The 144,179-nt window shown below is 37.6% G+C and overlaps 1 pseudogene; it reads right to left on the bottom strand.

Annotated features, from left to right (window-relative positions):
• Positions 1–134,124: 134,124 nt before the first annotated feature.
• Positions 134,125–134,363, bottom strand: LOC127690219 (transmembrane protein 258-like; annotated as a pseudogene).
• Positions 134,364–144,179: the final 9,816 nt, after the last annotated feature.

A 144,179-nucleotide genomic window follows, 5' to 3' on the forward strand; every position in this document is an offset into this window, starting at 1 on the left:
CATTTGTTTTAGATTGTTTTAATTTTCATAATGGGCATGATCTTTGTAGTTATATTTTTCCATTTTGCCTAAAGCACTATACAGATTCAATGCAATACCCATCAAAATCCCAACTCAATTCTTCACAGAGTTAGAAAGAGCAATTATCAAATTCATCTGGAACAACAAAAAACCCAGGATAGCTAAAACTATTCTCAGCAACAAAAGAAAATCTGGGGGAATCAGTATCCCTGACCTCAAGCAATACTACAGAGCAATAGTGTTAAAAACTGCATGGTATTGGTACAGTGACAGGCAGGAGGATCAATGGAACAGGATTGAAGATCCAGAAATGAACCCACACACCTATGGCCACCTGATCCTCGACAAAGAGGCTGAAAACATCCAATGGAAAAAAGATAGCCTTTTCAACAAATGGTGCTGGTTCAACTGGAGGTCAGCATGCAGAAGAATGCGAATTGATCCATCCTTGTCTCCTTGTACTAAGCTCAAATCCAAATGGATCAAGGACCTCCACATAAAGCCAGACACTCTGAAGCTAATAGAAAAGAAACTGGGGAAGACCCTTGAGGACATCGGTACAGGGAGAAAGTTTCTGAACAGAACACCAATAGCGTATGCTCTAAGAGCAAGAATTGACAAATGGGACCTCATAAGGTTACAGAGTTTCTGTAAGGCAAAGGACACCATCAAGAGGACAGATCGGCAACCAACAAATTGGGAAAAGATCTTCACCAATCCTACATCAGATAGAGGGCTAATATCCAATATATATAAAGAACTCAAGAAGTTAGACTCCAGAAAACCGAACAACCCTATTAAAAAATGGGGTACAGAGTTAAACAAAGAATTCTCACCTGAAGAACTTCGGATGGCGGAGAAGCATCTTAAAAAATGCTCCACTTCATTAGTCATTAGGGAAATGCAAATCAAAACAACCCTAAGATTTCATCTTACACCAGTCAGAATGGCTAAGATTAAAAATTCAGGAGACAGCAGGTGTTGGAGAGGGTGCGGAGAAAGAGGAACACTCCTCCACTGCTGGTGGGGTTGCAAATTGGTACAACCACTCTGGAAAGCAGTCTGGCGGTTCCTCCGAAAACTGGGCACCTCACTTCCAGAAGATCCTGCTATACCACTCCTGGGCATATACCCAGAGGATTCCCCACCATGTAATAAGGATACATGCTCTACTATGTTCATAGCAGCCCTATTTATAATTGCCAGATGCTGGAAAGAACCCAGGTATCCCTCAACAGAAGAGTGGATACAAAAAATGTGGTATATCTACACAATGGAGTACTATTCAGCCATTAGAAACAATGAATTCATGAAATTCTTAGGCAAATGGATGGAGCTAGAGAACATCATACTAAGTGAGGTAACCCAGACTCAAAAGGTGAATCATGGTATGCACTCACTAATAAGTGGTTATTAACCTAGAAAACTGGAATACCCAAAACATAATCCACACATCAAATGAGATACAAGAAGAAAGCAGGAGTGGTCCCTGGTTCTGGAAAGACTCAGTGAAACAGTATTTGGCAAAACCAGAACGGGGAACTGGGAAGGGGTGGGAGGGAGGACAGGGGAAGAGAAGGGGGCTTACGGGACTTTCGGGGAGTGGGGGGGGGGCTAGAAAAGGGGAAATCATTTGAAATGTAAATAAATTATATCAAATAAAAAAAAAAAAGAAAAGAAAAAAAAATGTATTCATGGACTACCGGAAGAACAGTGGACCTAGGGATAGGATGGGTAGTCCATTCATTTAGGGTCGCCCCAGACCCCAATGTCCCTACCCTCTGTTGGAGCCAGGCATACTTTCCAAAATAGGGCTCCAGATACACTTCCTGCCTGATGGCCCACAACTAACTGGCCCAAAAGGAAAGACTGACCCGTGCTGAAAGTGAAAGCTACAGACAGAAGCCGTTTTCTCCATGAAGGCCAGAGATGAACATGTGCTGCTGTGGTGGATGGCCCAAATATCATCCGGGAAGAACCTTCACCCCCTGGCGATCAGCACAGAAAGTGGAGCTAATTGCTCTTACCACGTGGAACTTGGCACCTGGAAAAAAATTAACATCCACACAGATAGCAGGTATGCCTCTACCACAACTCATATGCACAGGGATATATGCCAAGAAGACTGCTCACATCAGAGGAAACAAACAGGAAATCTTAGACCTCTTAGGTGACCTAATGAAGCTGGCATCTGTGAGTATTATTCATTGCCCAGGACATAAGAAGGTAAAAGACTCAGTGTGAAATATCTAGGCAGATCAAATGGCTCCAGAAGTGGCTATGCAGGAACCAATCCCGGTTATGGGCCTGCAAGAGACACCCACTGGGAAATAGGCCTAGACTAAGAGATGGCCTCACTTAGAATATACTGAAGAAAAAAAAGACTCAGATTTCTAGTTATCCTACCAACTATTAACAAGAAAGGACAATGGTGAACACAAGAAGGAGAACTATACTTCCTAGAAATTAAGCAAGAGACTTACTAGGCCAAATACACAGATGGACTCATTTAGGGGATAAAAAGCTCGTTTAAGCAGTTAGGCGTTCTAAAGTATATATCTATAAGACTCAGGTTTGGGGCCAGAGGGATAGCAGGGCAGTGTATGGTATGCCATCAAGTGAATACTTATGCAGCAAAGAGCAAACAAGGCAAAAGACCTAGGGGAGAACAGACTAGAGTATATTGAGAGATTTTATAAACATTAAGGCAGGAAAATGTAGTTACACATACCTTCTAGTGTTTGTGGATACTTACTCTCAATGGGTTGAGGCTTTCCCCAACAAGCAGGAAACAACCGCCATGATAGCAAAGGAAGATAGTAGAAGAAATGTTCCCGAGTGCTCAAGGTAACTGGATCAGACAATAGTCCTGTTTTTGTCTCTAAGGTAAGTCAGGGATTGACAGAGATGTTGGGGAGTAATTGGTAGCATTATTGGGTATACTGTCCCCAGAGCTCGGGGCAGGTAGAAAAAATAAACAAAACCCTATGAGAGACCTTAATTAAATTGACTTGGAGACTGGCTCAGGCTGTGTGGTGCCCCTCCCCTTGTTCCTGTTCTGAGCCCAGAACTGCCCCTGTCATTTTAACCTGACCCCTATTGAGATGTTCTTTGGTACCCCAACTCCTTTGGTGTCCACTGGGCCCTTCCAGGAGGTATCCCACAACATGAGATTTGGCACAAACTGCCTCAAATGCTCTAGGAATTCCAGAGACTCCACACTACTTCCAGACTGGTGACTGGATCTATTTAAGGGGGCTTTGGGGACAGCTGCTAGAACCCTGATAGGCGGGACCCTTCCTGGTGCTGTTAGCCACTCCTACAGGCCTCAAGGTGAATGGGATTTTGGTCTGGGTGCATGCTTCCCATGTAAAACCCACAGACACCCCAGTCTCCAGAGTCCCCTGCTGGATGGTGCAGAAAATAGATAATCTACTCAAGCCCAAGTTCATGCTACTTTGATGATAACTGCCTGGTGGTACCCTTGGATTCTGGTTCTTCCCCATCCTATGTGCACATTCACAAAATCTATGTCTCCCTTCTGTTAGAGATGGCCAGGGCAGCCACCAGGACTTCCACTCTAGTCATACAAGGGGAAAATTATGACACTCTGAGGGCAGACATTGATTTAGATATAGAGAAAATAGATACTTCCATCAATCATCTTCAAGAATCACTGACCTCATTATCAGAAGTAGAACTGCAAGATAGGAGGGCTATGTGCTCCCTTAGCTGAGGAGTATTGCTCTTATATAGACCATTAGGGGTTGTAACCTTGTTAGGACCCTTAATTGTTCTCCTGCTACAGTCAACTATTGGCCCCTACATTTTTAACTGCTTAGTTACTATTGTTAAGAAACACTTAGGTACACTAAGCTAATGATCTTAGAGCAGGGATACAAAGAACTAGATATAGAGTTCAGGAGTATGAAATATAAGAATACCAACATTTGCTTTAGGATTGAAGCATGCACAAAGAAAAGAGGGAAATGAAAGAGTTAACTCAGGAACTTTGGAAAGGTCATGGGACACTTTTTTTTTAAAGTTAATATAAAAGTAAATTTCATTAAATATATTCTTTATTCACATTTCAAATGATTTACCTTTTCCTGGTTCCTCCCTTCCTGAAAGTTCCATATGCCCTCTCCTTCCCCCCTATTCCTGTTCCCCAATCAACTCCTCCTGCTTCCCTGTCCTGGAATTCCCCTACACTGCTGCATCGAGCCTTTCCAGGGGCCTCTTTTTCCTTCTTCTAGAACATCATTTGATATGTGAATTGTGCCTTGGCTATTCTGAGCTTCTGGGCTAATATCCGCTTATCAGTGAGTGCATACCATGTGTGTTCTTTTGTGATTGGGTTACCTCACTTAGGATGATATTTTCCACTTCCATCCATTTGCCTAAGAATTTCATGAATTCATTGTTTTTGATAGCTGAGTAGTATTCCATAGTGTAAATATACCAAATTTTTTGTATCCGTTCCTCCATTGAAGGATATCTGGGTTCTTACAGCTTCTGGCTATTATAAATAGCGCTGCTATGAACATAGTGGAGCATGTGTCCTTATTAAATGCTGAGGAATCCTCTGGGTATATTCCCAGGAATGGTATAATGGGGTCCTCCTGTAGAATCATGCCCAGTTTTCTGAGGAACTGCCAGACTGATTTCCAGAGTGGCTGTACCAGTTTGAAATCCCACCAGCAGTGGAGGAGTGTTCCTCTTTCTCCACATCCTCACCAGGACCTGCTGTCTCCTGAGTTTTGATCTTAGTTTTGATCTGACTGGTGTGAGGTGAAATCTCAGGATTGTTTTGATAGGCATTTCTCTGATGACTAAAGATGTTGAACACTTCTTTATGTGCTTCTCAGCCATTCAATATACCTCAGGTGAAAATTCTTTGTTTAGTTCTATACCCCATTTTTTTTAACATGGTTATTTGGCTCTCTGGAGTCTAAATTCTTGAGTTCTTTGTATATATTGAATATTAGCCCTCTGTTGGATATAGTGTTGGTGAAGATCTTTTCCCAATTTGTTGGTTGCCATTTTGTCCTATTGACAGAGTCCTTTGCCCTACAGAAACTTTGTAATTTTATGAGGTCCCATTTGTCAATTCTTGATCTTAAAGCATAAGCTATTGGTGTCCTGTTTAGGAAAATTTACTCTGTTCCCATGTGCTCAAGGCTCTTCCCCAGTTTCATTTCTATTAGTTTCAGTGTGTCTGGCTTTATGCGGAGGTCCTTGATCCACTTGGAGTTGAACTTAGTACAAGGAGATAAGAATGGATCGATTTGCATTCTTCTGCATGCTGTTCTCCAGTTGAACCAGCACCATTTGTTGAAAAGGCTGTACTTTTTCCATTGGATGGTTTTAGCTCCTTTGTCAAAGATCAAGTGTCCATAGGTGTGTTGGTTCATTTCTGGGTCTTCTATTCTATTCTATTGATCTACCTGCCTCTCATTGTACCAGTACTATGTGGTTTTTAACATTATTGCGCTGTGGTACTACTTGAGGTCTCGGATACTGATTCTCCTAGAAGTTCTTTTACTGTTGAGAATAGTTTTAACTATCTTAGGTTTTTTGTTGTTCCAGATGAATTTGAGAATTGCTCTATCTAACTCTATGAAGCTGGAATTTTGATGGGGATTGCATTGAATCTGTATATTGCCTTTTGCAAGATGGCCATTTTTACTATATGCCAATCCACGAGCATGCAAGATTTTTACATCTTCTGAGGTCTTCTTTGATTTCTTTTTTCAGAGACTTGAAGTTCTTGTCATACAGATCTTTCACTTGTTTGGTTAGAGTCACACCAACATACGGTCATGGAACACTTGCCCCTCCCAGAATTTTAAAGGTAACACTGTTTTGCCAATCACATTGTGCCTAATGGCTGCCCTGAGAACTATATAAAAGACCTGTACAGCTCCGCACACATGGTCATTCTCTCCCCATGTGCAGGGTGACCTCAGTATGCTGGATATTAAATAAAAATCCTCTTTCTTTTTTGCCTTGATTTCTGTCTTCATATAGTCCACTCAGTGGTCTCTCTGGTCAGTTAAGACTCCCCCAAATCTTACACTCCAAATCTTGGGTTTTCAAGGCAATCCAGGCTTCATGTTCACAGTTTCACACAATGATCTCTCTAGAACACCATATCAGGGCATTCCTGACATATATCTAGCCTCATCAGCTTTTGGTAGTCATGGAGTGAGACTCCCTAACCCATTTTTTATATCCTTGACTCTAAAGCCAAACCATGTGGCCAAAGCTCCCAAATTTTGCTATTTTCTATGGCTGGAACTGTAATACTTTGGAGAGTCTTGGCTTTCCAGGGACCCCTTGAATAAACAAGACTGAGCTGGGAATTGATATATAAAGCAAGAGGAATTTATTATTCCTACTTACATTGGGGTCATCCAGCACCTGAAGGAGAAATGGTGGAACCACCTGCCCTTTCCTGTTTTGTCAGTTCTTAGACAGTTTGTCCAACAGAATGTGTTTACCTGCTCCAGACCTCCCCCACACCCAGGAAGCTGTGTTTAGTGGATGGAGAACTTCACTTCCCCCAGGAGGTTGATGGTCTGTCTGTCCTGAGGAATGTTAACTAGCCTTTTCTTTCCAGAAAGGGTGGGGTATCTCTTCAGAACATTCTTGCTCATTCAAATACTTTTTCACCAGCGTTCTGTTTTCATTGGTTTCCTTCATTGCCTAAACTTTACTAGCCTGGAACTCCCACTGTAGAACAGGCTGACATTGAACTCAGAGATTTCTGCATTTACCTCTCTTAAAGGTGTGTGCCACCATGGTTGACCTAAGCTAATTTCTTCTCCCAACAAGGAAGCTTAGTTGGGTGGAGTCTTGCCTGAGGCCAATATTTCACTTATTCCATTTAGCATCAGGCTTAGCTTTAATCTATTTATCTCTTTGAATGCATTATACTTTCTGGTGTCCCTTTCTACTCAAACTGAAAATTTTAGTTTTCCTTGCTCAGCTTTTTCCTTTAGACTGGCCACTAAAAACTATATGACACAATCAATAATTGCTTGCTTTGAAATCTCTTCTGCCAATGCTCTGAATCCAAACGTCTTCATTTAGCTTCAGGTAGATTTTGGGGGGGGGGATAGGGGGAAGGGAGATAATGGTAAAAAGCAGTCCCATTCTTTGCTAAAAATATCACAAGAATGGTCTCTAGGCCACATAATAATATTATGCTCCTCTGAAATCTCTTGAACCACCCCTCACTACCACTGTTTTTTTTTTTTTTGGTTATTTCAAGATAGGGTTTCTCTGTTTAGCCCTGGCTGTTTTGGAACTCACTCTGTAGACCAGGCTGGCCTTGAACTCTGAAATCTGCCTGCCTCTGCCTCCCAAATGCTAGGATTAAAGGCGTGCCCAGTATACTACTGTCTTCTATGCTTGACAAGTATGACCTATTAAACTTCACTTAAAGCATTTAGTTGCTTTCTTAATCCAAAGTACCAAAGTTCATAGTTCTTCAAATAAAAGCATGGTCAGGCCTATTACAGTACTACTTTACTTCTAATATCCTTGGATCTCTATTGCTGTGAAGAGACACCATGGCCACAGTAACTCTCATTAAAGAAAACCTTTAATTGTTGAGGGTGGCTTATTATCTATCTTCATGGCAGGAAGCATAGCCACATTAAGGCAGATATGTTGCTGGAAAGAAGCTGAGGAGTTCTACTGGAAATGTCGGCAGGGAATGTGATACTAAGCCTGACTTGAACTTTTGAAATCTCAAAGCTCATCCCCAATGATACACTTTCTTTAACAAGTCCACACCAACTCCAAGGCTATACCTCCTAATAGTGACACTCTTTGTGTGGCTATGGAGTCCATGTTCATTATCACCATCACATCTAGTAAATAGTTTGTTATTGGCGACAGGAAACACAGCCTTTTAATTGTCTCATATCATCTTAAAACCTTAAAGATGAGTTTGGCACAGTGAGCTTCCTCAAGTAAACAGTGCGTGGAACAGCGAGCTTGGTGAACTAGTTAAATTAAATAGTTGCTATGATTCCAGTTCTTGATTGATTTATTAAACCTGTTGCCAGAGTAATAGCTTTCTTAAAGTAGTTACATTGTAACTGAATACATCACCACATACCTTAAGCAATGCATTAACAGCAAGGAGTCTGCTTTATTACATAAGTAAGTTGTAGCAAAGGAAGATATTTTGGTTTTAATTTCTACAAAGAATTTCTACATTTCTACAAAGAAGTAAAATTACATTTATTTTTCTTAGAGTGGCTTTAGATATTCTGATATGTCTGACAGATAAGGGATTCTTATATTAGAAATTCTGTCTGTGGATGTGCCATAGCAGGCACTAACATGTGCAATGATATTAGGAAGTTTGGATAGACCTGATTCTGAACCAGTTTTCTGATCTTAGATCAATCAAAAAATAACAAAAGGTCCTAAAGAAATTAATAGAAAATGTATTAAAGTAAATATTAAAATAGATGAATACTTCTAGAACAATTATTAGATATGACTTACTTTAGTTTGCTTGCATAAAATACCATGACCAAAGCAACTTAGAGAAGAATGACTGTTCAGACTTTGAGTTCCAGAAGGAGATTCCATAATAGTGGTGGAGGCATGACAGCAGGTGGATGAAGAAGGAAGCTGAAAGGTTACTTCTCCAACCACAAAAATGAATCAGAGAGAGTGAAGTTCAAGTAGGACCAGGATATAAATGTTCAAAGGCCACTCCAGATGACATACTTTCTCAGAAAAGGCTACAGCTCCCCATAACCTCCACACAAACAGTGCCTCCAACAGAGGACCAACTATTCAAATATATAAGCCTGCGGGGATCATCTCGTTGTAACCACCTCATCAGAATAAAAAAATATTTATAAAATTCTAAGATAATAAATTAGCATTTTGTTCATTGTTTTAACAAAACCATCTGCACTTTTTATTTTTTCTTTTTAGTGATTATTTATTTATTTATTTATTTATTCATTCATTCATTCATTCATATATATCACATCCCAATATCTGGCTCCCCTCTCCTCCAAGTTCCCTCTCCCCTCTCATAGTTCCTCTCCCCATTTCCCCCTCTTTCTCTCCTCTCAGAGGGGGGAGGGCCCACTGGCTATCACCTCACCCTGGCACATCACTTCTCATCACTTCTCTGAAGGGCTAGGTTCATTCTCTCCCACTGTAGCCAGATAAGGCAGCCCAGTTAGGGAAACTGGATCCATAGACAAGAAACAGATTCAGGAATAGACCCTGCTTCAGTTGTTGGAAGATATGCATGATGACCAAGCTGCACATTTGCTACATGTGTGCTGGGGACATAGGTCTAACCTGTCATTTAGTTGTTCAGTCTCTGGAAGCCCAGTTTCTGGGAGCCCCCATGGGTCCAGGTTAGTTGAGCAAGTTGTTCTTCCTCTGGAGTCTCTATTCTCTTCAGGTCCCTCAATCTTTCTGCCAACTCTTCCTCAAGACTCCTCAAGCTCTATCTAATGTTTGGCTGTGGGTTCTCTGCATTGATTTCCATCAGCTACTGGGTGGAGCCTCTCTGAGGACACTCATGCTAGGATACTGTCTGCAAGCACATCAGAGTATTGTTAATTGTCAGTGATTTTTTCTTTTATATTAACTCTTAACAAATGTTCGTGAGCAACTTATCAATTATTCTAAATAAGTATCAATTGAAGAATATTGATGACTGACACAACTTTCATTCCCTCTTGTAGTAACAAAATGATCTTCTATATAATGGAAAAGAAAGTTATAGAGTGATGTGTAAAGTGTCAGATTAGGGTTTAACTGCTAAAATTACCAGATACCATGGGTGTTGGTAAGAGCCAGCAGCATAGCGACTGCACAGTACAATGGAGGCTTTAAAAAATCACATTAATAAATTATACATTAAATATAAATTATAAAGGATAAATGCAGATTATACACATTTATTATAAATTATGTACTCTGAATATCATATATCTTCTTTAGTGTATACATTATATACAGTGAATAAAATTATATATTAAATATTAATCATATACTTTAAATGAAAATTATATATGTTAAATATAAATTATACATGTTAAAATATGAATTAAATATGAGCTAAAACTACCAGATATGAGTTATGATTTATATAAAATACATAATTTTCCATATCTACAAGGACAGGGAATTATGGAATGAGCCCATTGAACTCCTAAAAATTTGTTGTATAAAATAAAAATGGGGGAGTTTTATAATCCTTCATTTTCTTTGAAAAATTTGACCTTGGATGTCAGAGGAGTCTCTGCTGCTAAGTGCTTATGATGCCCTATAACTGGGAGTCCTTGTGCCTAGGTGAAAGAGAAAGACATGCCTACTGGCATATGCATTGTCTTGATCTGGTATTAATATAGGGAAGAGGACAAGTTTGTGTTTTCCACATCACAATAGTGATGTGACTGTGTTTCCCACAGTCAACAAAGGCACGTAAGCCTATTCCTAGTGTCTAATAGGCATCTGTTAATTATATTTCTAAAATATGAATTTCAGTACAATGGTAAATACAATGGTAAATACTATTGTCTATACTTTGTAAAATAAGATCACATAAGTGTCAAGGAATCAAGAGCCCTAAGACTAGAATCCCTAAAAAATGGGATTTTCCCTTGATCTTGGAATTTCTTCCCTTCCACAATTGCTAGAGGATTTTAAATTCTGTTCCTAGTCTATATTTCAGCAGATTTTCACTTAGTTGATAGACTTTATCCAGAGATCACCTGTGGAATAGCTGAACTCTGGAATTTCTGCAAGCTGATGGTAACCAGTTCAGTCAATTCGATTGCTCCTTGTCTTTCATCTGGATTAGCTAATCAGGTGAGTTTTGATAAATGTCCCATTGCCCAGCCTTTGACTTGCATTTCAGACATCCTGGTACCTTTTGCTGTGTTATAATGCCAGCAAGAAGCACATATAGAAGAGAGATACAGCATACATTGTCCCACTCTTCAGGCTGAAGTGCTGGGCAAAAAGGGACCTACCTGGGATCACTCTGAAAACAACTCCATGTCTCTTGTTATATTTTGTAACAACTTGTGTAATCCTCATGTCTTGATGATTGGGCAATTGAATATTTCTGTGTGGATATTTGTTTAATGTAACATGTGACAATTGCACTATTAGTAATTGTATGGTCCAGATTCAATGAAACTTTCTGTGATTATAATTTGATGAATTGTGTATTGACACTGTATAAGGAATTTCTGTAATGATATTTCATCAACGTTCATTTGTTATGATTCTAGCTAATGTTTCAAAACAATGGTATGCAGATAGAGGCCTGCAACTGTTGGATGAAATTCAAAAAGCTTTGAGAAGACCTAATGATTTGTCTAAAAGATGCTAAACTCTTGCAATTTGTTTCTGCAAAAGCTTCCTCTGAATGGTTACAGCAATTAAACGAGAGTATGCCTTTCTGGGCATATGTTCTCATTTGGCCTTTTCAGTATATGCTTTGGGTACCCTAATGGTTCATAGTATTATGGCTATTACCACTTGTGACTAAATGTTCTCACCTTTCACTTTTGAACATTCATGTAGATCTCGATTATATACAGTTCCTAACAATAACCTAAGACATTACTTCTCCCATTGCAGAGGTTGTTAGTCAAAGGCAGGTGAGACTCTTTCAGTGGTAGATCAACTTAAGACAAAGCATGAATGCTAGGACTTATGTTCCAATGACAGGTAAGGTCTGCAGATCTGGAGGGGATACTTAAGGCAAACAAAATCTTTCTGTGCCAATAGCTGAGGCAGCTTTATCTTGAATAAATAAAAAAAATGGGGAAATATCAGGAGCCATTTACTGCTTCTCTGCAGCAGAGGGAAAAAGAGAGAAGAAAACCTGCCTTCCAGGCACAGTCAAGGCAGGTCCAGGCCTGTTAGCAGCCTCTGAGTCATGGAACAATAGGAAGAGGTGCACTTGATGCTCAAGACTATGGTCTGAAGATTCTATTGACCTTGATGGAAGGAACAGGGAATTTGTAGGGTGAGAACAAATGTTTTGTCTATATTTCAGCAAAATTGTTTCTGATAGCTCGTGGCTTTGTTTCCCATGGTACTCTAGTATAAGAAGACTATGAGAAATACTCTCAGGGTTGATATGGTAATAACATACCATATCTTGCATCTTTTTTCTATCTTCCTTACAATCATCCTTCCTTATAGGACTATTTGACTTCGTACCAGCCAAATGGGTACAACTGGCACTGAACAAACAATAGGGATGCCTGGGGGAAGACTGCCTCTTCTGCTCCCAGGTCTTCAGTTGCCTTTTCAGTTGGCTGGGGACTTATGGGTTTCTCTCTCCATTTTGTCATGATAAGTGGCATCATTCTTATTCTGCTCCTATTTTCGGGGTCACATTGGGTGAGACCTTTGGTATAGCTTCTGAAATTACCAGAAATAAAGGGACCAATCACAAGCTCACAGAAAAATAATTTGATCTTCTGGCTCTTACAATCTTTCTATGTTTGCAGGAGTGATAGTGTTTTGTAGATGTTATCTATTAGGACAGAGCTCCACAAATCTGCATTTTACTGGTTGCAATTTTCTGTAGAGCTTTCCATATGATGCCCAAAGTATCTTCCTGAAAAAAATTAACTGCAATCATTGGTTTTTCTTTCCTCTTCTTCCATTTCTTGAAAAGCTGCTACTGGTGGGTCCATTGAAACCAGGCAAGTACCACTTCTCTACCTGAGCCTGAGTGCCAATAGCTTACAGGCTGGACTTACAAACCCATAGGCTTATAACTCTATTCCCTTAGAGCTAGAGGCTATGGTGTGAAGTTTTCAAAGCCACAGAATTATGGCTCTAGGAGTTCTATGAGAAAGTTGCTTTGAACTTTGTATTATAGCAGCCTTTCATCTGGCAGCTAATGTTACTGTCTTCATGCCTTGGGTATCAGGGATCTCTCTGTTCTTTGCCACTGGAAACTCTCTCTACCTTCCTAGCCCTGGGTCTCTCATCCCTGGGTCTCTCAGCCCTGGCATTTTCAGTGCTGTCTCATTTTCTCTCCATATACCCTTTGCCTCATCACAATCTCAGCTGTCCTACGTTCATCTCTTCTCTTACTATTTCTACCTTGGGTAATTTCTAGGTATCTTCAGCCACATTCTCAGTATTTTGTTATCTCTACTCCTGCATTGCTGGGGTAGGAAGCTCTGGAGTTTTGTCTTTATGTTACTATCTCCGTTGCCCTATTCATGATTAGGACCAAAGACCATGAGTTCACAAAATACTATCAGACAAAGTTATTAAGGGCTAATGTTACAATATTGGGAAAAATCCTCCAAATGTACACAAGGGGAAAACATACCACTTTTACAGCCAAAGAGCACTGTGGTGTGTTTATTCCCAGCTTCTAATTCACTCACAGCTTTGTACCTGTATGTATTGACTTGTCATCAGTCAAAAATCTGCATCATGCAACAACCAGAAACTTCAAATGTGCAGTGAAAAAGTAACTTTGATTTTCCTAATATAATTATCATCTTTGGAGGATTGTTGCTTCTGTCTGCTAATCAAGGCCTAGTCCTGGAAACTTCTAACCTCTGTACATTCTTATTGTTTGTACCAGGCCTAGAATGTTTCCAGCATATGAGACTTACTGTTGAATAAGTTCACCCTTTCTGTTCTTTCTGAACTCTGGCTGGCTGGTTCAAATCATCTGTTCTGGCTTGAAACTTCTCTCCAAGCTAACTGATTCAATCTGGCTTCTCCTGAATTCTTCTACTTAACTTCAAACTAGCTCTAGCAGTATGTTCTAATCTGGCTCCTTTTCATTCTCTGGCTTGTTTGGTCTTCACTTATGTCTTGCTTGGTCTTTCCTCAACCAGTCTCTATAAATCTCCCCTAGCAAAACTTCTTTCCTGGACCCTTCTCATGAGATTTGGTCATATTCTATTCAGTAATATCTTTCTTTGATTTGTCAGTTTGCCCACCACTCAACTACACACCATATTTAAGCATTGGTGTTTCCTTCTACACACTAACTTTACCCTCATTGTTTGAGATTAACGGCATGTGCTAAAGGCATATATGTTTTCCAGCTAGAGGAATTAAAGGTGTGTGCTAAGTGCTGAGCCAAAACACAACTAGAAACACAGTTTTTCAGAAAATAACACAATCATGGAATTCACAGTATGATCAAATATCCTACAACAGTGCAAGCCTTAATTTTGCCAAGTGTAAACTGGCTATAACAGGAAAACACTCAGCTTTAGTAAGAAAAGATGACAGACAGTGCTGTCCAGCATAACTCTAGGTAAGTTCACAGAGAATTCAGAGAAAATAGACTGATGGGAACTCTTCCAGAAAAATTTAAGCTACTGGAATGGTTGGGACTAAGCAAGCTCCTTTGAAGTTTGCTTGCAGTAGTCTTTGTAACTGGAGTCCACTGTTCACATAGCCAGAGGACCAGGAGGATGGTCCAGTTAATGTCAAAACACATATGCTTAATTGATTTCTCTTTCGTCAAGGGAGTAAGAAATAAAGTTCCAACTAGCGTCATTAAAAGTTCAAAACCATTTAAGCCCATTTTATTACTTTAGTTGAATTAATAAAAAAGGAATGTGGGTGCTTATAATGAAATTCTTGCAAATTTACCAACTGTTATTTACCATTTCTTAATTTTAGTGAAGAACATATAAAAATGTCCTGTATCATTAGATGGCCCAATAGTTCCAAATATTCATTTAGAAATTTTAAATTAGTGAACTATGCCATACTTGCCTACCTATTGTATCTAACCCTGCTCTTATTTCCTTAGCTTTAGTCTTAAGGAATCTATAGTTTCCATGTCTAAAAATATAATAAAAAATTAAAATTTAAAAGATATTTGTGAGAAAATGACCTAAATGATACATCTTATTGTTATGTTTGCAAAAAGGTGTGTGTGGGGCTTTTACTTCCTACATGATTATTTTATTTGATTTAGTTTGGACAGTTATATCAGAAGTTTTGTAACCTCTCTAAGAATAGAGTGTTATAATAAAGTTATTTTATTGTAGAGAATCCACAGTGAGTTCAATCCTAAGAGCTTTTCACTTTCCTATAGGACAATGTTACCTAGCTTCATAATTAAGCATTTTCATTTCAGAATTGACAGTGTTACTGACTTCATGCATCAGGACTGCTTCATCCATTAGCTGGCTTGTCATGAGTTTTGACATGGGCTACAGAGATGCCCTGAAGTCTTTGATGATATTTAGATATGTTGCTTTAGGCTTGGCTCCAGGGTATATCCTAGATTCACTGCTTCTGACATCTGTGTCCTTATCATTGTACTGCCAAATGAATGCCCTGTGGTTCCTCATTGTCGTATGCCACCACATGCACCTCTCTGTCTCCATTCCACACTGGGCTACTCTGTTCCATCTTTTCTCTTTGTTTCTAAAAAGACCATCACCTATTCTTTCCTTTAACTTCTCTGTCTCTCTCTGTCTCTCTCTGACTCTCTCTCTCTCTCTCTCTCTCTCTCTCTCTCTCTCTCTCTTGTTCTTTCTCTCATTTCTCTCTCTCTCCATGTTTGTTTTCCTTCTCTCTTAACTCATGTTGTCTAAAGATGGAAGGATAGTTTACACTACAGACAACTTTGGCTTCATGTTCCTATCACTCCTGTATTTAAGACTAATACTTAACAACATATGGAAGAAAATGAGAAAGAAGAGTGGGTAAATCACATTTATTTCAAAAAGTATTTTTTGGCCAAAACACCATACTCCATAATAATATAAAAGAAAGTGTTAAATTTTAAAAAAAGTGTTTGACTCAACACTTTTCTATGTCTTGTAGCTTATTTTTCAGAAAGAATTTTGACAGAAAAATCAGATTTTGTATGTTTCTTAAGGACGGATACTTAGGGTGATAGCCTAAAATGTACAGCACATTGTTATAATTTCAATTTATTTACTGATATAAACATCCAATCACCTGTCAGAGGTAGAGTTTTATTTCCAAGGACTCTGGGGTATTTATAAATATTTTAATGTGTTCTAACTTTTTGAAGGTTTTGCATGAGGCATTTGTTGGTCTTTGAGTATGAATAGGGATTTGTTTTTGTAAGAGACAGGTCTCTGCTGTCATAGTGAAAGAGCTACTGTAATTTTTTAAGTGTGGTTTTCTTCACTCCACTTCAAAACCCACCTTGTCTGTAGCCAACACAGACAATGCACAACCTTGAGGAATAGGAGAAGCAGGATGAATGAGAAACAAAGAAATTTAGATTTATATTCCCAAGGTCTACCACAAAGAAAATAGTTTCTTTTAAATCCCATACTTACTTTATTTAATACAGTATGTCTAAAATATTATATTAACCAAAATTCAATGTGAAATTATTAACGGGATACTTCCCCTCATTTTTTTATGTTAACTATTCAATTTCAAGTGTGTCTTTTGAACATCTCAATTCAAACAAGTCACATTCCAAGGGCTCAGTCCCCTTTTAACTTGTGTGTCTATTGTAAGAACTTCTAGCTGAGTTTTTAGATATTGGTCATTGTATTACCACACAAAGCAAGTCTTGCTAAATTCCAGGGATTGCTTCTAATAGAGGGTCCCTGATTTAAATCTGTCCTTACAGTTTTCTCTGAGAGAGAAATCTGAATTATTGCACAGGACAGATTTAAATCTGTCCTTACAGTTTTCTCTGAGAGAGAAATCTGAATTATTGCACAGGGCAATAATTCCAGGGATTGTTTCTAATAGAGGCTCCATGATTTAAATATGCCCTTACAGCTTCCATATGAGAGGGAAAGCTCATGACTTGACCTTTGTTTTGGAGCTCTTACTGAATGTTGCTTAGGCCCTGCTAAGGTTTTCACACCTTGAAGCTTAACTCATCTGCGTACAGCCAGGCAAGTGATGGCACATTGCTATGACTTGTGCACCTTCACCAAAAAGACAATGCAGATATCCACCAACTTCAAGGTGATCTGACTACACCAACTCCAGAAGAAAGCTTTCCTTTGTGGCCTTTCAGCATTGCACTTTGGTTAGACACATCATTCTTATGGTATCTCGAAACCAAATCTCAGTAGTAGCAAAACAAAGATGGTTTGCTAGGTTGGTTATGTACAGCTACATAAACTGTAGGTATCTCAAAGCTGTCTACCTACTATCTATCATTATTTATCTATCTATCTATCTATCTATCTATCTATCTATCTATCTATCTATCTATGTGTGTGTACACACACACACACACACACACATATATATATATATATATATATTTGTCTATCATCTACAATCTATTAGTTTTCCACCTATCTATCATCTATCTATATTGATTTATATATCATATATATCCAGTTTTTATTGAATCTCATCTGCCTATTTATTGTTAAATCTGTTCATCTATTTTTAACTATCTTTGTATCTATCTATCTATCTATCTATCTATCTATATACTATCTATCATCATTATACCAACCATCTGTTTATCAACTAGCAATCTTCCCTAATAGAATTTAATTTGAGCACTGTCAAAAAATTGTATGAAAAATTATTTATTTTCATTGATATTTCTCTTGCTTACATGAGTAGTGACTTTTTAATTTAATTTATTTTTAAGTTAATAGATATAAATGTGTGTTATAATGGACAATATAATGTTTCAAAGAATATATACATCATGGGTTGATTACATTATGCTTTTAAACATAATTCAAGTATGTTTCATCTCATATAATTCTCATTTTTGTGGTAAGAACGGTCAACACCCACTCTCTTAATATTTTTAAGAAGATATCATATTTTCCTTAGCTTTAGTGACTCAGTGGTGTGTCTTTTGCCTTCAATCCTACTAGCTAGTGGCAATTTTGCATCTGGAAGGAAATGAAATGATACTGAATGTTTAGCTTTATTTGCAAATTATCCTTTCTGCTCCTTATTCTGTTGTCTGTGAAATTTTATCCACTAAAGCTTTTATTACACAGATAACTTATTTATTATGTTAATTCTCGAGGGAAAAGAGCAAGGATAGTCATTTCTTTTGTACATTGATGAATTCCTAATGTACAAAATAAGGTCTGGAGTGGAGACTGCATGACTTATGAGCTAGCAAATTCCATAGGCATCCACCCACTTTCTAGAATCATATCTTGGGATATGGAGTCATTATTAAGAAGTCTGTCTTTGACTGAAATATATGTGCTACAGAGATCATAAGAATGAGCTAAGGAATTATAGAAGAGTTTCACATAGCCCCAGATGCACAGGTCTCAATGTTTGAATGTGATCAATACTTGGTCAAGCACTGTGATGGTGAAACAGAGACAAACCAAATTTATCCATCATCTCATTATGACATCATGAGTGAGTTCTCTAATCTGTACTATAAGCAATGGGGGGATACTAAATAAATTTCTGTTAATTTTTAACATTATTTTCCTATAGCCATGGTAACACAAAACATGTACTTGAATGAAGCAGGAAGTTGTTAAATGTATCGTTTACTCATTTATCTATAATATTTTATTGTGAGCATATATCAGCCATAGCAATGGTTACTGAGCTTAACATTAGGATATAAGTAAGACTATAAGAAAACAATGGCTATTGCGATCCTGGGAAATCACTTTGACTTGGCAGTGTGTATCTAAGAACAGTGAATGAGTGTAGTTACAGAAATGGAAACATAGAGATGTTGAATTTGCTGTTGGACTATTTTAGGTTAAATAATCCATATTTTATTAGATTTTCTTATGTTTTCAGATTTCTTTTCTATAGACAGACATTATAAAAAGAAAGAGATGAAAGTTGTGTCTTGTTCTGGTGCCATTTAAAGTATTTAATACACACTAGCCACACTTGTATAATATACATTACCCACAAAGGCACATACTAAAAAGTCAAAATTAATAGTTGTAAAGTATTGATATTCATGTGTAAATAATTATAGCTACATTTGGTTTCAAGTTACTTTATATATTACTCGTTTATATTATGAAGGTTTATTATGAATTACCTAGTACTTAAATATGAATGAGGTTTATTTTTGTGCAGAAAAAAGCAAATTTATTCTATATTTTTAAAAAACTTAAGACATCATTACTATTATACAATTGTATTTTACTGCATTTATTTGTGTGTGTGTGTGTGTGTATGTGTGTGTGTGAGTGTGTGTGTGTGTAAATGTGTGAGAAACAACACTTCTGTGGAGGTCACAGAATGACTTGCAGGAATTGTTTCTGTCCTTCCAGTGTATGACTGTAGTTTCTGCTGTCAAAGACCCATTCCATCAGTCAGCAACAGTTAGTAATTCGGAATCATCAGCAGTATTTGTGGTATGTGGTTAATTGTGCAGTGATAGAAGGATCTGAAATAGAGAGTTTCTAGACAAAAATGCTCAGAGATCATAGGGAAATTACTAATCTTTCTCCTAAAGCCAATGTTAAACATGAGCAAATGGGATCTTTAAGGATATATCACTAGATCTGTGGCAAAGGGGTACCCAATAAGACAGTGTTCCATGAGTATTTGTGGCTCCTGAGTAGGCCACCTATCACCTCTGTGAATATAAGTGGATCCCACTGGGAAGGGCTGTGCCTTCACTAGAGATTGAGAGTCAAATCCCTTTAGATCATGATAACAATTCATACTGTACTGAGTCCTATTTACCTTTCCTAATGATGGCAATCTAATCTCCAAGGCAGGAGAGATAAAAGGTGGACTCTTTAGAAGATGTTTATCCTGTGAGAGTGAAGCTGTTGTGAATGAATTTTGTGCCATTTGTATAAAAGAGACACATCAATCCTGATGGCCCATGAACATGCAGTGAGGATATTGGCATCTCTCAGGAAGTTCATCTTTATTAGACAGAAGATATGTTGAGATCTTGATGCTGAAATTCTTAGATTACAGAACCGTGAGAGAGAAACTGTTATTTAAGGCATGCATTATTAACTCTCTGCTCTGTCATTTTGAATCCTCTAAAGCATGGCCCACGTGTATTTATCATAGCTGATATAACTTCATATTTCACAACTTCAACATGGAATTATGTGAAGAAAGGAAGTGCATGATTCCCACCTGTGTATGATTGACAGGAGTGTAATCTGAATACCCACCCATATCTATTCCTTAGTTTCAACAGTTTCTTAGTTTCAACAGTTGCTTACAGTCTTCATCCTTATGGTATCTAAGTTCTTGGTAGGTTGTGTGAAGTAGTGTGGTAATTTATAGGTGCCTACTTATAGAGTTTTGCTTCTTAGAGTGTCTTTGGTCAAAATGAAGCTAGTAGTGTTGGTTCAATCACCATTATTAATGCCACACATGCAGCCCATATATCCACTTCATTCCTGTTGTCTAAACTTGGCTAGATAGCAAGGTGCTTATATTCTCTTTCTCAGTCTAGAACAAAGCAATTAAAAGTACAAGTAGATACTAGAAGGTTAACAGGAAATGAAAAAACATCCAAGGAGGTCTAACTACCCCACTAACATCACTGCATTTCCTCTACTGTCCTTCATCCTTACCATATCTCTTCTGCCATAAGCTATTTTTAAAATCTTGATGTTGTCTTTTCTATGACTTTGTCTTTTCTATGACTTTTACCTCTAGCAGAAAATCCTTCCTCTGTGGCATGCAGAGAGAAAGGGTGAGAAAACATTCATTGAAATAAGTGGAACATTGATAAGTGGAGGTGAAGGAAATACACTGAGGTTTTATATTAATAAATTCACCCACATCATTTACAGTCATCATGAAAACTTTTAAAATTAATGCTGCTTGCTTTGTTCTAGACTAAGAGAAAGAATCTCAGGTGTTGAAGGTATGGTATAAAAATTGATATATCAGTCAAAGTCTGAAAATTTTCTGACATCAAATATCTAGGAAATTTGGGATACTATGAAAACATCAAATCTAAGAATAATAGGAATAGAAGAAGGAGAAGAATCCCAGATCAAAGATCTAGGAAATATTTTTAACAAAATCACAGAAGACAAATTTCCTAATATAAAGAAGGGCATGCCTGTAAAGTTACAAGAAGCTTACAGAACACCAAATAGATTGGACCATGAAAGAATTTACCTTCATCATATAAGAATCAAAACTATAAACATACAGAACAAAAAATATTAAAAGCTACAAGGAAAAGCAACAACTTATAAAAGTAGAGCTTTTGGAATGATACCTGACTTCTTAATATAGACACTTAAGTCTAGAGGGGCCTGGACCGATGTCCTACAGACACTAAGAAATCACTGATGCCAGATATTCCATGACAAATTAAAACAAGGTCTATCTACAAATTTAGGCCTACAGAAGATTCTAAACAAAAAAATTCATCCTAAAAAAAGATAAATACTGATAAACACACAGGAAATAAAGAATCTCACAAGGTAACACCAAAAGAAGGGTAGCACATGCACACACACACACACACACACACACACCTCACCATTACCACCACCACTACCACCACCAGCACCATCACTGTCACCAAAATATCAGGAATTAAAAATTATTGGTCATTAATTTCTCTCACTATCAATGAACTCAGTTTCCCTATAAAAAGACTAACAGAATGGATGAAAAAAAAAAAACAGGATTCATAATTCTGTTGCATAAAAGTAAGACACATCAGCATCAAAGATAGACATCACCTAGAGTAAAGAGTTGGAAAAGGTTTTCCAAACAAATGGACCCAAGGAAGAAACTGGTGTAGCCATTCTCATACTTATTAAAATGGACTTCATACAAAAATTATTCAAAAGAAGCATGGAACGACATGTCATACTCATCAAAGGAAAAATTCAAGATGATCTTTCAAATCTTAATATCTATGTCCCAAATGAAATGGCATCAAAATTTGTAAAACAAATAAATAAAACAAAACAAAACATTACTTAAGCTTAAATCACACATCAATGTTCACACATTGAGAGTGGAAAATTTCAATACCCCATCATCTAGACAAAAAGTAATCTAAACTTGAGCTAAGAATAATGGACTTAATGTATCTAACATATATATATATATATATATATATATATATATATATATATATATATATATATATATATAAAACCAAAGCATAAAACTCAAAACCTGCTGGCTGAATTTACTCCAAAATTGGCCACATACTCAGTCACAAAACTAGTCTCAACAGATACAAGAAAATCCAAAGTACACCATTTCTCCAGTGTAACACCAAAGATTGAAGCTCTATTTCAACAACAAAACAACAATAGCAACAGCAACAACAACTGAAAACCTACAAACTCAGAGAATCTGATCCACTCTCTACTGAATGAAAAATAGGTTAAAGCAGAAATAAAGAATAAAAGTGAAAACTTCCTAGAATTCAATGAAGATAAATATACCACACACCCACACTATGGAACATCATGAAAATGGTGCTAAAAAATTTTCATAGCATTAATTGCATACATGAGGAAATTGAAGATATCTTATAGTAGCAACTTAAAGCACACTTGAATGTTCTGGAACAAAATTAGCAAGCACACCCTCAAGGTGTAGATGGCAGGAAATAACCAAATGAAGAGCTGAAATCAGTAGAATAAAGACAAAGAGAACATTACAAAGAATCAATGAAAAAGAGTTGGTTCTTTGACAAAAACACCAAGATAGATAAACCCCTATCCAAACTTGCTAAGAGAAGGAAATAGAAATCCACTAACCATGTCAGAAATGGAAAATGATATGGTTTGTTGTAACAACAATCAACAAATGCTGGAAAAATCCAAAGAGTCATTAGGTCACACTGTTTTCATTTCTTGTTTTTATACTGTAGTTGCAGGCATAGTTTGCCTTTTTTTGAAAAACAAAGATTCATCTAGATTTTGGATGTCTGTCTGTTGAATTCAGTATTTAATCACAGTGCAGGGTTCATCTACTTGTCCCAGTGGTCTAGGTTCCCGAATAAAAGACACGTGTACAGAGCTTTTACATTTTAATATGCTTTAAACAGCACAATAGCTGGACCATAGCCTAACCTTCGTGCTGTAATGGATAATCTTAAGGTAATACTTACTAAGTTCTGTGCTCTATTGAGGCTGCTCTAAACTCAGCTGGGTGGCCCTCCGGCACACACTCTCCCTGCTCCTTCCCAGGGTGGCCATGGCTCTCGGTACTGCACTCTTCTCTGCCTCTCCTCTACATTTTCCTGGCAAGGCAGATGCTCCTCCTCCTCTCCTCTTGGTTCCAAGGCCTGGAATCCTAAATCCCACCTCTGCAGGTCTTCCCAGCTATTGGCTTTATTTACCAGTTAGAACCAGAAGCTCCATGCAGACTCTCTGAGCACTCCAATGCAAGCAGTTTGGGGGGAACATAATTAGCATTTGTAACAAAGCAGCTATATCTGTCTCTGGTGGGATTCATCAACATGTAACAGTTTTTCTGTCTTTTTTATAGTTGAGATGGTCCACTAAAAGCTGGCGATGAATATGTAAATAATACATGTATGAACCCTTTCTAAGGAAAGTGGGGCTCTACTTATATCATTTACCTGTGTTGAGTTTGCTTTTGTTCTAGGGGTATGGATGTGACTAAGGAAAAACTGATTATTCCTGGTCATCTCCAACAAGGACTGAGAGAGACAATGGTTACATATATACAACCAACATACTCAAATCCAGAGGATACAATGCAAACTTCCAAAACATACATTCTGATGCAATTTCTTCCTATAAGGATTTTGTTCCCTCTCTCCCCTTGCTGAGGTCACCTGAAGAGCTTCAGATCACCCACTCTGTTTTGCAATGTGGACATCCCATTAGCCCAGTAACCCTCTAAGCAAATGTGCTCAAATAGAAAGTTCACTTCAATCTGAAAGTTGCAAGTGTAATTTTGGGCCTTGAGCATCCAGGTTTGCCATGAACAGGGATCTTTCATCCCTTCTCTTTATTAAATTTTTATCTTTTTCAATAACATCAATAATTAATGCAGCTACCAAAGCTTCTCTTCTATTTCAAGTGAATACTAAGGTCTTTGATATAATTAATATATTTCATCCACCATTCAAGATTCACTTCTGGCCTTTCTGAGGTCCACCCCTCCCCCCAAGTTTTTGCCCATTTGGAGACAGTACATCATGGTGGCAAAAAAGGAAAGCTCAATATTGTTTGTGAGATGGGGAGGGAGCATGAGAACACCTTCATTGCTAGTGTGGCTTGGTCTCCTATGTGTCCTCTTACTGGCCATAGACTTTGTACACTTTATTTTCAGAAGTTTTCAGTGAGACATCTCTACTACTTATAAAATAGAAGGATTTTGAATCTTACTTGGATCTTGTTAGCAACATATACCTCAGCTCTCTTCTCTGGGTTTTACTTTCTGTACATGACTGAGGTGGTAATATATGAAAAGTAGTTTGGTTGTGCACTACCTCCTACAGACCAACCATTAGAATACAGTTGAGAGAAAGCAGGCTTGTCTGCCTACAATTAAGTCTATCCAATTCATCAAGAGAAACATAAGTGACACATACCCAATACTCTGTCTCATGTCCTAGAAGGTAGAAGGATGGTGGAAAGGAATGAGGTCATGTTTCTTCTTTGAGTATACCTTTATCTCAAAATCTTTGCTTATCGTCCTTAGAAATATTAACAGAAAACTTGTCTCTCTAACGTGTTAACACACATATAGAAATAAGTCAATCTCCTTGAACACTGTCAGTGTTCAAAATGTCAAAGTGTCATTTCTTCATCTTAAAAGTAACACAAAGTAAAATTATAGAATGGGATTTAGAGAGAAAAATAAATGGGTAAAATTAATTCTATCAGTAATTTTTATTTTTGTTGCACATGATTTATAAACATTTAATTATTTTTTTAAATAGATAAAATATCGATTGTTAATAAATATATCAGTTGATGCTTTATATTTTATTTTTGTATATTATGAAGCTAAACTAACAATCAAAAGGAAAAAGAAATAACTTATTAGTTTATATTTTGTGTGTCAATATTGTTCTAACAGGAAACAACAAGTAGTCTTTTTTATTAGATATTTTCTTTATTTACATTTCAAATGTTATCCCTTTGCCTTGCTTCCCCTCTGAAAATCCTCTATCCCATGCCCCCAACCCCTGCTCACCAACCCTCCCACTCCTGCTTCCCTGTCCTGGCATTGCCCTACACTGGGGCATTGAGCCTTCACAGGACCAAGGACTCCTCCTCTCATTGATGTCCAACAAGGCCATACTATGCTACATATGAGGCTGGTGCCATAGGTCCCTCCATGTGTACTCTCTGGTTGGTGGTTTAGTCCTTGGGAACTCTGGGGGTTCTGTTGGTTTATGTTGTTGTTCCTCCCATGGGGCTGCAAACTTCTTCAGCTCCTGGGTCCTTTCGTCAACTCCTCCACTGGGGACCCTGTGATCAGCCCATTGGTTGGCTGTGATCATCCCTTCTGTATTTGTCAGGCACTGGCAAAGACTCTCAGGAGATAGCTATATCAGGCTCCTTGCCAACTTGTTTGCATGCACAATAGGTTTGGGTTCCATAACTGTATATGGGATGGATCCTCAGGTGGACAGTCTCTAAGTGGCCTTTCCTTCAGTCTCTGCTCCACATTTTGTCTCTGTTTCTCTCCCCATTGGTCTTTTTGATCCCCCTTCAAAGAAGGAAAAAAGTATCCATACTTTGGTCTTCCTTCTTCTTGAGCTTCATGTGGTCTGTGAATTGTATCTTGGGTATTCTGAGCATTTGGGCTAAGAGTGCATACCATATGTGTTCTTTGTGATTGCATTACTTCACTCAGGAGGATATTTTCTAGTTCCATCCCTTTGCCTAACAGTTTCATGAATTCATTGTTTTTATTTTTTTATTTTTATTTTTTTAATTTTTTATTTTCTATATTCTTTGTTTACATTCCAAATGATTTCCTCTTTCCTGGATCCCCCCTCCCCATATGTCCCATAAACCTTCTTCTCTCCATCCCTTCTCCAATCACCTCCCTCCTTTTTCTCTGTCCTTATATTCCCCTCCAATGCTAGATCAATCCTTTCCAGGATCAGGACCCTCTCCATACTTCTTCATGGGAGTCATTTGTTATGCAATTTGTGCATTGGATATTCAGGGCTTCTGGGCTAATTAATATCCACTTACCAGAGATTGCATTCCGTGTATATTCTTTTGTGATTGGGTTACCTCACTTAGGATGATATTTTCCAGATCAAACCATTTGCCTAAAAATTTTGTGAATTCATTGTTCTAATTGCTGAGTAGTATTCCATTGTGTAAATATACCACATTTTCTGTATCCATTCCTCCTTTGAGGGGCATCTGGGTTCTTTCCAGCTTCTGGCTATTATAAATAAGGCTGCTATGAACATAATGGAGCATGCGTCTTTATTGCATGCCAGGGAATCCTTTGGGTATATGCCCAGGAGAAGTATAGCAGGGTCCTCCGGAATTGTCATGTCCATTTTTCTAAGGAACCACCAGACTGATTTCCAAAGTGGTTGTACCATCTTACAGCCCCACCAGCAGTGGAGGAGTGTTCCTCTTTCTCCACATCTTCGCCAATACCTGCTGTCTCCTGAGTTTTTGACCTTAAGCATTCTGACTGGTATAAGGTGAAATCTCAGGGTTGTTTTGATTTGCATTTCCCTAAAGACTAATGATGTTGAGCACTTCTTAAGGTGCCTCTAGGCCATCCGAATTTCTTCAGGTGAAAATTTTTGTTTAGATCTGTACCCCACTTTTAATAGGGTTATTTGGTTCCCTGGGTCTAACTTCTTGAGTTCTTTGTATATATTGGATATTAGCCCTCTATCAGATGTGGGGTTGGTGAATATCCTTTCCCAATTTGATGGTTGCTGTTTTGTCTTTTTAACAGTGTCCTTTGCCTTAAAGAAACTTTGTAATTTTATGAGGTCCCATTTGTCAATTCTTGATCTTAGAGCATAAGCTATTAGTGATCTGTTCAGGAAATTTTCCCCTGTGCCCATGTCCTCAAGGGTCTTCCCCAGTTTCTTTTTTATTAGTTTTAGTGTGTCCCCAGTTTCTTTTTTATTAGTTTAGTTTTATTAGTTTAGTGTTTACATGGAGGTCCTTGATCCACTTGGAGTGAAGTTTAGTACATGGAGATAAGAATGGATCAATTCGCATTCTTCTGCATGCTGGCCTCCAATTGAACCAGCACCATTTGTTGAAAAGGCTATCTTTTTTCCACTGTATGTTTTTGGCTCCTTTGTCAAAGATCAAGTGAGCATAGGTATGTGGATTCATTTCTGGATCTTCAATTCTTTTTCATTGGTCTACTTGTCTGTCACTGTGCCAATACCATGCAGTTTTTAACACTATTGCTCTGTAGTATTGCTTGATGTCAGGGATACTGATTCCCCCAGAATTTCTTTTGTTGTTGAGAATAGTTTTAGCTATCCTGGGTTTCTTGTTATTCCAGATGAATTTGAGAATTGCTTTTTCTAACTCTGTGAAGAACTGAGTTGGAAACTATATTGAAGTACTATATTGAAAAGATATGGAGAGAGAGGACAGCCTTGTCTAGTCCCTGATTTTAGTGGGATTGCTTCAAGTTTCTCTCCATTTAGTTTGATGTTGCCTCCCGGTTTGCTGTATGTTGCTTTAATGATGTTTAGGTATGGGCCTTGAATTCCTTTTCTTTCCAAGACTTTTAGCATGAAAGGATGCTGAATTTTGTCAAATGCTTTTTCTGCATCTAATGAGATGATTATATGTTTTTTCTTTGAGTTTGTTTATGTAGTGGATAGCATTGATGGATTTCCTTATATTGAACCATCCCTGCATCCCTGGGAGGAAGCCTACTTGATCATGGTGGATGATCATTTTGATGTGTTCTTGGATTTGGTTGGCAAGAATTTTATTAAGTATTTTTGCATCAATATTCATAAGAGAAATTGGCCTGAAGTCCTCTTTCTTTGTTGGATCTTTGTGTGGTTTTGGTATCAGTATAATTGTGGCTTCATAGAACGAGTTGGGTAGAGTTCCTTCTGTTTCTATTTTGTGGAATAGTTCGAAGAGTATTGGTGTTAGGTCTTCTATGAAGGTCTGATAGAATTCTGCACTGAAGCCATCTGGTCTCATGCATTTTTTTGGTTGGGAGACTTTCTATGAACCTTTTTATTTCTTCAGGTGTTATGGGACTGTTTAGATGATCTATTTGATCCTGATTTAGTTTTAGTGTCATATATCTGTCTAGGAAACTGTCCATTTCCTCCAGATTCTCCAGTTGTGTTGAGTATAGGCTTTTGTAGTAGGATCTAATGATTTTTTGAATTTCCTCAGTTTTTTGTTTTATATCTCCCTTTTTATTTCTAAGTTTGTTAATCTGGATACTGTCTCTGCGCCCTTTGGTTAGTTTGGCTAAGGGTTTATCTATCTTGTTGATTTTCTCAAAGAACCATCTCCTGGTTTTGTTGATTCTTTGTATGGTTCTCTTTGTTTCTTCTTGATTAATTTCGGCTCTGAGTTTGATGATTTCCTGCCTTCTACTTCTCCTGGGTGAAAAACTTCTCTTTGTTCCAGGGCTTTCAGGTATGTCATTAAGCTGTTAGTGTATGATCTCTCCATTTTCTTTTTGGAGGCTCTCAGGGCTATGAATTTTCCTCTTAGCACTGCTTTCGTTGTGTCTTCATTTTCATTAAGTTCTAAAAAGTCTTTAATTTCTTTCTTTATTTCTTCCTTGACCAAGGTATCATTGAATAGAATATTGTTCAGTTTCCACATGTATGTGGGTTTTCTGTTGTTTTTATTGCTATTGAAGATCACTTTTACTCCATAGTGATCTGATAGAAGGCGTGGGATTAGTTCGATCTTCTTATATTTGTTGAGGTCTGTCTTGTGACCAATTATATGGTCGATTTTGTTGAAGGTACCATGAGGTGCTGAGAAAAAGGTATATTCTTTTGCTTTAGGATAGAATGTTCTATATATATCTGTTAAATCTAATTGGTCCAAAGCTTCAATTAGTTTCACTGTGTCCCTGTTCAGTTTCTGTTTTCCTGATCGGTCCATTGAGGAAAGTGCAGTGTTGAAGTCACCCACAATTATTGTGTTAGGTGCAATGTGTGCTTTGAGCTTTAGTAAAGTTTCTTTTATGAATGAGTGTGCCCTTGCATTTGGAGCATAGATGTTCAGGATTCAGAGTTCTTCTTGTATTTTTCCTTTGACCAGCAAGAAGTGTCCCTCAGAGTCTCTTTTGATGACTTTGGGTTGAAAGTCAATTTTATCTGATATTAGAATGGCTACTACAGCTTGTTTCCTGAGACCATTTGCTTGCAAAATTGTCTTCCAGCCTTTTACTCTAAGGTAGTGTTTGTCTTTGACACTGAGGTGTGTTTCCTATATGCAGCAAAATGTAGGGTCCTGTTTACATATCCAGTAGGTTAGTCTATGTCTATTTATTGTGGCATTGAGTCCATTTACATTAAGAGATATTAAGGAATAGTGATTATTACTTCTGTCATTTTTGATGTTAGTTTTAAAATTTGATTGGTTAACTTCTTTTGGGTTTGATGAAATGTTACTATCTTGCTTTTTCCAGGGTAAAGTTTCCCTCCTTGTATTGCTGTTTTCCTCCTGTTATCCTTTGTAGGGTTGGGTTTGTGCATAGATATTGGGTAAACTTGGTTTTGTCATGGAATATCTTAGTTTCTCCATCTATGGTGATTGAGAGTTTTGCTGGGTATAGTAGTTTTGGCTGGCATTTGCGTTATCTTAGAGTCTGCATGAGATCTGCCCAGGATCTTCTAGCTTTCATAGTCTCAGGTGAGAAGTCTGGTGTGATTCTGATAGGTCTTCCTTTATATGTTACTTGGCCTTTTTCTCTTACTGCCTTTAATATTCTTTCTTTGTTTAGTACATTTGGGTTTTGATTATTATGTGACGGGAGGTATTGCTGTTCTGGTCCTGTTTGTTTGGAGTTCTGTACACTTCTTGTATATTCATGGGCATCTCTCTCTTTAGGTTAGGGAAGTTTTCTTCCATAATTTTATTGAAGATATTTGCTGGCCCTTTAAGTTATAAATCTTCACTCTCATCTATGCCTGTAATCCTTAGGTTTGGTCTTCTCATTGTGTGCTGGATTTTCTGGATGTTTTGAGTTACAAGCTTTTTGCATTTTGCATTTTCTTTAACTGTGGAGTCCATGGTTTCTATGGTATTTTCAGCATCTGAGATTATTTCTTCTATTTCTTGCATTCTGCTGTTGATATTTGCATCTATGTCGCCTGATTTCTTCCCTAGGTTTTCTATCTCCAAACTTGTCTCCCTTTGAGTTTTCTTAGTTGTTTCTACTTATGATTTTAGATCCTGGATGGTTTTGCTTAGGTAGTTCACTTGCTTGTTTGTGCTTTCCTGTAATTCTTTAAGAGATTTTTGTGTTTCCTCTTTCATGACCTCAGCCTGGTGACCAAAGTTCTCCTGTATTTCTTTAAGTGATTTTTGCATTTCCTCCTTATTGGCTTTTTTATTCTCCTGAATTTCTTTCAATGATTTTTGTGTTTCCCTTGTTAGGGTTTCTAACTTTTGATCCATTTTCTCCTGAATTTCTTTAAGTATGTCCTTCATGTGTTCCTATACCAGCATCATGACCAGTGATTTTAAATCCAAATCTTGTTTTTCTGGTGTGATGGGGTATCCAGGACATGCTTTTACAGGAGAATTGGGTTCAGATGCTGCCATATTGCCTTGATTTCTGTTAGTGACGTTCCTGCATTTGCCTTTTGCCATCTAGTTCTCACTGGTGTTAGTTGGTCTTGTCAATGCTGGACTCACCAGTGCAAGCTGCCTCTTCCCAGCTGGCCTCTGGTGCACAGCTATCCTCCTGCACTGCCTGGAGACAGGGTGCTGTGGCCCAGGCTCTTCAGATCCCTTAGCAGACATCTGAAGGCTCCTGCTGGGGCCTGTTGTACCCACCAGAGCACACAGACTCCTCCCAGCCAGCCTCCAGGTGCCTCTCTGGCCCCCTGCAGGACCTGGAGATGTGGTGTTGTAGCCCAGGCTTTTCTGGATCCTGAAGCTGAGATCTGAAGGCTCCCGCCTGAGGCCTCAGGACTAGAACCCAAGCTCTGTGGTACTGACCCACTGGAGCAAACTGTGTGCTCCCAGTCTGTTTCTGGGTGTACACCAGGCCTCTTGCACTTCCTGGAGACTGAGTGCTGTGGCCCAGGCTGTTCAGATCCCGAAGAAAACCCACTGTTTTTAATAGCTGAGTAGTACTCCATTGGGTAAATGTACCACATTTTCTGTATCCATTCCTCCATTGAAGAACATCTGAGTTCTTTTCAGATTCTGCTTATTATAAATAAGGCTGCTATGAACATAGTGGAGCATGTTTTTCTGTTATATGTTGGAGATCTTTTGGGTATATGCCCAGGAGTTGTATAGCTGGATCCTCAGGTAGTACTATGTCCAATTTTCTGAGGAACTACCAGACTGATTTCCAGAGGGGTTGTAATAGCCTGCAATCCAGCTAGCAATGGAAGAGTGTTCCTCTTTCTCCATATCCTTGCCAGCATATATTGTCCCCTGAGTTTTTGATCATAGTCATTCTGACTGGTGTGAGGTGGAATCTCGGGGTTGTTTTGATTTGCATTTCCCTGGTGATTAAGGATGTGGAACATTTCTTTAGGTGCTTCTCAGCCATTCTGTATTCCTCAGTTGAGAATTCTTTGTTTAGGTCTGTACCCCAATTTTAATAGGGTTATTTGATTCCCTGTAGTCTAACTTCTTGAATTCTTTGTATATATTGGATATTAGATATAGGATTGGTAAAGTTCTTTTCCCAATCTGTTGGGAAAATTTCCCAATTTTGTCCTATTGACAGTGTCCTTTGCCTTACAAAAGCTTTGCAATTTTATGAGATTTCATTTGTCAATTCTTGGTCTTAGAGCATAAGCTAAACCTAAGCAAGTGAAAGACTGCATGACAAGAACTTCAAGTCTGTGAAGAAAGAAACTGAAGAAGATCTCAGAGGATGGAAAGATCTCTGATGTTCATGGACTGGTAGGATTAATATAGTAAACGTGGCCATCTTGTCAAAGCAATATACAGATTCAATGAAATCCCCATCAAAATTCCAACTCCATTCTTCATAGAGTTAGAGAAAACAATTTCCAAATTCATCTGGAATAACAAAAACCCCAGGTTATTAAAAAACTATTCTCAATAAATAAAAGAACTTCTCAGGGAATCACCATCCCTGATCTCAAGCTATACTACAGAGCAATAGTGATAAAAACTGCATGGTATTGGTACAGTAACAGGCATGTAGATCAATGGAATAGTATTGAAGGCCCGGAAATGAACCTACACACCTATGGTCCCTTGATCTTTGACAAAGGAGCTAAAACCATCCAGTGGAAAAAAGTCAGCATTTTCAAAAAATGGTGCTGGTTCAACTGGAGGTGAACATGTAGAAGAATGCAAGTTGATCCATTCTTATCTCCTTGTACAGAGCTCAAGTCCAGTTGGCTCAAGGACTTCTACATAAAACCAGATACACTGAATCTAATAGATAAGAAAGTGGAGAAGACCCTCAAGTACATGGGCACAGTGGGAAATCTCCTGAACAGAACAAATAGTCTTAATGAAGCATTGGATATTGGCATGTCTGTGGGAGATGATCTTAGTTAATTATTATAGAAGACTCAGCTCAAGGGCAGGGCAGATTTTGAATGCTAAGAGTAGAGAATTCAAGCTGGGTAGGAAGAAGCAAGTATGCATGCATATCTCTCTGTTAGTGGAGTGGATTAAATGTGATCAGCTCTCTCAGGACTCTGCTGCTGTGACTTCTCCACAGTGATGAACTATAACCAGGAACTGTCAACAATCCTCTTTCCCTCTTAAGTTTTTTTTTATTTTATTTTATTTATTTATTTATTTATTTATTTATTTATTTATTTATTTATTTATTTATTTTGCATTCAGGATATTTTACCATAGTGGCAGACCTCAAACTAGAATAGTTATAATGTAGTCTTAGCTTTATTATGAGCTTTCTGTCTTCATGAACTGAGATGAAGATGTGGGGTTACTTATATTAACATAAAAAATTTACAATTTTCAATTAACACTTTTGTAATTAATTAGTTTATGGGAAGCAAACTAAATTAGAATATTGTTATTTTGGATTATATTTATAATTACAAACTTATTTATGTCCTAAGTGGATCTTTTCTCATTTTTTTCCCATTTGAAATGTATCCTCCTTTTGAAGAACTTCCTTACGCTCCACAAGGTCACTTTTATTTTACTCCCTTTCTTTATCTTTCTTTTGAAAATTACATGCTTATTTACTTATCCACCAAGTACCTGCTTCTCCATGTTCCAGACCTATTTTTATAACTCACTTTTATTCTCTAAGACATAGAGGGTTTAGTGTTAGAATCTGGCAAGTTAATCTCAGTGTAATTTTTCTTTTTATTTATCCATTAACAATAATGTTGGTGGTAAAAATGATTCGTAGGAAAAGACAGCTTTTGCAAGTACTGATGTGAAGGGCTATTTGTGAAATTGGCCCAATTGTGTGAGGTTTCTCAGCTTATAACTGATGTTATAAATCACAGGTCATGTGGTTAATCTTCTGAGAGCTTCATTAAAAATGATCCAAACTGTCAGCCACCCACAGCTTTCAACTGCAGGCATAGCTCTGTGTTGCCTATAAATTCAGGGTCAATAAACAGGCAGAGGAGAATTTTATTAACAATGATATGTGATAGTGAGGAAAGGTTATCTAATTGTAGAAAAATAGGGATCTGAAGAGATTTGGCAATTTAAAAGCAGGGTATGTAATTGCTGGATCAAGACTGGCCCAATGAGGTCAACTTAAAATCCTGCATTAGATTGCAGCCAAATGATCTTTGTAACATTGTCTCCACATCTAATGAGCTCCTCAAAAGGGCATAATTTTCGTTCAGTTGCACTAGCTTTATTTTTTATTGTATATTTTCTTTATTTACATTTCAAATGTTATCCCCTTTACCAGTTCCATCCCTTCCTGAAACCCCCATTCCAACTTCCCTTCCCCTGCTTCTGTGAAGGTGCTTCCCCCAGCCACTCCAGTCTCCCTCCCCTCAAATTCCCCTACATTGGGGCATCTAGCCTTCACCAAGGGCCTCTCCTCCCATTGATGTCGAACAAGGCCATCCTCTGCTACATATGAGACTGGAGATGTGTACTCCTTGATTGGTGGTTTCTTCCTGGGAGCTCTGGGGATTCTGGTTGGTTGATATTGTTTTTCCTATGGGGTTGCAAACTCTTTCAGCTCCTTCAGTTCTTTCTCTAAGTCCTTCTAAGAACTAAGGAACCCCATTGGGAAACCCTCATTCAATCCAATGGTTGGCTGTGAACTTCTGTATTTGTCAGGCTCTAGCAGAGCCTCTCAGGAGACAACTATATCAGGCTCTTGTCAGCATGTACTTCCTGGCATCCACAGTAGTGTCTGGGTTTGGTGATTGTATCTGGGATAAATATTCAGGTGGGGCAGATTTTGGATGCCTTTCTTTCATTCTTTCCTCTATGCTTTCTCTCCATATTTACTCCCTTGAGTATTTTGCTGCCCTTTCTAAGGATCAAAGCATCCACACTTTGGTCTTCCTTCTTTTTGAGCATCGTGTGGTCTGTGAAATGTTTCTTGGGTATTATAAATAAGGCTGCTGTGAACATAGTAGAGCATATGTCCTTGTTATATGTTGGAGATCTTTTTTGGTAAAAGCCCAGGAGTAGTATAGCTGAGTCCTTAGGTAGTACTATGTCCAATTTTCTCAGGAACTACTAGATTGATTTCCAGAGGGGTTATACCAGCTCACAATCCCACCAACAATGGAGGAGTGTTCCTGTTTCTCCACATCCTTGCCAGCATCTGCTGTTCTCTGAGTTTTTGATCATAGCCATATTGACTGCTGTGAGGTGGAATCTTAAGGTTGTCTTGATTTGAATTTCCCTGATAATTAAGGATGTTGAATATTTCTTTAGGTGCTTCTCAGCCATTCATTATTCCTCAGTTGAGAATTCTTTGTTTAGCTTTGCACCCAATTTTATAATATGATTATTTGATTTTCTAGAGTCCAACTTCTTGAGGTCTTTGTACATATTAGATATTAGCCATCTATTGGATGTGGGATTGATAAAGATCTTTTCTTTTTGATTGCCATTTTGTCCTATTGACAGTGTCCTCTGTCTTACAGAAGCTTTGTAAATTTATGAGGTCCCCTTTGGCAATTGTTAATCTCAGAGCATAAGTTATTGGTTTTCTGTTCAGGAAAATTTCCCCTGTGCCCCTGTGTTCAAAGATCTTTGGCACTTTCTGCTCAGTTAGTTTCAGTATACCTGCTTTTATGTGGAAGTCCTTGATCCACTTGCACTTGAGCTTTGTACAAGGAGATAAGAATGAGTCAATTTGCATTCTTCTACATGTTGACCTTCAGTTGAACCAGTGCCATTTGTTGAAAAGGCTATCTTTTTTTCCACTGGATGGTTTTAGCTCCTTTGTCAAAGATCAAGTGACCATTGGTGTGTGGGTTCATTTCTGGGTCTTCAATTCTATTCTATTGATTTACCTGCCTGTCACTGTACTAATGCAGTTTTTATCACTATTGCTCTGTAGTATATCTTGAGATCAGGAATTCTGCTAGAAGTTCTTTTATTGTTGAGAATAGTTTTTGATATCCTGAGGTTTTTGTTATTCTAAATGAATTTTCAAATTGCTCTTTCTAACTCTATGAAGAATTGAACTGGAAATTTGAGAGAGATTGCATTGAATCTGTAGATTGCTTTGGCAAGATGGCCATTTGTACTATATTAATCCTGTCAATCCATGAGCATTGGAGATCTTTCCATCTTCTGTAGTCTTCTTTGATTTCTATCTACAGAAAATTGAAATTCTTGTCAAACAGATCTTACACTTGTTTGGTTAGAGCCACACCAATGTATTTTATATTATTTTTGACTGCAAGATCATTTCATTAGATTCTGAAAAAGCATTTGACAAAATTCAATATCCCATCATGTTAAAAGTTTTGTAAAGATCAGAAATTCAAGGCACATACCTAAATATAGTGAAAGCCATATACAGCAAACTAGTAGCCAACATCAAACTAAATGGAGAGTAACTTGAAGTAATCCCATTAAAATCAGGGACTAAACAAGGCTGGCCTCTTTCTCCCTATGTATGTATGTATAGAACTTGAAGTTCTAGCTAGTGTAATTAGATAACTAAAGGAGGTCAAAGTGATACAAATTGGAAAACAAGAAGTTAAAATATTACTACTTACAGATGATATTATAGTATATATAAGTGACCACTAAAGTTCCACCAGAGAATTCCTAGAGCTAATGAACAACTTCAGTAAGCTGTGGGATATAAAATTAACTCAAACATTTAAATCAGAAGCCTCCCTAGACTCAAAGGATAAACAGGCTGAGGAAGAAAGTAGGGAAATGACATCCTGCATTAACTTTATTAAGAAAGATCTGCTTTCATTTGATAAGTGGGAACTTTTGTAAAATTGTTATATTTCAATTTAGAACATTAGATATGGAAGTCATTGAGAGGGATTTTTTCCTAAACTTTGATATTTTAATTTAATTTTTATATGCTATATATTTTACACCTGTGTGTTTTAATGATACACTAGTACACTGAGTAGAAGTTAAGAGTTAATGCCTTTTTTATTTACTCTATTAATTAGTTCCATGAGTAGGGACAGATGACTTACCATCTTATTCAGCATTTGCATTTCTGCACAAAACAATATGACCAAGAAGCAAGCTGCAGAGGAAAGGGTTTATTCAGCTTACACTTACACATTGCTGTTCATCACTAAAGGAAGTCAGGACAGGCGGTCACACAGGGCAGGGACTTGGAAGAAGGAGCTGATGCAGAGACCATGAAGGGATGCTGCTTACTGTATTGTTTCCCCTGGCTACTTCAGCTTCCTTTCTTATAGAACTCAGGACTACCAGCCCAGGGGCGATACCATCCACAATGGGAGGGGCCCTCCCCACTTGATCACTAATTGAGAAAATGCTTTACAGCTGTCATGGAGGTATTTCCTCAAGGGAGGAACAATTCTCTGTGACAATTCCAGCTTGCGTCGAGTTGACACATAAAACCAGTCAGTACACTTCCTGTGTGAACTGAGCTTCATAGTGAGAAGAAAGACAGCCAAGGAAATATATTCGTTCTTTATCACCAAAGTCACCCAGGAAACAGAGGTTATCTGTGTCTTGCCATGACTATATCTGTGTGTCCATATATTTTATTCTCCAGTGTATCCTTTCTTTTATACTAATTGTAGAAAAAGAATGCTAGTAACATAGTGGGGTATCATTGAAAGATCTAGACACTATAAGATATTTTCAGAGACTTTGATAAGTAAGATTAGATAGTTAAGTGATGAGAATTGAGACAACACAAGCAGGAGGCATCTTTTCTTGTGAACTTTTGAAATTATCTCATCATGAAGAATTCTGCTATTTAGAAGAAAATCCTTAAAAAACAAAAACAAAACAAAGAGAAAAAAGTAGAAGAAAAGCAATGAAGCACACTCAGTAGGAAAATGCCAACAAACAGTAGAAAAAAAGACATAGTTCATTACATCAAACGAGATTGTAGGTCGTAGTTTTCTATTTTCATGATCAGATACTATAACCAAGGTAACATATAAAATTAGATGTTTATTGGACTTACAGTTTCAGAGGGTTAGGGATCATAGCAGGGAACATGGTAATAGGTGTGGAGGCTTTGCATTGGAATAATAACTGAGAGCTTACAACTTCAAGCAGGATGGAGGGAGTGAGGAAGGGAGGGAGAGAGAGACAGAGATAGAGAGAAACACAGAGAGACACAAAGACAGATAGGAAGAGAGAGAAAGAGAGAAGATAGACAGAGACAGACACAGAGACACAGAGACAAGAGAAACAGAGAGACACAGAGACAGAGACACAGAAAGAGACAGACTGGGAGAGAGAGAGAGAGAGAGAGAGAGAGAGAGAGAGAGAGAGAGAGAGAGAGAGAGCGAGCTGGGAATGATGTGAGATTTTTACAACTTCAAAGCCCCATGATACACCTCCTCCTCCAACAAGGCCATACTTCCTAATCCTTCCGAAATAGTTCCTAACAATTCCACCAAGAAGATTGTAAGTATTTAATCATATGAGCCTGAGGACAATTCTTTTTCAAACCACTGCAAGACTCAAGTATTTAATAGAACAAAAAGAGTTTCTATGTAGTTATAACATTCTAACTCCTAAGAAGTTCACAAATGTTCAGATTGTAGAACTATTAGGAATATGTAATCTAATGTTGATACAATAAGCAGGAAATTACCAAACATCAGGCGTGTTGTCATATCTAATCTACTTCAGAATTGTAATGGATTTGAAAGGAAAGGAGAAGGCCATAAACATAATAATCCTCAAAATCTCCAAGGTAGAAATTTACCAAACCGTATATTCCCTTTTTGTATTGTTATTTCTCCTGCTTTTTATAGCTACTGTTGTAATTTGTGAACCATTCAATAAAAATAAAAGTTTGCCCTCAAAACTAAACTTAGAAATTGCCAGCAAGATATTCCATTTTCTGAACTTCCTTATTTAACTGAGCTCAAACTATTAAAGGGAATATGATATGTATGTGGGTTGGAAATAGGTAGAACATCAGTGTCTGACAGGGAAAGAGATGCCCACGTAAGGCAGGAGCTTAGTTTTGGAGCAGGAATGAAGGAAACCATATCTGTGAAACTTTGAATAAGAAGGTTGGTAACGATCATCCTGTGTGAAGTAACCCAGACTCAGAAAGATAAAGATAGTAGACCCATGCCATGAAAGGGAGCTGAGGATTGACACTGTATTTTATATTCTGCTGTACTTACAGACAGCAGCCTAGCTTTTATCAAAGTAGGTTCACCCAGCAGCTGATAGAAACTGATGGAGTGCCCCATAGCCAAACATTAGACAAAACTTGGAAAGTCAATCCTGAGGAAGAAAAGGAGGAAGGATTGAAGAAACAAAAGGGTTAAGAACACAAGAAAACTTACAGAATCAATTAACCTGGGGCCACAAGGGCTCACAGAGAACAAACTGCCAACCAGACAGCATGCATAGAACAGACCTAGGCCCTCTGAATATATGCTACAGTTATGCAGTTTGGCCTTCAGTTGGATCCCTAACAATTGGAGCAGGGGCTGCCTCTGACTCTGATGCCTGCCTTTGGATTTTTTTCTCCTAACTGGGCTGCATTCTCTAGCCTGAAAAGAATATGTGCCTATTCTTACTATGACTTGATATACTACTGAGTCATCTTTCTAGCACTGTAAGATTCTTAATCAATATTCTTATTAGTTATTTTTTATCTTCATTTGGCGGTATTGATAATTCTAATTAGGGCCTTCTGCTAGGTAAGCTCTGTACCACTGAGATCCATCCCAGCCTCCCCCCTCCCCCCTTTTAGCTATTATTTTCACATGTGTGCCAAGGCAGGACTTGAGCTTTGAACACTCCTGCCTCAACCTTCCCCATGTAGCTGGAACAACAGGTATGTATCACTATGTCCAGCTCTTTCAATTCTTGTCAATTTCCCCCAAATGTTCAACTTATTATTTGGTGTCATTTTATATACGTTTTTCTTATTTAGTGCTTATTTATATATTTAATATTAGGGCTTCACTGTAATCCACTTCTCCCAAGTGCTGGGATCTATAAGCATGAACACCATGCAGAACTAAATACTCTTTTATATGCTTTTAATTGCTCATACTAGTTTTATGCAATAAAGTGTTTGATTTAATAATAGTCTTATAATGACATCTTGGATCTGCATATGATGTATTTTGATCATATTTACTTCCATTCCCCTCTTTTGGCTCCCTTCCTTCCCCAATGATTTATTTCTTTACAGTTCCCCCCTCCTACTTTATAGGCCCACCTTTTTGGCTACTTTACTGGGTTCTTATATCTACCACTCTTTCAACCCTAATTCAACTCTAATCCCTTCCAACCTCCCAACACTAGGAGAGAAAGTAAGTTTGAGCAGAAAGGGGTCATTGACCTCTTTAGACTACTTCCTTCCTATTAGAGGTGTCAAATTCCTTGGGGTAAGTCCAGTATTCATTCTCAGGGTACCTCCTTATTCTGGTTGTTTTGCTTATGACCACTTGACAAACTTTAGCAACAGGAGCCAGTAGCCACAGGGGAAACAGGAGCTAACTCTCTCCCCAGATTCTCTTGGGGGCTCTTACATTTATATCCCCTCAAGAGTCCCCAGAATTCTAATCAGAAACTATTTGCAGCTGGCAACCCTCACACCTCCTCCTAGAGCACCAGAGAGTCATATTTAGTGACTGGACAAACTGAAATAGCTCCATATCCCACATCTGCAATCATATACACATATGTATATGTATGTATATATATATATATATATATATATATATATATATATATATATATATATATATATATATATATGTATGTATGTATATATACACACACACTCATAACATGAGTTCTTCAGGAAACCAAAATTCTCACTACACTACTTCCATAGCTTCTTCCAATTTCTGTCATCCACCAAGTTTCACTGGAGTTGCTTATAGGAAAATGGGTGTAGGGTTAGCTACACAACTGGAAAAAAACATTGTATTTTTCTTTAGAAACCATTAACTTACCTAAACCCTCAGAGACGACATGAGACTCATGAGCCTTTCCATGTAGTATATTTAAAGGCTTTCTCTTGTGGAAGTTTTGTGCTAGATTTAAGAGCCCCTGTAAGTCCACACACTTGCCATTATTTCTTGGAATCCCCTTATTCCTGTTTCATTTTTTTCTTCAGTTGCTTTTCTGTGATATTCCAGATATTCCAGAGAATAGAGGATATGATATAGATTTCTTTTTCTTTTTGTTTTTTTGGATTTGGTTTTTTCGAGACAGGGTTTCTCTGTATAGCCCTGGCTGTCCTGGAACTCACTCTGTAGACCAGGCTGGCCTCGAACTCAGAAATCCGCCTGCTTCTGCCTCCCAGAGTGCTGGGATTACAGGCATGCGCCACCACCGCCCAGCTATGATATAGATTTCTAATATGCAAGAGTCACCTATCTAAATAATATTATGCAAATATATTAACTATGCTGTCTGCTCTGGCAACTGAAGCTTCTTTTTGCAGTAATGAGAATAAGGAATGATGAGAATAAGTGGATAATTCACAACAACCATTGGAATTTCCTGGGGCAGGTGTATCAACAAGTTCAAGTAAGACCCAATAATGTAGGCTGTCTTGTGGAAGAGTGAGAGAAGGTGCTTAGATAGCTTTAGTGCCTTCTTGTGTAACTGTCTGCTATAGTTGAAACTGCCCATCTTTAGACCCATTTCTCAAATGACTGCAATATAATGGTCTCTCCTGTGACATTAGCAAGTATAACATACACAATCTAGCCCCTGGGTGATGCACACAGGAATTGTGACTTAATTCTTCTAAGGCCTAAAGAAATGGTTGCCTTCTACGTACTAATATTAACTCAGTGATATAGATGGTCATTGAAGCAGAAATGACCTAAATTATAGACCTCAAATTGGTGTTCATTATTTTTAAATTCTTCTTTCATCCTGGGGATGAACTAACTGAGTCTGCAAGGTTTGCTCATATTTCTAGGTCATGCACATTTTATTATCTTTAAAGTTTTTGCTTATTTTTTCATGCAATAGATTTTGGTCATATGCTTTTCCCTATATCAATTCTAATTTCTTTAAAGGGACAACTGTCAGCTATTTTCTGTGTCCAAAGTTTATATTTTTTCATTGAATATATTAGATGTACATACAATATAATGCTTTATTTAGTTAATAGGTTTGTAATGACATTCTCAGACATACATATAATGCATTTTAATCATATCCCATTCCTGTCTCTTTCCTCCCTATGATCCTCTTTTCAAACCCCCATCTACTTTCATATTTTTTCAACTTTCATATTTTTATGTGGCTTAGCATTTTATGAGTATTTTTTATTTCTTTAAATTTGTGATTAGACTTCTTGATTCATAATTATACAAGATAAATTCTTCCCTGGTTTATTTATAGATGTGTATATGCGTTAAAGTTTAAGAGCTAATGAAATGAACAAGGATTCTATGTATCATTTGGATAGGAGAGAGATTAGCATGTTAGTGTGTCTTCTTGATGTTCTATGAAGAACCTCAAGCATGAACTTGAGAAAGACCAATGATAGCTCTTATTTTCTTCCAGGACACTAACATTAAATATCTCTCTCTCTCTCTCTCTCTCTCTCCCTCTCCTCTTTCTCTCTCTCCTCCCTCTCTTTCATACACACACACCTCTCCATTTTGTTCTTAAGTACATATACTAAAATTCTATACACTGTATGTTGCAAATATGGATGAAGGAATAACTTTTCACTGGAGGGAAGACATTGCTCAAAAGCACTTTTGTGGCTAATAATTTATCTCCTTCTTTAAAAGAAGATCTTGTCCCCCATTACCGCCAGACAAGCTGGATATTTGTGCTACATTGACTTCGGGTTGTGAGTTTGCATGTAAGTAAAATAAATGGTAAATTAAAAGCTCCTCTGACTGGAATATATTCTTATTTAGTAAAAATGCAAAGTTGAAGAGCAACTTGAAGACCAAAAGCAACTTGAAGAGGAAAATTGATTTTGTTATCCATATCAAAGTCTACCATGAAGGGAATCTGGCAGGAACTCATAAAGCAAGGAAATTGGGGCAAGAGCTGATCCCAAGACCATAGAAGAGTACTGCCTATTGGTTTATTCTTCTTAGCTTCCTAAGTATGCTTTCTTAGAGCAGCAACCCAGAGACGGTGCCATCCACAGGAAGCTAAGACATGCTAAAAGTAATCATCTATCAAGAAAATGAACCACAATCTTGTCTACAGGTCAATCTCAAGGGGACATTTCTTTCAATTGAGGTTCTATCTTCCAAAGCAATGTCAACCTGTGCCAAATTGAAACAAAACTGGCTACTACATAAGAGAAAATAACGTTGACAATCTCTGAAGCTGCAGCTCTCTGACCTTTGGTTCCATAGGGCTACTGTGGTCAGCCTTAGCTATACCCCTTTCTTGGGCTGCACTCATCTACATAAAGAACAGAAATAAATGCATTCTAATTTTTATTTGATATATTCTTTATTTACATTTAAAGTGATTTTCTCTTTCCTGGATTCTCCCCTCCCTGAAAGTCCCGTAAGCCCTCTTTCCTCCCCCTGTTCCCCAATCCACCCCTTTCCACTTCCCTGCCCTGGTATTCCCCTACACTGTTTCACTGAGCCTATCTGGGACCAGGGGCCACTCCTTCCTTCTTGGGCATCATTAGATATGTGAATTGTATCTTGGGTATTCTAAGCTTCTAGGCTAATATCCATTTATCAGTGAGTGCATACCATGAGTGTCGTTTTGAGACTGGGTTATCTCACTTAGGATGATGTTCTCCAGTTCCATCCATTTGTCTAAAAAATTCATGAATTCATTGTTTCTAATGGCTGAATAGTACTTCATTGTGTATAAATACCACATTTTCTGTATCCATTCCTCTGTTGAGGGACATCTGGGTTCTTTCCAGCTTCTGGCTATTATAAGTAGGACTGTTATAAACATAGTGGAGCATGTATCCTTAGTACATGCTGGGGAATCCTCTGTGTATATGCCCAGGAGTGGTATAGCAGGGTTCACCAGAAGTATAATTCCCAGTTTCCTGAGGAACTGCCAGACTGACTTCTAGAGTGGTAGTACCAACTTGCAACCCCACCAGCAGTGGAGGAGTGTTCCTCTTTCTCCGCATCCTCACCAGCACCTGTTGTCTCCTGTGTTTTTGATCTTAGCCATTCTGATTGATGTGAGGTTGAAATCTCAGGGTTGTTTTGATTTGCATTTCCCTGATGACTAAGGATGCTGCACATTTCTTTAGGTGCTTCTCAGCCATTCGATATACCTCAGGTGAAAATTCTTTGTTTAGCTCTGTACCCCATTTTTAAGAGGGATATTTGACTTTCTGGAGTCTACCTTCTTGAGTCCTTTGTATATCTTGGATGTATGCAGAAGATACCATTCTATTTTTAAAATGCCTATCTCAGAAAATTTCTCATCATTTTGTTTCAAGAGGAGTTTCATTTATGACTTAATAACTTGCCATTGTGAATGAGCTTTGTGTATGGATTCAGGGAGCCAATGTTTAAGTCACATCAAACTTTACAACATAATGAATTGAAACAGTCAAATCTGATATTTCCCCAAAAGAGGATGCAAAAATCTCAGGATCTTTCTGAAAAAAAAAGTTGTTTAATTAAAGGCAAATTATTTAAAATTGTATCTAACTCATAAATTATACATTTGTGTGAATTTATTCATCTTCTTAAAGAGAAATGAGACAATTATTCTCAGATATTTCTTTAATGTAAGATGTGACTAGGTATATATATGATTCATAATCCAAGAGAATGTTGCTCAATAAAATGACATGACATCCATTCACCTATTTGACAGGTGATGCATTATAGTCTGGACTGATCACAGGCAGAATGGTGAAATATATGAACTGACACTGCAGTATTGTTTCTGTCTCTTTTCTGTCTCTGTTCACTCCCTTCCACTAGTGTCATCTAATTCATTCCTCCTCTCCTACCCCTAGACACACATGAATGTACAGACTTTCATGAACACACACTTACACATACCTGCATGAATACTTATATGAATATTCAGGAATAGATCTGCATAAATACACACACTTGCATGTACATATAGACGTAGATCTGCATGAATGTATATATATATATGTTTACAAACATGCACACATATACACACACACACTACAGATATAGCCGTAATTAACTTAGGTTGGTGAGTAGTTTTTTTTCCTTTCAGTCCTGGAATGACACAAAAATTTAGATAACTGTCATTGGTCAAAATGAGTGTATGGATAGGTTGTCAACAAGGTCCTCTCTTCTTTATTCCCATCTTAACCATGCTAGTCACACTTGGACTGGAAACTTATCTATGAGCACTTAGTTGAGGAAATTATTCCCCCATTTATAACACAATTACAATAGGAAAAAGATTAAGAAAAGAACAGGAAAACTTTGTAGAAATGTAAATCACTCTGGTTGATCCCAGGAAACCAGCCATGGACCTGGAGTCAAGAAATGATTCCAATACCCATTACTCAAGCAACTTAGTCTTTATGATATTAATTGCTTTAATATAAAAGGCTTTGAAACAATACACACACAGACACACAGACATATACACACAGACACACACACAGGTCAGGACTGCTATAGTGATTAATGAAGATATATATGGCAGTTGTTAGAGGTGTAAAATTTATTAGTTGGCTTTTTCAAGTTTCTTTCTGTCATCTGTATGTCCTTGAAGTCAGTTACATGTCCTTCTGTATGTTGAGGTCACAGACAGAGAAGAGGTTTGATGTTAATCAGTATGAGACACAAGGCACAGATTGATTTGAGGTAGGTGAGACATTATGGGATCTTCAAAAAAAAACCATCTACAGCCAAGGGTAAAATGTCACTTTTGCAAATTGCAATCAATGTCATTGTCCTTGTAATTGCTCACTATGAAAGAGACTTGCCTATTAAGATGAGTCCTTGGAACAGGCATCCATATGTAATCGTGAACAAAACCCGCTTAGTAGCTTTTTCTTTCTTTCTTTCTTTCTTTCTTTCTTTCTTTCTTTCTTTCTTTCTTTCTTTCTTTCTTTCTTTCTTTCTTTCTTTCTTTCTTTCTTTCTTTCTTTCTTTTTCCAGCAATGTTTATTTTGGGCTTTGGAAATTTAAAAGACGCTGGCCATTCATTATTCAGGATAATGTTGCCTATGTGGATTCAAACTCAGAGATTCACTTCAGATGTTCCCCATATGTTCTCTCAGTTTTCAGAGTGCCTTAGCACACGGAAAGATGTGTGAGAAACCACAGCATGGGAATCACAGCAAGTTTGCCTCACTGCCCAGGCCCTTATCACCAAGCGAAGCTTACCAGTGAGAGAGTCTGGCTCTTCTTAAACTGCACAATTCTAGCCACTCCTTCTCATGTGTTTATAATGCTGCATACAAATAGCTTTGAATTATTTTCCTTTATACAATGCTTTAGAATATATAATATTTTAATAGACTTATAATTTTAAAGCATTTTCATATTTATTATTTCTCCTAATTCTATCAACAAATCACATTTGATTTGCATTTTTTGAAAGTTTTATTTTTTTCAGTGTGTGTGTGTGTGTGTGTGTGTGTGTGTGTGTCTGTGTGTGTGTTCTGCAGAGGAAACAAAAAAATGTCAATAGCCTTGGAGATGAAATTACAGATGTTTGTGAGCCACCTGACATGATTTCATGATTTCTGTGAACCAAACCTCTGTCATACAAAAGTTAAGCAAGTGTTTTTAACTGTAAAACATCAATCTAGCTTTTGATTCCTATTACTTAGGGGAGTGGAGAAGATGGATCAGAAAAGAGGAAGTCACTGACACAGAGACAAAATAATTGTAACACACAGACAGACACAGACACACACAGACACACACAGACACACACACATACACACACACACACACACACACACACACACACACACACACACACATATACACAAATTCAGGCTCTGTCCCAAGTATAGAGGCAAACAAACCAACAGCTTCTAATGAGGAGCTTTCTGAAGCATCTGAGATTATTTACAACTAATTGATAAAAGGTTATATTGTATTTTATTTTTCTTGTAGACTGATTATTGTCGTAAACTTCAGATCCATTAAACACCTTCTGGCTGTTATTTTTATGGTAGTCAAAATTTAGATTTTCTCAGATATAACCAGAGAAAATAGATTAATGCCCTGCATATGCAGCCAAGTTTATCAAGTTTTTCTGACTCTATCATTACTGCTAAAGTTGAATAAAGTCAAGTATATCTAACTACTTCCAAATCTGATTAAAAAATAACATGACTCTCAGTAGCAGGCATGAATGATGTTTTGGATTTTCCACTGATTCCTGACTGAAGGCCTTTTAGTCTATATTATTTCCTCTTCATTACAAAAATAGGAACTTTTCCAGTCTCACAGAATTAACACAGTTATTTTGACTTTCTTGAGGTATTTCCTTTTAATTATTTGCCTTTCATAATAATGTCACTAATTTAATTGAAATTTTTAGGCATTGATACATATTGTGATTGTGCCTTATATTTTAAATCTGTCTCTGATTAACCATAACTGCATTTCAAACATTTTGTAAGTTAACGAGGAAACATGACTTTGGAGAAGAAATTCCTTGGAATTGGGATATCTGATTGTTCTCACTGGTTCTACAAAGAGGTTCAGAATCCAGATATTTCTTTACTACAATGAGAAATTCCACCAAAGCTGGATTTGGTGAGTGTAACTTTTGTTAACAAATTATTTTTCTTCATAACATTATTTGAATATTCTCTGTATTGAAGGCAGCAATAACAATACTGTGAGTAGAAGGTTGGAATATACTGGCTATGTATTTGGTTTCAGGAAAGATCATGTGACATTTGCTGATAACAAATGTTCATATGAAACCCTCTTTTCAACACCCTTAATCTTGACACCTAGATAGAACTGTCAAGGCCATCCATCTCTTTCTACAGCTGCTGAGCCTATTTCCAATCTAATGTTGTTTCTATTTATAGATGGGAGAAAAAAAAGCTAAGTTGAAGAAAAGGAGATGTTTCTTGTTTTAAAAAAGGAAGACAATCTAAACATAGTAAATTATCTTTCTAGGATTTAATGAGCTGATCTCATTCTAGCCAAATCATTTAAACTTGTCAAAGGACAAGGTTTTGACTTATATGTCCTCTTGGCTTTGGGTAGAAAAAATATTTCAGGGTGACAGAATCACTATTTTAAATGTGTCCTAAGGGAGTTCAGAGGCACTAACATTACCATTGCACAAGCTTCTCTGCCAGGAGCCTGCATAATCAAGACATTGGAAATTGACATATTTGTTGTAGACAATATTGGCAACTTTCTGAATCTATAAATAGTGGCCAGTGTACCTATAATAATTTATAGATACAGAGATATGGCTCTTAATCTTGATGTAATCTACAAGGGGAAAAGCCCAGGTGCATTCCTATGGAGTGCTCATTATTGGTGTATGACACACAAGGCTCCTGAGATTCCTCAGGCTTCTAGGCTATATGAAATGTTTGAGTATATGTGCGCCAGCCTCACTACCTTAGATGAATCATCCTGGTGATGGTAATGCTATACTTTTCTTAGATTTTTCTGAAGTAATTATCCATAACTTCAACATTTATTAATTGATAATACATTGTACATGACAAACACTCATTCTAGAACCTTACATATTTCTAACTAATATTTATAATATCTCTAGTAGAGAGAACCCTACTATGGCCATTGCTTTATGGATGAGAACTCGATAATTCAAGAACACCTATGGGCCAGTGTCAGTTAATATTCTATAATAGGTTATAGGCTTAATTCGTTTTAAAGAAAGTTTGTGAACCTTATTCTTTAAAAATAATTTTTTATCCTTTTCTAGCATTGTAAGAGGGGACTAAAAATAGTGATACAGTTTTGTGCCCTAGCATTCTTCTTGGTAAATTGTGGATACTAATTGTAGCTATCTAAATGTGTATAAAGCATCAGAGTACTAGGGTTCATAACACAAATTGATTATTTTGTCAAATACAGTATGTTCAATAATTCCCTCACTTACCTATATGACAGTGATCTCAGGTTATAATATAAGATCCTCATAAAACTACCTCTGCCAGCATCAGCACTCTCACTGATAATTTACTCATCATGTAAATTAACCATGATGCTTCCTTTTGAGGGTGATAGGATTCAGAGGAGCAGTGTACAGTCACTACATCACAAAGCACAGTATACATCATGCCCTGTGCCCTTGTCTACCTCCTGCAATATGTTTTGATATGATTTGCTTCACAACACCTCTGCTAGATTTTGATGCTCCTTGCTTCAACAAGTACAGCAGGCTAAACTCAGGCTCCTGAGATGCTCAGAGTCAGCGCTGCAGCCTTACTTTCTGTTTGCTAAAATGAGACAACTAATGGGACACTTAAGGATTTGTTTTGGCTCATGGTTTCAGAAGTTTTACTTCATTATAGCTCAGCTAGTGTTGCAGAGAACAGCAGCCTAAATAAGGGGCCAGTGAGAGGAGAAGGCTGGAAGGAGGAAGGGAAGGAGAGAGAGAGATAACGAGAAGGAGGAAAGGAGGGAGAGAGATGCAGAGAAACAGATACAGAGGCAGATAGGGAGACCAACAGAGGAACAGGCAGAGACAGACAAACAAACAGGCAGAACCTGCACTAAGGGTTTTCTATTCTTTCCTCTCTCCATCTGGGGCCCAGCTTTTAAGATGGTAATTATAAAATTCAAGAAATATCTTCCACTTCAGTTATCCCGCTAGGGAAATGCTCTCACAGATGTACCCTAAGGCATGCTTTACCAATCTCCTGGGCCTTTCTCTAACCAACCATATGCACAGGCTTAATCGTCACCATGATAGAGCACACAGCTACACTCTTTCCAGACATTTTTACTGGATAATACAATCTATGACTTGAATATGTTTGTTTACCATTGTAGTGGCCAGAGATCTTTAATCTGAGGTCAGGGAAATCACATATTTTGACAGTAGAAAAATAATCTAAGCAAGAAAACTTAAAGCATTCATAGTGACTGTACTCAAGGCACAATATAGTGTAGAAGGTCTAAGAGTCTGTTTTCAAATATATTTTCTTGCAGTGAGAGGATGTGGCTGGAATGTAACCATATATAGAGTGGATGAGTTTCCTTAAACTCCTTAATTAGAAAGCCTTTGCTGGGATACCGGAATGCACAGCCATGGGCATAGCAAAGCAGGAAAGGAGACAACAGTATAAATGCTAAGACAAAGAAATAAATAAAGGTACTTTGGGAACTTTGGGAAACACAAGATATTTTCTTTTTCTTTTGTAAATTTTGGGATGAATTTATTGAAATTTATAAACTAAATTATAAAAGATTAAAAAAATTCACATATCACTTTCATACTAACATCTTGTGATGGCTAACCTTTTAAAACATGAAATTAATTTGGTTCCTTCTTTTTTTTTTAAATTTTTTAAAATCCTATTCTTTTTTTGAGACATGGTTTCTCTGGAACTCACTCTGTAGACCAGGCTGGCCTTGAACTCAGAAATCCACCTGCCTCTGCCTCCCAAGCACTTGGCTCAAATCCTATTTTTAATGATTGTTCTTTTCTTTTAAATTGGATATTTTCTTTATTTACATTTCAAATGTTTTCCCCTTTCCAGGTCTCCCCTTTGAAAATCCCATATCTCATCTCCCCTCCCTGCCTCTATGATGGTGTTCCCGCACCCACCCACCCACTGCTGTCTTCCCACCCTAGCCATTTTGACTGGTGTGAGGTGGAATTTCAGTGTTAGTCTCATTTGCATTTCCCTGGAGCATTTCTTTAGGTGCTTCTCAGCAATTCGAGTTTCCTCAGTTGAGAATTCTCTGCTTAATTCTGTTCCCCATTTTTTAATAGGGTCATTTGTTTCTAGGAAGTCAAACTTCTTGAGTTCTTTGTATATATTGGATATCAGCCCTCTGTTGGATGTAGGATTTGTAAAGATCTTTTCCCAATGTGTTGGTTGCTATTTTGTCCTATTGACAATGTCCTTTGCCTTGCAGAAGCTTTGCAATTTTATGAGGTCCCATTTATTGATTCTTGATCTTAGAGAAGGAGTTTTCTTATTATTCAAGAATTTGTGTGCTTAACATTGAAATATTTCAATGAAAATTTAATTTTCTTCTTAGAAGATAAATAGTATGGGCAGTAAAGTTGTCAATAGAAAATGGAAAAAAGGCATAGAATGACAATTAAAAATAATAGGTACCTTATATATTGCTCACTTGTAGGAACAGAAACTCTCAGTATTTAGACTGTTGTTCTTTTTTCTTTTTTGTTCTGATATCTGTTAAGAGTGTCTTAGACTTAAGAAGAAAGAATAATTGTGTTATTTATTTAAAATACAAGCATTATTAATTTTGACCTTTATATTTAAATGCTGTTAACATCCATGGTGAAATATTCATTGCAGTTAGACAATTTAACATATTAACAGCTTTTCCATAATTGCAAATACTTTTGGGTAACATTACTGACAATATCCTTACTTAATAAATTTTCAATCTATTATACTATGCCTGTAGTGTCCCTGAAACAGACAAGCATAAAGTTTATCAACATGTGATCTCACATACTCCTCTCTAGTCCACACACCTAGCAACCTATTAGCATCCTAAGACTCCCACCTTCATCTAGCGGCGCATTAACCTGCTCTAAAAGATTAAAATAAGGTCTTCTTAGCATTACACTTCAAATGCTCTGTTTATGTGCAAAAATTCTAGAAATCTGCCCAGGAAATACAATGGATGTTAGGATGATGACCTGGCTCAGACTGTGTCCCCCAAATGAACTTTTAGGGGAATCCTCTCTATTCTATCTTATACCTATTTGTAATAGAGCACATATATGATTCCAAGCAAATGAACCATTGGAAAGGGCAGGAATTATGAGCAAAGGGTCAGGTAAACTGTCAATCAAAATAGAGAGACACCCAGACTATGCTCATGGTAACAAAACTCTCCTCTCCTGAAGTCCATTAATAAAGGTTCCAGGTAATGACTGGCACCCTTGATTATATGCACTCTTGCAACCCATTGTCAATCTTGATGGTGTATCCTTTTCTAATCTATATTATTGATTTGCTTTCAGTAAAGAGTCTCACGATTTTTATAATCTGGGGGAACCTTTATTTTAATTACTTGTATAAAAGATGAAGAACCTGGAAACACCTTCCCAGACACTGCCTACCAGCAAGGAACTCTTGCTATACATAGCTCTTAAGACTTTAGTTGGGAGTCACTGTGACTTTCCATTTACCTCCTGTCTGAATTCACACCTTTGTAGAAGTGGGTGCATATTTTAATCACACTAATCTCCTTTGTACCTGGATTACAGTCTGTCACATAACAGCTGTTCAAAATATTTGAATGGTGTTTAACACCAGAATGAAATGTTTTGGGTAACACTTACTTCCTGATATTATTTATTGTAAACTCTTGCCCCATCATCTCCACAGAGCATAGCAATTCCATGAAGGAAGAACATCTTCTCTAAATATAGTCCTGTGATGGATTCAGCCCTCAAATTACAGTCAACCGCACCTTTCACCCGTACCACCCATTGCTTACTCTTAAAATTCTGGATAGCAGTGGTTTGGACTTGGAACTAAAGCTATATACCCATCTCACTGTGCCTATTGTTCCCTCATTGAAGTCAGATGTCGGTCTCCATTGCATGTCCTCTGAGCGACTTAGCAAACTGCTGCACAGTCAGAGAAGGCTTGCTAAATTGAACTACACTGATAATGATCAAAAGGGTTGGGAATAGAATGCTTCAGAACAGATTAAAATAACACAGGTTCTTTATCTCAAACAAGATATCAGATACTATTTTAAGTGTCTACTAATCAATTAAGTCTGTTATAGCCTGAATTGGGGACAAAGGCGACAGGGGTCCAGGAGCCTCCAGTTGTTACAAATCCCTGGAAGAATGGCTAAGGATTCTTGGTCTTTGTGTCTTTTGATTGTAAGAGATTGTATTTTAGGAAATATAGCTTCCTGTCTCTGCAATAGGACTCAAATAAATCTGTTTCTATTAATGTTTTTATTCATAATTCAGGAGCTGTAATTTATGTAGGGAACATTGTTACATGTGATTTTCCCCCAGAATATCTCTAGAATATATTTGTTCATTTTGCTGAAGCACATGCACTTATTAGCATCTTTTTCAGTTTTTTCTTTATTCTCCTCCTTTTTGTGATTTTTATTATATGTTTTATTTATTTATATTTCAAATGTTATCCCCTTTCCAATTTCCCCTCCGAAACCCCCCTATTCTTTCCCCCTCCGTCTGCTCACCAACCCACCATCTTTACTTGGACCATACTGTATTGCCACTAACGATATACCAGGAATCCAAAATCAAGTGGAAACAGAGGACTTGTACTTTGCTGTCCTGAATAGTTAATATCTGAAGACTTAATAATATCAATGCAAAAGAAATACTTGTTTAATGTAAAATATATTAAATTTGTAAAATGTATTAGATTTCCAAAGAGCCCACAGATTTGGAGGCAATATTTTATGTAAGTTTTCACATTCCATAGACCTACAACATAAACCACAAATATCTTTTAAGTTGTTTGGTAGCCATGTCACAAAATAAAAGAAGGAATTAATATGGTTTTTATCATGCCTTTTATTTATCTCAATAGATTCAAATCTTAATTTCAATATAGAACTTACTATTAAGGCAGTTTATATTCTTCTTTTTAGCATTAAGGGAGGAAATAGTTTATTATAGTGTATATTTCCAGGTACTAATCCATCACTGAGGGTAGTTAAGACTGGAGCTTAAGCAGGAGCTAAAGCAGAAAACCATGGAGGAATGCAACTTATTGGCTACGTTTATGAATTTGTCTTTTTTCTATCTATCTAGGTGTGGTGCCACACACAAAAGGCACTACCCTTAAATATGAAACATCAGTCAAGACAATCTCTTGCAGGCATTGCTAAAGGCAATTTTTTAAATTGAGATTTACTCTTCCCAGGTGACTCTCTGTTATATCAATTTGGCAAAACTGACCTGTAGGTTTAGAAATTCCAACATTTGCTTTTGAAAAATTATTTTTTAAATTTACATCACAAATATTTACCCCCTCCCTGTGCCTCTTCTAGAATTCTTCCCCCCTTTCCCCTTCCTTTTTCCTCTGAGAGGACACCCCCCCCCCCCGGTATCTCCCTTCCCTGGATATCAAGTCTCTATAGAATTAGGCAATTCTCTCCCACTTGCACCAGACAAGACAGTCAGTCCTCTGCTACATATGTGCCAGGGGCCTCCTACCAACCTTATTTATAATAACCAGAAACTGGAAGCAACCCAGATGTCCCCAACCAAATAATGGATACAGAAAATGTGGTTCATTTATACAATGGAGTACTATTAAGCTATTAAAAACAAGGACATCATAAATTTTGCAGGCAAATAGAAGGAATTAGAAAATATCATCATGAGTGAGGTAACCCATGCAAAAATGACATGCATGGTATGTACTCACTGATAAGTGGCTATTAACCAAAAAGTACACAATACCCACGATACACTCCACAGACAGTAAGAAGTTAAACAAGAAGGAAGGCCCAAGTATGGGTACTTCAATTCCACTTAGAAGGGGGAACAAAATAAGCATGGGAGGCAGAGGGAGGGAGTGACCTGAGTGGGAGATGGGGGAGAGGGGAAAACTGGGGGCAGGATCAGGTATGGAGAGAGACAGGAGAGAAGCCCAGGAGGTCAGGAGAATGAATGGAAATATGTTGCTGTCAGGAGTGGGGTATGAGGGATGATGAATGGGGCATGGGGAATGGGGGTGTTGAGGGAACCTCTAGAAAATCTCAGAGACTTGGGATGTGAGAGGCACCCAGAACTCAATATGTGTGACCTTAGCTAAAATGCCCAACACTGAAGACATTGAATCTGAATCCCACCTCCAGGAGTTAGACAGGGCCCCCAGCAGGGGGATAGTGTCACGAATCCACCTTCAAATTTTTGACCTAGAATTCTTCCTGTCTAAAAGAAATACATGGACAAAAGTGGAGCAGAGACTGAAGGAATGGCTGATCAGTAACCATGCCAACTTGAGATCCATCCCATGGTCAGGCCCCAAACTCTGACACTTTTACTGATGCCATGTTGTACTTGCAGACAGGAGCCTAGCAAGCTGTCCTGAGAGGACTAGTTGCTGACTGAAACAGTTGAAGATACTTATGGCTAACCATTGAACTGAGATTGAGACCCCTATGGTAGAGTCAGGGTAAGAATTGAAAGAACTGAAGGGGATAGCAACTACATAGGAAGACCAACAGTGTCAACTGATCTGGACCCCAGAGAGCTTCCACAGACCTACCAACCAAAAGAGCTCCCCCCTCCTTCTTCTTTCTCCCTCTCCCTCTTCTCCTCCTCCTTCTTCTAACTGAATGTTCAATTTATAGACTACTTCTGGAGATTACCAATTTAGATCAGCTATCATTCAAATGTTCTACAATGGCTGTGGCTAGTTACTATCATATTTCACAGTACAAATCCAAACTTAATGGTAAGATTTTTTTCAGTAAATTGATAATAAACTGTGTTTTGATATTTAAAGAATATTACCAAATAGGATGGTAAGTGATATATTAACAGGATGAAACATCACCACAAATGGAGAGAGAAAAAAGGGCATGTTGGTAAAAATCTCATGTAGAGGAGACTGGTCAAAAATAGATCGAAACATATAATCAATACTTCATTGTTATATTTAAATACTTGTGAAATTCTTGCTACATGTCAGGTCATATTCTGAACACTTTTTATGTATTAGTGTGTTTAGTCCTTGCAAGAGCCGCATGAAAATGTAACCATCATTAATTACCTAGCCTATTTTATAGATGAGAGAAGAAATATGAAGGGAATAGCAGTGATCAGCCTAATTATACATAAATGTTAAGTGTGAGGGGTCGAGCTTTGCAGTAGAATCTTGTTTTTCACAGATTATGCATGCTGTCTATAAGCCACTCACTCTGCTGTACCTCACAGACCTAGGGATGAATCTAATGTTCTGTGAAGATCATCAGAAGATACACATTAGAGAAGAGTCAAGACTGCACAAGGAACTAATGAGGCAAACAGTTTCTTAAGAATAAAAGTTGATCAAAGTCTAAATATGATGCACATCTATAAAAAATGTGATGGCAGTGTATTACATTCTAGGATTGTATTACATAGTATATGCATAAAGTCTAATGCCATTTTGTTAATAAGATAAAAGAATAAATTAAGAAAATGTTCACTCTACATAGTATTTAGCAATATCCAGAAAATATAATCAGATATATATTTTATGTCTTCTTTAATGAGAAACACATCTACACAATTAACATGTTGGAAGTCAAAGAATGAAAGAACTACACCATGCAAACACCAGTCTAAAAAAGCTCTTGTTGCTGCAGAAATAATAAAACAAAGCCAGCTCGTGACCAAAATCAGTGTGTGCTGAAGAGGAGAAGCTGTGTGGTGATTTGACTAGCAATGGTCCCCATAGGTTTGTATGCTTGGACTTTAGGGAATGACACTGATGAGAGGAATTATGAGCTGTGACCTTGTTGGACTATGGGTGACATTCATGGAATATGACTGTCACTGGGAGTGGATTTTGGGTGTCAAAAGCACAAGCAGTTTCTAGAGTTTCTCTCTTTCTGATGCCTGATGATTTGAATATAGAGCTTCAGTTCATGTTCCTACACTATCTCGTGCATGCCATGGCTCACACCACGCTGACAATAGACTAAACCTCGGAAAATGTAAACTAGCCACAATGAAATGCTTTTCTTTATAAGAATCCCCATGGTTATGGTGTCTCTTCACATCAATAGAATACTGACTGAGAGACAGGCAGAATGGAAGACTTCTTTATTATGAGTTTTGTTCATCAAGTGAGTTCACATTTTATTTACCCCGGGAAACAGCCTCAGAAATTTTGAAGTAAAAATTAAACAAGTTAAGACTAAATTAACCAATAATTATTAAGTAATGTTTTTTCTTTTACAGATGCACTGGAAAAAATCAGAATGAAAACTTGACTGTTAAACTCAACAATCATCATGATACAAGGTATCTTTGACTCCGTTTCCTCCAAATGCAGACCATTTCTTTCAGTTCAGTAGACTAGAACAGTCACATCTAATATCAGGAAGCAATCTAAATTAAAAGTAAATGTTTTGAGTTATATTTGGTAACCATATTTAAGTTAGGAATCAATAACATATTTAAAAATCCTCATCTACTTAGTAATGAACATATTGCTACATGTTCTACATATGTCATAGAAATGAGAATCAAGTTTAAAACTTATTTCTACTTGAATGCATTTGATTCATTGTTTTAAAATTCATGGGAAGCACATTTAATTGCCCATGAAATTAAGTGTGAGGTATACAATTTTATAGTGTAAATAAGCATTAAAATAAAAATGCTAAGTATCTCAAGATAGTAGTGCAACAATAAAATGCTAAGTACAAAGAAAGCAAAATGAAAATTAAATGATGGAGAAGAAACATTAAATGATGACATTTGAGATCAGTTAAATAAACATTGGTCAAGCTAAACTCTTCATGTTGGCACTCACAGTGGCAAGACTGTACATTGGTTTTCTCTATTCAGACAAGGATTAGCTTGTATTGAAAAACATTAGCTTTTCAAGATACAGACTGTGCAATATAAATACAAAATATCAAATTTGGGGCATGAAAAGTAATGAACACTTTCCCCTGTCTAATTGATGTACATATTCAGCATGCTACTCACTGTCTAATATGTTCTTCTATTTTCGAGCCTATATATTTCCCACCTCTTCCAGTGAGCATAGGACCCTTGGGGCCTTTGGCTGGTATAACTCAAAACATAATTGTCTGGCTGGAAGAACTTCAGGTATTGGTAGCATGCTTCAACACAATTATAGCCTTCTGAGCTCTCGTGATGTAATCCCAGCAATCAAGCTTCTCAGACAGACATTGCCTTCATCATGGGGACAGATCAACTCACAGGCATCATACTGTTTCACTGAAGGTGACATATTTTGATATATGCATCTAAGCTGCATGTTGAGTAAGCAGAAATAGTCTTGTTTTTCGAATCCTGTGCTTTGGTGCTCAAATCTGAGCCCTTAGGGAGTTAGCATAACAAACAAGCACAGCAAACACTAAGCTACCGCTTCAACCTCTTAGCTGTGTATGTGTTGACCCTGATATATTTAGATTCATGCATGCCTTAGTCCTTGACCTTTAACACTAAAACATAAAAGAAATATAGCATTAAAATAAATCTAAAAGGAAAATATCAGAAAGTCAAAAGACAACTTTGGGTATAAGAGAGAAAAATGTTAAATAATCAAGTCTAGCTAGTCTCTAATCAAAAGAGGACCTAAAAATAGTCTCAGATAAAAAGAATTCTCATCAGATAGCTGAAATCATTGATAAGGAAGTGCAGGCTGTAGAAGCTTAGAGGCACTTTTGAGGGAACAGATAAGAAAGCGAGCATGGCCAATCAGCCATAAAATTGGCCACCTCAGGCAAACTTCTGCCTTTGGGTTCTGAGGAATGCTTTCCAGTCATGGGTGAAGTATTAGGGTCATGTTAATTCTTAGAACTTTATAAAAAAGTCAAAGAATTATCAGCAGATTTTGGACAAAATAGTGTTAATAGCCTGTTTGTTAGATGTAGGTTTATGCTAAAGATGAAGTAAAATAATAGATTATTCCAGGAGGAACCTATAAGCTATTTGATCAGATTAGTGATGCTGGAGGAATATGGTTGGTTACTAATTAATACCATTAATAATGTATTAGGGAGATTGCTCATATGGATGTGTACCAAAAGATGCCAATTCCAGGTTGATGAGACAAAATATAGTACACCAAAACGCTGCAAATTAAAATAAACAGAAATTTCTTTATTATATTATAGCAAACTATTTAATAAAACTCAAGCAGCATACACTATACATAAAAGATGTGATAAATTATGGTTCAGTGGAAAAGAGTGTCTGTTGTAGTCAAAGATCAGAATTCAGTTCCAAGCAATCTCATCAAGTGTATCACTCCCACTACCAAGTCCAAATCCAGGAGTTCCTATGACCTCTTCTGGCCTCCATGGATGACTTCACATGTGTGCATATGCCCCCCACAAATAAATACATTAATAAATGATCCTGAAAAGGCTTGTTCCAGCACTGTAGGGGAGTACAAGGACAGAGAAGTAAGAGGGGGTTGATAAGACAATGGGCAGAGGGAAGTGGGCTTAAGGAACTTATGGGAAGGGGGGAAAGTGGGAAAGGGAAAATCATTTGGAATGTAAACAAAGAATATAGAAAATAAAAAAATTATAATAAAAAATATTTGTTATGTCAGTTATAATGCCATTTACCAATCAGAAGATAACATTAAGAAGGTAATAGAGTGAGTAACATGATCAATTTATTAATTTCTGTTAATATTAGTATATCACTTTACATGGACTATCTGTACACTTAGAGTAAGATTTTCATATGTACTTATGTTACTTTTCTCTGTGTGTGACTGTGTGTGTTAGACATCCTTATACAATTATGAGCTAAAAACCAGTAATTCCAGTAATATAGAGAAAACACATGAATGAGTACTCTCCAGTTTGATGATCAAAGAGCAAACATAATAATTTTTAACATTGTTAGAAGAATCAAAATAATATTTCATTTTATACACACCTTACTGGAAAAATTGAGAAATCTCACATGTATCATATTTATAAAACAAGTCCTTATACTTGTTGCAAAAACACTTCAGGAAAGAACTTGCTATCTATTAAAGTTGAAAATATGCCTAGCCTAAGGTATCATAATTTCTTTTATGAATATGTGAATAATGGGCCAGTCATTAGGAATTTCAGCACATATATATCAAGAAGTATGTAAAGTTATAATGACATAGAATAATTGTACCACAAAAATATTTATTGGTAAGAAATTGTTTGAAAAAATTAGTACAACTATATAATTGTATATGGCCCAGTAACATAAGTAAGTCAACTGTGTACCAAAGAGACAATAAACATATAAATATGTAAAATGTACACAAGTAAGCATAGTAGCAAAATATAGAATGGAACATAATTTAAAATTATTAGCTAAGAAAGCTGTGTATTGGTCACATGTATTCTCATAGTGTGACTTTTAATCTCTTGAATGGTATGTACAGTGTTCTTTACCATCTCTTTTCATTTCTTTTGATTGAAAGTCTTTTTAGGACCCTGCTATACCTCTCCTGGACATATACCTAAAGGATCCCCTGGCATGCAATAAAGACGCATGCTCCATTATGTTCATAGCAGCCTTATTTATAATAGCCAGAAGCTGGAAAGAACCCACATGCCCCTCAAAGGAGGAATAGATTCAGAAAATGTGGTATATTTACACAATGGAATACTAATCAGCAATTAGAAACAATGAATTCACAAAATTTTTAGGCAAATGGTTTGATCTGGAAAATATCATCCTAAGTGAGATAACCCAATCACAAAAGAATACACGTGGAATGCAATCTCTGATAAGTAGATATTAAGTAGCCCAGAAGCCCTGAATACCCAAGGCACAAATTGCATAACAAATGACTCCCATGAAGAAGTATGGAGAGGGTCCTGATCCTGGAAAGGATCGATCTAGCATTGGAAGGGAATATAAGGATAGAGAAAAAGGAGGGAGGTGATTGGAGAAGGGATGGAGAGAATAAGGTTTATGGGACATATGGGGAGGGGGGATCCAGGAAAGGGGAAATCATTTGGAATGTAAACAAAGAATATAGAAAATAAAAATATTAAAAAAGAAAAAAAATAAATGTATTGATCAACCTGAAAAAAAAAAGAAAGTCTTTTTTATTATATATTATAATGGTAACTCCAGGTGGTTTCTTGTGTCTGTTTGCTTGGACAACCTTGTTTTCAGCCCATTACCCTGATGTAATGGAAGAGTTGGGTGAAGGATTAAGGGATCTGAAGCAGACAGGGACTCCACTAGAAGACCAACACAATCAAGTAACCTGGACTCTTGGGGCTCCAAGAGACTGAACCATTGACCAAAAAGCAGGCATCGGTTGAACCTAGGCCCCCAGATGCCTGGTTTTCATGTGGGTTCCTCCACAACTAGAAGAGGGTCCTGTCCCTGGCTCTGTTGCCTACCTGTGGATACCATGTTCTCCTACCTGTCAGTGGGAAAGGATGTGCTTGGTTCTGCAGTGACTTGAGTTGGCAGGAAAGGAGCCTAGTATAACTGTCATCACCTAGCAATGGACAAAAACTGATACAGAGAACCAAAGCTAAACATTAAGTGGAACACGGATAATCCTACAGAAGGCAGAGAGCAAAGGTTGAAGAAGTCAGACAGGTCAAGGACACCACAAGAAAACATAGCAAGAACAAACCTGGGCCATAGAAGCTCATAGAGACTGAACTGCCAACCAGAAAGCATGCATAGGAAGAAACTAGCCCCTCTCTGCACATATGTCACAGTCGTGCAGCCAAGTCTTCATGTGAGAATCCTAAAGTGGGAGCAGGGGTGTCACTGACTACACTGTCTGCATTTGGGCCCCCTTTTCTGTAACTGAGCTGCCTAAAGCTAATAGATTTTCCTAGTCTTACTGCAACTTGATATGCCAGGGCTAGTTGATATCTTTAGGAGGTGTCCACTTTTCTAAGAAGGGAATGAGGGGTGGGAGGGTGAGGTGAGAAGGAGAGATGAGCAGGAAAGGAAGGAGGAGAAGCTGTGATTGATATGTAAAGTAAATAAATAACTTAATTAAGAACAAAATAAAACAATAAGAAACACAGTTTCTCCTAAGTGGTAGGGATGCGCACCATTTGCAAATGACAGTTTTCTTCATATTTTTAAAAATAAAATTTTATTTAGCTCCTCCCAAATATGCATTGGTGTGTGTGTGTGTGTATGTGCATGTGTGTGTGTATGTGTGTGTGTGTGTGTGTGTGCTCATGATGTAGCATGTATGCTTTTGCTGCCCCATCTTAATACTATAGAAACTGCCTGTGCTACCAGCTCCCACCCAGCGAATACTGGATTAGCAGATGGAAAACAGACACATACACATTGTTCAGTTTCAACCTGCCATATTGGCTCAATTGCTGGTCACCTCCAATCTACTTTGGCTAGCATGTCCTTCCCAATACTCCCAGTTCATCACTCTAACTTCCCACCTGGGGAAGTGGCCTATGTCTTCTTTTCCCAAGATCTCACATGGCTGCTTGGCTTTTCTCCCTCTGAAGCATGGTGAAAACTCCTTTCCTCTCTCTTGTATCTGTAGCTTATGTGTGGGGACCTGGAAGTCCTGCCTAGTCCACACAGCTCATTGACTGCTAGAATATTTATTAGTGGATCAAAACCAATTAGAGAATAGGACATTAGTATCAGAACCATCCCTACTCACTGAGGCCAGAGGACAACTTGTGTCCCTTTGCTTGCATACAATTTTGCAGGCTCAGTAACAGTCTCCATTAACTGTTGAGCCATATTGCCTGCCTTCTTTTACGTTATTAATGGTTGTTTTGGTTTCTTGCATTAGTTAGTAATTTTTATTGATCTTTTTTTAACAAATAATCTTTACATAATTTTTAAAATATAATGCTCATCAAAAATCTTTCTTAAAAATCAGAGGAGAAGAAGCACAGAATTTTTCTTTTGAGAGTGGAACCATTGTTCATGTCTGATAAACTAACCCTGTCCCTCAGATTTTATTCCCGGAGTCAGAACTATACCACCACTAACAAGTCTATTTTGAATGTATACTAGCCTCTGTGTGAATGTACAGCTTTATAGATATTTGTAGATGCTGTCCTTAAGATCTTTATTAGGTAACATGATTCATCTTCACATTTCTAGCTCAAAGCCATCATCACAAAGAATAGTTTTGTGTTCAAACGGAGAGAAGGAATGCAGGGCATTCACTAACCACAGGATTTTTTCACTCTTTACTTTCACAGCCACGTGCAACAATGTTAGAATTTGCTGCTCAGGGCCTCATAGGAAATTAGTTCATCTATTGTATTCTGGAGTTCTCTTTTGGGATCACTTGTGATGTGTTCTTTCCTACCATTTGGCTTTGTAGACTTCCTTACTCCCATGACTTACATACCAACTGTGATTTTACTCCTTAAATGAAATTATTTAACATACGTGTAACAAAATTCAATTATGTCATCCCCTTCTACAGCCACAGATTATGTGTCCTCAAAAGTAATTGTTCTAATTTAAAAACATTGAAGTTCACCTTTTGTGCTGTGAAATTTTGTCTTTGACAAATGCTGAGTGTCAGGCATTAGAAACTGTGAATTTTCAATTTCATTTTTTTATATTCCTTCTTTTTATTTAATCCTGTTTTTACACTCCAGATTTTTCCCCTTCTTGTCTACCCTCTGACTATTCCACATCTCATACCTCCTCCTTGCTCCCTGTCTACACAAGTATGTCCCCAGACCCTACCCAGACAGACTTCTAAACTCCCTAGGACCTCCATTCTTTCTCTCCCTCTATCTTTCTTTGTTTCTTTGTTTCTTTGTTTCTTTGTTTCTTTGTTTCTTTGTTTCTTTGTTTCTTTCTTTCTTTCTTTCTTTCTTTCTTTCTTTCTTTCTTTCTTTCCTTCCTTCCTTCTCTCTCTCTCTCTCTCTCTCTCTCTCTCTCTCTCTCTCTCTCTCTCAGATAGGATTTTCTATATAGCTCTGGCTGTCCTGGAACTCACTCTGTAGACTGGGCTGGCCTCAAACTCAGAAATCCACCTGCCTCTGCCTCCCAAGTTCTGGGATTAAAGGCATGTGCCATCACTGTCTGGCTGCTTCCAGTGTCTGAAGGGTTAGATGCATCTTCTCTGTCTGAACACAGACATGGCAGTCCCTAGCTGCAACACCTTAGGAATAACAGCAATATAAAACCAGACTCCCCAGAGCTTCCAAGGCCTAAACCTCCAGCCAAAGTGTACACATGGCAGGACCCATGGCTTCAGCTGCATATTTAGCAAATGAATGCCTTATCTGGAATCAATGGGAAGAGAGACCCTTAGTCAGGTAAAGGGCTCAATGCCCTAGCCTAGGGGAATGCTAGAACTGTGAGGCAGGAGTGCATGGATGGGTGGGGGAGCACCCTTATAGAAACAAGGGGAGGGAAAAAAGATAGGGGGTTACAGAGGGGAAACCAGGAGAGGGGATTATATTTGAAATGTAAATTAAATGTATATATATATATATATATATATATATATATATATATATATATATATATATACATATATAGTTAAAAATTAATTGGGATCAAGGGATCACCTGTGGGCATGGCCAATATTTTAAGAATAAGAAGGCATGTTTACAAAAGATATTGAGGATAGTGAGAAGGAAAATAATAAGAAATATGGAGCTGAGAAGGTATATAGCTAACAATACAAATATTTTAAATAAGAAGTGATAGCCAAAGTCCAAACAAAAGTGTATAGGGTGAGCTCCTAGAAAGCATTTGCAATAGGAAGATAGGACCTTGACATCAGTGTAAGTGAGGAGGAAAGGAAAGGAAGTTGAGATATGAAGCATAATCTTCAGAAGAGTTGAGACACAATCTTGGAGAATATAATTCAATAGTGATATGTACATTTGTGCATACAATTATCTAATTCATTAAACATAAATTATGTAAGTACAAATGATATATATATATATACATAAAACCAGGTATACCATAATAGAAAAACATGTATAAGTAATGTCAGTTAGAAGTATGTATAACCACCATATTGGAAAGTAGATAGCTGAAATAAACATCCTCAAAAGTTTAGCATTCTGCCTTTATTTAAATAACACAGAAACTATTTTATTGCACAAGGCTTCTTACTAATCTAGGAATCTTAACATTCATATAGGAGAGTATTCCTATATGTTCTTCCTCTTATTTGAAGAGGAAGAACTTCAAATAAGAGGAAAAATATTCATTGAAAGTTTTCAGGTGTGAATCGATGCAACCTTCTGAGTTCTGTGATCTTTTAATACAGTTCTTCATGTTATGGTGATCCTAAAGCAGAACATCAATTTCTTTGCTAATTCATACTTGTAATTTTGCTACTTTTATGAATCTTAATATAAATATCTGTGTTTTCCAATGGTCTTATCTGACCGCTGTGAAAGGATCATTTTCTCCTCTAAAGGGGTTGTCACTCATAGGCTGATAAGCTCTGACATAAGAAGTCTTAAGTCATCATGTTGCTAAGTTCTTTGGTGATTGTTTTCAGTTTTAACACCCTGGAGAAACTGAATCAGAAAAGTGGGAGTCCTAATTTACCATCTTTCCCCACTCTGTGGTATGGTAAAGATGTGGTAAGGAGCTCATATTATGATTTAAATTTTTATGACTGTGATCATGTTCTTCAAATAAGAGGAAGAACTAAACTTCTATTATTCTAGAAATTTAAAGAATGCAAAACCAATAAGAGGAAATTGAAACATGGCTTATATACCACTGTTTGATGAGTTATAAAGCATTAGAAAAATATTCATTGAAAGTTTTCAGGTGTGAATCGATGCAAAAATAGAATCCTTCATTCTGGTCCATCCAGGAAACAAACCTCATCTCTAAATATAAACACAACCTCTGCTTAAAGGTTTGCAAAAAGATATTTCATGAAAATAAATATAAGAAACAAGCTAGAGCAGTCATTTTACTATATGGCAAAATAGACTTCAAAGCAAACCTAATAAGAAAGGACAAGGAAGAATATTACATACTTATGAGATGCAAACTCACAAAAGGAAATTTTGATTCTTAACATCAATGCTTCAACCATTAGGGCATGCGAGTTTCTAAAAGAAACATAACTAAAGCTTAAATCACATATTGACCCTCACACATAGACAGTGAAAGACTTCAATTCCCCAACCACTCTTACCAATAGAAAGATCATCCAGACAATAACTAAACATAAGAATTTTGGCACTAAATAAAGTTAGAAAACAAACAGACTTACTGGACACTTAAAGAATATTAAATCCAAAACTCAAAGGAGTATACTTTTTCTCAGGACCTCATGGAACTATCCTCATGGATAGAGGAGTAAATAATTTCTCTTAGGGCATAAGTAATAAAAGAGAAACAAAACAAACTATGCAAAGAAACAATGAAACCAGGAGCTGGTTCTCTGAGCACATATAAAGCAAGTCTCAACAAATATAAAAAATTGAAATTAGGTCCAATCTGACCACCATGATTAAAGGTGGATATTAACAACAATGGAAACAACAGAAAACTTACAAAATCAGAAGCTGAATAATTCTCTACTGAATAAAAATAAATATATTTTAAGAAGAAATTAAAGACTTGAATTAAATTAAATGAATTAAGATGAATAGAGAGATACCAGAAATTTATGGAACACAATAAGGCTTTTCCTGCAGGAAAGTTCATAGCAAGAAGTGCCAACATAAAAAAGTAAAGACAACTCATACTAGCAGCATAACAGCACAGCCAAAAGCTATAGGAAGAAAGAAAGAAAGAAAGAAAGAAAGAAAGAAAGAAAGAAAGAAAGAAAGAAAGAAAGAAAGAAAGAAAGAAAGGAAGGAAGAAAGAAAGAAAGAAAGAAGAAAAGAAAAAGAGAGAGAAAGAAGTAGAGGGTGATAGAGGAGTAAATAATTTCTCTTAGGGCATAAGTAATAAAAGAGAAACAAAACAAACTATGCAAAGAAACAATGAAACCAGGAGCTGGTTCTCTGAGAAAATCAGCAAGATTGCTAAAGCTTTATATAAATCAAATTAGAGAGAGAGCATATCCAAATAACAAAAAATAGAAATAAAAGCAGGGACTTAGCAATAGACAGTGAGAAAAATCCAGAGAATCATAAAGACATACTAACCTGTGCCTCAGTGTACCTCACTAACTTGGAAAAATATAACACACACACACACACACACACACACACACACACACACACACACACACACACTTCCTTTTACCACATTTAAATCAAGATCAGATAAATAATGTAAACAGAGTATAACCCCTGGTAAAAATAGAAGGAATCAAAAGCAATAACAATAACAAGAGTGAGCAAGAAACAAAAAACAAAAACAAAACAAACCACAAGATCAAACAGATTTAGTGAAGAATTCTACCAGACATTAAAGAAAGAGTTAATATCAAAACTCCTCAAATTATCCCATAAAATAGAAACTGAAGAAAGTTGCTCAATTCATTTTATGAACCTATAGTTACTCTTATACATAAACCACATAGAAACTCAACAAAGAGAGATAATTCCAGTCCATTTTGCCTTATGGTCAGAGCTATAACACTACCTGATAAAATTCTTGGAAACTGAATCCAAGAGCATATCAAAAAGAGCATCCATTATAATCAACTAAGCTTTATCCCAGAGATGAGAGTAGGGCTCAACATATATAAATTAATAAGTGTAATTGACCATATGATAAAACTGAAAGACAAAAACATAGTGTCATCTCACTAATACAGAGAAGACAGTTGACAAAGTCCAACAACCTTTTAAAATAAAAAAATGCCTGTGAAGTTAGGGATACAAGGAATACCTCAAGATAAGAAAGGTGGGTTACCTCATACCTATGGCCACTTGATCTTCAACAAAGGATGGTGCTGGTTCAACTGGAGGTCAGCATGCAGAAGAATGCAAAATGATCCATCCTTATCTCCTTGTACTAAGCTCAAATCCAAGTGGATCAAGGACCTCCATATAAAGTCAGACACACTGAAATTAATAGAAAAGAAACTGGGGAAGACCCTTGAGGACATCAGTACAGGGGAAAGTTCCTGAACAGAACACCAATAGCTTATGCGCTAAGATCAAGAATTGACAAATGGGACCTCATAAAATTACAAAGTTTCTGTAAGGCAAAGGACACCATCAAAAGGACAAATCAGCAACCAACAAATTGGGAAAAGATCTTGACCAACACTACATCTGACAAAGGGCTAATATCCAATATATACAAAGAACTCAAGAAAACCGAATAACCCTATTAAAAATGGGGTACAGAGCTAAACAAAGAATTTTCTCATGAAGAACTTCCGATGGCTGAGAAGCACCTTAAGAAATGTTCAACATCATTAGTCATTAGGGAAATGCAAATCAAAACAACCCTGAGATTTCATATCACACTAGTCAGAATGGCTAAGATTAAAAACTCAGGAAACAGCAGGTGTTGGCAAGGATGTGGAAAAAGAGGAACACTCCTCCACTTCTGGTGGGGTTGCAAATTGGTACAACCACTCTGGAAATCAGTCTGTGGGTTCCTCAGAAAAATGGGCATGTCAAGTTTGTCTCCATTTAGTTTGATGCTGGCTACCGGTTTTCTGTATATTGCTTTTACTATATTTAGGCCTTGAATTCCTGTTCTTTCCAAGACTTTAAGTATGAAAGGATGCTGAATTTTGTCAAATGCTTTTTCAGCATCCAATGAAATGACCATGTGGTTTTTTTTTTTCTTTGAGTTTGTTTATGTAGTGGATTGCATTGATGGATTTCCGTATATTGAACCAACCCTGCATCCCTGGGATAAAGCCTACTTGATCATGGTGGATGATCATTTTGATGTGTTCTTGGATTCGGTTTGCAAGAATTTCATTGAGTATTTTTGCATCGATGTTCATAAGGGAAATTGGTCTGAAGTACTCTTTCTTTGTTGGATCTTTGTGTGGTTTTGGTATCAGCATAATTGTGGCTTTGTAGAAGGAATTGGGTAGTGTTCCTTCTGTTTCTATTTTGTGGAATAGTTTGAAGAGTATTGGTGTTAGGTCTTCTTTGAAGGTCTGATAGAATTCTGCACTGAAACTGTCTGGTCCTGTGCTTTTTTTGGTTGGAAGATTTTCTATGACCCCTTCTATTTCTTTGGGGGATATGGGACTGTTTAGATGATCTATTTGGTCCTGATTAAATTTTGGTATCTGGTATCTGTCAAGGAAATTGTCCATTTCCTCCAGATTCTCCAATTGTGTTGAGTATAGGCTTTTGTAGTAGGATTTGAGCTGCCCCCTTTCTCCTTATCTTTTCAATATTGTATTTGAGGTACTAGCTCGGGCAATTAGACAACATAAGGAGGTCAAAGGGATACAAATAGGAAAGGAAGATATCAAACTATCATTATTTGCAGATCATATGATATTCTACCTAAGTGACCCAAAAAAACTCCACTAGAGAACTCCTACAGCTGATAAGCAACTTCAGCAAAGTGTCAGGTTATAAAATCAAATAAAGCAAATCAGTAGCCTTCCTATACTCAAAGGATAAGCAGGCTGAGAAAGAAATTAGGGAAATGACCCCCTTCACAATAGCCACAAACAGTATAAAGTACCTTGGGGTGACTCTTACAAAACATGTGAAAGATCTGTATGACAAGAACTTCAAGACTCTGAAGAAGGAAATGGAAGAAGACCTCAAAAAAATGGAAAAACCTCCCATGCTCATGGATCGACAGGATTAATATAGTTAAAATGGCCATTTTGCCAAAAGCAATATACAGATTCAATGAAATACCCATCAAAATCCCAACTCAATTCTTCACAGAGTTAGAAAGAGCAATTCTCAAATTCATCTGGAGTAACAAAAAAAAACCCGGATAGCCAAAACTATTCTCAACAACAAAAGAAATTCTGGGGAAACCAGTATCCCTCACCACAAGAAATACTACAGAGCAATAGTGTTAAAAACTGCATGGTATTGGTACAGTGACAGGCAGGCGGATCAATGGAACAGGATTGAAGATCCAGAAATGAACCCATACAACTATGGCCACTTCATCCTCGACAAAGGGGCAGAAAACATCCAATGGAAAAAAGATAGCCTTTTCAAGAAATGGTGCTGTTTCAACTGGAGGTCAGCATGCAGAAGAATGTGAATTGATCCATCCTTGTCTCCTTGTACTAAGTTCAACTCCAAATGGATCAAGGACCTCCACATAAAGCCAGACACTCTGAAGCTAATAGAAAAGAAACTGGGGAAGACCCTTGAGGACACCCATACAGGGGGAAAGTTTCTGAACAGATCACCAAATAGCATAAGCTCTAAGATCAAGAATTGACAAATGGGACCTCATAAAATTACAAAGTTTCTGTAAGGCAAAGAACACCATCAAAAGGACAAATCGGCAACCAACAAATTGGGAAAAGATCTTTACCAACCCAGTATCAGATAGAGGGCTAATATCCAATATATATAAAGAACTCAAGAAGTTAGACTCCAGAAACCCAAATAATCCTATTGAAAATTGGGGTACAGAGTTAAAGAAAAAATTTTCTGAAACAAAGAATTCTCACCTGAAGAATTTCGGATGGCAGAGAAACATCTTAAAAAATGGTCAACTTCATCAGTTATCAGGGAAATGCAAATCAAAACAACCCTGAGATTTCACCTTACATCAGTCAGAATGGCTAAGATTAAAAACTCAGGAGACAGCAGATGCTGGCGAGGATGTGGAGAAAGAGGAACACTCCTCCACTGCTGGTGGGGTTGCAAATTAATACAACCACTCTGGAAATCAGGTTGGCAGTCCCTTCCGAAAACTGGGCATGTCACTTCTTTAAGATCCTGCTATACCACTCCTGGGCATATACCCAGAAGATTCCCCAGCATGTAATAAGGATACATGTTCCACTATGTTCATAGCAGCCCTATTTATGATAGCCAGAAGCTGGAAAGAACCCAGGTATCCCTCAACAGAAGAATGGATGCAAAAAATGTGGTATATCTACACAATGGAGTACTATTCAGCCATTAGAAACAATGAATTCATGAAATTCTTAGGCAAATGGATGGAGCTGGAGAACATCACACTAAGTGAGGTAACCCAGACTCAAAAGATGAATCATGGTATGCACTCACTAATAAGTGGATATTAGCCTGGAAAACTGGAATACCCAAAGCATAATCCACACATCAAATGAGGTACAAGAAGAATGTAGGAGTGGCCCCTTGTTCTTGAAAGACTCAGTGAAGCAGTGTGGGGCAAAACCAGAACAGGGAAGTGGGAAGGGGTGGGTGGGAGAACAGGGGGAGGGAAGGGGTTTATGGGACTTTTGGGGCGTGGGGGGCTAGAAAAGCGGAAATCACTTGAAATGTAAATAAAAATATATTGAATAAAAAAGAAATAAAAGAAAAAAATAATAATAAAAGAAAACTGGGCATGTCACTTTTGGGGGACCCTGCTATACCACTCCTGGGCATGTACCCAGAGGATTTCCCAGCATGTAATAAGGACACATGCTCCCTTATGTTCATAGCAGTCCTATTTATAATAGCCAGAAGCTGGAAAGAACCTAGATGTCCCTCAACAGAGGAATGGATACAAAAACTGTGGTATATATCCACAATGGAGTACTATTCAGCCATTAGAAACAACGAATTCATGAAATTTTTAGACAAATTTCAAATGGAGCTGGAGAACATCATCCTAAGTGAGGTAACCCAGTCTCAAAAGATGCACTCACTGATAAGCAGATATTAGCCTAGAAACTTGGAATACCCAAGACATAATTCACATATCAAATGATGTCCAAGAAGAACAGAGGAGTGGCCCCTGGTTCTGGAAAGGCTCAGTGCAGCAGTATAGGGCAATACCAGGACAGGGAAGTAGCAAGGGATAGATGGGGGAATAGGGGGAGGGAAGAGGGCTTATGGGATTTTTGGGGCGTGGGGAGCCAGGAAAGGGGAATCAATTGAAATGTAAATAGAAAATATATGGAATAAAAAAAAAAGAAAAATAAAAGGTAGGTTGCAACAAAACCATAACCAATATCAGCTTTAATGGAAAAAAGCTCAAAGCAATTGTATAGAATGGAAAAATTAGACAACTCTCTCCATACTTATTCAATAGGGTACTAAACTGGAAAGGAAGTTGTATTTTTGTTTGCAGATAATAAGATAGTATATTTAAATGGCACTAAAAATTCCACCAGGAAATTCTTACAGCTTATAAACAGTTTTGACAAAATAAGTGGATACTTAATTAACCCACAAAAATCAGTAGCCCATCTATACACAAACACCAAACTGTCAGAAAAAGACATCAGGGAAACAAAATGTTCAATAATAGTCTCAAATAATATAAATGATCTTGGGGTACCTCTAAGCAATCATGGGGACAACTTGTGTGATAAAAACTTTGAGTCATTGAAGAAAGAAATTGAAGAGGATATCAGAAGAGGGAAAGAGCTCCTATTCTCATTCATCAGTAGAATTAATATCATAAAATTGGCTATCCTACCAAAACCAAAACAAACAAAACAACAAAACCCTACAGATTCAATGTAATCACCAACAATATTCTAACACAGTAGCTTACACATCTTGAAAGGACACTTCAGCTACACATCAACAAAGAAACGAACATCCCAGGATGGCTAAAATACTGAATAATAAAAGAATTACTGGAGATGTTCTGAATTTGAAGTTTACTACAAAGCTAGCATGATGAAAATTGCATGGTATTGGCACAAAAAGCACTCATGTTGATCAAAAAATTGATGACTTGGGTATATAACCACATACCTTTAATCAACTAGTTTTTAGTAAAGATTCCAGAAATATACGATAGAAAATAGTATCATCAAGAAATTGTGCTGGTAAAACTGGATGGCTGCATATAGGAGATTGCAAATAAATCCATACTTATATCCCTGCACTCCAAATAGATTAAAGATCCCAACACAAAACCAGATACAATGAACATGATAGATAAAAGTGGGTGATTATCTTGAACACACTGGCACAGGAAAAGATTTTCTGAACACAGGTCCTAAAATCAAAAAATAATTTTGTGCTTTTATTTGGTTACAGTTTTGTGTTTTTGGGGGGAAATGTTTTATTATATTGGTTTTGGAGGTCTTAGTTTTTCTATGAATTTTTTATTGTTTTGTTGAGAATGAACTTAAAGTTGGTTGGGTAGAAAGGGGGAATAGATCCTGAAGGGCTTCAGGGAGGGGAAATAATATGATCAAAATATATTTAAATTTTATTTTTAATAATAAAATAATAATAAAAATAAATTTTCAGATTTATTCTTAGAGTTTGACACATTTTGTGAATCAGATTCAATGCTTTTTTTAAGTAAGACCTTACTAAGGTTGATTTCAAAACAAGTGGAAACTGGTAAGATTAAAAAAATAAGGACAAAAAAACGTAGGGACACCTGTGACTATATGTGTGTAGGTTTCTCTAAGGGGAAGTATAGCTACGCATGCTTTAAACAATGGTGTGAAATAGAAAATTTGGAAATGTGTACTTAAGAAATCGCTTTGGATAATTCCTATGCTGACTTGAGTCCTCAAAATAACTGTACATTTTCTTCACCTTAGAAAAAAAAAATTCTACTTGTCCAATTTAACTGCAGAGATGGAAGCTCTCCATTGAACCGCAGGGCATTGGTTGGAAAGATGTTGTGGCGTGAGGTCAACTTCTCATTTGTAACTAGCCCACACCATGTTTTTTCTGATTCACTGTATGCTGATGGTTGCTGTCTCTGTAGCGACTCCATGGGGTCCATCATCAGCTGTGTTTATTCTTCCTTGCATCATATATGGATTACTTTGCCTCCTCAGTAGAATCTTGTCTGATTTCCCTGGCGATGTTACTATAGATTCTTCACCATTTATTCACGGATTATAAAGGCTTGCAGCCAGCTCTAGTAACTTAGGCCAGTATGATGTGTGTTAGGTGAAAATCTATAGAAACACATGTGAAAGAGCCAAAGCCATAGATCAAGTCATCATTTTTATTCCTTGGGATTTGCTTTAGAAGTTTTTTCTCTTAATGTCCCATTACAGGCCTTAAAGTTTTGTTCCTCCGTTTTGAAAGTCAGAGGATATAATCCTTTATAATGTTTTATCTCTGCCCTCTACCTTGAATTCTCTGCAGCATAAATCTTAAAAGCAAACTGTGTGAATTAGTTTATGCTTCTTGTATTACTTCCCTTGGTGAAATTTACTGGCATATCTGTTCATTTTAGTTTGAATAGACCACAAAGCTGATTTTAATCAAGTCCAGCCTGTTAAACTAAGAGTAAGTTTGAGGTGATATAGGCTGGCAGCTCCATCATGGAAAAGCTCAGCCCATTGTGTGTAACAGCTCAGGAGTGCTCCAGTTCTGCAGTTCCACGGGTAACCTGCAAGAGTGCACTACCCACAAGTTGTTTAGCACTCAGGAGAGCTCAGGAAGGGGCCTCAGGAGGCATAATTATCCTGAGTTGATTCTCAGGACTTACTTGATGGTTTCCTGAGACTTGCGAGTCTTCCTGCTCCTTCCAGAAGGAGGATTCAAGGGTCCAATCTGGAAGCATCAGCCTCACAAGGCAGCTATAGCAGCCTCATTCGTAACCCTCATGGCAGTAACAACTATACAGACAGCTCTCCTGAGAATTATCTTTATATATGAAGTGGAAAAAAATAAATATTCCTTATGTTTGTAGCATCCATATGGGGGCAAGAAGTTCATATATGTGGTACTTTACTTTCAGTAGGATAATCATTTTGATCATGAAATAGAAATTTGCAATTCATTGTGGTAAATTAAGGAGGGATTACCACAGTTCCACCCATGTGCCAGAATTGTAAATAAGTCAGTGTTTGCATGTGCATCTAGTTTTTGATGTGACTTTTAAGTGCACAGTATGGAATTAGGGTCTGAAAATAAAGTGGTTATTATTGTATTCCTCTACTTAAAGACTGACCATAGATCTATCAACAAAGACAAACTCATAACAATAATTATACATTACAAGTGCTTTTAAAGTTGTTCAACAGAAAGGAGACACCAAATCTGCTTGAGACATCTTGAAGGCTTTCATAGGCAGCCTGACACTGGAATCGAAGGCTTTCTCCATTACCACCTCTATATAAACCTTAAATTTCCTTGGAGAATTACTGAGTTTGAACATGAGAGATATAAAATACCCCTTAATTTGATGGTAGTAAAAGGATGTTCAGTATTTGGGAACCTGGATGAAAGATAGGTGATAACTATAAGGCTCCCCTGGAAATAACAAGAGTGTTTGAACCTATGTTTTTACGGCTTTTTGTCTTGCTAACTGCTCTCGAAGCTTGGCAATTTCTATTGTTTAGAAGAATATACTGGGCAAAATTTGCCCTTACTCAGAGGTACATATTCACTAACCTCCTGAGGCTACCATTCTAATTTACTTTCTATTATTAGCTGCACATTCAATGCCTGCATTTTTAGAACCACCTTAAATAGAACATGGTTAATGCAAACTAACTCTTTCAAATGAACCAAATTTTTTTTCATTAAAACATTTCACTTTTTTTGAAAAAAATTCCCATAACCTTAGCACTAGTCTAAAATCTCTTTAAATGAGTGTTGCCTCAACTATAGATGAACAGGGGGAAAAAAGAACAACTAAACCTCATTCCAAATGAGGTCAGTAAGGAAGGACATTTGCTTTGTGAGCATTTCAAGATAAGCACAGATAAATTTCAGCTAGTCACATTAGTTATTAGCCTTGAGCACAGGTTAGCTCTACTGGAAAATAGACAGCAGCTGGTTCTGTTGGGAATGACCTACATTGGACAAACTAATTGCCCACAGTGTCATGACCCAACTCAGGAAAGGTCATCATGTCAAGGGAGTTTAATTGTTCTTTCTGAATACATTGGATTGTAGTGCACAAATGGAAATGAAGTGGAAAATATTTCTTTCTAAAAAGATGAATACAGGGGCTAAAACCCGATTATTAATTTCAAACTGCTAAATTCCTCTAAGCCTCTTTTTTTTTCTTTTTACTGATTTCATAATGGTTCACAGTTTTCCTGTGTGGACTTGGTCGTGTGGCTTTGTGCACCTAATTTAAACAGTCCCATTTGACATTTTGGGGTTATCTAATAATGGAACCAGCCAGGCAATCAGCTTTAGCATTATGCATTTCATGAGTGAAATAGAAAAGTTCTAACTGTCAGGCAGACTGGATTTAACTTCATTATTAGCATTTCACGGGAGCAAAGTGGTATCGGTGATGGAAGATAGGTTCAAACACTGTGATTTTGCTAATAAGTAAAAGCATACTTCACCCCTTACCACAATGTTATTAAGTGAAATTTCAATGCAGGCAGAATTTTTTATCTTTATGAAACTTTTTTATTTCTGAATACCAGATTCATTAATAGCTCCGAGAAGCATAAGAATGATTATAGATCTTATGTAATCTGTGACTGTAATTGACTAGTGAAAGAGTAAACAGCAGTAAAATTAAACCGGGGGCCAATGTGGGAGAGAAAGGAAAGGAAGGAAATCTCAGCCACACTTAAATGTGTCATAGAATGTACGCAGGAGAGAGGGTGCTGGCATTTAATGAAATTACAGACTCAACTCCTTCCATTAACTTGACTCATGGATTTCTTAACAAGGGAATTACTGGCAAGGGAGACTTGCTGTGAAAATGACCACAGTTCCACATCCATCAGCTCACTATCTGAACAAAGGGTAGAAAAATGCAGTGATTCTAGCCTGCCTTCCTCCTTTTGTGCTGTGACTGCTTTCAGCTTCTTTGGGAGCCCTGCACCTGTGTTCTACCTTCATTGCCTGCATTAGCAAGGTTGAAATGTAACTGTGTTTTCCCAAAGAATCTAAACATCACCACCATTTTCTAGTATTTTTGTGCATGGGAAGCTGAGTCCTAGGTCTCATGACTATAGGAGAGCTGTGTCTATGACTTCCATTGGGATGGGCAGACTATTGGAAAAATTAATAGGGTAAGAAGCTGATAAACTGAGAATTGGAATTATTTTATCAGTATAAATATCAACTAATGTCTGATATCAGACATTTATTTATTTATCTATTTATTTATTTATCTTCTTCATTTACATTGCCAATGGTAAAACCTTTCCCAATTTGCCCCCCCCAAAAGCCCCCCCAAGCATTCCCTACCCTTTCTCCCACCCCCTGCCTCCATGTATATGCCCCTCTACCCAAAACACTCCCACCTACCCCCCCACCCAGTCGGTTTCCCTATGTTGGGGCCTCTATTGAGCCTTTACCTGACCAAAGATCACTCCTCCCATTGATCCCCAACAAGGCATTCCTCTGCCACATTTTTGGCTGAACCATTTATACCCTTTGGTTGATGGTTTAGTCCCTGGGAGTCTTGGGGAGTCTGGGTATCTGAACTCATTGTTCTTCCCATGGGGCTGTAAACCCCGTCAGCTCCTCCAGACGACCCTCCAGATCCTCCGTTGGGGACCACAAGCCCAGTCCAATAGTTGGTTGCTAGTTTCTACCCCTGTATTTGTAAGGTTCTGGCTGGCCCCTCTGGAGACAGTCATGGCATGCTCCTTTTGTCACATGCTTCTTGTCATAGTGTCGGGATTTTGTGACTGTTTATAGGATGAATCCTGAGGTATGGCAGTCTCTGGGTGGCCTTTACTTCAGACTCTGCTCCACACATTGCCTCCCTTATTGCTCCTGTGAGTATTACATTCCCTTTCTCAGAGGAACCATAGTACCCTCACTTAAGTCCTCCTTCTTCTTGAGCTTCGTGTGCTGGGTAAATTGTAAAGTGCTTATTTTGAGCTTTTGGACTAGTATCCACTTATTAGTGTGTGCATGCCATGTGTATTCTTTGTTCTTTTGTGACTGGGTTACCTCGCCCAGAATGACACTTTCTAGTTCCATCCATTTGCCTAAGAATTTCATGAATTCATTGTTTCTAATGGCTGAATAGTACTCCATATATATATACCACAGTTTCTGTATCCATTGTTGGTGGGATTGCAAACTGGTAAAACCATTCTGGAAATCAGTTTGGCGATTCCTCAGAAAATTCCATATAGTACTACCTGTGGACCCAGTTATACCACTCCTGGGCATATACCCAGAAGGTGCTCCTACATGTAATAAGGACACATGCTCCATCCACTATGTTCATAGCTGCCTTATTTGTAATAGCCAGAAGCTGGAAAGAATCCAGATGTCCTTCAACAGATATCAGACATTTAAGAAGGTATTATTTAGAGTCAAGTTAGATTTGGAAACTATATCCTTGATTATGTAATCTCAGTTATTTTCTTCTAAAATTACCTAAAATGGTACCACGGGCAATTAAAGTCATCTGTTTAAGAGCTTACCATCAAATATCCATAAATTCTAAACTCCTTCTTGTTTTTCCTGAACCTAGGAAGAACTACCTACTTCTTCAACTAACTGATTTATTTCTCTCTTTCATGGAAGAATAGTTAGAAGAAAGCATGTCTCAAGGTCTGTGTCTGAAAGATTATTCACATTTATTAGATTGAGCAGAATAGATTTTCCTTCTACCTACTCAGCTCTTCCTTTTTCTATTGCTGTTATCCAATTCTGCATAAACTATGGTTAGACATAACTTTTTAAAATATTTTTACTTGTTTTGGGAAGTTGGAGACTGAGATAACTCATAAGTAGCCAAATGTCATTAGACTATATCTCTATCACTCTATATTCTCTTTCTATAAAGCAAACATATATTCACATTAAATTAACATAATGTGAATGCCAACATAAACTGCTCCATTTAAATGGTGTAAGAGAAATACATTAGCACAAAACTGTAAAGGATCTTTACAGATAGTCAGAAGCAGCCTAAAAGAGACAAGTGTCACCCTGTGCCCTTAGCAGTGCCCACTTAGTAGATTTTTGGGAGGTTTCCTGAGTGACAGAGTTTAAAAAGGTCGTGAGGTAGTTTTCCAAACCTAAGAAAAACTATATGAGTTATGCCCTGATTATTTACTGCTAAATAAAATCAATCATAATGCATTTTCTTGAGTTAGAATTTCAAAGGTAGATTAGTATGATAGTCTGGGATCTGAAATGTTTGTGTGGTTAAGAAGCCATTCTCTGAGACCAGTGTGGAGGAGGATCAGCAGGTAAACATGCTTGCCACAAATCTTGGCCAACAGGGTTATCTATCTATCTCTCTATCTCTATCTCTATCTCTATCTCTATCTCTATCTCTATCTCTATCTCTATCTCTATCTCTATCTCTCTCTCATTGAAATAGATAAACACTATTGTCTAAGGAAGGCCACTGATGCTAGAACCTTCCCAATCTGACAATGTTTCTTCCATGTGTAGTTGGCTGTTAGTTGGATGACATAGGTGTCTGGCATGGAGCCCTTACTTGTTAATGTCTGAATGCTTGCAGGCCTAAAATCTGACTTCTTCTTCACTGTGAGTAACTTCAGAGGACAGCGAAGCAGATGCCACAGTATCCAAGTCTTATTTCCAAGTCTGAGTGCTAATCAGACTGTGGTCTTTATTTAAGTAGTAGGAGCTACTTGATGGTAGGGCAAAGGGCAAATTTGTGCACAGTGAACAAACTAAAGAAGAAATTCAAATTTCTGCAATAAATGAGTCTGTGTCTATATGCTCAATCCCCATTCCCATCCCATTCCACTGAATAAACTTACCTCTCTGTTATCTACTCAAGGGAACACCAGTGGCATGGATAATCCAAAATCAATTAAGAATACATTATATATTGGAAGTGGGCAAAGAGTAATTGCCACTTTAATTATGTCTGTCCAAATTGCAATTAGTATGTGTTCCCTGAGAACACACCTGTTAAGAGATGACTCAAATGAGGTAGCTAGAATTTGAAGATAGATTTAATTTTCAAAGGTTCTTCAGAAAATCTTAAGAAAAAAATAAAATTCCAAATCATCAACATCACATCTTTTTGATTATGATTGGCATGCTGATTGAATTTTAATGCAGGCCCATCTCCAGGCCATGCAAGAGGCCAGCTGTGCACCCGGAGGCTGGCTGGGAGGAAGCAGCATGCTCTGGTAAGTCTGGCCCTGCAGAGCAGAGGATGCAGTCCTGAGGCCTCTGGCAGGAGCCTTCCTGTCTCCGCCTCTGGATCTGGAACAGCCAGGGCCATAGCACCCCATCTCCAGGCAGTGCAGGAGGCCAGTTGTGCACCCGGAGGCTAGCTGGGAAGAGGCAACTAACACCAGTGAGAACTAGCTGGCAAAAGGCAAATGTAGGAACGTTACTAACAGAAAACAAGGAAATATGGCATCTGAACCCAATTCTCCATTAACAGCATATCCTGGATACCCCAACACACCAGAAAAACAAGATTTGGATTTAAAATCACTGGTCATAATGCTGTTACAGGACCACATGAAGGACATAAATAAATCTCTTAAAGAAATTCAAGAAAATGGATCAAAACTTAGAAGCCCTTACAAGGGAAACACAAAAATAACTGAAAGAAATTCAGGAGAATACAAAAGCCAATAAGGAGGAAATGCAAAAATCATCTAAAGAAATACAGGAGAAGTATGGTCAACAGGCTGAGATCATGAAAGAGGGAACACAAAAATCTCTTAAAGAATTATAGGAAAACACAAACAAGCAAGTGAAGGAGCTGAGCAAAGCCATCCAGGATCTAAAAACAGAAGTAAAAACAACTAAGAAAACTCAAAGGGAGACAACTATGGAGATTGAAAACCTTGGGAAGAAATCAGGGGCCATAGATGCAAATATCAACAATAGAATACAAAAGATAGAAGAAAATCTCAGATGCATAAGATACCATAGAAACCATGGACTCAACAGTCAAAGAAAATGCAAAGTGCAAAAAGCTTGTAACCCAAAACATCCAGCAAATCCAGGACACAATCAGAAGGCCAAACCTAAGGATTATAGGTATAGATGAGAGTGAAGATTTACAACTTAAAGGGCCAGCAAATATCTTCAATAAAATTATGAAAGAAAACTTCCCTAACCTGAAGAGAGAGATGCCCATGAATATAAAAGAAGCCTACAGAACTCCAAACAGATAGACCAAAACAGAAATACCTCCAGTCACATAATAATCAAAACCCCAAATGTACTAAACAAAGAAAGAATATTAAAGGCAGTAAGAGAAAAAGGCCAAGTAACATATAAAGGAAGACATATCAGAATCACACCAGACTTCTCACCAGAGACTATGAAAGCTAGAACATCCTGGGCAGACCTCATGCAGACTCTAAGAGAAAACAAATGCCAGCCAAAACTACTATATCCAGTAAAACTTTCAATCACAATAGATGGAGAAACCAAGATATTCCATGACAAAACCAAGTTTAACCAATATCTTTCCTCAAACCAGCCCTACAAAGGATAGTAGGAGGAAAACACAAATACAAGGAGGGAAACTTCACCCTGGAAAAAGCAAGATAGTAACCTTTTTTTATCAACCCCCCAAAAAAGATAATCAATCAAATATAAAAAACAACATCAAAAATGACAGGAAGTAATAATCACTATTCCTTAATATCTTTTAACACCAATGGGCTCAATTCCCCAATAAAAAGACATAGACTAACAGACTGGATACATAAACAGGATCCTACATACAGAAAACACACCTCAGTGTCAAAGATAAACACTATCTTAAAATAAAAGGCTGGAAGACAACTTTACAAGCAAATGGTCTCAGGAAACAAGCCGGAGTAGCCACTCTAATATCAGATAAAATTGACTTCCAACCTAAAGTCATCAAAAGAGACACTGAGGGACACTCCTTTCTGGTCAAAGGAAAAATCCAGCAAGAAGAACTCTCAATCCTGAACATCTATGCTCCAAATGCAAGGGCACCCTAATTCATAAAAGAAACTTTATCAAAGCTCAAAGCACACATTGCATCTAACACAATAGTTGTGGTTGACTTCAACACTCCACTATTCTCAATGGACCGATCAAGAAAACAGAAACTAAACAGGGACACAGTGAAACCAATTGAAGCTTTGGACCAATTAGAGTTAACAGATACATATAGAACATTTCATCCTAAAGCAAAAGAATATACCTTTTCTCAGCACCTCATGGAACCTTCTCCAAAATCGATCATATAATTGGTCACAAGACAGACCTCAACAAATATAAGAAGACTGAAATAATCCCATGCCTCCTATCAGATCACTACGGAGTAAAAGTAGTCTTCAATAGCAACAATATCAATAGAAAGCCCACATACATGTGGAAACTGGACAATGCTCAATCATACCTTGGTCAAGGAAGAAATACAGAAAGAAATCAAAGATTTTTTAGAATTTAATGAAAATGAAGATACAACATACCCAAATCTATGGGACACAATGAAAGCAGTTCTAAGAGGAAAACTCATAGCTCCGAGTGCCTCCAAAAAGAAAATGGAGAGAGCATACACTAGCAGCTTAATGACACACCTGAAAGCCCTGGAACAAGATAAAGCGAATTAAACCAGGAGGAGTAGAAGACAGGAAATCATCAAACTCAGGGCTGAAATCACCAGATCCTACTACAAAAGCTTATACTCAACACAACTGGAGAATCTGGCAGAAATGGATAGTTTTCTGGACAGATATGAAACACCAAAATTAAATCAGGACCAAATAGGTCATCTAAACAGTCCCATAACCCCAAACGAGATAAAAGGGATCATAGAAATTCTCCCAACCAAAAAAAGCACGGGACCAGATGGTTTTAGTGTAGAATTCTATCAAATCTTCAAAGAAGGCCTAACACTAATACTCTTCAAACTATTCCACAAAATAGAAACAGAAGGAACACTACCCAACTCTTTCTATGAAGCCACAATTACGCTGATACCAAAACCACACAAAGATCCAACAAAGAAAGAGAACTTCAGGCCAATTTCCCTTATTAATATCGATGCAAAAATACTAAATAAAATACTTGCCAACTGAATCCAAGAACACATCAAAACGATCATCCACGATGATCATGTAGGCATCATCCCAGGGATTCAGGGATGGTTCAATATAAGGAAATCCATCAATGCAATCCACTACATAAACAAAGTCAAAGAGAAAAACCACATTATCATTTCATTAGATGCTGAAAAAGCATTTGACATAATTCAGCATCCTTTCATGCTGTTGGAAATAACAGGAATTCAAGGCCCAAACCTAAACATAGTTAAAGCAATATAAACTAAACCACTAGCCAACATCAAACTAAATGGAGATAAACTTGAAGCAATCCCACTAAAATAAGGGACTAGACAAGGCTGCCCTCTCTCTCCATATCTTTTCAATATAGTACTTGAAGTTCTCCCTAGAGCAGTTAGACAACATAAGGAGGTCAAAGGGATACAAATTGCAAAGGAAGAAATTAAATTATCACTATTTGCATATGATATGCTAGCATGCTTAAGTGACCCAAAAAACTCCACCAGAGAACTTCTACAGCTGATAAACAACTTCAGCAAAGTGGCTGGTTAGAAAATCAACCCAAGCAAATCAGTTGCCTTCCTATACTCAAAGGATTAACAGACTGAGAAAGAAGTTAGGGAAATGACACCCTTCACAATAGCCACAAGCAATATAAAGTATATTGGTGTGACTCTAACCAAACATATAAAAGATCTGTATGAGAAGAACTTTAGGTCTCTGAAGAAGGAAATCAAAGAAGATCTCAGAATGTGGAAAAATCTGCCATGCTCTTGGATTGGCAGGATTAATATAGTTAAAATGGCCATTTTGCCAAAAGCAATATACAGATTCATCACAATCCCCATCAAAATCCCAGATCAGTTCTTCACAGAGTTAAAAAAAGCAATTCTCAAATTCATCTGGAATAACAAAACCCAGGATAGCTAAAACTACTATCAACAGTAAAAGAGTTTCTGGTGGAATCAATACCCTAGATATCAAGCATTACTACAGAGCAATAGTGTTAAAAACTGCATGGTATTGGTACAGCAACAGACAAGTGGACCAATGGAATAGAATTGAAGACCCAGAAATGAATTCACACACCTATGATCACTTGATCTTCGACAAAGGAGCAGAAAACATCCAGTGGAAAAAAGATAGCCTTTTCAACAAATGGTTCAACTAGAGATCAGCATGCAGAAGAATGCGAATTGATCCATTCTTATCTCTTTTGCTAAGCTCAACTGCAAGTTTTTCAAGGACCTCCACATAAAACCAGACACACTGAAACTAATAGAAAAGAAACTGGGGAAAACCCTTGAAGACATGGGCACAGGGGAAACGTTCCTGAACAAAACACCAATAGCTTATGCTCTAAGATCAAGAATTGACAACTGGGACCTCATAAAATTACAAAGTTTCTGTAAGGCAAAGGACACTGTCAAAAGGACAAAATTGCAAGCAACAAACTGGGAAACGATCTTCACCAACCCTACATCTGATAGAGGGTTAATATCCAATATATACAAGGAACTCAAGAAGTTATACCCCAGGGAACCAAATAACCCTATTAAAAATGGGGTGCATATCTAAACACTGAATTTTCACCTGTAGAAATTCGGATGGCTGAGAAGCACCTTAAGAAATGCTCATCATCTTTAGTCATTAGGGAAATGCAAATAAAAACAACACTAAGATTTCACCTCACACCAGTCAGAATGGCTAAGGTTAAAATCTCAGGAGACAACAGGTGTTGGCGAGGATGTGGAGAAAGAGGAACACTCCTCCACTGCTGGTGGGATTGCAAGAAGGTACAACCACTTTGGAAATCAGTCTGGAGGTTCCTCAGAAAACTGAACGTGGAGAACCCTGCTATATCACTCCTGGGTATATACCCAGAGGATTACCTGGCATGTAATAAGGACACATGCTTCACTATGTTCATAGCTGCCTTATTTATAATAGCCAGAAGCTGGAAAGAACCCAGATGTCTGTCAGTGGAGTCTATGGAGTAAAAGTGGTGTTCAATAGCAACAAAATCAACAGAAAGCCCACATACACGTGGAAACTGAACAATATTCTACACAATGATACTTTTGTTAAGGAAGAAATAAAGAAATCAAAGACTTTTTAGAATTTAATGAAAGTGAAGACACAACATACCCAAATCTATGGGACACAATGAAAGCAGTGCTAATAGTCCTGAGTGCCTCAAAAAAAAAAAAAAATGGAGAGAGCATACACTAGCAGCCTAATGACACACCTGAAAGCCCTGGAACAAGAATAAGCCAATTCACCCAGGAGGAATAGAAGAGAGGAAATCATCAAACTCAGGGCTGAAATCAATCAAGTAGAAACAAAGAGAACCATACAAAGAATCAACAAAACCAGGAGCTGATTCTTCAAAAAAATCAACAAGATAGATAAGCCAGACTAAACAAGGGGCACAGAGACAGTATCCAGATTTAAAAAACTAGAAATGAAAAGGGAGTTATAACAACAGAAACTGAGGAAATTCAAAAAAATCATCAGATCCTACTACAAAAGCCTATACTCAACATAACTGGAGAATCTGGAGGAAATGTACAGTTTCCTAGACAGATATCAGAGACCAAAATTAACTCAGGATCAAATAGATAATCTAAACAGTCTCATAACACCTGAAGAAATAAAAAGGGATCATAGAAAGTCTCCCAACCAAAAAAAAGCACTGGACAAGATGGCTTCAGTGCAGAATTTTATCAGACCTTCATAGAAGACCTAACCCCAATACTCTTCAAACTATTCTACAAAATAGAAACAGGAGGAACACTACCCAACTTGTTCTATGCAGCCACAATTATGCTGATACCAAAACCACACAAAGATCCAACAAAGAAATAGAACTTTCTTGTGAATCCAAGAGCACATCAAAATGATCATCCACTATGATCAAGTAGGCATCATCCCAGGAATGCAGGGATAGTTCAATATAAGGAAATTCATCAATGCAATCCACTACATAAACAAACTCAAAGAAAAAAACCACATGGTCATTTCATTAGATGCTGAAAAAGAATTTGACAAAATTCAACATCCTTTCAAGGTAAAAGTGTTCGAAAGAACAGGAATTCAATGCCCATAGCTAAACATAGTTAAAGCAATATACAGCAAACAGGTAGCCAATATCAAAGTAAATGGAGAGAAACTTGAAGCTATCCCACTAAAATCACAGACTAGACAAGGCTGTCCTCTCTCTCCATATCTTTTCAATATAGTACTTGAAGTTCTAGCTAGAACAATTAGACAACATAAGGAGGTCAAAAGGATACAAATTGGAATGGAAGAAATCAAATTATCACTATTTGCAGATGACATGATAGTCTACTTAAGTGACCCAAAAACCTCCACCAGAGAACTCCTACAGCTGATAAACAACTTCAGCAAAGTGGCAGGTTATAAAATCAACTCAAACAAATCAGTTGCTTTCTATACTCAAAGGATAAGCAGGCTTAGAAAGAAGTTAGGGAAATGACACCCTTCACAATAGCCACAAACAGCATAAAGTATCTTAGTGTGACTCTAACAAAACAAGTGAAAAATCTTTAGGACAAGAACTTCAGGTCTCTGAAGAAGGAAATGGAAGAAGACCTCAGAAAATGGAAAAAACTTCCATACTTGTGGATTGGCAGGATTAATGTAGTTAAAATGACCATCTTGCTAAAAGCAATATACAGATTCAATGCAATCCCCATCAAAATCCCAACTCAGTTCTTCACAGAGTTAGAAAAAGCAATTCACAAATTCATTTGGAATAACAAAAACCCCAGGATGGCTAAAACTATTCTCAACAGTGAAAGAACTTCTGGGGGAATCAGTATCCCAGACCTCAAGCTAAAAACTGCATGGTATTGGCACAGTAACAGGCAAGTGGACCAATGGAATAGAATTGAAGACCCAGAAATGAATTCACACACCTATGGTCACTTGATCTTCGACAAAGGAGCAGAAAATATCCGGTGGAAAAAGACAGCCTTTTCATCAAATGGTTCAACTGGAGGTCAGCATGCAGGAGAATGCAAATTGATCCATTCTTATCTCCTTGTACTAAACTCAACTCCAGTTTGATCAAGGAACTCCACATAAAACCAGACACACTGAAACTAATAAAAAAGAAACTGGGGGAAACCCTTGAGGATATGGGCACAGGGGAAAAGTTCCTGAACAGACCTCCAATAGCTTATGCTCTAAGATCAAGAATTGACAAATGGGACCTCATAAAATTACAAAGTTTCTTTAAGGCAAAGGACACTGTCAAAAGGACAAAATGGCAACCAACAAATTGGGAAAAAATCTTCACCAACCCTACATCTGATAGAGGGCTAATATCCAATATATACAAAAACTCAAGAAGTTATACCCCAGGGAACCAAATAACCCTATTAAAAATGGGGTACAGATCTAAACAAAGAATTTTTACCTGAAGAAATTCAGATGGCTGAGAAGCACCTGAAGAAATGCTCAAATCATTAGTCATTAGGGAAATGCAAATCAAAACTACTCTGAGATTTCACCTCATACCAGTCAGAATGGGTAAGTTAAAAACTCAGGAGACAGTAGGCCTTGGTGAGGATGTGGAGAAAGATGAACTCTTCTCCACTGCTGGTGGGATTGTAGGATGGTACAACCACTTTGGAAATCAGTCTGTAGGTTCCTCAGAAAACTGGACATAACATTTCCGGAGGACCCTACTATTCCTCTCCTGGGCATACATCCAAAGGATTCCCTGGCATGCAACAAAAACTCATGCACTATTATGTTCATAGCAGCCTTATTTATAATATCCAGAAGCTAGAAAGAACCCAGATATCCCTCAATGGAGGAATGGATACAGAAAATGTGGTATATTTACACAATGGAATACTACTCAGCAATTAAAAACAATGAATTCATGAAATTTTTAGCAAATGTTTGGATCTGGAAAATTTCATTCTAAGTGAGGTTACCTAATCACAAAAGAATACACATGGAATGCAATCTCTGATAAGTGGATATTAACTAGTCCAGAAGCTCTGAATACCCAAGGTGCAATTAGCATATCAAATGACTCGCATGAAGAAGTAAGGAGAGGGTCCTGATCCTGGAAAGGCTTGATCTAGCATTGGAGGGGAGTACCAGGACAGAGAAAAAGGAGAGAGGTGATTGGAGAATGGGTGGAGAGAAGAAGGTTTATGGGACATATGAGGAGGGGTAAATGGGAAAGGGGAAATCATTTGGAATGTAAACAAAGAATATAGAAAATAAAAATATATAATAATAAAAAAGAATTTTAATGCAGGATGTGTGCTTCTATTACTGTATGCTTTGTCTATAATGCAGAAAAATCTGATTTCAGCAATGGAAAACTTTGAGTCCAGCCCTAGAATGCAAGGGCAAGAAGCAATAATACTGTGCATTATGTTATATAGATTACTTAATCCCGACCCAGGGTTTCTACTCTGCATTGATCATTTAGTTATTGAATGAAAGACATGAATAGCCTTTGTATTTACAATAAGTCTTAAACAGCACAAGAGCTGGCCAGATACCTACCCTTTATGCTATTAGAATCTACTTTCCTATCAATCACCCTGAGTTAATACTTACTATGTTTCATCTAGGCTGCTATTAATTCCAATTGGACAGCCCTCATGGCCATGTTTTCAGACTCACCTAACTCATGGTGGCTTCTTTCTCCTCCTCCTCCTTCACCTTTTTCTTCCCTCATTGCTCTCCTCTGACCCCCAGCCTGGAAACTCTAACCTCCTCCTATGTTCCTTCTGCCAAGGTATTGGTGTTCAGCATTTTATTTACCAACGAGAAATAATTTGGGGGCAAGGTCACATAGTGTCTATACATGGACTCTCTTGTCTCTGGAACAACCAGTCTTGAAAAACGAATATTAGCATTAGAATATAAGTAGCATCAGACCAACCCACTACAGTATCAGGAAGAGGAATAGACAAAAGGAGTGGGAGAAAAGGTATCAGAGATGACATATTCCTGCAGAGACAAGGAAACTTGGGTTGGGTTCTGGAAAATCATCCAGATGTGCTTTGGAATTCCATTTTGGTCATAGATCTCAGAGAATGTTTCTGAGTAGTAGTTACAATGTCATTTCTAGACCTATGATAGGACTGTGCCTTTGAAAGAGGTTTATTCATTGACTTTAATAATTTTAATAGTTTTATGTATATATATGCATATATACATATATATTCATAAATATGTATATATCTATGTGTCTACCATCTATTTTCCTGCATTTTACTCAGGATGCATAGTTATTCATATACATATGATTTTAAGGGCTGACCACGTGGTATTGGTATTAGGTACCAATTTAGGGGTCTCTCTTGAAGAAGACTATTTCTAATATTTATTTTTAAATTATTTTTATTGGTTATTTGATTTATTTACATTTCAAATGGTATCCCCTTATTAGTTTCCACTCTACAAATCACCATCCTCCTGCTTCTATGAGGGTGTTCCCTGACACACACACCCATACCCATCTCACCACCACTACTATTTCTCTACATTGGGGCATCAAGCCTTCACAGGATAAAGGGCCTCTATCCCATTGATGCCAGATAATGCCATCCTCTGCTACATATTCAGCTAGAGCCATGGGTCACTGTAGTAGGAAGTATTAACCAAGAACCAAGTATGTTCCTGCACTTGTGCAGGAAACTCCCTGCCCTGGCAGCCTGGCTGGCCAAGCACTGGAGCAATGGCAACCCTGTTTTTATCTTGTCGAGACTATCTGGCCTTGAGCTCCTGAAATGTCTCCACCCAGCTCACTAAGTTCCCATTGGCAGGTTGCTACCATCCCAGTTCCATGCTTCAGCACCCCCCCCCCCCCATGGCCTTTGTGGTGCACATCTGGCAATCCCACACTTTGCCACCATACCTTTCTCTCTTGAACCCAGTCAAACTGCCACATGAAAGTAAATGCCCCACAAACTTAGTTCAGAAACCATGGTAACTCAATTGCTGGGCGTAACAACTAAAATCCTAACTTGTAGTCCTTATTAAATATAAATCCTAATGCATGCAGCATTAAAACTGGGAGACACTCAATTACATCTAGTACTCATGCTATTCCCATCCAAAGGGAACTAACTCTCTCAAGCTTCCCCCTCCAACCTGCCTACTCACCCAGTGATTGGCTCCTTTATTCATTAGGGGATTGCCTCACAAGGAGTCACCTGAGTACAACTCACTCCTTGTCCACAGCCCCTTCCAGAAGAGCAGAATTTCTATCAACATATAAATAGTACCAGGCCCATCCACAACAGGTCCCTCCATGTATATTTTTTGGTTGGTGGTTTAGACCCTGAGAGCTCTGGGGGGGGGGGTCTGGTTGGTTAATATTGTTGTTTTTCCTATGGTGTTACAAACCCATTCAGCACTTTCAGTCCTTCCTTTAACTCCTCCATTGTAGTCTCAGTGCTCACTCTGATGCTTGGCTGCAAGCAGCTTCCTCTGTACTGGTCAGACTCTGGCAGAGCCTTTCAGGAGACAGCTATATCAGGCTCCTGTCAGCATGCACTTCTTGCATCAGCAATAGTGTCTGGGATTGGTGACTTCATATGGGCTGGATCCCCAGGTGGGCAGTCTCTGGATGGCCTTTCCTTCAGTATATGCTCCACTCTTTGTCTCTGTATTTCCATTAGATAGGAACAATTCTGGTTTAACATTTTTGAGATGGGTGGGTGTTTTTAAGAAAAACAAAGATTGCATGTGAGGCTTTCACATGAATTCCTATAATCTTGCTTTGTCTTACTATTTTCCCCATAATGTATTTCTCAAGAGTTTTTCTATTCAGAAACTTGTCAGCAACAATCCTGTATCAAACATGATCCCATTTGAATGCTCCTGTACTGTAGTGTCTCTTTTTTCTTTAACATGGTGCCAAGTTTATTCCTAACAGAAGGGAATTATCTTCATGAAATTATAAATTGGTATGCTAGGCATACACTATGTGATAGAAGCACAAAGATGTGTTAGAAAATCTGGAATACATAACTAAATTCTTACAATCTGATTAAAGATGTGTGGTAATCAAAGTCACTCTCATTCGGAACCAATGTTTTCTCTTATTTTTCCCAATGCTCTCAGGAAAGAAATCTCTATTCATCAAACAAAGATCCCAGTCTCTCTCTCTCTCTCTCTCTCTCTCTCTCTCTCTCTCTCTCTCTCTCTCTCTCTCTCTCTCTCTCTCTCTTCTCCTTTTTGTCTCTTTGTCACTCTCTTCTCAACTTCTCTCCTCGTTCGCTCTTTTCTTCCCTCCCTCTGTCACTCTTGCTTCATTCCCTCCTTCTGTTCCTTCCTCTTGAAGGAAATGTATTTTTGATGTCAGGTTTTATGTAATAACCATTTCTGTAATTTTAATTAGGCTAAATATTTTTCTTAAATGTTCATTCTTTTAAATGTGTTTTAGGAAACATTTAGAGGTCACTAGTCAATATGTAAACATACAGTCTATGAAAAAGGACTGTTAGATTCATGTGGGGAATGGAAGTTAAGTTATTTTATTTAAATGTTAGGTAGGATCATATGCCATTTTATATAGCTTCAAAGCATAGTCTGAATCACATGGAAAATGAGAAGTGAGAGGAAGAGAATGAAGCAGAAGTGGCTACTTAAAAGATTTTCAGCAATTTAATAATTTTCAAAATATTTTCTGATTGCCTGGAAGGTTGGTGCTCAATTGATTTGTGAAGAAAGAGGAAGCAGGGTGGAACAGTTGTCCTTTTATTCTCCAAAAGGGGTGCAGTCCGTGTTTCCATTTTGATGACATCATTTGTGTAGAGGATTATAAGAATGTGTCTCTTGATCTTTCTTTGCATGAAGAACAGACATTTTGTGAGCCATTAGATCTCAGGAAATAGTGCCATTAAGACTTGTGATGATGTCTTGGGTAGTAGAGTCTGGAATAAAGTGTAAAAAAGTATCACAGATTTATAAGGAGAGCTGAATCCAGAAATACACGTTTTGCTCAAATCTAGTGCCATGCACTAAAGGAAAACAAGGAGGCTTTATAGTGCCTTCTTATGTTTTACAGTAACATACTAGTGTTACCACATGCTTTGAGATAAAAATAATTGTTTTCATTTGTATAGTCCTTTGTTCCTGGTAAGGGAAACAGGAAATTCTAGATATCTAATTCTGTATCTCTTGTTTGTCCTCTATTTAGAATGAAAGGAAAATCTTTGTATCATAGACACGGAAACAGGTGAAAAGAAAACCTTGATAGATTAAGTTTTTCAGTGACCCTTCCATTCATGCTGAACATTGTGTCTGTTCTGCACAGAATCTGTCCTTTGGGTTCTGGGGATATAGCAAAGTTAGTGAGTGATTAAGTGATAAATTCCGAACACAGGTTTGTATCCTAGCACAATACAAACTGGGAGGGGTAAATGTCTTTAACCACTGATATTTCAGAGTAGAATCTGGGGATATCAAAAATTTGAGGTCATCTTGGGCTACATGCAAGTTCCAGGCCAATCCTAGATGCAAATAATCTTGTTTTAAAGTCAAACAAAAATCACTATTGTTGACACCAGGCTGTACCCTGCTCTGTGTTTCTCAACATTGTATAAAATCTGAATGTTTCCTAAGACTCTGCTCCTGGGTAGACCTGTGAACAGCACCATCAGTCCATCACCACCCACAAAGCACAGATTGATAAATCATTTATTTGGGAGAGACAAACTGTATAGTCCTATAAATTTACTAGAGTAAATTTGGATTGTAGGAACACATGAGCATATCAAAACTATATCAGAGATGCCAGACAGAAGAATTGAGAGCACATAATAGACCATAGAAGAGGTGTAACTCTCCAGCTGAGTCCAGAAAAACAAGAACATATGACATTGCAATGGCTATGGCCCACACTTGTCATGACTATCTGGTGTTTACCTCAGGGGAACAACAGGCACAGACCTCCTACCTGTCACAGGGACTTCACATTCTTGTTGTTGACATGGCTTTAAGACCCAACATCCATCTCTCCACCCAGCTCTTTCTTGTAGACCTGACCCTTTTCCTTCATCTGCACAGTAGAACTCAACTCTACTGCATCTCAGAGGAGCAGGCAGCAGTTCTAAAAGGTTTTCCGCCTTCCTCAATCCCAATTTGCATCAATATTAGTTTCCACATTTTGGCTTCTCAGCTGTCCATGAAACCTCTGGCCGATTTAACCTTTTGAAATCATTCTTTAACCAACATATTCAGAATGGCATTTATTGTGTATCTTAGATAGGCTTTCAATTGCTGTGAAGAGATACCATATAAGATAGGGAAACTAATTTAACTAGGGCTGGCTTATATTTTAGAGGTTTATCCCATTATCTTCATGGTGGGAAACATGCCAGAATGCATGCAGACATGATGTTGGAGAGGTATCTGAGAGTTCTACAACCAGATCAGCAGACAACAAAACAAAGAATAATACATAGGGCCTGAGCATCTGAGGCCTCGAAGCTTACCTGCCACGACACATTTTCTTCAACCAGGGCATACCTACTCAAACAAGGCCATAACTCCTAATAGTGTTATTCCCTAAGAGCCTATGGGGTCCATTTTTATGCAAACCATGACACCATGTAATGGTTAATGTGTTATCTGAGAGTTAATTTTATTATGTCTATAACAAAAGAACCTTTCTCTGCTTTTGCCAGAGATATTATCAAGAGCATGAATTATCTAGCAAATCGTTGGCAGAGAAATCACTATACTGTGTGGATTTATAGTTTTTCAATGATTTTTGATGTTGTGGAAGGACACATATATGTTTATCTCTGTTTCTGATACTCATGACAAGAATCTGTTCTTTCATTTCCAGAGGTGTTTTTTTGAAAGCCCTCTCTCTGTTCAGAACAATGTAATTCATTTTCTTGTTCGTGAGTTTTCTAGTATAATAAATGTTAAAATGATAGAGCTCATAGCCTGAAAGGTTACTCTGAGGTTGTAAGGATTTACTGTCAAAACTGACAGACTAAATTTGATCACCAGGGCCCACAGGGTAGAAGGACAAATATGACCACCACAAGTTGCATTCTTCTTTTCATATAGCACTTTTTTTCCTCCAATATTAAAAAAATGTGATAAGAATATTATGTATATATGTATGTATGTATATATGTATGTATGTATGTATGTATTTATTTATTTATTTATTTATTTATTTATTACAATACTGGGAATGGAATACAGGAGCTTTTTTATACCATAATGGAGAGTCACCACTTCAAATTCAGTTCTTTAAAATGAATTTTGGAGAATTAGCAGATCTCTTTGTCTCTGTTTCTCTGCCTTCTGATCACTTTGAGAGTCTGTGTTGGGAAAGATTAATGAAGTCCCTCAATGTAAGAAAGTCTCTGTACATTCTAGACATTGCAAGGTCTTACAAGCTTAAGCTTTACTCTGTGGTGTTGTGATGCCCATCTCCTTGCTTTACTCCACTTTCTATGGACAGTCTCATCTAGTTTGGTATTAGTACAATATCCATTCTTAACTATATCTCTGCTAGTGGTTTCATACCTTTATTTTTGAAAGCTTCTCTTCCTTCAATATCTCCAATCAGTTTTCAAAGTAGAGGCTGTTGCCTAAGTTCAGGTTTCAGGGCACTTCTGAAAATATGGTCTCAAGAGCAGCTCAGCCTTTATACATGAGAACGGCATATTCTATTGTAACTCTAAAATATTCAGGTTCAAATGCAAATTCTCAATAAGTTTCTTTCTACATTTCTAATTATTCTTGCCACCATTCAACATATTTTAATGACCATCACACAAAGCCATGTGTAGCTTCTGGATGTCCAACATATCTCAGTTACAATATCACATAAGATGGGTCTTAGCTTACTACTTTCATCTCTTAAACTTTTGTGGATAACTTTGTATTAACTCTTCCTTTTTCTGGTCCTTTAACATTGAGGCACATCACTGGGATGGGTGTTTTCTTAACCCTCTCACTCTGTGATGGGGAGAAAGCTGCCAGACATCTGAGAAGCTGCCCATATTACACGAATTGGTTTTCTTCACAGACACATTTTTTCCTGAATCAAATTCCTTGTATATACACTTGTCATGTGTATTTAAGGAGACAGAAAAGTAGATGTGTTTTAAGATAAAATTAAGAGTATTTTAAATTTCTTGACAGGAAAACTGGATTGAAGTTTGTGATACCTTAAGTCATTGTGAGCTTCAGACCTTTAGCATCACAGCCATCTATGACAAAGTTATTAAAGAATTCATTTTTTCCTAGACAAAGTGTTCTCACAGCCAAGAAGTGAAGAAGGGGTCTATACACATACAGAGAGCTATGTGAACACTCTGACCCTTGATAAATGAAATGTTTGTACCTAGTTTTCTATGTGGTAATTTTAGTTATTGCACAGAATGGTTAATGAATAGCTGAACTGAGTTCTTTTTTATTTCATAAATGTATGCACAAATGATGCAAGGACACAACAAATAATCAAGATCTCTGAATGAATAAGCATCCTACTGCTACTGTCTTCTTCCCTTTAACCTCTAGGTCACCATGCTCAGAATACAGAGCAGCCTTATTCTTTTGTGGAATAGAGTCAAAGCTCACCTTGCACAGGAGATTGAATGGCTTCTAATCTGAGCAACTTGCCCTGGGTATGCCTATAAATAGCTCCAGCAGCTATAAAAGATCTGACCAATCTTTAAAGTCATTGAACAATTAAATCAAATTAGTTCATTCATTCTGTTAATTCAATACCATAATGGAAGGAAAGTGTTTTTGAATAATAAGTAATCTTAGAATAAAATTTGCACTCTTCTCTTTGCTGGCTTTATAGTTTGGGTTGAATGGCTAAAACTCTCTGAGCTACAGTTTCATTATGTATACAGTGGAAATTATAATATTTAGCAGCTGTGTTAGAAGGGCAAAATGAGATAAAATATGTGAGAAGGGTTTCTAACAAGGCTTGAGTATTAAACAGATGTTAACCTCCCCTTTTTATTACACTAGGTCCTATCCCTCTATGTGAGTGACAATACTGAAATTATTTGACTTTATTTTATTTAATAGATTTATTGGTTAAATTAAAATGATCAAGCTATTTTGGTATGTGCACAAATTCAATAACTTGCTTCTGTGTAGACTTTAATTTACTAGACTAATACCAGAGGCTTAGCATTATTAATGTAAGATTGCTTGTTGATAGCAAATGAATTCATATTATAAATAGCTCTGCTAAACTTTATACCTCTACAAAAGCCTACTTTAAAAATAATCTTTACCAGTTTAAATCAGAAATAATCCTCCTATAAGGAGGGATAGGAAAGACTATTTTAACTATAGTAACTAAAAAAATTCCTAGCTTATAGTAATTTAAATCAACAGTTTTGACTTCTTTTTCACACCCCATGTGCTGCCTTTGTGGATTCAATAGTGTTTTCTGAAAGTTTATGGACGTCTGAAAACATGGAGAATCTATTGTAAAGTATGTTTTTGTAGATACAATGAAATTAAGGTTGGATATCAGATAATAATGGTTTAACATGCACCTTAAGGTCAGTGAATGTCATTAGAGAGAGGTACACATAGGGACATGCATTGGTATAAGATAGTGGCAGGGGCAGAGATGACAGAAACGTCTCTGTAAGTTAAGTAGGCTCCTGGGTCAGCAGAAAGTGTTGATATTTGGTCCTTTGTTATGTATTGTAGTGCTAAATACTATCCCCCCACCCCTGAGTTCTAATTGCCTCCAGGGATGAGGAAATCCTAACAAACACCAAGTGATGCTATGTAACTTTCTTCCTTAACTTAAAACTATTGGTTGAGTAATGATGCCTATGGTTTATAGTTGGGCAGAAGAGAGGTAGGCAGAGTTTTGGTTTCCATGCTTGGGGTCTGCGGTAGAGACCACATTGGGAAGAGAGGGGAGGTGGGAAGAGGAGAAGACACTATGGGGTAGATTAATCAGGAAAACATGGCCATGAGGGTTGACCAATTGGATGGAGTAAGAGCTCCTATGATGGAACATGGCAAGTTATAACTTGGGTTATTAATAGGGAGGTAGATACTAATAGCACAGAGGGTTTATATCTAGTGCTATAAATGCTTATTATAAATATAATATTTTGTATCTTTTATTTGGGAATTAAATGGCCAAAGGCAATGTAGAACCCCCAATTGATATTAAATATTTGCCATAGCATATCTGCAGGCATCCTTGGTCATGGAATCCATGAGAGTAATCTTCATACGGCAAGCCACGAGCTAGCAGTTTGTTAACAGTGGTCTTAATGAAACAAATGTGGCCACAATCCTCTTCAGCATTAAATGGAGGCTAAGACTGTGCACACATCAGCATGTGGTAGGTTCCTGAAGGTATTTACAGAGGTCCTCTCCAACACCCAAAGCAGTCTGCATGTTTATCCTCAAATCAAGGGAAGGAGGAAGCAAATTCCTATTGGATGTTGGAGGAAAGATACTAAAATAGACCATGTAGGATTTTATAAAAGACCTGATTAGGAGGCTGGAGAGATGGCTCTGGTGTCCTAAGTTTTGCTTAATAACTGATGCTAACCACAAAACATTAACAAATTCACTAACTATGTATGTGCCAAACAACTGTGGATCAAGTAGACCATGCTACCAGACAGAATAACTGGTAAAGTTGAGCAAGTCTAAAGGCTGGGAAATCTCAGAATTGAGAATTATAGGCATGGGGCCAACTTTCTGCCAAACTACCTGATCTAGAACACATAACCCTGTCTCCCCACTGAGATGACTATGACATTCAGACAATAGCATAAATTCCTAGAGTTCTCCATGCTAATTGTCTAGATAGGCTAGATACCAAGTGTTAGCTAATGAGATTCTCTTTCTTTGTATTCCTTTCTGTAAAAATATTTAATCCCTATGTCACCCTGAGTAAGATGTATGAATTCACAGATGCCATCAAATAAAGCAATTTGTCTCTTTCATTGCGGATCGCTGCAGGGTGCAGATATGGGTCCATGTGGAGGCTTTATTGCAAAGATCCGAGTGTAAATCTCTCTTCCAGCCCCTCCATACTCTTGACACTCATTTGGAACCAAACTGGATTATGCCGCTTGTTCTGGGCTCAGCCTTCCACTTCCTGCATGACACTAAGAAATTTTAAGAGGAAGTGCAATCCCAAGTTGCCAACTCCCTGAGGTCTGGATACACAGGAGATCTGGGAACCAGCGCATCCATCTCAGATCTTCCTGTTTCTCATCTGGGGAAACACAGGCTGGGGATCCCTATTATAGACTTGTGTTCTGCCTCCCCTGAGAAGCTTGCTGGCAGTGCTCAGGTACCCCTGGGGCAGGCAAGACTGACACACAACCAACAAACAATTCTCTAGATTCTTCTCAAAAGTCCTGTGAGATTGATAACATGACCATTTCCATTTTATAAACGAGGCTTAAAAAATGTGAAAACTTGGCAGTTTCTGGATTTGAAGAGAGCTGAACCCAAAGACTAATCTTTAAATGTTGTGATTATTGGAAACAGTATTGTAGATTAAATCTTCAAGCATTCTAATTTAATAGTCATTTATTTCTTTTTATGGCTTTCACTGCAGCACTGGGGATCAAATCCATGGCTTTGTATGTCAGGCAGAGGTACTAGCTATCTGTTATGCCTTCAGCACTTGATATTACTATACCATGAGAATGGATTTTATATTTTATTAATATTGAATAGTATTGCTATCTTCCTCTTCCCATTTGGGTCATACATAGTAACCTAATATTTCATATTTTAAATTAGATGCCATCTGGCATGTTATGCTTCAATAATGAAAGACTGGCTTGTATTATTTACTCTTAGAGCCCAAGTTGGTCAGTGAGGCCCGCAGAAGCTGCTGTGCGTGTATGTATGTACATCCAATCGTGCACACACACACACACACACACACACACACACACACGCACGCGCGCGTGTGCGTGTGTATGTGTGTGTGTGTGTGTGTATCACAGTCATGTAATTCATGCATATGAATTCACTTAATGAGTCTATATGACTATTTTATCTCCTTCCCAATGTTTGACATCTTTTAAACATTTAAAAAAAAATTTAAGACTATAATATAATATCATTTCCCCTTCTTTCCCCGACCCTGTACTGTTCTCTTTCAAACTTATTGCCTGTTTTCCTTTAAATTTTTAAGTGTGTGAGAGTTCCAAAACACGTAAATGCAAGCTGTTCAGTCTGTGTAATGATACTTAATGTATATATGATCTCAGGGCTGACCATTTGGTATTAGATAACTAAGTACCTATTCTCTTTCTCCAACTAATTAGAGGGCGCAGGGTTCAGTTAATCTTATCTCATGAATTACATCCTCATTCTGTTAATATTTATAGCTGTCGTTATGAAAATGAGCACAAGTGAGCTGTGTGGTCTCTGAGTTGCAGCTCATGACACTATTAATTATGGCGATGGTGTTGACTGTGGTAGTGTAGGTGGGTTTTGCCTGGGATGCCTCGGTTTCAGTGAGGTGAGCTAAAGGAACTTGACCTTTCAGGTACATTGTTCTGGGAGAGTCTGGAGCTCATCTCAGTCTGATCGGCTCCTGTCCTCTGGGTATTCCCCTTCTCCAATTACAAGCTTCTTTAATGTTGTGGAAAACAGGTGTGAGTATTCAAATATTTTCTTCTTGAGAGGCAAATTGTTTATCGCTTATTTTGGATAATCAGTGATCTCCCTTTTTTGTAGATTTCATCCCTTTAAATATGATTTTTTCCATCTGGTTTTAGTAGTCCCTTGTTAAGTTCTGTCACCATAATTTCTTTGTATTATTGTATTATTTTGACTAAACTGTTTACCTACATTTCGCTAGCATGCTTCCTCAATTCATGTGAGTTCTTTAAAACAATACTTATCTTTGCATTTAAAGAACTTTGTCATAGCATATCCCAAGGCTTCAATATTGTTAATTGTGCATATTTTTCTTCATTCCCGAAGTCTTTATATAAAGGAATTTTCTCATTTGATTATTCTAGTGTAGTTTGTGCAGGCCCCTTACCCATTCTATAGTATGTTATGTATGTTACATTTTAGAATTTGAGAATAACATTAAACTTCAGATACTTGGGCCACCATGTACGTCTGTGGGCAAGGTGCGTACTTGTTGCCTACAGGAGCTAAAAGAGGGCATGAGATTCCCTGGACTTGGAATTAGAGATGATTGTGAGCAGCCATATGGGTGTACAAGTAAGTGCTAGCCGAGCCTTCTTCCCAGTCCTGTGGTAAGGAATTACTAAATGAATATTATAGATAGCATGTTGGCATTTGTATATCAAAGTAATTCAAGCCAAATCAGAGAAGGTCAGTCTTTGCCAGACCAGAGTGGTCAAGATAGGACCAAGTCCAGTTCCAACAGGACCTGCTATGGTGAGCCTGAGCACAGAGTATAGAATAACCAGTGAACTTTCATGCAATGTCATATAAAAAATAATCTCAGCTGCCTCTCACTGGTAACATAAGAGTTAGAATGCATTTTTTTATTTATTACATTTTAAATGTTTTCTTGATTTCTATGGAAATGTTACATAAACAAAATTGCACATGTGAATTAGGTATAAAATTATTTAATAAAATACTAATAACATACTAACTATAATGTTGCAAAAATACTACTGCTTTTCCTGACTTGAAACTTCAATAACATAAACATGCTGAAAATTTACAACTAAATATTTTGAAAAGCCCAGCATAAAGGAAAGGCACACTATGTTCATGGATTGATGAATGCATATTAAAGGTATTTCTTCTGTCAAAACTAATTAACATATCTAAAGCAAGCAAGCAATTTTTGCCAAAATTCTTACAATAATTTTGTTAAACAGGGGTAGGCTTTTTCTAAAAGTTAGATGAAGATACATATTCTGAAATAATAACAATATTATTTGATTAATTTTGGAAGAACTGATAACTTTTCAACTTACTTATGCTTGTTCAGTAAAAATGTGAACTATTTAAAAAGTCTTTATACTGAATCTATGTTTTCATTCCAAGTTAAATCTGATCTCCTGTATTTATTTTATTTGGAAATCTTATTAAGGGTGGGTAACACACAACCAGTTTTTTTTCATGTGTAGCTGTATTCTAATTCAGAAAAAGGACAAATATTTTAAAGGTGCTATACTGGATAGCAATAAAAATATAGAAAAAATAAAAGGTGAAAAATATAAAAAATATTTTTTATATGAACTGATCATAACTCCAGTGCAAAGATGAAACAACAACAACCAACTTGTAAACAGGGTGATTGGAAGAGTAAGGTAAGAGAGGCGGCTACTGCTGTGGCAATAACAAGAAGCAGTAAGGAGCAGAGGGGATGTGTGTTGCATGACTAGGGCAACAAACATGGAGAAAATAAATAAGAAGAATGGGAAGGAAGGAGAGATGTTCTGATAGAGACAGGGTAGCAGGGTGGGCAGGGTGTGTGGGGACAGGGACTGGGTAGTGAGGTGTGTGGGCAGGGTGTGTGTGGGAAGGGTCATGGTAGTAGGGTAGGGTGGGCAGGGTGGGGGGAGCTAGTGGGTTCAGGTTAATCTAGGATATTTAATTTCTGTAAAGATTTGAATTTTGCAATTATTAAGTGTTAAACAGCTAATAGATTTTAAAGAAAGGAGAAACATACATAGTCATAACAGTTTGTTTTAGCTACTATGAAAACACTGATTTCTGCAAATTAAAGTGACAGTAAGACTCTTTGATTTCACTTTAGCAATGGAAGTTTCTTTAGTTAGGCCATTACCTTTTTGCCAGCTGTCTAATATTACAGCACTGTCATGTTTCCTTATCTATTTCCTTTCGTTTTTTCTTTTCTTTTTTTAAATTTTCTATATTCTTGCTTACATTTTGAATGCTTTCCCCTTTCCCAGTTCCCCCCTTCCCATTGGTCTCATAAGCCTTCTTCCCTACACTCATTTCCCACCCCCAGCCATTTCTCTGTCCTGGTACTCCCCTACAATGCTAGATCAAGTCTTTTCAGAACCAGGGCCATCTCTTTCCCTCTTCTTGGGTATCATTTGATATGCTAACTGTGTCTTGAGAATTCAGAGCTTCTGGGTTAAATAATATCCACTTATCGGTGACTGCATTCTATGTGTATTCTTTTGTGACTGGGTTAGCTCACATAGGATGATATTTTCCAGTTCCAATCATTTGCCTAAAAATTTCCAAGACTGGAAAGAACAGGAATTCAAGGCCCATATCTAAACATAGTAAAAGCAATATATAACAAACCGGTAGCCAGGATCAAACTAAATGGAGAGAAACTTGAAGCAATCCCACTAAAATCAGGGACTAGACAGGGCTGCCCACTTTCTCCTTATCTTTTCAATATTATACTTGAGGTACTAGCTCGGGCAATTCGACAACATAAGGAGGTCAAAGGGACACAAATTGGAAAGGAAGAAGTCAAACTATCATTATTTGCAGATGATATGATAGTCTACCTAACTGACCCAAAACACTCCATCAGAGAACTCCTACAGCTAATAAACAACTTCAGCAAAGTGGCAGGTTATAAAATCAGCTCAAGCAAATTAGTAGCCTTCCTATACTCAAAGGATAAGCAGGCTGAGAAAGAAATTAGGGAAATGACACCCTTCACAATATCCACAAACAATATAAAATACCTTGGGGTGACTCTTACCAAACATGTGAAAGATCTGTATGACAAGAACTTCAAGACTCTGAAGAAGGAAATAGAGGAAGACCTCAAAAAATGGAAAAACCTCCCATGCTTATGGATCGTCAGGATTAATATAGTTAGAATGTCTATTTTGCCAAAAGCAATCTACAGATTCAACGCAATACCCATCAAAATCCCAACTCAATTCTTCATAGAGTTAGAAAGAGCAATTCTTAAATTCATCTGGAATAACTAAAAACCCAGGATAGCTAAAACTATTCTGAACAACAAAAGAAATTCTGGGGGAATCAGTATCCCTGACCTCAAGCAATATTACTGAGCAATAGTGTTTAAAAACTGCATGGTATTGGTACAGAGACAGGCAGGCAGATCAATGGAACAGGATTGAAGATCCAGAAATGAACCCACACACCTATGGCCACTTGATCCTCGACAAAGGAGCAGAAAACATCCAATGGAAAAAAGATAGCCTTTACAACAAATGGTGCTGGTTCAACTGGAGATCAGCATGCAGAAGAATGCGAATTGATCCAGCCTTGTCTCCTTGTACTAAGCTCAACTCCAAATGGATCAAGGACCTCCACATAAAGCCAGACACTCTGAAGCTAATAGAAAAGAAACTGGGAAAGACCCTTGAGGGCATCGGTACAGGGGGAAAGTTCCTGAACAGAACACCAATAGCATATGCTCTAAGATCAAGAATTGACAAATGAGAGCTTATAAAATTACAAAGTTTCTGTAAGGCAAAGGACACCATCAAAAGGACAAATAGGCAACCAACTAATTGGGAAAAGATCTTCACCAACCCTACATCAGATAGAGGGCTAATATCCAATATATACAAAGAACTCAAGAATTTAGATCCCAGAAAACCAAATAACCCTATTAAAAATGGGGTACAGAGTTAAACAAAGAATTCTCACCTGAAGAACTTCAGATGGTGGAGAAACATCTCAAAAAATGCTCAACTTCACTAGTCATCACAGAAATGCAAATCAAAACAACCCTGAAATTTCACCTTACACCAGTCAGAAAGGCTAAGATCAAAAATTCAGGAGACAGCAGGTGCCAGACAGGATGTAGAGAAAGAGGAACACTCCTCCACTGCTGGTGGGGTTGCAAATTAGTACAACCACTCTGGAAATCAGTTTGGCGGTTCCTCAGAAAACTGGGCATGTCACTTCTGAAAGATCCTGCTATACCACTCTTGGGCATATACCCAGAAGATTCCCCAGCATGTAATAAGGATATATGCTCCACTAGGTTCATAGCAGCCCTATTTATAACAGCCAGAAGCTGGAAAGAACCCAGGTATCCCTCAACAGAAGAATAGATGCAAAAAATGTGGTTTATCTACACAATGGAGTACTATTCAGCCATTAGAAACAATGAATTCATGAAATTCTTAGGCAAATGGATGGAGCTGGAGAACATCATACTAAGTGAGGTAACCTAGTCTCAAAAGATCAATCATGGTATGCACTCACTAAGAAGTGGATATTAGCCTGGAAAACTGGAATACCCAAAACATAATCCACACATCAAATGAGGTACAAGAAGAAGGGAAGAGTGGCCCCTAGTCTGGAAAGATCCAGTGTAGCAGTATAAGACAAAACCAGAACAGGGAAGTGGGAGAGGATGGGTGGGAGAACAGAGGGAGGGAAGGAGGCTTATGTGACTTTTGGGGAGTGGGGGACCAGAAAAGGGAAAATCATTTGAAATGTAAATAAAAATATATCAAATAAAATTTAAAAAAATTGCTGAGTAGTATTCCACTGTGTAAATATACCATATTTTCTGTATCCATTCCTCCATTGAGGGACATCTGAGTTCTTTCCAGCTTCTGGCTATTATAAATAAGGCTGCTTTGAACATAGTAAAGCATGTGTCCTTATTGCATGCCGGGGAATTCTCTGGGTATATGCCCAGGAGAGGTAAACCAGGGTCCTCGGAAGTGTCATGTCTCGTTTTCTGAGGAACTGCCAGACTGATTTCCAAAGTGGTTGTACCATTTTGCAATCCCACCAGCAGTGGAGGAGTGTTCCTTTTTCTCTACATCCTTGCCAACACCTGCTGTCACCTGAGTTTTTAACATTAGTCATTCTGACTGGTGTGAAGTGAAATCTCAGGGTTGTTTTGATTTGTATTTCCCTAATGATTAATGATGTTGAACATTTCTAAAGGTGCTTCTCAGCCATCCAAAGTTCTTCAGGTAAAAATTCTTTGTTTAGCTCTGTACCCCATTTTTAATAGGCTTATTTGGTTCTCTGGGGTCTAACTTCTTGAATTCTTTGTATATATTGGACATTAGCCCACTGTCTGATGTAGGGTTGGGGAAGGTCCTTTCCCAATCTGTTGGCTGCTGTTTTGTCCTTTTGACAGTGTCCTTTGCCTTACAGAAACTGTGTAATTTCATGAGGTCCCATTTGTCAATTCTTGATCTCAGAGCATAAGCTATTGGTGTTCTGTTCAGTAACTTTTCCCCTGTGTCCATGTCCTCCAGTATCTTCCCCAATTTCTTTTCTATTAGTTTTAGTGTGTCAGGTTTTATGTGGAGGTCCTTGATCCACTTGGAGTTGAGCTTAGTACAAGGATATAAGAATGGATCAATTCCCATTCTTCTGCATGCTTTCCTCCAATTGACCCAACACCATTTGTTGAAAAGGCTATCTTTTTTCCATTGGATGTTTTAAGCTCCTTTGTTGAAGATCAAGTGACCATAGGTATGTGGGTTCATTTCTGGGTCTTCAATCCTATTCCACTTGCCTGTCATTGTACCAATACCATGAAGTTTTTATCACTATTGCTCTGTAGTAATGTTTTAGGTCAGGGATACTGATTCCACCAGAAGTTCTTTTACTGTTGAGAATAGTTTTAGCTATCCTGGGTTTTTTGTTATTCCAGATGACTTTGAGAATTGCTCTTTCTAACTCTATGAAGAACTGTGTTGGGATTTTGATGTGTATTGCGTTGAATCTGTAGATTGCTTTTGCCAAGATGGTCATTTTAACTATATTAATCCTGCCAATCCATGAGCATAGAAGATTTTTTTTTTTAATTTTCTGAGGTCTTCTTTGATTTCCTTTTTCAGAAATCTGAAGTTCTTGTCATATAGGTCTTTCACTTGTTTGGTTAGAGTCACCCCAAGATACTTTATGTTGTTTGTGGCTATTGTGAAGGGTGTCATTTCCCTAATTTCTTTCTCAGTCGGCTTATCCTTTGAGTATAGAAAGACTACTGATTTGCTTGAGTTCATTTTGTAACCAGCAACTTTGCTGAAGTTGTTTATCAGCTGTAGGAGTTCTCTGGTAGAGTTTTTTTTGGTCACTTAAGTATCCTATCATATCATCTGCAAATAGTGATAGTTTGACTTCTTCCTTTCCAATTTGTATCCCTTTGACCTACTTATGTTGTCTAATTGTTCTAGTTAGGACTTCAAGAACTATATTGAAAATATATGGAGAGAGGATACAGCCTTGTCTAGTTCCTAATTTTGGTGGGAGTGCTTCAAGTTTCTCTCCATTTAGTTTGATGTTGGCTACTGGTTTGCTGTATATTGCTTTTAGTATGTTTAGGTATGGGCCTTGAATTCCTGCTCTTTCCAAGACTTTTAGTGTGAAAGGATGCTGAATTTTGTCAAATGCTTTTTCCACATCTAATGAAATGATCATGTGGTTTTTATTCTTTGAGTTTGCTTATGTAGTGGATAGCATTGATGGATTTCTGTATATTGAACCATCCCAGCATCCCAGGGATGAAGCCTATCAACAAGATAGATAAACCGTTAGCCAAACTAACCAAAGGGCACAGAGACAGTATCCTAATTAACAAAATTAGAAATGCAAAGGGAGATATAACAACAGAAACTGAGGAAATTCAAAAAATTATCAGAGCCTACTACAAAAATCTGTACTCAAAACTACTGGAGAATCTGAAGAAAATGAACAATTTCTTAGACAGATACCAAATGCCAAAATTAAATCAGGATCAAATAGATCACCTAAATAGTCCCATTACCCCTAAAGAAATAAAAGGGGTTATACAAAGCCTTCCAACCAAAAAAAACACAGTACCAGATGGTTTTAGTGCAGAATTCTATCAGACCTTCAAAGAAGACAACACCAATACTCTTCCAATTATTCCACAAAATAGAAACAGAAGGAACACTACCCAAGTCATTCTACGAAGCCACAATTATGCTGATAACAAAACCACACAAAGATCCAACAAAGAAAGAGAACTTCAGGCCAATTTCCCTTATGAATATCAATGCAAAAATACTCAATAAAATTCTTGCCCACTGAATCCAAGAACTATTTCCTTTAAATCTAAATTCCATATAAATCTCTTGATTTTCTTTTTTATGTAAATAAATTGAAATAATGTCTTCAGATACTTTTGAGAGATAATTATCAACTTGCAACATTTTGCATAGAAGTTAAAGGTGTGAGCAAGTATGCACAATCCACCAGACTTCGCTTTTTGCTGTGTTTTTTATCTTTTTCCATGAATGTAAACTGTTGTATCTCAGCATGCTCTGAAGATTACCTATATATTACTGAGCAAACCCCTTAAATTTTTGATTTTTACTTAGCACTTTTATAAAGCACTTTTATTTTATTATCTAAAATATACCTCTTCAAAGTCTTTTTCTGGGTAACTTTTAAAAAAATTCTATGATGAAAATATACAATCTGGCGGCCCCTGAAAATACAATGCTCTACGTTCATATCTTCCATAATCCTGGAAGATTATTGCTAGTTTAATATCAGAAAATCACTTTTAGAAGAAAATAAATACATTCTTAGTATATAAAATAAAGTTTAGGGTACTTTAGGAAACTTTTAGAACCGATTTTTCTCTTTTTAAAAATCTAATGTCAGTCTATACCAGCAAACTTGGATGGAGGTAGTTAGCTCATATGTGTTTGGTAAGAATGCCAACTCATAGTTTCAACTTCTGGTAAATTACAGCAGTGTAGCCCGAGGAGAGGTTTGTTCAGTGAGTGTGCAGAAGTTGCTGTGGGAAATGAAACTAGTGTTTATATCGAAGCAGCTTCAGTCTTCCAAATGGCATTAAATAACTAGACAGAAATCTTAAGCAGACAAACTACAATATCATTCAAATCACAAGTATATCCAGTGCATTTAAAAAGAATAAATTATCCTGCTGTTCTTAGCAAGACAGGAATATGCCAAGAACACGAGGCTGATGTCACTCACAAGCCTTCAGTTCGAAGACTGAAGTAGAACTGAGTACTTACTTTTATGGCAAAAAGATAAAAACTACAATGAAAATTATACTGTCTATTGGACTGTGCATAGGGCCTCATAGCTTTAACCTCAACACTTGGGAGGTAGAGGCTACCTATGTGAGTTTGAGTCAAGACTGGTCTGCATAGTGAGTTATAGGACACTTAGGGCTATGTAGAAAGACTGTCTCAAAATCAACCAACCAACCAACCAATTCAACAAATAAAAAATAAAACTGTTTAATTTCTTCACGTTCCCCAAGAAGACTGTATGATACAGCTTATTTTTGAAGAAGGAAAGAAACAAATCATTTAGGTAGACCAGTTCCAAGGGAGTTTTCTGTTTCCACCCAGAGCAACTGACTGACTGGCTTCTTTTCCTTCTTTGCTCCTCTAAATGGAGCAGCAAACCATTAAGGCAGGTTTGAACTTCCTAAGTATTTTCCTATGTTTTATTTTATTTTCTGATCGCATATTTCAGATTTGTCTTAAATATCATTATTAACAGGATAAATTATCTTAAGTATTATTTTCAGGCAATAGTATTTAATTAAAATAGATTTTATTCCTTTTTAAAAGTAAGAGGTCATCTTCCAATAAGCTAATTTTCAATCCTCTAATTATATAATTTTTTGAATTCAAGAAAGGACATGTTTTCTTGTAATATAACTGGTTCTTAACGTCTGTGGCTAAATGAGGCTTTATTATTTGTAAGATTTTAATGATTTATTTTTAGACTGTCTTACTCTTCTGTATCATATGATATATAGTGATGTACCATACTATGTTCTATTGCTTTACTACATATATCCTGTCTATGAGACTTAAAGTTATTTTGTTCTCACCACAAGCAGTACCAGAGAAGCCCTCCCTGGATCAGGGTGTTGAGGTCTGAAGGCCCTGCTGTGTGCCACAGATGAGCACACAGTGAAGGAGTAGAAAGCTATGAGTCCCAACAGATGTCAGGGAATTTATTGTTTGTCTTGTATGAAGCCATAAAGGTCAAAATTATGTCTTGAATCAAAATATATTATAATGTACATTTAGTTTTCTGACCAGTGTATTAAATGTATCTTCCTTAGTTATATAGTCAGATTCATAACTGTGAATCTACAGGATTGAAGCCTCAACTATGTCTAATTTATACACAGATATTTAAACATACTCCTAGGAGGAAATAGGCCAACCAAAGGTCAGCATGCTGGCCATAATTTTAGGGGAGGTATTCCTAAAAGGATCCCACTTTTCTAATATAGAAATTCTCAGGTTTTCCCCTGTGTGTGAATATGGTACATGCATGTGCATGATTGTGTGTGATCTATGTGTGAGCATGTACGTGTATATTTGTGGCTCTGCCTGCAGAATAGAGAGGTGAACACCTGATACCATCTTCCTTACTTTCTCTACATTTAACTTTTGAGATACTCTATCTGTAAACCTAGAGCTTTCTAAATTGGCAAGATTATCTGTCCAGCAAGAAGTACCGCTCTCTTTGCCTCTCTGGACAAGTTTAGATTACTCTGTCCAGGCTTTCTGTTGGCGTTAGGGATAGATCTCAGGTCTCCTTTGCTGACAAGGAAGCACTTCACTGACTGTGCTATGTCTATATCCCTGTAGTCTTCAAATTTTCAGATCTCACACCCATTACATTCTTAAACTTTTGAAGATTTTTAAAGACTTTTGTCATGTAGGTCATTTGTATTCATATTTAGCATATTCAAAAACTTGAAATGGTATTTGCAAAATATATTATGCAAATTTATACAACACAACACAATACTAACTGCTAACACATTCAGTCCAAAAGTATACTATTAGGAAAAAAATTAACTGCTTTCCAAAAAGAAGATAACAAGAAAATGGGTTATTTTTCATCTTTGTTTCTCATGTACTGTCTCAGATGGGCTACTCTAGTAACAGGGTATAAAGAGCCGGAGCCAGTTATCTCCTGTGAACAGACAGTGCTTCTAGTTTTGGGACTGGTACACCAACCCAGTCATAAAATCTTTGTTGTACAATTTGTCCTGCCTGGAAGATGTGCTGGCATAAAGCTATCACAGGACTTGTGGAAGTGGTCAACCAATGACTGGTCCAACTTGAAGCCCATGACATGAGATGAAGCCCATGCCTGGCATTGCCTGCAGGTCTAGGAACCAAAACTAATTTCCCACCTGCCTATGAGAGAGAATTTGCCTCTCTGTCTTCCAAAGGCTTTTGATCATGGGGTTTGGGTATCTGATTTCAGGTCTAGTCTTCAGATCAAAGGACTTCTACTAATATTTCTTGTAGAGAAAGTGGAAAATTCTTTCTTTCTTTCTTTCTTTCTTTCTTTCTTTCTTTCTTTCTTTCTTTCTTTCTTTCTTTCTTTCTTTACTTATTTATTTATTTACATCCCAAATGCTGCCCTTCCCTCCTAATTCTCCCCTCACAGAGTGTCCAGCCTCATCCTTCCTCCCATTTACCTGCAGAGGTCAGAGAAGGCAGCCCTCTGTTACCTAAGTGGTGGGAGCCAAGTCTCAGCCAGCTTGCATTCTTTGGTTTGTGGCTTAGTCTCTGAGAACTCCCAGGGGTCCAGGTTAGTGGTTGGTCTTCCTGTGGAGTTTCTATCTCCTTCAGGCCCTTTCGATCATTCCCGTAACTCTTCCATTAGGGACTCATATCTCATTCCAAAGTTTGGCTCTAGGTATTTGCATTTGTTTCAGTCCCTTGCTGGGCTGAGGTTCTTAGAGGGCAGTTATGCTAGGCTCCAGTCCACAAGCATAACAAAGTGTTAATGTCTGGAATATGGGATGAGCTTCAAAGTCATTGGCCATTTCTTCAGTCTCTGCTCCATCTTTGTCTTTGCATTTCTTTTATACAGAACAAATTTTGGGTCAAAACCTTTGTGGGTGGGTCGGTGTCCCTATCCCTCCACTGGGGATCCTGCCTGGCTGCCAGACGTGGCCTGCCAAGGTTTCATGTCCCTGTTATTAAGCATCTCAGTTAAAGTCACCTGCAAGTCAGTTAAAGTCACTTCCTCATAACAGGTCTCAGGGATCACCTAGAGATTGCCCCATCCCCCACACACCCACACAGCTACAGATTTCCATTGATTTTCCTTGTTCTCTGGGCCTCTTTCCTGTCTTTTCCCACAGCTGATCCTACCCCTTTCCCCTCCCCTTCCCCTATCCTATCCAGATCCCTCTGCTTCCCATGATTAATAGGAGGTTTTTAACCTTCCAGAAACAAACTAATGCAAAAAGTTGTGACTCAATTTATGCAAAGATTGGCAAATATTCTAACATCCTGGATTAATACATTGTTGCCTAGATTCATCCCTAAATTCCCTCAAGTGGATTTGGATGCTAGCTATCTTTCCAACAGGTTTCACTCTTAGAACAAAATAGTTCTTGAATTGTGGTAATTAAATACAATTTAAAATTTAAATAAGCTGGAAGCACAGGGAGAGGAGGAGGAGGTGACTCTGAATGCCACCCTCTGTCCCCAGGCATGGTATGCTCGGCAGTGCTGTGATACAAAGTTGCTTCCTGGAAATTATTTGGAATCTACACAATCACCTCTGTGGATATTGTCACTAATTTGAGTGTATTGCTGAATTACAGAAGTGACAACATTTACTTAATAAAAATGAAAACAAAACAACAACGTCTCCCCTTTTTTTCCTCAAGGAAATATCCACCAATACCATATTGAAGTTATTTAAATCTACTTTCAACCCCTCCTTGCTAGGACTCCTAGTTAGTTAATGGACCAAAAGACAGAAATAGAAGAACCCTCTGGAGGGTGAGCTGATTATTGATGCTGAATGGGGTGCCTGTCTAGCCGAGGGATAGTTTTTAATGAATAGTCACCCACACTGTAACATTTGCTCTGACGAATCCCTGTGACAGTGACAGGAGCACAGATGTGCCCTGGGATGGGAATGCACATTTTTAAATGTGAAGGCTGCCTAAAGTACTTGCACCCATGTCTGTTCAGCTTACCCTACCTTTCCATTCTGAATCCATTTTGGGAGCTTGGGGATATAACCAAATGTGTAGCCCTCAGACTTCCAGCTTCTGTTGTTCAGTTCTCACAGACAGTTTCCTCTGCCCTCTAGGATTTTCCACTGTGTAAATGCTTTCGACTATATAAGTGGAAAATCCTTTCATCTATTTGGAGAACTTTTAAGTGTTATGGAATTTACTTTATCTCTTATTTTCCCACATAGCTCATATTAAATCACATATTGATGGGTCTTTTACTCCCTTACCTGCATGTGTGTCTTAGGATCATTAGAGATCTTTGCATGGTCCCTTGGAAACACAGATCCTTCCTAGAACTCAGCTTCCCCACACTTGCTACACTGACATCTCACTTCTGAGTTCTCATGTGGACATCCTTTCCAATGAGACCTGTTCAGGGCTAGGTCATCTGGTCCACCACACAGTATGTTACTGTGTTCCCTTCTCAGGACATTCAACAATATATCTGCTTCTTGTTTTCTGTTGTATTGTCATTTTACTGACAGCTCTACAAAGGGAGGAGGTATATGACATGCATGGTACATTACACTACATATAAATATTTGTTGAAAGAATAAAGGAAGAAGTTTGGCTTCATCTACACAGCCAAACTTCATCACACAATTTTCAATGCAATGTGAATCATAAGTTATTTGTATAAAAAATACTATGCAATGTGATTTATCTTCTTTTGAATTCCGCTAAATATCTGCCAAGATCGACCCTTAGCTGGAGAGTCCTGAAAAGGGCAGGCAGGGAGTCGATAGTAGATGCAAGCTGTCAGTTCAGTCTCTCTCTCTCTCTCTCTCTCTCTCTCTCTCTCTCTCTCTCTCTCTCTTCCTTGAAGATTCTCATCATTGTTTATTCTTCTTAATGACCAGAAAGCCTAAATCCTGTCTTTTATTTACTAAAACTACACCATCAAGGCTTTAATCATTGCTACTAACTATCAAAAATTCTTAAATTTATGTAAATTCTGAGTCCCAGATCAATAGTCCCAATCCCCATTTCCTCAGAGCAGAAATTAAACACAAAACAAAAACAAATTTCCTTATAGGTTTGCATAGCCTGTTCTTCATGAGTACCTGGACACAACTATTGTGGTTTCCTGGTACGGCAGACAGCATTCTTTAGTAACTATTTTTATGTAGGAACAGAGAAATGACAGACTATTATAATTAAGAACATTCTTTACAAAGTTTTTAATTTTATGTAAGTAAAGTAGTTAGCTCTCTATAATATCTTTCCAGGCATTATCATCTTCATTTCTTCAAATAGCAGAATTAAGTACTAACTTATATGCTTATGCATCATCTTTTAATTCTCTAATCTTCATTTATTCATCCTAGAAATTCCATAGCCTCATGTACTCTCCTTCTAATACTCTTCCTAAATCATATAAAATTCCCATTTTTATTCTATTCATACATTTTCTTCTTGAGAGCACTTTGACTTTCTATTCTTGACATCCCAAAGTACACCTAGCTAATTAATGCAGCAGTCATTGGACCAGAGGTTACATGTGTCTCCTCATGATTCCAAATTCAAGGCCAAGTCTGGCAACGCACTATTTCTATGAAGGACCATGTAGGCTTTTGCGGCCCTGGCAGTTATGTTGTCTAGATCCTTTCCATGGTCCTGAAGGCCAAGCTGAAGACCTGTTCCTCATCCTCCATATCTTCATGACCATTTCCATTCCTCATTCCTGAAAACCACATAGTTTTCAATTATTATGGTGAGATGAATAATGAGTATATTCCCTAGAAAGAAAATTAAAAAGTAGAGTAGGGCTCTGGGCGGTGGTGGTGCGTGCCTTTAATCCCAGCACTTAGGAGTCAGAGGCAGACAGATTTCTGAGTTCGAGGCCAGCCTGGTCTACAGAGTGAGTTCCAGAATATCCAGGGCTATACAGAGAATCCCTGTCTCGAAAAAAAAAAAAGTACAGTAGGAAAAGCAGCAGATCAGCTTCAGAACAACAGTGACCATCAACACATATCGGCATCATGGGGATCAATAGCCTGCCTATGGTCCAGGGGCTGGAATTGTGTCATGCCTCCCCTTACATGGCTATGCCAGATCCCGTGGATACCCTAACCATTTTTTTCTTTCAGGTGAGTGTGTAATGCTTTGCTATCCAATATAATAGGTTACACACATTTGTCTATTCCATACTTTGTTCCTGGAAATGGCGTTTGAATGGAAGCAGCCATTTTGCTTAGTCTCAATTTCAATTTCCGTTTTAAAAGTTCAGAGTTTAATCTTGGTGATCAAAATGTAGATCTGGAAATAGCCAGAATTCTCTGTTAATTTCCCTCATTTCTTAGAAATAACGTTTCCAGAAAAATCATCTTGAGAGCTTATTGTATTGATGTAGGTGGTTCCAAGAATGCTCTATAACATATATTTTTAGGTTTGAATGAGCAGATTTACCACTTATTTAGCTAGACAAAGTAAAAGAAAAAGTACCAAGTAGTATCTGGGTAGTTGATAAAAACAATACAACAGGTATACAAAACCTTCAGCAGAGGTGATCCAGGAAGCCCCTTTAAGGCAGCTACCTAGAATTCCTAATAGAGCCCAGAGCAGATCAGAATCCACTTTCCTTGGTAAGGATCTTAAGGGAAAGAAGAAATAGTAAAAGATAGAGATAACTGTGGGGCGGTCAGATGTGACAGTCTTGTCCCCGGTCAAGCTCAGGCTTAAAACCCCGGGTACGCAGCAGGTGACTGTGGCAGGCAAGGGATGGCAGCTGTTTGTCCACATCCCCTGGGCCCCTGGCTCCTGTTATGAAGTTATAGCTTCCCACAATGCTCTGCAGAGAGGTGTGTGACCACCAGTCTTGTAGGAGCAGCACTAAGCCCTCCCACATGCAAATAAGGTTTCCCCAAACTCTCAGACCAAGCCAATGAGAAATACCTGTTGTCAGACCCTGATTCCCCCCAAAACTGTAAATAAGAATCCTATTCAGAAGGATTAAAAGGTACCAGAAAGTCTCTGTCCTGTGAGTGCTTCTGTCATAAGATTTGTAACACTTGGCACGAGGTCCTCTCTTCTGAAAGGCCACCTGAAAGTCCTCTGCACTCCTCCCTGCCTGTTCGGCCTTTTGTCAGCCCAGCCTGACTCAGCACAGGGTGAACTGGAGCAGCTGAGAGGGCACAGTGGAGAAAGAAGCGGAGCCAACTGCAGCACCGGAAGTGGCAGAATGGACTCTATCTTCCTGCTCCTACTCTCGCCCCTTTGCTGGAACCCTCACACCTGGCCGGGCCAGAGACCTCCATGGAAAGCCTCCAGTACACAGGCCCACAGATAATGTCATCCAACTGTGTACTCACAACATTCAGCAGAAATGCCTGGGAAATTGAAGAAGTCAGCTGGTGTTGCATGGGAACTGTCTGTTTTGGTTTGGGCTGCCAGTGTCTCAATTCCCAAGACTAAACTCTCACTGCATGCACTTTCTATCAGGGGGCAAACACTACTAATCACTGTTGAAAATGGCTCCCTCTCCAGCTGGTTTGAAGACACAATGTTTGCTGCTGTCTTCTCTCCCTGTCACAGAATTTGTTGCCATTGTATTCCCAGACTTTGGAGAACAGTTTGGAATGAACACACTTTTAACTGGATAGGGAGACAGAGCAAAACTACTTCCAGAGCCAGGATGTGAATAAGCACAAATAGCATGTGACAGTACATGTACATGTACATGTACATTGCATGTATGAATGACTGTTTACAGCATGTTGTCAGATAGTTGAGATCTGGTCATGGCCATCCATCCATCCATTCTGTGTGTGTGTGTGTGTGTGTGTGTGTGTGTGTGCGTGTGTGTTCCATAAGTAGAAGCCAGATGGTGGCATCAGATATCATTTACAGACTTCACTTGCTGTAGGGTTTCTCAGTGTATATGAATCTCACCAGTTCACTAGATAGTACCACAAAGTACTAGGATTTGAATGTTTCTGTTTGACCCCAGTCAAGAGGACAGATCGGCAACCAACAAATTGGGAAAAGATCTTCACCAATCCTACATCAGATAGAGGGATAATATCCAATATATATAAAGAACTCAAGAAGTTAGACTCCAGAAAACCAAACAACCCTATTAAAAAATGGGGTACAGAGTTAAACAAAGAATTCTCACCTGAAGAACTTCGGATGGGGGAGAAGCATCTTAAAACATGCTCAACCTCATTAGTCATTAGGGAAATGCAAATCAAAACAACCCTAAGATTTCATCTTACACCAGTCAGAATGGGTAAGATTAAAAATTCAGGAGACAGCAGGGGTTGGAGAGGGTGTGGAGAAAGAGGAACACTCCTCCACTGCTGGTGGGGTTGCAAATTGGTACAACCACTCTGGAAATCAGTCTGGCGGTTCCTCCGAAAACTGGGCACCTTACTTCCAGAAGATCCTGCTATACCACTCCTGGGCATATACCCAGAAGACTCCCCACCATGTAATAAGGATACATGTTCTACTATGTTCATAGCAGTCCTATTTGTAATTGCCAGATGCTGGAAAGAACCCAGGTATCCCTCAACAGAAGAGTGGATGCAAAAAATGTGGTATATCTACACAATGGAGTACTATTCAGCCATTAGAAACAATGAATTCATGAAATTCTTAGGCAAATGGATGGAGCTAGAGAATATCATACTAAGTGAGGTAACCCAGACTCAAAAGGTGAATCATGGTATGCACTCACTAATAAGTGGATATTAACCTAGAAAACTGGAATACCCAAAACATAATCCTCACATCAAATGAGGTACAAGAAGAAAGGAGGAGTGGCCCCTGGTTCTGGAAAAACTCAGTGAAACAGTATTCAGCAAAACCAGAATGGGGAAGTGGGAAGGGGTGGGTGGGAGGACAGGGGAAGAGAAGGGGGCTTGCGGGACTTTCGGGGAGTGGGGGGGGGCTAGAAAAGGGGAAATCATTTGAAATGTAAATAAATTATATCGAATAATAAAAAAAAAGAAAAGAAAAAAAAAGAGAAAAAAAAAGTTATTGGAAGCCTTCATATCAGTAGTTTCTCTTACTTCTGATGCTTCTGTGTCTGCCATTCTTTGCCTGGGTTCAGTTTATTTATCCATTCTCAGTGTTTATGGCATTAACCTTTTTGCTTTAAGTTCTTTCAGACAGTTCAGTCAAGATTTTATTAGATTTTTTTAAATTTTTTTATTCGATATATTTTTATTTACATTTCAAATGATTTCCACTCTCCTGGCTCCCCACTCCCTGAAAGTCCCATAAGCCCTCTTCCTTCCCCCTGTTCCCCTATCTACTCCTTCCCACTTCCCTGTTCTGGTATTGCACTATACTGCTGCACTGAGCCTTTCCAGAACCAGGGGCCACTCCTCCATTCTTCTTGGACATCATTTGATATGTGGATTATGACTTGGGTAATCCAAGGTTCTAGGCTAATATCTGTTTATCAGTGAATACATACCATGATTGATCTTTTGAGACTGGGTTACCTCACTTGGTATGATGTTCTCCAGCTCCATACTTTTGTCTAAGAATTTCATGAATTCATTGTTTCTAATGGCTGAATAGTACTCCATTGTGGATATACACCATGTTTTTTTGTATCCATTCCTCGGTTGAGGTACACCTGGGTTCTTTCCAGCTTCTGGCTATTATAAATAGGGCTGCTATGAACATAGTGGAGCATGTATCCTTATTACATGCTGGAGAATCCTCTGGGTATATGCCCAGGAGTGGTACAATAGGGTCCTCTGGAAGTGACAAGCCTAGTTTTCTGAGGAACTGCCAGACTGATTTCCAGATTGGTTGTACCAATTTGCAACCCCACCACAGTGGATGAGTGTCCCTCTTTCTCCACATCCTCACCAGCACCTGTTTTCTCCTGAGTTTTTGATCTTAGCCATTCTGACTGGTGTGGGGTAAAAATCTCAGGGTTGTTTTGATTTGCATTTCCCTAATGACTAATGATGTTAAACATTTTTTAAGATGCTTCTCAGCCATCCAAAGTTCTTCAGGCGAAAAGTCTTTGTTTAAGTCTGTACTGCACTGAAGCCCCATAGAACTCTGCCTCCGGCCAGCCAGTTATAAGAGGCACTCTGCTATCTTTGCTCCTGGATTCCAGAGAGATCTGACAGAGCAAGGTACGCAGACATAGTCCGAGGCTAACATCTCTTGAGTATAAGCCTGGCAGGTTTTACCTGCACCCAGGACCTGGGTAGCTCGGTGGGCCATCCTGTGTGCCAACCTGGCCAAAAGGTAGTTTACCCTGCAGTCTGCCCAGCACTTGCAGGGGTGCGCTCCACCATCTTGGCTACTGGACACCAAAGAGATCTAACAGACAAAGCCAGCTAGCAGACATAGCCCAAGGCTAACATCACTTGGGTCTAAGCCTGGCAGGCTTTTGCCTGCATCCAGGCCCTGAGCAGCTTTGTGGGTCATCTGTGTGCCAAGCTGGCCATGGATTCATTTGCCCTGCAGACTGCCCAGCACTTGCAAGGGGTGTGCACCGCCTTCTTGGCTACCTGACAGAACCAGTTAGCAGACATAGCCTGAGGCAAACACTGCTTGGGCCTAAGCCTGTCAGGATTTTACCTGGACTCAGGGCCTGGGAAGCCAGGCAGGCCATTGGTGCACCAGCCCCGTTGGGAGATCATTTGCCCTGCAGAGGGATCAGCACTCGGAAAAGGTCCACACAGCATCTGCCATCATCACTTCCTGCAGGAGCAAACAGGCAACACCAGGTTCACAGAGACAACTTGGGGCAGGTCACACTAGGGCTCCAAGGGCACCCAAGAGGAGGGAAGCACATCAGCAATCTGTGCCGGGGAAACCCAGTCATTCAGAGGTGCTGAAATAGCCTTACAGGCTCACAGGAGGTTCAAACACCAGCCAGTGACAACAAGACCAACTAACACCAGAGATAACAAGATGGCAAAAGGCAAATGTAGGAACATTACTAACAGAAATCTAGGCAATATGGCAGCATCTGAACTCAATTTTCCAACAACAGCAAGTCCAACAACACATCAGAAAAACAAGATTTGGATTTAAAAACACTGGTCATGATGCTGCTAGAGGAACCGGAAAAGGACATAAATAAATCTCTTAAAGAAATACAGGGGAATGTGAATAAGTTAGAAGCCCTTACAATGGAAACACAAAACTCACTTAAATAAATTCAGGAGAATAGGGGTCAACAGATAGAAGCCAATAAAGAGGAAAGGCAAAATTCACTTAAAGAAATGCAGGAGAAATTGAGTCAACAGGCAGAAGTCATGAAAGAGGAAACACAAAAATCTCTTAAAGAATTAAAAGAAAACACAAACAAACAAATGAAGGTACTGAACAAAACCATTCAGGATCTAAAAACAGAAGTCGGAAAAACTAAGAAATCACAAAGGGAGACAACTTTGGAGATAGAAAACCTTGGGAAGAAATCAGGGGCCATAGATGCAAATATCAAAAACAGAATACAAGAAATTGAAGAAAGAATCTCAGATGCTGAAGATACCATAGGAACCATGGACTCAACAGTCAAAGAAAATGCAAAATGCAAAAAGCTTGTAACCCAAAACATCCAGGAAATCCAGGCGCAATGAGAAAACCAAACCCTAAGGATTATAGGTATAGATGAAAGTGAAGATCTACAACTGAAAGGGCCAGCAAATATCTTCAACAAAATTATGGAAGAAAACGTCCCTAACCTAAAGAGAGAGATGCCCATGAATATATAAGATTTTTAAATTCTCTTTTTAGGTCATACTTATCTTGAGAATTTCATATATGCATGGAATGTACCTGTGTATCCTCCTCACTTTAACTCTTCCTATATCCTTCCAAATACTCTCTCAAACTCCTGACCTCTTCCTTTATTAATGTAATTGTTATATCCAGCCTATTTGCCATTTTTCTATAGCATGACTATTATGAGGACTGTGATGAACCTTTTTAACATATTAGAAATAAAAACCCAGTATACTTAGGATAGAATTTACTTTGGCGTTGTACTTGTAAGACTTTTAGCCTCACTTCTCTTCCTTGACTTCACTTCCCTCAACATATAGAGGATACTGTATATAAGCGTTTCCTTCGAAATCTACTTTATTTCATTTTACATTTTGTGTGTATCTGCATATGAATATGTCTATATAAGTTCATATACCCTCAGAGGTCAAGGAGGGTGTTAGAGTCCTTGAGACAGATGTTACAGGGTGTTGGGTACTGGGATTGTAACTGAGGTCCTCTGGAAAGTCAGCAAGCTCTCTTGCCTACTGAGCCATCTATTTTTCTCATTATTTATTATTAAAGCTATTTTTTCTGGTTACCAGTTTTAAGAAACATACATACTTTGATATGTTTTCAGCTTGATAATGACTTCAATTTTTGAGGTAACGCATTATGAGTAAGTAAGGGCTTTATTACTTTTTAGGGTGGTAATATTTATTTACTCTTGTTTTAGCAAGCTTTTGTTTTTATTGTAGCTTTTAACTCTAAGTAAATACTAAAGTACTTATTTATACAAAAATAGTCAAATGAGCCACCAATGTGTAATAATAAGGAAGTGTGATATGATTTCCATGATCCTTCTGGTTTTAAGGAAGTAGTAAAAGACATTTAAAATTATAATTCTCTTTATGAGACAACAGGCTCTTAAAAGAAGCACTGTTTTTAATTCATTTATTTTTATTTCTTCCATGTACAATAATGGTTTCTATTTCTTTGATTGGGTCTAACTAACCACACACAAATAGGCCCTATATCTTTCTATAAAGCAGACATTAATTACACAAATAATTCTATCCATTACTCCCACATTATTGATAGATTTTTTTTGTAGCTATACTGAACACACAGTATACCTCTTGTCAAATACATAACCAAGAATCTTCAGTTACATCCAATCAAATGTAAAATTAATTATTTACATAAAACCAGGGCTGTAAAAATTGGTGGGGAATAGTCATATGTGCTTTATCTGTGCATACCTAGTTTTAACAGTTCATGCCATGGACTTAGGGCTCTGTAATAAAAATGCATTTAAGTAAAAAACTGAAAAGAGGAAAAATTCAGGTTTTTCCATACTTGTTCCTTGGAAAATTTGGGATCAAGAAATAATTTATCTGTATGACCTAGTGGCAGGCATTAATCTAGGCTGAATACTATAACATCTCTTATATGACTCCAAAGCCTACAGACCATAATCAATTTGAGTTTTATTATATCACTTGGGCTTATAAGATTTCTTGGTACATGAGTTTCATAAATAAATAAGTTTGTCTGAAATCTAGCTATTATCAAATTGCAACTGTTTAGGAAACTGTTCTCAAACAAGACTGTATATCACAAACACATGTAAGATGGTAATTCTCACAAGAGACCAAGTTTTCTTTCTTTCTTTCTTTCTTTTTTTTTTTTTGGTTATTTTTATTGGATATATTCTTTATTTACATTTCAAATGGTGTCCCTTTTTGCAGTTTCCCTCGCTCCTGCTTAGCCCTTATCACATTCTCCCCCCACCTACTTATATGTGGGTATTCCTCCACCCACCCTACTCACATCACCCCGCTCTCGATTCCCCTACACTGGGGCATCTATAGAGCCTCCATAAGACCAAGGACCTCTCCTCTCCTTAATCCCAGACAAGGCAATCCTCTGCTACATATGTAACTAGAGCCATGTGTACCCCTTGGTTGATGGCTTAGTCCCTTGGAACTCTGGGGGGGAGGGCATTCTGGTTTGTTGATATTGTTGTTCTCCCTATGAGGTTGCATACCCCTTCACCTCCATTAGTCCTTTCTCTAACTCCTCCACTGGGGACTCTGCTCTCAGTCGAAAGGTTAGGTGTGAGCATCTGCCTCTGTATTTGAAAGGATCTAGCAGGGTCTCTCAGGAGACAGACATATCAGTATCCTTTCAGCAAGCATTTCTTGGCATAGATAGTGTCAGTGTTTGGTGACTGTATATGGGATGAATTCTCGGGTGGTACAGTCTCTAGATGGCCTTTCTTTCAGTCTCTTCTCTACACTCCCTGCATATTTGCTCCTCTGAGTATTTTGTTCCCCTTCTCAGAAGAACTGAATCACCCACACTTTGGTCTTCTTTCTTTTTGAACTTCACATGAGCTGTGAATTATATCTTCGGTACTCAGAGCATTTGGGCAAATATCTACTTATCAGTGAGAACATACCATTTGTGTTCTTTTGTGATTGGGTTACACCACTCAGGATGATATTTTCTAGTTCCATCCATTTGCCTAAGAATTTCATGAATTCATCATTCTTAATAGCTGGAGTACCCCATTGTGTAAACATACCACAAGTTCTATATCCATTCCTCTGTTGAAGTACATCTGGGTTCTTTCCTGCTTCTGGCTATTATAAATAAGGCTGCTATAAACATAGTGGAGCACATGTCCTTATTACATGTTGGAGAATCTTTTGGGTATATGCTCAGGCGTGGTATGGCTGGGTCCTCAGGTAGTACTATGTCCAATTTTCTGAAGAGCTGCTAAACTGATTTCCAGAGTGGTTTACCATCTTGCAATCCCAGCAGCAATGGAGGAGAGTTCCTCTTTTTCCACATCCTTGCCAGCATCTGCTGTCCCTGAGTTTTTGATTTTTCCATTCTGACTGGTGCAAGGCAGAATCTCAGGGTTGTTTGATTTGCATTTCCCTGATAACTAAGTATGTTGGACATTTCTTTAGGTTTTTCTCAGCCAGTCAGTATTCCTCAGTTAAAAACTCTTAACTCTGTAGCCCATTTTTAATAGGGTTATTTGATTCTCTGGAGTCCTACTACTTGAGTTCTTAGTATATGTTGGAAATCAGCCCTCTATCAGAAGTAGGATTGTTAAAGGTCTTTTTTCCCAATCTGTTGTTTGATATTTTGTCCTATTGAGAGTGTCCTTTGCATTACAGAAACTTTGCAATTTTATGAGGTCCTATTTGTTGATTCTTGATCTTAGAGCATAAGCCACTAGTGTTCTGTTCAGGAAATTTTCCCTTGTACCCATGTGTTTGAGGCTCTTCCCCACTTTCTCCTTTGTAAGTTGCAGTGTATCTGGTTTTATGTGGAGGTCCTTGATCCACTTGGGCTTGAACTTTGTACAAGGAGATAAGAATGGATTGATTTTCATTTTTCTACATGATGCCCTCCAGTTGAACCAGCACCATTTGTTAACAATGCTGTCTTTTTTCCACTGGGTGTTTTTTGATCTTTTGTCAAATATCAAATGACCATAGGTGTGTGGATTCATTTCTGGGTCTTCAGTTTTACCATTGATCTTCTTGGCTGTCTCTGTAATAACACCATACAGTTTTTTTCTATCACTATTGCTCTGTAATGCAGATTGAGGTCTGGCATGGTGATTCCCCCTGGAATTACATTTATTGTTGAGAATAGTTTTTGATATCTTGGGTTTTTTGTTATTCCAAAAGAATTTGCAAGTTGCTTTTTCTAAATCTATGAAGAATTGAGTTGGAATTTTGATGGGGATTGAATTGATTCTATAGATTGCTTTCAGCAAGATGGCCATTTTTCCTATATTAATCCTGCCAATCCATGAGCATCTTTCCATCTTCTGAGGTTTTCTTTGATTTATTTCTTCAGAGACTTGAAGTTCTTGTCATATAGATCTTTCACTTGCTTGCTTAGAGTCATACCAAGGTATGTAATATTCTCTGTGACTATTGTGAAGGGTGTCATTTTCCTAATTTCTTTCTCAACCTGTTTATTCTTTGAGTATAGGAAGGCTATTGATTTGTTTGAGTTAATTTTATATGCAGCCACTTTGCTGAAGTTGTTTATCAGCTTTAGGAGTTCTCTGGTGGAATTTTTGGGGTGATTTAAGAACAGGATGATATCATCTGCAAATAGTGATGCTTTGAGTTCTTCCTTTCCAATTCATATCCATTCAACCTCCTTTTGTTTTCTAATTGCTCTAGCTAGAATTTTAAGTACTATATTGAATATATAGGAAGAGAGAGGGCAGCCATGTCTAGTCCCTGTTTTTAGTGGGATTGCTTCATGTTTCTCTCCATTTATTTTGATGTTGGCTACTGGTTTGCTGTATATTGCTTTTACTATATTTAGGCATGGGCCTTTAATTCCTGATCTTTCTATGACTTTTAACATGAAGTGATGCTGAATATTGTTAAATGCTTTGTCAGCATCTAATGAGATGATCATGAGTTTTTTTTTTTCATTGAGTTTGTTTATGTAGCAGATTACATTGATGGATTTCTGTATATTGAACCATCCTTGCATCCCTAGGATAAAGCCTTCTTGATCGTTGGCAAGAATTTTATTGAGTGTATTTGCAGCAATTTTCATAAGGAAAATTGGTTTGAAGTTCTGTTTCTTCTTTGGTCTTTGTTATGTTTAGGTATAAGTGTAATTGTGGCTACATAGAATGAATTGGGTAGCGTGCCTTCTGTTTCTATTTTGTGTAATTGTTTGAAGAGTGTTGGGATTAGGTCTTCTTTGAAGCTCTGATAGAATTCTCCACTAAACCTATCTGGTCCTGGGCTTTTGTTGGTTGGGAGAATATTAATGACTGTTTCTATTTCTTCAAGGGGTTATGGACTGTCTAGATGGTTTATCTGATCCTGTTTTAGTTTTGGTACATGGAATGTGTCTAGAAAATTATCCATTTCATCCAGATTTTCAATTTTGTTGAGTATAAGCTTTTGTAGTGGGATCTGATGTTTAATGAAATTCCACAATTTCCATTGTTATGTCTCCCTTTTCATTTCTAATTTTATTAATTTGGGTACTGTCTCTGTGCCTATTGTTTAGTCTAACTAAGAGTTTATCTATATTATTGATTTTCTCAAAGAACCAGTTCCAGGTTTTGTTGATTCATTGTATAGTTCTTTTTTGTCTCTATTTGGTTGATTTCATCCCTGAGTTTGATTATTTCCTGCTGTCTACTCCTCTTGGGTGTATTTGCTTCCTTTTCTTCTAGAGATTTCAGGTGTGCTGCCAAAGTGCTAGTGTAAGCTCTCTCTAGTTTCTTTCTTGAGGTACTTATAGCTATGAGATTTTCTCTTACAACTGCTTTCATTGTGTCCCAATGTTTTGGTACGATGTGTCTTCATTTTCATAAATCTAAAAAGTTTTTAATTTCTTTCTTTATTTCCTCCTTGACCAGGTTATTGTTGAGTAGAGCAGGTCTCAGTGTTCATGTATATGTGTGTTTTTGCTGGAATTTATGACGAGCCTTATACCATGGTGATCTGATAGGGTTCATAGGATTATTTCAATCTTCTTGTATCTTTTGAGGCCTGATTTATGATCAGTTTCGGACAACATACCATAGATTGCTGAGAAGAAGGTATATTGCTATGAAATTTTATGAAATGAAATGTATATGAATGAAATGTATTGAAATGTTCTATATATCTATTAGATCCATTTGGTTCACTACTTCTGCTAGTTTCACTGTGACTCTGTTTAGGTTCTGTTTCCATGTTCTGTCCACTGCTGAGAATGGGATGTTGAAGTCTCCCACTGTTATGTGAAGAGTGATGTGTGTTTTGAGCAAAGTTTCTTTATGAATGTAGTGACCTCACATTTGGAGCATAGATGCTCAGAACTGAGAGATCATCTTGGTAGATTTTTAAAAGGAAAACGATTTTTTCCTTTTACCAGTATGAAGTGTTCTTCTTTGTCTTTTTGACAACTCTTGGTTGAAAATTGATTTTATTTTGTATTAAAATGGTTACTCAAGGTTTTTTATTTTTTGTGGGGGGACCATTTGCTTGGAAAATTCTTTTCCAACCTCTTACTGTGAGATAGTATCTGTCTTTGCCACTGAGGTGCATTTCCTGTATGCAACAAAATGTTGGGTTCTGTTTACATATCCAGTCTGTTAGTCTGTGTTTTTATATTTGGGAATTGAGTCAATTGATGTTAAGAGATACTAAAGAAAAGTAATTGTTACTTCCTGTTATTTTTGTTGTTAGAGGTGGAAATATGTTTGTGTGGCTATCTTCTTTTCGGTTTGTTGAAAGAAGATTATTTTCTTGATTTTTCTAGGGTGTAGTTTCCCTCCTTGTCTTGGCATTTTCTCTTTATTATCCTTTGTAAAGCTGTGTTTGTAGAAAGATATTGTATAAATTTGGTTTTGTCATGGAATATCTTATTTTCTCCATCTATGGTAATTAAGCATTTTGCTGGGCATAATAGCCTAGGCTGGCATTTATGTTTTCTTAGGGTCTGTATGACATCTGTTCAGAATCTTCTAGCTTTCATAGTTCCTGGTGAGAAGTCTGGTATAATTATGATAGGTCTGCCTTTATATGTTACTCAACATTTTTTCCTTACTGCTTTTAATATTCTTTCTTTATTTAGTGCATTTGTTGTTTTGATTATTATATGACCAGAGGAATTTCTGTTCTGGTCCAGTCCATTTGAAGTTCTGTAGGCTTCTTGTATGTTCATGGGCATCTCTTTCTTTAGGTTTGTGAAGGTTTTTTTCTATATTTTTGTTGAAGTTATTTACTCACCTTTTAATCTGGGAGTCTTTGCCCTAGTCTGTACATGTTATCATTAGGTTTGGTCTTCTCATTGTGTCCTAGATTTCCTGGATGTTTTGGGTTAGGAGTGTTCTGCATCTTGTATTTTCTTTGACTGTTATGTCAATGTTTTCTATGGTATTTTTGTACCTGAGATTCACTCTTCTATCTCTTGTATTATGTTGGTGATGCTTGCATCTATGGTTCCTGATCCTTTTCCTAGGTTTTCTAACTCTAGGGTTGTCTCCTATTGTGATTTCTTTATTTTTTCTATTTCCATTTTTAAATCTTGGATGGTTTTGTTTATTTCCTTTGCCTGTTTGATTGTGTTTTCCTGTAATTCTTTAAGGGATTTATATGTTTCCTCTTTAAGGGATTTTACCTGTCTGCCTGTCTTTTCCTGTATTTCTTTAAGGGAGCTTTTATGTCCATCTAAAAGTCCTCTATCAACGTCATGAGATGTGCTTTCAGATCCAAATCTTAATTTTCCAGTATGATGGTTTATTCAGGATTTGGTATGGTGTGAGTATTGGGTTCTGATGATGCCATGTTCCCTTGGTTTCATTTGCTTATGTTCTTATGCTTGCCTCTTGCCATCTGGTTATCTCTAATGCTACCTGCCCTCTCTATATGTGACTCTAGTCTGTCCTTCCTGTGATCATGGTTGTGTCATAACCTCCAGCTGTGTCTGTCGTCCTGTGATTCCGGAATCCTGTGATCCTGAGTTTATGGGTGTCAAGCTGCCTCTGGGGCCCTTGGATATTCTGTGGTCCTGTGGGCCTATGATCCTGTGATCCTGTGATCCTATGATCCTGGGATAAGAGGTTCCTCTGAGTGTTGCAGGGCTGGCTGGGAGTTCACTCCCAAGGTAAACCACCCCAGACAGAAAGGATCCCTAGCCACTGGTAAGGCAGGATTCCTGTACTCTTGTGTCCTTGTGTCCTGTTGGTCACAGTTACTCCCAGTTGTAATGAGACAGATGTTAAGTTCTCCTCACCTCTGTGCCTACAATCCTGGGCATGTTAGAGCACTTGGGAGCATAGGTTCCTCTGGGTGCTCCGGGGCTGGCTGGGGAGTTTGCTCCCAAGGTAAACCAGACCAGACAAGATGCCAGTTTTTCTAATTCAGACAAAACACTGCTTGGATACACACAATTATATCTTGCTAGGAAATCAGGGGGTATTGCCATCTTAAAACTCTTAAATTTTACTGTACAATATGTCTGATGAAAGCCTCGCTTAATACTACTAAATTCTTTGGGACTGGAGATCACTTGCTTCTGTTCCAGTGAAATTGAGTTTAATTCCCAGCATCAACACTGGGTCAGTACTATCTATACCTCCAACTCCAGTAGAATTGACTCTCTCTTCTCTCCTTGGTGGCACATGCACATACCTGGCAGGCACACATAGACACATACACAAATGAAAATAAAATTTAAATTACCAAAATTCTTATAAACACAATTCTATGTATTTTTTGGTTTGTTTAAAGAAACAGTATTGGCAAACCTTAGGAGTTTTCTTAAAAACTTGGAGAAATCTTAAGAATACCTAAAGGATAACTATGTGTGCTTTTTGAGAATGCTTTAAAGACATTATTTTAATGGAGATATGACAATTCCATGCTCAGAGGACAAAGTTACATCTTGCCTTTGAAAGGGAATAAGGCTGAAACTGTTGTGTTGTTTTCTGCAAGACTCAAAGATTCTAAACTCTCTCATTTTACACAATGTCATCAAAACAAGGATTTAATTGGCCACAATGTAGTTCAATTGAGCCAATAAAAAGTATCATTGATTATAATCTTTTTAGAGCTGTAATGACAACCATTTTTTATCATATTGGCAGGCAAAATTGCATTTTCTTCGTCTCAGGTCACTTCCCACCCAAATGAGCAATTGTTAATGGAATCAGATCATTAGTTCCTGCTATACTGATTTCTGTGTCACCACATGAGTGCACATATCAGTGGCAAGAGAATATTCTAGATGGCTTTCTCTTGTGCCCAAGGAAGACATTTGGTTAGTTTTGATAAATGACTCCATTTATAGCATGAAGAATTATCTAAGTGAAATTGCTGACTGCCAAGTTGGGAAGGCTAACGACAGAGACAGACTGGCTCATACCTGCTGAAGAACGAGGACAAAATCTAAATTATTCATGCTAAGGCAAAGTAGTAATTGTACTACTGCTAAAGTAGAAATAAAATCCACATGAACATATGAGCAATTGTCGAGAATCTACCCTGTTCCCCATACTGCACTAAGTGACTTAACATATATTTGTTTAAAAGAATTCCATAGAAAATATTGTTATTTCATGGTTAAAATGGAACACTGTGTCCTAGTGCTGATAATACAGCAGGAAGGGTTACAAATAGATATTACAAAACCTCATTCTAGCCTATCTGCTTAACAGGCCACATCGCTTGACTCACTTGACTCTCCTTGCCTAGGCAGTCTCTGTTACCATGCAGGTGTAATTTTGCTAGTTGTTATTATTTCTAGACGTATAATTGTATTAACTCTTATTGTCTCTTTCTTGAACTATAAGATAATTGTAAAATTAATTAAGGTATATGAGAAACTCATGTTCTAAGTGAATGGCTGAATAATTGACTGGTGCCCTGTGGTTTTCAGCAAAATATAAATATTGATATTATCAAGATAAAAAATTTTAGCATTAAAGAAAAATTTTGCATGATTTCATTCTTTTCTCTCATCATATTGATATGATTCTCATTACCATGACAAAATACTAGGGCTATGTAATTTGCAGAGAAAAAAATGTTTTATTTTTTAAGGCAGTCTCATTGGTTTGGCATATGGCTTCATGATAGAAGATGTGCCTATGAGGAGAGATCACAGGTTATACAGAAAGCCAGACTGTGAGAGAGTCAGTCTTGGTCTTTAATAACTCCTTTATCTCATAACTAAAAAGGTCACAGGAAACTACCTAAATCCCTTCCAAAGCATGACGTAGTAGACTCTATCTATTGAAAGGCAACACCTCTTAACATCTTCACACAAATCAAACTTCTAATACATAGGGCAATAGTGGGCCATTTGAAACTCATCTAAACCATAGGACCTCTTATTTCTGGGATTTCCATATATAATTGTGCTGTTTAATTAACTTATAATTAAAATGCTGTTATAATTAACAGTATATAGTTTACATATAATATATATAGTTTATATATAAATTATTACAGTTTATATATAAGCTGTGAAGTACATTTATAGTTTCAAGTTTTCTTGAAAGTCATGGCTGAATGGAGTGGTCTCAAATCATACTTGAAATATACAGATCTTCTGGTCAAGCTATTTTATAGAATAAAATCATCTATTAATTAATGTTATAATTTTTAGGTCATATCTTTGTTCTCAGTATACTAAAGCTACTTTTTAAATATGCATAATCCCCTTTGGTTGGTGATAGGATAAGAAACAAGTGATGCATTCTTCTTGCTGGTAGTATTTCCTAAGCATATGTAGTCTATCTCATAGTCAAAGGAATGGGCAATAAATGGCTAAAATAATATGACCACAAACACACATACAAGCCCAGAGTTGTGAATGGATGCATAGGCATACTTAGTAAGTGAGGCATTATTGTGTCAGTGCATTTTTTTATACCCCAGGGTTAATCAATGCCCTATTAGAATCCTCTTGTTTAGAGATAACTCCAACATGCTAGTGGAATATATGCTTCTGTGTCAAAAGAGACAGGGTAAGTAGATCAAATGGTATTTTAAGAATCTGTAAGAACAATATGCTTTTTTAAATCATGCAATACATGTATAGTAATACAATTGTATGAAAATATTGCTTGCCTTCAAAGAGACATAACTTTTCCAGAACTTTCTAAAAACTTAATAATGCTTTTCTAGATCATTTAAGACAATGCAGTTAACATTTTGCCCTAGTGTATACTCATTCTGTTGAAGTTTAACCTGTTTTTAAGAGAACAATGCCACCAACCTTATTTCCATTTCTCATGTAATCACTTTTAACAATGTAAGCAAATGTCCAAAGGGACAAAACAGCAACCAACAAATTGGGAAAAGATCTTCACCAACCCTACATCCAAAAGAGGGCTAATATCTAATATATACAAAGAACTCAAGAAGTTAGACCCCAGAAAACCAAATAACCATATTAAAAATGGGGTCCAGAGCTAAACAAAGAATTTTCACCTGAAGAACTTTGGATGGCTGAGAAGCAGACTTAAGAAATATTCAGCATCATTAGTCATTAGGGAAATGCAAATCAAAACAACCCTGAGATTTCATCTCATGCCAATCAGAATGGCTAAGGTTAAAAACTCAGGAGACAAGAAGTGTTGGTGAGGATGTGGAGAAAGAGGAACACTCCTCCACTGCTGGTGGAAATGCAAGTTGGTGCAACCACTTTGGAAATAAGTTTGGCGGTTCCTCAGAAAACTGGACATGACACTTTCTGGAGGACCCTGCTATACCACTCCTGGGCATATATCCAGAGGATTCCCCAGCATGCAATAAGGACACATGCTGCACTATGTTCATAGCAGCCTTATTTATAATAGCCAGAAGCTGGAAAGATCCCAGATGTCCCTCAATGGGGGAATGGATACAGAAAATGTAGTACATTTACATAATGGAATAGTACTCAGCAATTAAAAGCAATGAATTCATGAAATTCTTAGGCACATGGTTGGAACTGGAAAATATCTATCATCCTAAGTGAGGTAACTCATTCACAAAAGAACACATGGAATGCAATCACTGATAAGTGGATATTAGCCCAGAAGCTCTGAATACCCAAGACACAACTCACATATCAAATCCTTCCCAAGAAGGAAGGAGAGGACCCTGGTTCTGGAAAGGCTCAGTGCGGCAGTGTAGCAGTGTGGGGGGAATACCAGAACAGGGAAGTGGGAAAGGGTGGATGGGGGAACAGGGTAAGGGAAGAGGGCTTATGGGACTTGTGGGGAAGGGGGAATCAAGGAAATGGGAGATCATTTGAAATGTAAATGAAGAATATATTAAACAAAAAAAAAAAAAGAAAAAAAAAGAAAATGCATGACTATGCATGAATGCATCAAACTTGCTTTTTTTTTTTTTTTTTTTTGTTGTTCTTTTGTTTTTTTGTTTTTTAGATTTGGGTTTTTTTCGAGGCAGGCTTTCTCTGTATAGCTCTCGATGTCCTGGAACTCACTCTGTGGACCAGGCTGACCTTGAACTCAGAGATCTACCTGCCTCTGCCTCCCAGAGTGCTGGAGTTACAGGCGTGCGCCTCCACCACCACCACCACCACCACCTGGCTCAAACTTGTTAGTATGTATGAACTGACATGGCTTAGAAGAAAATCAAAGTTACATTAAATAAAGACAGAAGCCTTCCAAATTATAAATACTTTAGTCCACTATGAAAGGGAAATCCATGCATAATGAAGCACTGAGTTTCTCAGGAAAAACTAAAGTTAAAAGAACAGCTGCCAACAGAAAGATTTTGCTGACCTCCCACAGTGGAGTCCAGGACTCCTGTGGAGTAGCAGTGTTTGCCCCTGCCCCTCAGGAGTCAATGGTAAATGAAAGTTACAGTCTAATGTCGGTTCACTGTTTGGCAGGGAAAATGTTTATGTACATTAACATGTCTTCAGCAAAATATAATTGCAAAACAGCAAATGTTAAAGTGATCAAAATGCTGTCACCAACCAGTTTTCTGGAGAAGCTGAATCTATGCCTATACCCAAAGCCCTTTGCTTGTGATAGCAGACCTGAGAGGTGCTAGGTATGATTAGGTTTCAGAAAAGAGAGAATCTTCTACTACTTAGAATCAGAGTAAATTCTAGTTTCCCTTGGAGGTGGATTCTGAATCTCTCAGTTACCTGAAGTAGTAGCACCAGTTCATAGTTTAAAGGTCAAAAATATTTTAGAATTCATAAGGTGAATTTGCCCTTTGATAATCTTTTCATCATGGGGAGCTTAACAGAAATTCAGGAACAAAGCCTCAGGTGAGAAGTAGACTAGTCAGTTTATCACATGGAGGGTAATTTCCAGGATAAGTCAAGAAATTAACTCTAACGCCCCAAACAAAAGACTTTTTCATCATCTGTTTTTATTTTATAGCTAAACTCTTATAGTAAGAATTTGACTCCCTGGCTATTCATTTTATTTCATTCTTTCTCACGTGTAAATGCTTAAGAGATTCATAGAATCCACTGCCAACATATCTTTATATGGGTTTTCTGCACTTGACTTGTCCACTTAAAGAAGTGTCAGTGCTATTATATAAAGAAGTAGTGCAGTAACTATCACAGTGTATTGATGTTGACATGAAATGAATAGTTATCACATCAGAGGAGATAAGAGATTAATTATTCTTAAGCTAAGTGTGAGTGAGCATGCCCAGAAGCATAGATTCTATTCTGTGTTCTAACATGGTAATCATTTATGTCATTTGTATAGGAAGAGAACACAGATACTTATAAGTGAAGACACTTTTGAGACACACAGGTGAGAAGTTAAGGTAGGAGGGTGAGAGCAAAATACAGGGAATGTCAGCTACTGGTCTAAGACAGCTACAGCTAAGATATCTTTTCGCTTGATGGAAGCAGGGTATCTACTAGTAAACAACAAAGGTGGTGCCTAATAGTTACAGAGATGTTAGAACACATATAGAAGTGGGCAATAAATGACCATTCAGACTTCCAACATCATTTGGCTCTAGAAATGCTTTTTCCCATCTTCCTGTAAGTCTTTAGGGAGTTTTCAATACAGGATTCTCTTGTGAGCTTTAATTTGACCCATCAGTCAAGACAAGTGGTCTCTTATTGTAGTAGACATAATTCATTTTTAATTCAATTATTATCAAGGGAGAAGAAATAAATATGACCCTGACATATTTATGTTGAGTAAAATCATGACATAGTAAATAAGAAATTGGAAATACAACATAAAATACTCATACTGAGTTGAGGTTTGGCCTATCTTCTTGAATTAGATTTATTGTTAAAATGCAGGACTCTCAGGATAGAGACAGGGCTCAGCATGTTAGATCCTGAATTGCCCTTGCAGAGGATCCCACCTCAGTTCCCAGAACTCATATCAGGTATCTTACCACCACATGTAACTTCAGCTCCAGGAGAAACCTCTGGCCAATGTTTACTCAACAATCATATGGTCATATCCACTCTCAAACACACATATGTGATATATGAATAAGAAAAAAAATTCTCAGAAATTACAGGACAGGGAATATACTATTCTATGGTAATAATAAAGGAAAAAGGTAGCTTCCCTAAATGAAGATCCTTACCTCTCCCTTCTTTCTTCCAAATCCAATCACCCAGTCTGATCCCTAGCTCTGCAGGAGATTACCTGTTGATGTATCTCCCCACTCTCTTCCTCTATTCCCAAGAGACTAAACAGATCTTGGCACAATAACCTAATTTCCTCACTCCTGAGAACCCCCTTAGCATCTCTTAACACCATAATCTATCACCATGCCAACTCCAAATAAATACAATCACATTTGACCTAAAATCCTCAATGGCCACATCTATCGGGGTTCTAAAAGAATTTTCACTTATCAAAAATTAAATTCAAATCAGATAATGAATTTAAACAGACATATATACCCTAGTGAAATAGAAACAATCATTAAAATTCTTCCAACCTAAAATGTCAGGGACAGACAGTACCAGATACTCAAATAAAAGTTAATGCCAATATTTCTCAAATTATTCCATAAGACAGAAACAGAAGGATCATTGTTCAATTCATTTTGCAAGGGCACAGTTACCTTGATACTCAAACTACCTAAAGTTTCAACAAACAGAATTACTGATCATTTTCTCTTTACAAATATAGCTGCAAAATTTTCCAATAAAATACTTGCAAACTAAATTCAAGAACACATAAAAAAGATCATTCACAATTATCAAGTAGGTTGCATTTCAGCAATCCAGGGATAGTTCAACATAGGTAAGTCAATAAATATAATCTACCACAAAAATAACCTGAAAAATACAAACAACATAATCATTGTGGTGGTTTTTTCAATAGGTATGGCCCCTATAGACTCATGTATTTCTTTTTTTTTCCCTTCAAACAACTGCCTTTATTGCAAACAGCAGGTGGGACACATAGCAATGATAAAAAATTAATTTACAAAATCAGAGATGTGGTGAGCTGCCTGGTATGTAACCTTGAAGATTTATATGTAGATGCTAACCCAGAGCAGGAGGAAGAGGACTCCAAAGCCCATAGAGAGTGAGGCCACCAAGGAGATGAGGAACTCTTTGTAAATATCACATGTGCACCTGGTAGAGGTGACCTTTTAAATGAAGAACTAGGCAGTAGGGAACATGCTGATGCCAGAAGTACCACAGTCAGGTGAGGGAAGACAGCTGAGTTCACTGGGCTGGTATTCCTACTCATGGCCTCGAGCTCCATTTTGCCCTGCAGAGGATAAACTACTAATTCACCCAACTTATATATGTCAATGCTTGGCCCATATGAAATATCATTACTAGGAGGTGTGGCCTTGTTGGAGTAAGATAGACCTATGGGAGAAAATATGTCACTGTGGTAGAGGGCTTTGTGGTCTCCTATGCTCAAGCTATTCCCAGTGTGGAACACGGTCTCCTTCTGTTGCCTGAGGATCAAGATATAAAAGCCTAAGCTCCTTCTCCAGTACCATGTCTGCCTGCATGCCACCATATTTTTCTTCATGATTATAATGGACTAAACCTCTGAAATTATAAGTCAGTCCTAATTAAAGGTTTTCTTTACATGAGTTGCCATAGTACTTGTATCTTCATAGCAGTAAAAACCAAACTAAAAGAGAAGTACCAGAGACTAAGGTATTTCTGTGATGGGCCTGACCATGCTTTATTTTTTGGAAACTTTGGATTAGAAAAATAATGGAATGCTTTAAAAGGTGCTTAATGGGTGATACCAGCATGAACATGGATGATAATGGTGCTGAGGGTAATTTGAATTTTGGGGGCCAAGCTCATGAGGTGTCAGAGAAGAGTATATAGTTTGCAGCCTACATACTATATATTTATATTTACACTTACATTAATTGTATTGGTAAGGGAAATCTCAACATATCCTAGTATAGGCTCATTGTGTAGTTAATAGTGCTTACTCTTATGAAGAGGATTTTGATGCAAATGAGCAAGTTGAACAAAGAATGTGAAATATATTATTCAAGGAAAAAGGGGGCACTAGAAAGTGGAATGGAGCTGATTCTGTGTTCAAGGACATAAACAGATTAAGGATTTTAAATGGAATAAAGAAAGTGGTAACCCCGGGGCAAGATCACACCCAGATAAACTTCCATCTTGTGAAAACGAACTAAAGAACAGTTTAAGTACAGACTGAGTTTCAGGTCAGCCAGGCACAGTCAGTGAAGGGAACCATGGAAGACAGAAAACTAGTGAAGATGCAATTGACCCAGAAAGCAGCAGACCTTAACACCTTTTGCCACATAGCTCTGGCTTTATAATCAAGGATAAAGGAAACTAGTTACGGAATCTCCCTCCATGACTAAAAAAGCCACCATGGCCACTAATGTTTTAGTGGAGTACCAGAAAGGTCATTGTGTGAAGCAATGAAGGTGAATCCTGGATCGTGTTGGAGTCTACAAGATGTTAGAAATGCCTAAGACCTGGGATACCTGCTAAAGAAAGCTACTAAGCCTAAGAGAAAAAAATGTGTTGCAGTCAACATAGCTGAAAGGAGTGTGAGATGTGAAGATCATTTAGACATCAGATATGGAGTTGAAGAATTTAAAATATGCCCAGCTATTTTTTTAGTATTGCTTTGAGCCTGTGTTTCATCACTATGCTCCCTTCCCTACATATTTCCCTACAGTAATATAGATCCTGTGCCTTCATATGCTGGAAGTATATGATCTTCTTCTTCTTCTTCTTCTTCTTCTTCTTCTTCTTCTTCTTCTTCTTCTTCTTCTTCTTCTTCTTCTTCTTCTTCTTCTTCTTCTTCTTCTTTTTGATTTTATAGGAGAATTATAGTTAAGGCATTATATAAACACCAGAAGAGACATTGACTGTGATAGACTATGGGGGCATTTAAAGTTGGACTAAATACATTTTACATTATGTTATGACTACAAGCATGTGGGGCCAGAGTATGGAATATGGTAGTTTGAATAGGTATGACCCATCTAAAATCATATGTTTGAGAGCTTGGCCCATAGGAAGTGGCACTATTAGGTAGGGCCTTTTTGGAGTAGGTATGGCTCTGTTCAAGGAGGAATGTCATTGTGGAGGTGGGCTTTGAGGTTGTCTATGCTCAAGCTCTGCCCAGTGTAGCTCTCATTCTCCTTCTGCTGCCTAAGTATCAAGATGTAGAAGCCTAATCTCCTTCTCTATTACTATGCCTGCCTAAATACCACTATATTTCCCTTCATGATGATAATGGATTGAACCTCTGAAACTATAAGTCAGCCCCAAATTAAATGTTTTCCTTTATGAGAGTTGTCATGCTCCCTATATCTCTTAATACCAATACAACATAATCATAAAGTCATTATATGCAGAAAGGCCTTTGTCAAAAATTCAACATGCTTCATTATCAAGGCCATGGAAAGATTGTTGGTATAACAAACATGCATATGTATATTAAAGGCAGTTTACAGTAATCCAATAGCCAGCATCAACTTAAATGAAAAAAAATTTAAAGAAATTTCACAAAATCTGTAACAAGGCAGTTTATAGTAAGCCAAAAGTCAGTATCAATTTAAATGAAGAAAAATTCGAAGAAATTTCATAAAAAATAAAAACAAGACATACTTTGCTATTTTAGAATAGCAAAATTGGCTATCCAAGCTAAAGTAATAAATAGATTCAATGGAATCCCTATCAAAATTCCAATACAGACATTGAATGGAAAATTTTCAGCTTCATATGAAAAACAAAAATCCGAGACAGCTAATAGAATCCTGGATAGTAAAAGATCTGTTGGAGGTATCATCATCCTTGCTTTTAAATCATACTATAGAGCTGTAGTGACAAAATGGCATGTTATTGATCAATGGAACTGAATAGGAGACCATGAAATAAGTCCACACACCTATGAACATGAAAAATTGCTAAAATGGTTCCAGCATTTTTCAACAAATGTTGTTGGTTGAATTGGATAGCTCTATGCAGAACAATACAAATAGATGCATTCTTATCATCCTGTACTAAATTCAACTCTAAGAATGCACCATAAGACACATATACAACGAATCTGAGAAAAGAGAACATGGGGGATAGTTTTGAACTCATTGCCACAAGAGAAAACTTTCTCAACAGAATGTCTTTGGCACAGGCACCACCAAAACCGACAATTAGTAAATGAGAACTTATGAAACTAAAATCAGGCCAAAGGATACTGTCATTTGGACAAAGTAGCAACCTATGGAATGGAGAATGATTTTACCAACTACTAATGTGATAGAGTACTAATATCCAAATATTCAAATAACTAAAAAAACAGTAAATATAAAGAACACCACCCAATTAACAATGGGTCACAGATGCTAGTAGAAAATTCTTTAAAAATAAGATTCAAATAGCTGAAAATCACATATTTAATATCCTTTGCCATTAAGGAAATGCAAATCAAAACTACTCTGTGATTTTATCTGACACCTGTCAGAATGGCAAAGATCAATAAAATGAGGGACAGCTCATGGTGGCAAGGATATGCAATAAATAGAACACTCATCCACCACTGGTGGGAATGAAATCATATAAAGCTACTATGGAAATCAATGAACTAATTCTTCAGAAAGATGGGAATCGATATTCCTCAAGCTCCAGCCTTATCACCTTCCACATACCCAAAAGCAGGCTTACTCTATCACATAGATACTTACTGAAATATGCTTATAGCTGGTATACTCATGATAACAGAAAATGGAAATGACTTGGATGTCACTAAAGGTATGAATGGATAAAGTAAATGTACTACATTCATACAATGGAGAATTACTCAGCTATGAAAGTAATACAATCAATTTCAGGGAGTGGGGGGCTAGAAAAGGGGAAATCATTTGAAATGTAAATAAAAATATATCGAATAAAATAAATATATATTAAAAAGAAAAAAAAAGAAAGTAATACAATCATGAAATTTTCAGGAAAATGAATGGAATTAAGAAAAAATAACTATCCTGAATGAGGTAAAGGAAACCCAGAATGACAAATATATGTATTTACCTATATGTGGATATAAGTTATTATGTCAATGAAAGCAAACTACCATCTTTAGAACCACAAATGTTAAGTATAGTGAAAGGAAGGGATAGAGAGGTTGATAGATCTTATTAGAGAAGGAAACTGATGGATAGTTATGGATGGAAGGGTGGATGGCTGAGATGGGAGTATCAAATGGGAAAGAGTGTTTAGGAGGGGACAAGGGAGAAAATACAGGGAACGAGGGCTAAAATAAAGTCCATGGAAGGGGTAGTAGGTATATACATAGGTATATAGTATATAGTAGGTATATACATACATGAAGAGAATCTATGTGAAAGTGCTCAATATTGGGGAAACAGAGCATCAGCTAGCCATCTCTTGTCATCAAATAAAGATTCTAGTCTCAGGATTGACCTAGATGTAATTGATTTGTTATCAAAGAGTTTCCATGGGAGTCCTCAAACAACCCACGCTGTTGCCAATACTACAGACCACTCTCTTCAGATTAACAACAGGGCCCCACTGCTGAAGGCAATACCTACACAACTCACTGAAAATGTGGGGGGCTAGAAAAGGGGAAATCATTTGAAATGTAAATAAATTATATTGAATAAAAAAAATTAAAAAAAAAGAAAAAAAAAGAAAATGGAGAAATTGAGGTGGTTCCCATAAATATTCTCATTCTCACATAGATTCTTTGTTACAGTAAAGTACTATGCATTATACCTAAAGAGAAATATAAAAACAAACACAGCCACATTTTTAAAAAAAATCTACAATAGAGTCACATCTGCCTGATATGTTAAAGTAATAGTGACACATGCTAGTAGGAATAACCAAGCAACATTGCTTTTATTTAGATCCACTCAGTCACATAGAACTCACACAAGACACTGCTTGGATGGCCCAGAGGCTTAGGCTAAAAGCAAATACTAACTACCATTTCTAGAAAAACAGCAATAAACTGTATCCTAATGACATTTTTTTCTATACTCATAGAAAGAGGCTACAATCAAAGAAGCTTACTCCTGCAGCTATTGAGATTACATACAAAGACTTGCAGCCAAGCATTTTGGAGAGACAGAGACAGAGAGAGAGAGAGAAAGAGAGAGAAAGAGAGAGGAGAGAGAGAGAGAGAGAGAGAGAGAGAGAGAGAGAGAGAGAGAGAGAGAGAGAGAGAGACTTGGAACACTAAGCCCTAAATAACATTTCTCTACAATATCCTCTCATCATAGCCTATAGAACCCTGTGGAACAAGTGGTGACAGAATATAAGATCCAGAGGAGACAGAGAAGACTAAATCAACATGACCAGAGCACATATGAACTCACAGTGACTAAAGCAGCACGAACAGAGCTTGCAGGTGTCTGGAGCAGGGCCTTTACAAATGTATTATGTCTTCCAATTTAGTATTTTTATGAGATTCCTAAGTATGTGAATATGTGGGTCTCTGTTTCTTTTGTCTTTTCTTGGGTTCTTTTCCTTATTTTGTTTAATTTGTCCAATTCCTTTGTGTTAGTTTTTGCTTTACCATATTGTATCATATTATATTATACTGTACTATATTATATTTTTATATCTCAGAAGCCTGTTTATTTTCTAATGAGAGACAGAAAAACAGTGGACCCAGATGGCAGTAGAGTTTGTCAGGAACTGTGAAAAGTAGATAGAGGGAAAATGCAATCAGTATATATTATGTGAAAAAAAATCTATTTATCATAAAAGAAAAATTAAAATATAAGAAACTAAATAATAAAAATATTGAGGGAATATGAGTCATAAGAGACAAAAGTTGAAAATTTTTGTAAATGACAAAAATATTCCCTTGGTAATGGGAAAATAGTATATTATATAAATCTATAAAAATAAGCTTTAATGCTCTTTTTCTTCATGCTAAGTTAAGCATAGTGAAGGAAATATGCAATTGGCTCTATAAAGATAAGAATTATATGAGATTAAACAACACCTACTGCCTCAGAAGTAATTGTATCGGGATATGAAATTTAGTTTGAACTCCAGTTAGCCTTTCTCTTCTATAGAAATCTCAAGTTGAACTCTCACCCACCACATATCCATCTCCTTGGCATATTGCTATCCAGTGCTGTGAAAAGATAGACACTTCAAGAGAAAGCACATTAGTTAAGCATCAATTGCAACTTAATGGGCCAAGGTATTTGAATGATACTCTACAATGGCATTATAAATCTATTCTTTAGAGTGCTGAGGGAATATGCTGTACCTCATTGAAAATCTCTGATGTGACTTTGATATCAATAATCCTTTCTGTAGAAAGCCAATTGAATAGATAGGTATATTTTGAGAACAAATAGTCCAGAGTGAAATCAAAAAATACAATAAGATAATGGGCTTGATATTACAGCAAACATCATTTGTGGTGAGAAAGGTGTGACTGAGAGAGGTAGAAGAGGGCAGAAGAGAGAATAAAATTAATATGAACACATGAATCACAATTGCTGTGGTATTTTTCTGCCGCCTTTACTAGATGCTCACATCAGTCTATCTTCAATCAAGTGAGTCGCAGGTGGCATTTTTATGTGTCTGAATGCGAAGTCTAAAGCAGCCAAGTGAGTAATAGCTAGCTGTAATCCCGGACAGGAATATCCTTCAGTGGGAAAACTGCATGGACCAAATTTGCTTTACACATCATGCACCCACCCCAGTTTTCTTCCAGTTAGTCCACAGAGGCCATTTTGTCACAGAAGAACAAAATAAGATAAAACTTTAGGGACAGAGAGATGTGTTAATATCCCTTTTTCATATATATTTGTAAAATGACATGCTTAAAATTTGTAGTTAATCCTAAGCATTTAAGATAAAGTGCCATGGCAACAGAGATGGAGAGATTAAAATTCAAAATTAAACATCAGTGCTTAGATGAAGACATACTGTAGAATAAAGAAAAACCACTGAGAAGGGATAGAGAGCATCTCTTCCTATTCATAGGAGGGAAGCATGCTTTATTCCTTAATAGTTCTCTTGCTTTGTCCTCATGTATTCAATATATGCCAACTGAGTATACAGTGTATGGAAGGTGTCTCAGTCTTGATTTTGCTACTCTATTAAAATACCCAAATTATAAAGAAAACAAACGTATTTTCATAGTTCTGATGACTGAGTTGCTTGAACATAGCATGTAAGCTTGTGACTGGTATTTGCTGAAGACCTTCTCACATTTCCTGGTGAAAGACAAGATACCAGGTGAATATATGTGAGGGAGAAAGCATTGGGGGCTAGACTTGCTTTACAACAGTCCCCATTTTAGAAACATTTCTGGTCACTGTAGACTTAATTCATTCCTAAGAGTTAAGTCATTCGGCCCCATCAGTTAAGAAAGGCTCTGACTTTCTATTTTCCGAATCTATTTTAGAGGGAATAAAATATAGCATGAGATGGAGCTCCAGAGTTTTGGAAATCTTCAGTGGACAGCATAAAGGGACACCTGAAGCTTCAATGTGTTTAGACAGGTAGGCTGTCTGAGAAGTAGAAGAAAAGAATGACTTGCAAATAAAATTATTTACTGAAATAAATATCTATGCATAACTTGTTGTATGGTTTAAAAAACTATAGAGAAAAAATATGGAGAGGTGATATTATAATATAAATCGTCCTGCAATTTAAAAAATGGTATGTGGATGTTCTTTATGCAAAGGGATGAGTGGGCAAAGACCAAGAATAGGCCAGCAGATGTGTCATTGGTATGTGTAGGAAAGGAGACATTTAGGTTTAGGGAGGAACACAAAACCTCAAGGCAGGGTGGGCCTGGGGCAACTGAGGAGCACAAAAACCAATAGGACAGCACTAAATACATAAGGAAAGAAATTATCCTTGAGAACTATAAACAGAATAAGAGAAATATCTATGAGTCAGTTACATAGGAATAAAAGCATAGGAGAGTGACAATATTTAGCAAATGGAGAGAATGAGACAGTGATGACTTTGTAACAGCCCCCATTTTCAGAAACCTTTTCAGGAGACTATAGGGTTAATTCATTATGTTAATGGATACATATTTAACAAGTGAATGGCAACAATGAAAAATGGTTGACTAACATGAGCAAGTTAAGCTTCTGAAAGGATACAAGAAGGAAAACTTTAGATAGCATTAGTTTTAAGAAACACAACTATAAAAGCAGATGAAAATACCTAGAGAGATACATTCCATATTTCTGTCTTAGGAGTTAGTTTCATGAGTTCATCCATGTCAGGAAGAAAATCTACCTTGCTGGCAAGGGCAGAACTGAGTTAATGTTCCCAGGCCCCAGAACCCAACTTCTATCTGGCTCTTTAGATGTTTCATGTTTGTCTGTTAACCATCAAAGAATGCAAAGGGAGAAGTTTCCATTATCCTGGTATCTACATAAGGCACACAAATCATAAGTGTGCTGCCTGACTCGACTTAATTGACTGTGTGTAGTTTGCTCACTCCTTTGTTCCCTTGTCATTCTGAAATCTCAATCTCCCAGTTCAACTGAATGTGTGCAGCTTGTCCACCCCTTTGCCTTGTACCGAGATAACTTACTTGTGTAACCTTGTGTCAAGGCATGATTGGTTAATGCAACAGCCCACCCCACTGCACTTATTATTCCCATCCTTTAAAAATATTGTTTGATCTCCTTTTGAGAATATGATTCAGATCACAATCTGACTGCCTTCCTGCATGCACAGAAAATAAAGTTTCATTCCAAGTCTCTGTCCCAGAAGTAAATTTTTCCAGGTTCTACCCTAAACCCAACATGTTGCTGTATGAGAACATAAAAATACATAACTAAATGGAGAAGGACTGGAATCAGAAGTGGGGTTTGCTAGATAAAGGAGCAGCAATTATAACGAACTATATGATGGTAGAAATTACTCATTTCAGAGGTCAGAGGCCAGTAATTTAGTAAAGTTGGGCTAAGTGAGTGAGTATGTATGTGTGGTGTGTGTGTGTATGTGTGTGTGTGTGTGTGTTTGTGTGTGTGTGTGTGTGTGTGTGTGTATCTGTGTTTGTGTGTGTGCCGTTAACAAGGGTAGAGGATAAATATGTCATAAGTGCTGTGGATTTGGCTTATTGCTCATATTATGTTAATTGGGTTCCCAAACTACATGGGAAGTCACATGTCTTCATGTAAGGTGTAGCAGGTCCTTGCCCCCAGTTGGCTCTAATTGGTAAAGTTGTCTGTGGCCAGTGGCTGGTCAGTGATACAGAGGTGGTACTTTAGAGTTCTTGGGCAAGGGAACCCAAGGAAGAAAAAGGATTTTTCAGAATCACCAGGCTAGGAAAGGAATAGGATTTAGGCTTGAGAGCTGTGAAAGATAGAGAACCAGCCATGTAAGTTCTGGGAAAGAGTGGCTCCAGGGACTGCTCCCCCATTTGGTCTGGGGGAGCAAATATAGAGTACAGATTTTAGTAAGTAATAATTCAGAAATATTGGAGGGTGGCTTTAGCATTGTGAAGTTTGGGAGTGATCCAACTATTGAGTCACTCAATGTGCTGCTTAGGGCACATCACAAATAAAGCTCTTGTGTGTCTTTCATTCGAGAATACAGAAAATTGGGCAGTAGTGTGAAGTGCTGGTGGGGAGTTTAGATCAGATTGCCATATTACCACATCACATAAGTGACTATGACGGCCTTTTGCAAGTAGCTGGTTCACTCAGAACATTATGAGGAAAAGTAGAGAACACAGTATCAGGCATGCAGAAGGTTAGTAGTAAATAGGCACTGAACAAAGAAATTTTAGAAACAAAATTGCAAGCAAAATTTTCATCTAACGATGTGTGACATTGGGGAAATTTTGGGAAAATGTTAATAAAAGAAGTGAATGAAATGTGTGATTAGGCAGTGGGGTACTTAAGAGTTGAGCAGCACGATTGTGGAATGGCCCTAGAGTGATGTTTTCTAGAACAAGAGTTGTTAATTTTAAATGATACGAGCACTTGCATGTACCTTACACCACATTCAGAGGATAACCACAATTGGTGTATGTGGATGGATAGATTTATTAGAGGTTAAGGTTTTGTTGAGCAACTGGTTAAAAAAAAATCAATGGAAT

This window comes from Apodemus sylvaticus, chromosome 7, assembly GCF_947179515.1.
Source record: "Apodemus sylvaticus chromosome 7, mApoSyl1.1, whole genome shotgun sequence".
NCBI lineage: Eukaryota > Metazoa > Chordata > Mammalia > Rodentia > Muridae > Apodemus > Apodemus sylvaticus.